At 36.2% G+C, this 144,179-nt stretch overlaps 1 protein-coding gene across 1 annotated transcript; it reads left to right on the top strand.

The window, feature by feature from the left end:
* The first annotated feature begins 49,635 nt into the window (after nt 1-49,635).
* On the top strand, nt 49,636-80,373 carry LOC112969399 (monocarboxylate transporter 2-like). Its single transcript, XM_026072670.1, has 4 exons — nt 49,636-49,849; nt 74,455-74,598; nt 76,182-76,994; nt 79,648-80,373. The coding sequence occupies exons 1-4, from the start codon at nt 49,636-49,638 to the stop codon at nt 79,917-79,919; spliced, it is 1,443 nt and encodes a 480-aa protein (XP_025928455.1). The 3' UTR covers nt 79,920-80,373.
* Nucleotides 80,374-144,179: the final 63,806 nt, after the last annotated feature.

Below are 144,179 nucleotides of genomic sequence, written 5' to 3'. Positions count from 1 at the left end.
TAAAAAATATAATTCTGGTACCCAGAGATTTTAGTTTCCTTCATTTTTTGAAAAAAAAGTCCCCTTCAGTATACTTTGTTTCTTAAGTAAAGTGTCCTGTCCTCTTTGTACGATGAACAAGTGTTTTTTTGCTTCCAGTATCTCAAGTTATGTTGGGCGCCTTTCCAGTACAATAAAAGACACAGCTCACCTGATTTTTCTCCTTTTGCAAAATCACAGAATGCTTGTGAAGAGCTGAGTTTTTCTTGAGTAGATTCCTGTTCAGGAAAAATGTTCTCTGAGTATAATTCTGAACTAATTGTATCCCTTACAACATTTGCTGGAATAAAATCTGTCCATATTCTTATGCTATTTTTAAATAATAGTGGGTTAAAGAAAAAAGTTCTTTGGCTATGTTAATAATCAGTGCTATTAAATGAATTTTGCATGATTCAAGGTCAATATGGCTACAAAAACATAATTTTCTTAAATAAAGGTTAGGTTTATAATCTTACTAGTTTCTGTTTCTTTTCATTTAATATATATGGCCTAATGTGTGCCAAGAGAAGGGTACATAGGAAAATGGGACCTCACTGAGGCACTGTTGCATATGCCAACTGAAAGTTAGAAACAGGCTGTGTTCTGCATATGCATCTTTGAGCAAAGTATTGTAAGTACAAACCTGCATTCCATGACTTGCATGTATTTGTGAGCTGTTGTGCCAACTTTTGTAATTTTATTGTGAACCTTGGAACATTCTAAGAAGAGTTTGCAGTATTCAAACAAAAGTAATTGGCATCAATATAGGAGTAATGGGATAATATTCCATGAGGAATACAGGATGTCAGACTAACTGACCAGCCTACTTGGCTTTACAATCTATCAAATATTTCCCACATTTCTCATATCTCTGGTTTGTTCAGTTAAACAGTCAAAAGAGTCTTAAGCTTTTATTAAAGAATAAATTTTAGCCCACTATGTCAACAGTGGTTGATAAACTAGAAAGTGTCTTAGTTTGTTTGCTTTTTTTTCCTTGTAATCTCAAGATTGTTAATTCATAATATTTGGGGGGAGAGTGTGACTCATCATCATAATCTGGTTCTTTTGCTGATTAATTTTTTTTTTTGGTTTTAGTTTCCACAGTGGTTTTAAGTACTTCCTTTATTTGTTATCTTTAGGGTCAAGCACTGAGTTACCTGATAATATATATTTTTTATTTTCAGAATAAAATATATATATATTTTTTTTATATATTTTTTTATATTTTTTTATTTTATTTTTTATTTTCAGTGCTTTCCTGTCTCATGACACTTTCAGAAGCATGTAATCAGAGGTGTGCATTTAAGAGCATTTGCTGGGGAAAAGAGAATGAGCATTTCCAGAAAGATATTAACATAATTGAGATAATCAAAAAAGACAGTTCCCAAAAACGAAGGAGGAAAACTTAATGGAAAAGAACAGTGCCTTAGCTTAACACTTTTCATTATGTACTCTTTTCCTTGATTGGACTAAATTAAGATCTTATGAACTGGAATTGGTGTTAATACACAAAATCAGGTATTACTAGTGAGCAAACTTAAGCCTGAAATGCGTTTTTTTTTTTTTTTTTAATTTCTTTTAACTTGACGTCATGGCTATTGAGTACATTTGAGTCCCACCCCATGAGAAAGCAGCGTTCTAAAACAACAGTAGAAATTATACTGAATTGGCAAATAACTATACTATAGGAAGCTTGTACTTTAAGCCAGTTATTGACAAAACTGCAGCAAGCCCAAATATGTTCTAGAAGCTGGAATATTCCAGAATAGGTGGATTTGACAGTTTCTTCATTTATCCATATGGTTGCCATGAAAGACAAGGGAAGTGTGTGACTGTAAAAAGCACAAACCTCTGTGGACTAGAGTCACTCAGAGGTGTGCAGGATTGTTTAAGCTGTGCTTCCTTTGCTCCAACCTGAACACTTGTACCCCAAACAAGAGCACTTTCCAGTTGTTTTGACACAAGAGTTTGGTAGTTCTTTTATCTATTCCAAGTTTTCCAATGGAGGAATAAGCTGTAGGGGGTGATCCAAGTGCTGTGAGAATATTCAGAAAGCACATGCTCTACAAAAAATAGCACAGGACGTCTCCTGTATTTCATGGCTTTTCACATCTTCTCCTACATTTTTTAAGAAGTTCTGGTCCTTAGGAATACCTCATCTTCCCGTACCTGCTAGCAGACTCCTGTTGCTGCTTCAGACATGTCCATGGCCTAGTGCCCTCCCATCATATGGCCTCAGTGATAACAAACTGCGGGCAGCACTCCCATGTTTGGCACTTAGGGTTAGCACATATGACAAAGAGCTGTAAAATTTTGCTGTATAAAATCTATTTGACATCAAAGAACTTTAACCACTTGCTGTCACTACAGTGGTGGCAATGAACGTGGAATGATGCATGTTGCCTTATCTTGCATGTGTTCTATGCAATAGAAATTAGTAGAATCAGTCACAAAACAGTATTACAAAATGCATAAGTATATTTTTCATAGAAATAGATTTTTAATTTATGTTTTGGCGTTCGTGCTTATCAACATATAAGAAGTGTAAGAAGTCACCCATCATTTAGACACTCTTGCAGTCCATGGTGCAGGCACAAAAGAGACAGTAAAAGGCAAAAGATTAAATTGTCTCTTGTATTAGTTTCAGACTTGCGCTTCTCACTTCTTGTTTTCTGGTTTCACAGGAAATACAAACTTGTACATTCCATCACTAAAATCACGTGAAGAAACAAACCAAAAAATGTTTACCATTTCAGTGCTGACAAAATTGGAAAAGTGTACGTGCAAAATGCATATTTGACTTTTTTTTTTAAGAGATCCTATGGTAAAGTATGTGATTAATAGTGCAGGTAGAGAAATGTGCTTATTTTTGAGAAATGCTTTTTAAATCAATTGCATTAGAGCACTTTTAATGTAAAAATGAAGTGTTTTGTGGCATTTTTTCAGTTCTATGGGATAATTATATAAATATTTGTGGATGAAGATTAGAACTTTCAAAGTGACTTAGGAGTGTGTTGAAACTACCAACAATATAAGGTTGGCTTCCTGGACACAACTACTTGTCTTTGCTGACCATACTGAGAGACAGAAATTGGAAACCTTAAAATGTAGGTCGTCTCAATAGTTTACCATGCTACTGAATTAAGATGCCATAGGAGTTGCAGTTACTAAATTGGGTTCCTATAGTTTGTATTCTTAATATGGCCCTCAGGCAGATTCAAAAAAGACAGGAAAAAAAGACTAACTTAATGATGCAGATAAGCTCCCCATGGGAATGCAGGTATCTGATTTCTCAACAGCTGGAATTTTACTTGTTCAGTTCCTTGAAGATTCTGTCTTTGCTGAATATGCTCTGCCCTGAACAAGTTTTTCAAGCAATTACTGCTTTTGTGTTCCGTGCCAGGGCTGAATGTGGGTCTGAACCTGGGCAGTGGACCCTGGCTTCCCAGCTCTGCCTTCTGCTGATGTTAGAAATGGAAATCAGGGAGACATGAAGTGGAGCCTGGCACTGGAGCCTGGTGTAGGAGACAGAAAAAAATAGGCCTAGGACAGACTCAGGCTGACTGAGCAAGGGGATTGTATGTGGGAGCAGATGGAGATGAGAGAATAGATCATGAAAGGAAATTGGCACTGGAAGCTGAAGAAGGCAATGGGCCTATCATCCCATTACCAAACACTTTTGAAGAGGTACATCTTTATAATTATTTGTACATAGTGCTAAAATAAGGGCTTCCTTTCTGCCCTAAGGAATTTGTAGGATTGCTGCTCGTTGTATCACACGGGAGTCCTAACTCCCTGCCTTCCATTAGGCAGCCTGTTTCTCTCCTTACCAGTGCTATAAAAGGCTAATCAGGGGACTCAATAGCCCAAGATTAGAAGTCACAAAACCAGACTTCAGCAAGGAGTGACAAAAGCTTGCGTATTTTGAGAGATCCAGGTTGTATATTTAAGGAAAAAAGGTAGAGAAAATATGCCATAATAGCCAGTATTTGCAAAGCATGAAGTATGCATTGTGTTTGTGAAGAATAAGGAAAAAGGAGATCCTTTTTTCTTGTTTTTGTGCAGATATAAATATATTGGCTAGAGGCATAAGGATTTTTGTTCTCTTGTTTTTCTGATATAGTTATCTGGAGAGAGATGTTTTGAGGTAGTTACGCTGGATGCAAAGGTGCCTTATTTCAGTTTAGCTTACTTCCCTTCTCATACGTAACAACACTACAGCATTATGAGTGCCATACATGGCCTATTTCAGTTTTAGCTATATCAGTATAGTGAAAGACGTTTATAAGCAAAGCTAATAAATATAAGAGCCAAACTCGCATCAGGTTGCGAAATCCAGGAAGGGCATTTAAAATGGACACCTAAAAATCTTCTAAGAACACTGTGGTGTTTTCTCTCAAAAATGTTCAGAGATACACTCAGAGAATATGATAGTGTTGCTTAATTGGCATTTCCTCTGTGTTTGTGACTCCAGTTCTGAACTTTATCTCACTGACTCTAGTGCAATTGTATTGGATTAAAAAGGAAGTTAATCTTGATTTACACACAGTACTGGCTGAAGAGGCTCTTTTGATTGCTTCTCAAGGCTCAGTTGTTAGCCTTTTGGATCACTAGCTTTGACTTATCTTATTAAAGTTTAAACAAAAAAAAAGTCTATAATGATTATCAAAATGATTCTCTCTTTCCAAACAAATATTTTCACGTGTATCTTCTTTGTCCTTCTACTCCCCTCTTGCTTTGAGAGCATTTTCTCTCTCCCCACTTATTAGAATAAAAATACTGCTTAAGATAAAAGATCAAGTTTGTATTCTGCTCTGCTCCTCTTACTGCCATTCTGTGTGTTTTCTACAATAAAACTGGAAACTCTCAGAGGCATGCTCACTTTTAAGGTAGTTTGTATATTGTATAAATGATGCTTCTCCAAAGTAACCAGTATTTATGTTTGTTCATTCTATTTTTATCATTAGAGTTACATATGTTCACAGTTTTTACCCTTTTGTTTTTTAATTCTACTTTTCAGGTGTTATGATTAAGGTAAAAAAAGAATATAGCCTTAAAAGAAGAATGACAAATATAAGAGATGTAAACAAAATAGAAGGGCAAGAAACATTAACCTGAGGAAATATTATTTTCAGGAATTTCACAGGCTCAAATATCTTCAAGCTAGCAGAAATGGAATAATAGATTGTATTTTAGTCAGAGTGGGTTTTATTTGTCTTCAGGTTTCTTTTTTATCCTTTTATCCCGGAAAGAAATAGGATGTTGACTTTTGCTATTATTACTTCTGTGTGCTACATCTAGGCCATAGTAAGGTTTTTGCTGTTGATGTGTGGTTATGTCTAAATGGACATGCAGTCTTGGCTGTGCTGTCTTGTATACCGATATATCTGTCAAACAAGATGTTAATAAAGAAAAGCATATCAAATATGATATGAGAAAAATTAGTACACAATTGATAGTACAGTTCTCAAATATTAACATTACAGTCTTGAAAATAAAAGACAAGTATTGAGTTTTACAATCATCACTTAGCCTGGTGTTTGAAAATATATTGAATTCCAGAAGTACTTTACAAATAATATAAAAGATATCTAAAGCCATTACACTGCAAAACTATGTAATTTAATAAGGGCTAGATCCATCATTTAGATTTGCTTGAGTAATGATGGCCAGTGGCTTCAGTGGGAAACAAATGGATGCTCCAGGAGGAATTTGTTTAGGTGCTTTAGCAATGAGTGGGTGAAAAGGGCATCGCTCCTTACTTAGTGCTTGGGCAGTGCCCTGAAGCCACACGCCAACGTGCTGTCTGTTAAGTCGCCCTGCTATGCGTGTTTGTTAAGTTGATCTGTACATGCACAGGTGACTCCCTCTCAGGTGTGCAATGAAAAATGAGCTCTCACATGTGAAATGAAACTGTGTTATGTGCACACTGCTGTGTCCAGAAAGTCCCAACTGCATAAAAGAGTGTGGATCCAGTGGAAGGATTCCAACTCCAAATTATTTTTGTGGTTAAAAAAAATAATAGTGACTTACAACATTATACCTAATAGTAAAGTTGATTGTTTCATGCAACCTGGAAAATAGTCATATTGCATTTATAATGTAGTGGGATCCAAAAGCCTGTCCTTTCCATGCTTAAAATAGATTCTCCTGAATCTGATAGCATAGAAAGCTGTTAATGTAACAAGACAGTCTTGCTTAACTGGGTAATCAGCTTGCACTTCTGCATATGTTTTAGTATTGCTGAAATGCTGTATATCTTGATTGGCAAGGTAAGTTGTATTGTTCTCACTCACTACTGTGTTTTAGCTACTGAGGCCATGATTTTTCTTTTTTTTTGCTTTTTCTTGTACCTATTTCCTGAAAAATTAGCATAGCTATAGTAGTTGTCATGTACAAGCTTATTTTTAAATTATTATACTCAAATTGCTAGTCTAATAGAATAAGATTCTCACAGAATACTGGATGATATTTTTTATCAAGGGTCCACAGTATGTTTTTAGCTTTAATAAGGTAGTTATAAAATTTATTTTTATTTTTTGCATTTACCAGCCTTGTCACAGATGCATTTATACAATATTTTTTTCTTGTAGTTAGCACAACAGTCTAGTCAAACCTAAATTATCCTTCTAAATTAGGATCTTTAATTCCAGTGTTACTGCATCCTGGATAAGTAGGTTGTTATATCTTAATAACTGAAGCTTAAATCCTACTTTCAAACCAATACTTTCTTCTAACTAACACAATTACAGGATGAAATCAGTAGTTATAACTGTGTGCTGAACAGCTTATTTTATAAGTACTTTAAATGGCAGGTATGGTTGTCTTGCAAGCTGAGAATCTTACGTTCTAGTGTAGTCTCACTGGAGCATCTACTTGCTTTTCAGTATGAAAACTGAACATATGTAAGTGAGGAGATCGTTTTCCAACAGAAATAATTATATGTAGATATACAAACATAGAGCAGTTGATACAAAAATAAGGAAGAAATATGCAGCAAATGCATACTGTGAGATGGAGGGGAAAAAGCACTGGAAAAAGAACTGCTGGTGTATTGGTATGAAGTTTCAGGAGGTGCTAGTGTTGAATTGTGGTCTTAACAGCCTGTATTGATCCACTGTTAGTACCATATATACATGTGGATGTATTTTCAGCAAGATCAACTGTAACAGTGAAATTATTTGTCTAGAGCTTTATGCATTTTATAGTGTTGTAGTGTAATGTGTGAAAATAATGCAGCATAAATGTATGGTTATTTAAGAGCTGGTGGTCATTTGTGCTGCATATCTAGGATTTTCATAGTAACATGAGACTGGTGTTTCGTTTCATAAAGTGTATTGATACACCCAGAGTGTGTTTAAAACAGGTGGAAGACTTCAGTCCCCTTATACATCACCGAGACAGAAGGCATCTCGGTGAACACTGTAGACTAGAAATCAAACTTTTTCATGACTAAAATTAGTGAATCTGTGTGAATCTTGCTCAAAATAACCAGAACTGGAATGTTCCATTCGTGAAGCAGTGAAGAAAGGGCTCCTTTCTTCTTCTGACTCTAATTTATGGATTATCATTGATTTATCAGAATAAGCATGTTATAATGAGATGTGTGAATGGTAGGAGAGGAACACGGCCGGTGAATATACAGAATTGTCCGTTCTATGAATAGGATCCAATCACAGCACACTGAAAAGATTCCAGGCTTTGGAGAAATTAGGCGATGTTACTTCTACCGTTCACAAAGTGAGCACTACCAGGAGATACCTGACAGCAATAAGGTATTTTTACTGATATTCCATAGCCAAGATAGAAGGTTTCCTTTTGACTGTTTTGGAACGTTTCTATGAACAGTTGCATAGAAGGAATACTGGGTATTGATGGATTAAAAAAAGAAGACTTTCATATGAGAACAGTGTGAAAGAAAGTGTGAAAATTATATATTAAGAGTATAGGAATGGAAGGAGATATAAATTCTGGACCCAGTAAGAAATCAAAGGGATCAAATGGTTGGAGGAGACATTTCAGTGTCATTGCTTAGACCTACCCCATGAACTGTCAGAACTGAATGGATGATTCCTTGGTCAGGATAGTAATAGTAAATTTAATAGTAAATTAAGCCCCTTAAAGAATGAGGGACCCCTGTAATCAAGGGGTATTTGATAGGAAGGAAAGTTTTTATCCATCCAACCAGAGTTTTCCACTGTCAAGTGGCTAAGGTTTTTGGCTTCGTAAATATTCTCGCTGCTCGAAAGGGGAATTTGCACTCTGTGGTCAATCCCTGCCAGGTTCATTAAGCTTGTGTGTTTGTTTCTGTTACCCCATTGAGAAGGGAATGGTTTGTATTTGTGTTCCTAAAAAGTTGGACGTGAATCATTTAGCTAAACCCCACTGAGCAAGGAACGTTTTGTATTTGGTTGAACTCGTGGTCCTGGGATCATTTTCATCTGCTCCTCTGACCCTGCCAGAAGGGAATCCCTCTGATTATTTCATCTTTTGGTAGAACTGTTTATTTGGGCCCTGCTGAGGAGAGAAATGGGCTCCCTTCTTTCTGCTGGAAAAGGGAACCGCGAGGAACCATTGTTTGTAGTAAAGAGAGAAAAGCTTATGTAAGCTGTTTTTTGATTTCTTTTTTTTTTTCTTCAGATAATTGGTAATTTCTTGTTTTGGAGATTGGTGCAATGATTCTTCAAGCAGCAGTAGGAAGGTTGGTGACAACAATGAGAATATGCAAGGTCTTGAAAGTAGAGAAAGGAAGGAAAGGTATATTATATAATCCATCAGGCAGTTTGGCTTTCAGTCTAAGGCAGTCCAGCAAAGCATAGACTCATTTTCTGCCCTGCTTTAAAGGAAGGACACAGTAGTACAAGCTACCTAAAAAGCTCCGTGCTTCAAAATGAAGGGATATACAGTACTGTCAGAGCACTGGCTTTAGTTTAAATCCGAAGATGCAGCAGCATAACTTATTATATCAGACCGAACAGCTCTGTTGCAGACCATGGGTTGACTTTAGAGAGGCTTTTTTTGCTACCACACAATTACCATCTTTAAAAACACACATGTGCACAAAATGGCTATTGTAGAGCTGTAGCAAATCTGTACGTTGATCTGAATATTTTACCTGTGGTAGTTAAAAGAGCAATATTTGACTCAAACAGACTTAGTAAGAGTGACTTGAAAGGAGCTGATTAGTTCAGAGAGCAGAAAACAGCTGTAAAGGAAAGATGCTGCCGTAGCTGTATTCAGGCCAGCTGGGAGTTGCATAAAATTTGTCTGTCTCCTGAGGAGTCTCTGTTGGCAGGGCATATGTTGATTTCTGCCCATAAAAATGAACCTGCTTTACTCTGTTAAAAACTACAGCCAAGAATTGATCCCTCAGGGTGAAAGCTTCTGCCAGCCCAGCTGCCCCTCTAGGCAAAGTAGAGAGAAGTTAAACTCCACCTTTAATCACTAAGTGTTATATCTGTTTCTTGTCTTTAAACCAAATTACTTCATCAATTGCCAAATATTCTTGACACCGTACTTATATGTTAAAATAATATATACCCAAGTACCATTTTCATGTTCCCTCTATAATATACACCTACATCTTTTTCTTGCTTGTTTTAAATATTTCCCTTAATCATGGTCCAAATTTGGCTGAACGATTGATCCTACCTGTAACAAATATAGCACATATTTAGACACCTGTATGTGTATCATAAGCTTCTGGGCTGGAGACTGTCTTCTATTTTCTTACAGGCTGGAAACAAATATTTTTGCTTAACAGATAATAATTATGCAACTACAAAGCTTTGTTAACTGAAAGCTAAGGGTCACAGATGGCTTTCACAAGACTAATACCTTTAAAAATTAAGATGCTAGAAAAGGCAATACTGGCATTCAACCTCATCTTCCTTATCTTCTATATATCACAATATCTTCACAGCATCCTCTCCTCTCTGAAGAACACTTTCTTTTCTGATACTCAGCAAGTCCATGTACACATTCAGTTTCATGGAATTTAACTCACATACGTTATCTGACCTGGCTATGAAAAGATATTTTTCTATTCTAAAAAATACACTTTCCCACAAAAAAAAAATTGTGAAAGGGACATGAAGGGATTCAGTATAAGAATCTAAACTGATCTGAATATAACAGAAAAATTGCAGACATATATTACTGATTTGAGTATATTTTGTCTTTCATGAGCTGCAGTGTTTTTAAAAAGTAAGAAAGGTAGTGCTAAGTTTATACTGCTTTATTTAAGACATTAGGTGATATTCAAATAAGCACAGCTGTTAACTCTGCCCAGTAGAGTTAAAACCACCTGTAGTCTTAAAAGTAATTTTGAAGGTATTGCATTCTTTTACTGTGTGTGTGTAGTTAGGAAGATTATTTATTCATATAGATAAATTTAAATGCAAGATAACAAAGAGGATTAAAGGAAAATCAGGGCACTAGGGGAAACATGAAACATCAGTCCTGTAGTGAACAGGTCCTGTGGTGAACAAGCCTTAAGACAATTGTAGAGTAGTCTTTACTTACCTTGGACTTTGTATGCTGGTGTGTTTTTGAGATATTAGAGCTATTAAAATAAGAGGGGTAAGACTGTCAGCGTTTGAGGTAGGTGAATAAGGGAACTAGAGTGGACAGAAGTTATGCAGCAAGTATTCCTTGGAACAGGCTAAAGCAGAGTTTGGCCATTGCGGACGGCTGGTGGGGAGTAGTGATACAGAAACTACTGATATTTCTCTTTAGCCTGAGCATTTGCAGCTTGGGCACAGATGCACACAGCCCTCTGCGTGCTTGGAGGGTCGTGTAGAAGAGGAGAGTCATTACCGGTGTCCCTTTCAAAACCCTCCTCATGGAGGCAGGTGAGAAAATCACTGTGTTCTTCATAGGCTTGGTGCAGCAATTCTGCCTGGTCCTGTTGCAGTCCCTTCATGATTCCTCATGGTCTTCCCCCTTCACCCCTTGCTATTCCTTGATGTTAATCACTGCAAGTGAGAACTTATGGAACAATCAAGCAACAACCAGCTCAAAGGTATAGATGCCTGTTCACACAGTGTTGGGCAATGTGACATACAATGTAACTTTCAGACTTGCATTTTCTTCATACCTAACACACTCAAACTTGTTTTCATTAAGTGCTGGCACACCCTATGGCATTTCTTACTCAAGCTGTTATGTATCTGCAGTTATCTAGGCCAATAGAACTTCAGGCCTGAATGATAATGCTTTTTAAATAATGCACAACTAATATTTTTAAATGAATTTTGACTTTTTTTCTGCAAACAGATCTACTAGGCAATTCTTGAGCTTATTCAAAAAGCCTTGCCAATTTCTCTGGCAAACAGTTGCTGTTTTTCTGGTCAGTAGTGAATTGTCCCTGATGAAAATTCCACATCTGTATCATCAGGGACAGCCAAAGCTATTTTGTTTTCTTGAGTAAAATATATTCTGCTGCCTCTGCTCCAACTTTCACAGGAAAGCATATTTAATACAAGGCATTTTTGTAGCCTTTCAGAATGCCACATATTCAGCTATTACAAAACAATCTCACAAAAAAACCCAGAGAAATAGAAAACAAAGTATTATACACTATAACAATTAATATCTTATTAGCTATTTAATGAGGGAAGTCATAAACTGGCTCCAAAATGCTTCCTCTCCAATTCTGCAGCTCTAGGCAACCATCCAATCTTTCCATATGGTAAGCTGCCCTCTGCATTCTTCTATAAGGCATTGCACATTGTTTCAGTTTTTAATTGGCATTTATTTGGATGATTTGTGCAATGAGTTGTTTGGACAAATTATGAATTAAAATTGCATATATGGAATTTGAAATTGTCACTGTTGTTTGACTAACTAAACAACTAGGTATGTGCTTTTGCTATATAAAACTTGACTATCAAAAAAGGTAATATTAATTGGCTATAGTATGTGTGTAAAGCATGACATTGTTTATCTGTACCTTCCATAAATTTTCTTCTATGCAGCCACTATAGCCACAAAAATGTGCATAATGCAGCATTCCTGAGTTGCACTTTTTACAAACATAGCAAAATAAAATCCTGCACAAAATATGAATATTGCAGCCCATGCTTTTCAGAGATTCATTCCTCAGCCAAACTGAACTTATTTTTCTCAGCACTACAGAAGAGATTGCAAAACTTCAGATTTCAACACTGTACTGTGTAGTCATGGATTTGTTTCAAAGAAGGTCACAAGAATATTTGTAGAATCCAAAACATTTATTTTTCAGTTTCCTGTTTCGTTGTTTAAAAACAAACAAGAAAAACAAGCCCTTACCCCAACAAAACTAAGATATAAAAATGTTAGACTGGAAAGAGCAACTGGGTTGCTACTTCCAATCCCCTGCAATACCAGGAAACCATATTATGGACGTTTAAGGCCTGGATTCATCTGATCAAATGGAGAGTTAAGCAGCATAGATATCTGTAACTGAGCTAGTTATCTAGACTCACTTTATATCTAATGAAGAGATATGGGCACTTTTAGACTATGAATCATTTCATTGTAACTTAGATATCTAACATGTCAGTGACATATGTCCCAGAAGTCCATTGACGATGTCAATTTCTGTCCATTGACTATAAATGGAATCTAGATATCCTGATCACATATAGATGTCAGCACTGTGGATGTCTAAAGATGGCTGTGAGGAATCCCTTCCTTAAATCAAAAAGAGTCACAAAGCGTGTGTAAGCCAAACAATATCTTCCAGGCCCCATTGCAAACTTAGATCTGTCCTAAAATGTGAACAGCTCCAGGTATATACTAGTGAAAAGCAGGAGAAATATAGACTCTTACTCAATATCTGAGATCTTTCAGAGGATTAAACTAAAAAAAATCACACCAACAGAAAACACTGGCCAAAATGCCATTCTTAGCACAAACCACTATATAGCTTTAAGTACTATTGTCACTGCTAGCAGAAAGTGTTCTTTCAAGAAAACCAACGTCCTTGGATTGTGATTGAAGGAAAAATTAAGCTGTGATATTAAAGACTTGGCTTTGTGAAAAAGAGATTAATTTTTAAATGTCTGCAAATAAATAGTGTATTGTACTGGAACAAACATTAGTGAGCAAGAAACCTGTTCCTGAAAAAGTTCAGATGAGCATCCAAATCAAATGATTATTGTGAACTTGCTTCAGCTTTTACAGTTTAAGCTCATGATCTCAGAAGATAATCTCAGCCTCTTTCTAGTGTCTGGCTCTATTCCAGAAACGAAGGGTTAAAATTAATGGACGTGTGTCAGTGGGCAGCAAGGTGCAGTAAAGCAACTACATCTAGGCATCTATCTCAAGGAGCTCTCGAGTAGCTGGATTCTTATGTTTAAAAATCCACTGCTGTTATTATTAAAACACACTCCTGCATTAGTCTTGTATGGTGAGTTGAGTAATAGCCCTACTGGTATCTATACATTTTTACAGGCAAGAGTCCATGACAGTATTAACTTTTAACTTTGCCGCGTCAAGCTCAAGCTGGCAATGAACTGCAAGGCAACCAACTGCCACTAGCGTGCCCTGCGCCAATTAGCTCTGTCACTCAGGAGCACACTTTAACATTAGCCCTGACCTCCTACCTCATGCTCAGTTTCCTGAAGAAGATTAGCCTTGGTATAGGCAGGGATTTAAGCCCTTCTGCTTGCTCTCTGAAGGCAATGGACAGAAGCTGGCAATGATCTGCAGCCGTGGTGCCAAGTCAGAGCTCTGCCGTGCTGGCCGCTGTTGACCCTGCAGTCGGTATCCCCTGCGGACGGCTGTGGATTCACGTAGAGGCATCGAAAGGATGCCCGTCCTCATTCCCTCTTTCCGTGCCTGCATTTTACGGATGCAGGGATCTCGAGGTCAGAGTGGGTTTTGCCTGCCCCTGCCCTGGCTCTGCCGAGCAGGACGGGAACAGGGATCGTGCGGCAGGAAGGGCCTGCTGCTGGCGGCCGCAGCATGGGGTCGTGTTTGCTGACACAAGTAAGAAGCTGTACCTCGAACTCAATGCGGGTTGTCGCAGTCTAACAGAGGGTGTCTAGCACGAAAAATTGCTCACTTCCCCTTTCTTTCCAATAATAGGAAACACACTATTGTTCTTACCACATGCTTTCTATCAGAGTTCAACAACCTACGTTTACTTCCTTTTTGTCCTCTTCTTATGTGCGTATGTCAGCAAACATGTTCCCTTCCTGCAGTTGTCTTCAGTGCTGAGATGAAGACCCTTTCAAAGAGTCCTTGAGGCAATTTTGTGTCAGAGGTTTACCTATCACTGCTACTTTTTATCTCCAATATATTTCATCCTTCTTGAAGGGACCATTCAGATTCAAATTAAAATTTTAGACAGTATGAAGATCAATTAAATGATAATATTTTCTCATGATTAGGCTAGTCTTTTTATTTAAAACACTCTCTTTGGGTGTGCTCATAGTAGTTCTAAAACTCATCTCACTTTTTATGTGAGATAGCCACAAGTCTTAGAAATGCTGATCATCATTAGCATCACTATTTTCAGATAAATTAAAAATTCTTCACTGTAAGAATTGCTTCTTCCCCTGTGAACATTCAGAATACTGGGCAGTGAAAATAGCAGCAGTTTTCTTACAAGATTTGTCCCAGAGACTGCTTAAAATTCCCAAGTAAAGTACTTGTAAGAGCTTTGAGGCTTTAATATCAGTTGCACAGTGAATATTTAGGACAAGTATAAGTTTCAACTTTTTTTTTTTAACCTGAGAATTCTTTTTTTTTTTTTTTTCCATTTCATTTGGACGTGTAATTTCATCCCTTGCAGCACTTATTCATCCTTATTGTATACTGAGTCAACACAAGTATGGTAAGTGAGATTGGTGAAAAATAACTATTGTAACAACACATACACGTTTGTTTGTTTGTTTGTTCCTCCAGGAAGACAGTCAAGGTCATTTTTGCAGTTATGAAGGAAAATGTTTTGATATGAACTTGTAAATGAATTTTGCTCAGAATTAATGAATGAAGTTATGCTTTGTTCTAAGATACAATTTGTGTTTTATGTATTCATTTATTCTGTCATCAGTATTGCAGATGATTAGATTTTGCCCTATATAAAAATGGTAAGTTTGTGTAAAATTAAGGAAATAACATAAAATAAATTCTGCATCTCTGAAGTAAATTCTGCATTATCTCCAGCAAAATACAGCTTTTTTATTAATGTAGCAGCCAGCATTGCTTATTAATACAAAGAAGTTTCTAATTACTCTATAAAACCTAAAATGGAATTTTACTATGCCTTCAAATGGAGCAGTCTAAAAAAGTCTAAGTTAATTGCATATTTATAGTTAATTGCTGGACAATTTTGTTCAAATGAGAAAAAGCATTAGACTTCTGCAACACGTTAGCTGCACTGAATAGATGCATTTTGTTTTTACATTTCTGCCGATGATCTTTAGAACATTTTTATTGTATTTTTTTAGTTGAACAAAATCATGTTAATGCCAATTTTAACTTACTATATGTTTTAAAAGGCAGGTTAACACCCAGCATCTGAACTCTTGTAGTTGTAGGCATAATCCATGTTCAGATGTCCTCACATATTAGCACTCATTTTAGAGGCTACAGCATCTAAATATACTTTTAAATGTGTGCCTTTCTACAGAGGATGGTAAGGAAATGTCCTGTATGTCAGACAAAGAAACTGTGAAAGAAATCCTAAACAGGCAGTGTAATGTTCCTAAACCAACGTCCTTCTATGGGATCATGTTCTAAACATTGAGAATCATCATAAACTCTTGTGCCTCGGTAATTTGAGATGCTTGTTGATTTGGCAATTGGTCACACAAAATAAACCATACAAACATCATGTGTGTTCATCAGCCAATCAGGTCTCCAAAGAGTCTTTAAATGTTCAAACTGAACAAAGGCTCAGTGTCTTATCAAGTTCAGATTATTGTCTTGGACAACAGCTCTCTGCCAGGTAATGTGCTGTTTTTCTGTTTTCTTTTAGCTTTACTTGGTGGTAATAGGTAGTTTCAGATTACTGTGGTAATCCATGCAGAACTAATTGCCTAATTAAATGTAAGACAAGTCAATGCGCTAATACACATTGCACAATATTTGCTATCATCTTTTTAATGACTATATGGCATATATTGACAAAAGCATATTAAGCACATTACAGAAGAAATATTCTGACCCTCTTTCTACTTCTAAAGAGTTATAACAAGCATTAATATGACTGAGTGGTGACACTCTCCAGTCTTGTCAGGTTTTATAGATTTGGTTAACATTTTTTCATCATATATTTTGCTAACATTCTGAGGAAATAAAGATTTCAAAGATGAGTCTTCTAAAGAGGAGCTTTAAAAAGAGGGAAGCATCAGTGTAGCTCAGGTCAGATTTCAGAACTGATGGATGTGAAATGTAAATCAGAGTTTGAGTGAAGGATATGAGGAAGTGGTTATGTGGCTGTGTGACTTGGCTTGAGTTAGGAGAATGATAGGACAGTGATAAAGAGCACAAGCAGAATGTCTGGTAGAAACACGGCCACGAAGAAGCTCAAGAAGCTCACAACTAATATGGAAACATGAATGAGGTCAGGAAGAAGATTTGAAGATGAGTTGGACATGGCCGAGCCAACAGGCAAGGTAGATGATTTCCATAGCAGCATGTGGGAAGGAAGACTATAGCCTGGGCTGACAGGGGGAATTAATTCCATGTATCCTGAAGTAGCATGTAATTTATAAATGCAATACCAATTCTACTTACAGGTTTAAGAAAAGCCTTCATGGTAAACATCTTATTTTCATAAGGATTTTGGGAGGGCAGCAATAAGAAAATCCCCCTGTGTGAAACCAAGCAATGGAATGAAGACTATTTGGCCTCACTGAGCAGTTACACAGTTGGTTCTTCCGCAGTGCCAGAGATTTTTAAAATAAAGAGTGATAGGCTTCTTCAAAGCAAGCAATCAGGGTGTATATTTCACTGACACAAGTAGCTTATTTTGGTCTTTTGCAATGTCAAAACTCAATGTCCTATGACTAGTTTTAGCTGTAGACACTTTAAAATTGTTAGATTGCTTTGACTGAAGTACACGCAAAACTAATTTCCGATTCTATTTTTCATATATAACAAGAAACAAAAAACCCTCCAACCAACCCAAGCAGCTTTGCTAATGGTGAATGCATTAGTAATTTTACAGTGGCTGTTTATACATTATTTGGGGCTGAGTTTATTTCATGGAAATAACCTGCTGATTTTTGGTGCTGTTTTCTTGTCATCCTTGTTATCACAGTTTAAAGTCTCAGTGTCTAATTCTTTGCTTACTGAGCTCAAAACTCAGCCAAATTTTCTTTGATTTCTCTAGAGTAGGCTGACAGCTTAAAGGCCAGAATTTTAGCTGTCATCTTCACAGCTCTTCTGACGTCAGTAGAGCTCTGACGACTTACCACCTACTAAGGCTATGGACTTAAAATATGTCAAACTACAAAACTGAGAATGCCAAACCTTGTCAATAGCAACAGTTTTCACAATTATTTCCTATGAGTATTTTTAGACCTCTTTTTATATTCATTTTTGATTTGTATTTGCTTGTATTTGTTCGTTACATGCTTCTCCTTAAATCTAGAAAAAGTGTTATTCATAAATTATTTATGAAGCAAGCAAATACTTGGGACATAAATCAATAAATGAATGTTTTGTTTTTTCACTAGTGGCTGGAACCACAGTGCTTTTTTGTATAGTCCCATCCTTAGGTGGAACTGGTGTATGATAGTTCTTCCACAATAAAAACAGTCACTTGCCTGTTCAAAAAAAATAGAAGACAACAGACAGGTATTACTACAGGATTAAGGTAGAGAGGCCCCCAAATCCTTGCAAAACCTCCATAAAGGAGGCCTGTTTGGACAAGCAATTTTTCATCAGGCTGCATGCAACCTTAGTGAAGTTTCCATATGATTAGAATTCCTTTTGCTTTTACTTACCTCCTGAAAAGCTATTTTTCAGATTGTCACACAAAGTTGACTTACCAGTATACCTCCCTATCCCCTCAAACAATTAGAAGGTGGAAAGAAATGGAGGAGAAAAAACAAACAAAACAAAAAAAAACACCCAACAAATCAGCCTGTCCCTTCCCCCAAAAGTCAAAGAGAAAGGAAGCACTGTTCCTGACCCACATAACAGAAGAAAACAGGAGAGGGATAAGTGAGAGAAATGCGTGCAGTGTAGCTACAGAGATTATAAAATAATCACGGCACGATGTTTAAACAGTGCTTTATGATGTTTCCACTGAGATATTCCATTAGTATGTGATGATAATGAATCATGATCATACTTCAGTGACAGCTCTTGCCATGACTGCATACTTTTCTGATTTTTATTTTCTTTTTCTTCCTGTGGGTTGCACATAGAAGCAAGGGAGAGAATTACTTGAGGAACATGATAAAATAGAAGAAGAAAAATTATAGTGGTACTTAGAAGCAGACAAACTTTTCAACACTGTTTTATTTCATTTTGCCAATATTATTTTATTTGATCAGGACTGCAGCTTTAAGTACAGTTTCGTAGGTAGTGTGTGCCTTTAGAAAAAATGTCCCTGGGCAGTGCCTATGTTTTTGCAAATGTGGGTTTTTTTCTTCTTTTTTTCCACTTCTGTAGGCATAGCTTGTCTACAGCAACTAATTTAAGAAAGAATATTCTCAACTAAAGATAGAGATTAAAACAAAACAAACTTTTTACTGGTAATGTACTCTATAACATCTATACATGTGTACATCTATAAAGAATCTCAGTTCAGCTGACTGTTTCTCCCAGATCCAACTCCTACACACTCAGATGGTAAGTCTTTATGGCAGTGAAAAGTGCCATCTGGTGATTCAAAATAATACAAAGCTGATGGATTCAAATTCATGCACATGACAAGTGGAACTGGTCATCAACCTCAGATAAAATTGCCATATGTGATGTATGGTCTGTCATGTTCTTTGCAGTATATGGAATCCACTCTGAAAATTCTGGCAAAATTCAGTTATCTCCCTCATCAGATTTCCACTTAAAATTCTGTATTTTTATTATACTGCGACAAATTAGTACTATGGGTTAAGCAGCAGTAAAGTGTAATTGGATTTCTTTAATCAGAAAAATATCAGTGTATATGATGTACAATGATACAAAGGCTATATACCTTATATATGTCAATTACATAAATTCTGAAAATTATAAACTGTGTATACTTATATTTGTCCTCTTGCATTTTAAACTCTTGTTTAAACTCTTGATTGTGATTTACTATAAAAGTGGATATTATATAGTTCATTTTGTGTTTAAAACAGTAGCAATAATATTTATTGTATGAAGAAACTAGAGAAGCAATAGTAGGCTAGAGTAATAACCTATAATAATAGGTTAAAAAAGAAAAGAAAAAGTTTTGATAGCAATGTAACATATGAGCTGATGATATCCCTTTAACTGTAGGCCTCAAGTTTAAGTCTACAAAGATCATAAAAAAGGTAAAGGGGTGGACTGTGACTTTGCAGAGAAAAAGAAGGCATTAAAATTTCAGTATTTTATTCTGCAACATCAACTCCTTTTTCTGTATAGAACCCTATCTGATTTATTTTCTAGGGTTTTGGGGGGGGGTAAGAGACACTGGAGTAAGGTAAATTCAGTTCTGACTCACTGGATTCTGTTTACAGGCTCACATCTGTAAATACTTAGTCCCAATATTAATTCTATTCATATGAGTGCTGTGAGTATCCTGATGTTTTTTATAGAGCATATTATGCAAGGTTGTTTTCTTTTTTCAGCAAGACTCCCTTCAGAGGCTTGTCAGAGTGAAACTTGATAATGCTCTAGGGTCTAGTAAGAATATGCACAAGTACTAAAATGCTGTATAAGCATTCACAAGAATCGTTCCTTTAGTTCGAATACTTAAATATTTATTGATAATGAGGCAGAAGCTTTAAAACACTCCCGTTCTCAGACAGATTCCCTTTGAAATCAGTAGGCATTTCAGTGAATCAAAGGGTCATACTGTATATGTATTTCTGCAAAGCTGGTCCTTCAGTTTACAAAATAAAAAAACCAAAAATAGTGTTTAATGAATATTAGGATTGTGTTTATACTTCACTCTTAATATATCTCTTTTTTACATATTAGCCATTTTAAAAGAGAAAAAAATGCATAAAGAAAAAAACTAACTGTCCTACTGAGCACTTACAGATCTGTATGGGATTGTATAGGTATCTTTTGCATAACTTTTATAATAATCTGCCACGTATGAGCCTTGGGTGTCTAGTCATACACTGAAAGTTAGAACACTTTTTGTCCAAAGCCTTAGCGGCACAGACAGTAGTGCAACTAAGCATTTCTTGGCCCGATCCTGTTTTGCAATCCCCTTTAACTTGTTTCTTGCATTTTGTGCGTTCAGGTGCAGGTTCAACTTTTTCTTTAATTTATATTGGGATCTTGTAATTTAAACCCTGATGTAAATCCATCACTACAAAGGATGAGTGTACTCTGATATTATGTGTATGACATGGTAAAGATAACTTTATCAATAGTAGACAGTATCTATATTTTAAGATGTAAGACAAGTTGGTAATTCTTTTAATTAGCAGACAATCACCCATGGAGTCAGAGAGAGTGTGGAAGAAATGAGGACCCTACAATTGCATCCAGCCACCTTGATAATGAGAACTGGCATAAATGTTTAATTTATTCATTTCTTTCCACTTGGAAGGTCAAAATGAACTGATATATTCATTTCTGTTTCTAAAAATTTTCAAACAAATTTTACTTTTTGGTTTTCAAGCAATATATAATTTGAAGTATCAAAAGAACATAGTTAAACTCTAGGTATCTATACAAAGTTTGAGAATGAATGAAAAATAAATTCTGTTCATTGTAACTTTCAAGAAAAAAACAGTTTAATCTTAAAGCAGTTTAACTATTTCAAAGTCAATTGACAGTCAAAGCCAGCATTACAGTAAGCAGAATGAGGAAGAGCAATCTTCCCAGTGGTAACTGGGACGGGTGATGACCTTTTTGCGTTTATCATGTGATTAGAAAAGCAAATAACTTCAAGGTTCTTCTCCTTCAAGGACAAGAAATCTTAATAAGCTGTCAACAGTTGTATCAAATTCTGTTCAACAAACCAGAGAACATTATGGCATGCTTCCACCTGGTCTTAAACAAAAAGGCTTTTAAGGAACTGACTAATTAATTTCCAGCACAAACAAGTGATCTGAACTGTAAACAACTGAACTATTTAAGGGATATATATTGGCTGTTTAAGAAGCACTTTGAATTCTAGGACTAGACTGTGGCTTAAAGCCAGGCCCCCTTTGGAAGAGTGGTGCTGCATTGAGTTCGGATTCCTTGTGGACAGCATGTGCTGCAACAGGAGCTGCACCAGCCTGGGAGGAGGAACAGCCATCCCCATCTGGTGCTGTATATCCAGCTGTCCTTTATACCCTCCTCCTTTTCATGAGACTGGTGTGACAGCAGTAGTTATGCTCTCTAGCCATCATGCAACTGGTCTGCAAACAGGAAGCAAAAGGGGAACACGCACTTCTTAGCAGTGATTTTTCCTGTCTAGAATTCAGTCCGTTGTTGTGCTGGGCTTTCTAGTTTTGATCCAGAAAAAAATACTTAATATTAGGGTTAGGGTTAGAATTAGAGTTAGGGTTAGAGATATGCTTATCATTAAGAGACTGTCACATTGAACTGTTATTGTATCTTGTGCCACAGAATCACTGAAAAGTTTTTGGGGGGTTATTTTTCTAGAGGGAAGCCTACAGTCCTTGTTGGGTCAGATAATTAGATTGTTTGTTGAATTTATTTAGAGGAAATATTGTCTTTAGAAATGAGTATTTTCCTAGTAACTACTGTGTTACAATGCTTAATAGTGAAAAAAATTTTACATTTCATTAAATTTATGCCTTGTGCCAAAAAAGCACATATCACTTAGTCTCTAAAAACAAAATCCTGCATTTGGGAATAATAATAATTAATCTCCCTTTTTCAAAAGAGTTCATTTTGCAAGATGTTCAGGAAATAGATAAACCTCTGACAGTGGTAACCTTTCCATCTCTCCCTTGCTCAGACAGTCTCACCCTTCTTAAGGTACTGGGAAGTTCAAATAAAACATTATTTGGGAAGGACACTCTTCTAACTGTGCATAGATTTATCTCCTATCTAGGGACCATTATTCCTTTCTTTCCTGGACCATTATTATCCTTTCTGTAGGGGGAGGTTCTTGATCTTATCTAAATTCTAGTCAGGGAATCCTGCGTTAAGCAACTAAGTCATTGCTTTCCTGAGCTGCTTCCTGTTTTATAAACTTCTCTCGCTACATTTCTCTTTCTGCACATTCCCTTTCTCTACCTGCTGCTTCCATTTCACCTAGCTTACAGCCTGTCATAACAGACATTTCAAATTGTCTCCTTTGGTTACACTTTCAGGCCTGCGGTAATGTTGCATCACTGCATCACTTCTTCCAGCACTGACTGGCACATATGCAGAAGATATTTACCCCATAAGTAGCACAATGTACATGGTAATCATTAACCACATGTTATTATTAGATTTTATAAAATTTGTCACTCATTTATAAGGTCATTGATTCTCTCCGGACTAATACTGTGAATTCAAGATTGGGCTTGTTTAGGTATACTAAATTTATCTCTTTAAAGCTGCAAAGAGCAATTTAATCTGCCTGTAAAGCACAACTATTATTAATAACAAAATCCAGACAATGAAATGACCTTTGAATAATTCCATGGTGGGATGTCAGTTTGAGTGTGATGCTCATTTTTTCCTAGGTTTTAGGCAAGGTTCAAAGTGTATTTTAGGAAAGTAGAATAGGATACACTTCACCCTTTGTGGATTTCTTAAAAACATGCATCATTAAAGAAAAGAAGAAACCCTAGATAGTTTGACAGGAAAGAAAGAATTCAAATGTAGTAGGACATTCTTCTAAATTATCTACAAAAAGAAATTATTGTTCATTTCTATGTCTTTATTTTTTCCCTCCAAATCTTTTCAAAGGAGCACAAATAATTAGTAATAAGTAGTTCATTATTATCCTTAAAAATGTATACAAGAATAATTAAAAGAAACCTTTTACTAAAACTCTAATAACCAATAGGTTATTCAATCAAGAATCCTTTGGTTTATAGAAGTAGATAATAGAAGTCTATATGAGTACAACTGTTTTATTGAAACAGTTTGAGGCTAGTTTAGTGAAACTAAAATTAGTATGATAACATTTTGTGTAGTCTGTGACCCTTGCAAGAATGTGAAAGTTGCCATATGATGTCATATTAAAGTTCCAATTAATTCAGCATCCTATTTCCAGAAATAATGAGCTGGGTATGCATAGACTGTAAGAAACAGGGAATGTGTAGTATGATCTTGTAATACACACTTGGTTGTTTGACATCCACCATCTCCTGTGGCAATGAGTTCCACTGTGTGAAATGGAAAAGGGTTTTTATGGAAAAAATTCTTCTTTTTATTTTTTTTCATCTACTTGATCATTTCAGTGAAGGCCTCCTCATCCTTGTATTACATGAAATAGCAGATAGTTGTTACCTACTATCCTTCTCTGTATCATTCAAATTTTATAAATTTACAAACATAAAACAGCAACCATGTGTGATTAATACGATCACATCATCTTTAGATTCATTGGGAAGAGCTGTCCCACGTATTCCATTTTACCCCTTATCCTGGGTAGCTATGTGTGGTGGCTTTATGAAGTGTTAATTTGTTTTTCCATTTCCCCCCATTGCTTTCAGATTTGTTAAAGCTGAAGCACTTGCCCTGACTGAAAGTAAACCTCAGGTGTTTGTGAAAGTGGAATAAGATACAAGTAAATTTTAGAAAAAAGGAAATACACAGTAGGTAACACAGTGTGAACGTTTTTGGCTTGGTCTTTATGTTTGTTTTGCAGCCTGCATTTCCTTGGGAAGGCAGACATGGAGAAATGGTGGTGCAGCCTTGGTATGCAGGTTGCCATTGGAAGGGGGGGCCTCACTGGCAGGCTGCACGCAGCAAGCCAATGGTCCCAGAAGAACAGTTGGAGGTAACTCTCACATGTGATTATGCTGCTGGCTGGCCTTGTCTGAAGACATCTGAATTAGGGCTCCAGTAGAAGAAAAACGTAATCTACACTGTAAAGGGTGTAAAAATTGTTGATTCAGCCTGAGGTCACTGTAACTTCAGCTGATAGCATCATGGTGGTGTAGAGCTCAAACAGTCAGCATTGTTGGTGAGCTAAGTCAAGAAGAGGAGTTAGAAAAGCTAAAATAGTGCAATTGGTCTGTGAGAAACTCTCTTTGAGCTGCTTGTGCTTTTGTCAAATTGTATTATCCAGTGTAAAGGGAATGGTGGCAGGCATGAAATGATGTGAGACCTTAAGACATGCAGTAGAAAAGCAAAAGGACTGAGGAAATAGCTGTGATGAAGTAGTATGTTGTAGATGACAGCTGACCATACAGCATGCAGAAGACTCCATGAGAGGCAGCCAAAAATAAAACTTCTTGTTGGTGTTTTCTGAGTTAGGACAATCGAAATGGGGCTATAAGAAAGAGAATCTGCGCTTCTTGGGCATGGTTACCTTAGATTAGAAACCTAAATGCAGAAATCTTCTCTAAGTTCTGAGAGGGAAAGCCATCCCCATTCTTTCCGGATAGTTTTATACCAGCCATCCATTTAAGAGTAGGTGCCTTTAAGGTGTGTTTGAGTGAGGGCAAAATTATGCCTTCTGCAAATCAGAAGACTAAACATAGTTTCAGGAGGAAGCAATTTTTCATTTTATGCACCTTCATCCCTACAAAACAGGCAGCTCAGGTATATATTGAAGTAAAATAAAGAATGAAGGAAGAAGAAGAAAACTCACTTAGCAACAAATTAAGAACCTTTAAAAAACATTTTAACTAAATTTGGCGCTACAGTGCTCTTACTCAGTAGTCATAAGTAGGCCATCATTGGTAATGTGCTAAAATGAATGGTGTAATGAAAGAAACATTTAAGTGTCTTGAATAATTATTTCTGTATTATAATTGGCTTGGATTCCTTTCCTTTCCTTTCCTTTCCTTTCCTTTCCTTTCCTTTCTTTTCCTTTCCTTTCCTTTCCTTTCCTTTCCTTTCCTTTCCTTTCCTTTCCTNCCTTTCCTTTCCTTTCCTTTCCTTTCCTTTCCTTTCCTTTCCTTTCCTTTCCTTTCCTTTCCTTTCCTTTCCTTTCCTTTCCTTTCCTTTCCTTTTCTTTTCTTGTAAGATGGACTTTTAAGAGAGTATGAGTTGTGTTTTAATATCACTGCAATGTACAAAATTACTGACATGCCCTCGATCTTCAGTTCAAAATGACTCATTTAACTTCAATATAAGGAACAAGGTAATCATGAATGTATCTCCATAGATTAGGAATTATGCAGTAATCATGAACTCTCTTTTCAAATTACTGGGAAACTCATTTTTATCAATCAATATGACATATACCACTAGGCCAAATATTAACATTTAAGATTTTCTCTTAGTAGAAGAGGTTTGGGTTAGGGATCACTTACCCAAATTGGACATACACAAGTCCATGGGCCCTGATGGGATACACCCATGAGTGCTGAGGAAGTTGGAGGATGTCATTGCAAGGCCACTCTCCATCATCTTTGAAAGGTCATGGTGATCAGAAGAGGTGCCTGAGGACTGGAAGAAGGCAGTGTCACTCCAGTCTTCAAGAAGGGCAAGAAGGAGGACCCAGGAAACTACAGGCCATTCAGCCTCACCTGCATCCCTGGAAAGGTGATGGAGCAGCTCATCCTGGATACCATTTCCAGGCACATGAAAGGATAAGAAGGTGATCAGGAGTAGTCAGCATGGATTCACAAAGGGGAAATCGTACTTAACCAATCTGATATCCTTCTATGATGGAATGACTGGCTGGGTGGAGGAGGGGAGAGCAGTGAATGTTGTCTACCTAGACTTCAGGAAGGCTTTCAGCACTGTCTCCCATAACATCCTCACAGGCAAGCTGATGAAGTGCGGGCTAGATGAACAGACAGTGAGGTGAATGGAAAAGTGGCTGAATGGCAGGGCTCAGAGGGTTGTGATCAGTAGTGCAAAGTCTAGTTGGAGGCCTGTAGCTAGCCATCTACCCTTAGCTAGTGGGTCAATACAGGGCGCAATCTTGTTCAACTTATTCATCAGTGACCTGGACGAAGGCACAGAGTGCACCCTCAGCAGGTTTGTTGGTGATACAAAACTGTGAGGAGTGGCTGACACACCAGAGAGCTGTGCTGCCATTCAGAGGGACCTGGACAGGCTGGAGAGATGGGCAGAGATGAACCTCATGAACTTCAACAAAGGGAAGTGCAGAGTCCTGCACCTGGGGAGGAATAACCCCATGTACCAGTACAGGCTGGGGGCTGACCTGCTGGAAGGCAGCTCTGTGGAGAAGGACCTGGGAGTGCTGGCAGACACCAAGTTAAGCATGAGGCAGCAATGTGCCCTTGTGGCCAAGAAGACCAGTGGTATCCTGGGGTGCCTTAGGAAGAGTGTTACCAGCAGGTGGAGGGAGGTGATTCTCCCCCTCTACTCAGCCCTGGTGAGGCCACATCTGGAGTAGTGTGTCCAGTTCTGGGCTCCCCAGTACAAGAGGGATGTGGCACTACTGGGGCAAGTCCAGCGAAGGGCTACTAAGATGATTAGGGGACTGGAGCATCTCTCTTATGAGGAAAGGCTGAGAGAGCTGGGCCTGTTCAGCCTCGAGAAGACTGAGATGAATATCTGAAGGGAAGGCATAAAGAGGATGGGGCCAGACTCTTTTCAGTGGTGCCCAGTGACAGGACGCGAGGCAACGGACACACACAGAAGCACAGGCACTTCCATCTGAACATGAGGAAAAACTTTTTTACTGTGAGGGTGACAGAGCACTGGAACAGGTTACCCAGAGAGGTTTTGGAGTCTCCATCCTTGGAGATATTCAAAAGCCACCTGAACACAGCCCTTTGCAACATGCTCTAGGTGACCCTGCCTGAGCAGGGGGGTTGGACTAGATGATCTTTCAAGGTCCCTTCCAATCTCAAGTGTTCTGTGATTCTGTGATTTTTTTATTTATTTATTTAGTAATTCATCTCTGACGTATGAGGAAGATCTTCTGTAATGTAAGGAAATATAAGAGTTAATTACCCTTTAATAATAATATAAGTAATAATACAAATAATAATAGTAATTTTAAAGAGTTTTATGAACAAAAACTTGTGGAATGTTTTGCATCTTTCACGCAAGACACATTGTTTTCTGTCCCTTGGTAACTACTTTATTTGTTCAAAATGGTCCCATGGTATTCATTTCTAACTTTGCAAGGATAATTTATATCAGCACTATGTACTAACATCTGGCTGCATAGTGCAGCTGAATTAGTTTTGCAATCACTGCAAGAGAAGAAAATGGCAAGCAAGTGTACATAATTTTAGGCTCAAGGGCCCAGTATTCTTGTGCAATGCTGGTTAAGCAGACTGACAAAGCAGAGTCAGTCTGACGTGTTAATATGGGAAAATGTAATTAATTCCAAAATAAAAGTTACTGTAATACAAGCTGCAGATATAAACTGTCTGAGGAAAATAGTGCTAGCCTTGTGTAATCAAATCATACTGTAAGCCTGATGATTTGCTGGGGATTGTATAGTTAAAATCCAAGATTTGAAGAGAAATTGTAGAAGCGAATCTTTCACAAATACAAGTTTTACACATAATACAATGCAAAATATCAATGACAGAAATGCAACTTCATTAGTTGTTGCAACTGTCTATCAGCTGATTCACAAAATTGGATCTAAGGATTGGGGTAACTGTTGGTATCCATTCTCAAGGAGCCTTTAATTTCACATGTAGAGGTGTCTGAAGGGCAATTTAACCTTAAGTTCATAAAAATGTAGGTATGCCTTAATTTCCTTATCTCACTAGAGAAACATATTTCTTTAGCTGAATATAAATTCTTTGCCTCTCCTTCCCTGCATAATAGTCCAAAAGTTAAAACTGTTTTTCCTTGTCTGTCAATACTCAGTGAAGGGCAATTAATTTCCTTCTTTTTCGAGTATTGCTTTATCCATCTCTCACTCTCTTTTTCTCCCTCTCTCTCTCTTGCTTTTTTTTTTCTCCCTACCCTTTCTTTCTCCACCCTCATCTAAATACACACATTCATGATGTCCTTATCCAAACAAGATTTAATACTAAGGATCTATAGGTTTATTTTGTCTGGCTGTCTGTCTGCCATTTGGGGATTTCTTTTTAAGCATTCATACAGGGAAATCAAGAACCTCTACCCAGGGAGATCTTACCTGTTTTGGAGGCCCTGGGCAAATTTTTGTTTGGAGGCATCTGTGATTCGAGACAGATGAGCTGGGGGTGTGACAAGTGGTTCTGTATCGCACATGCAGTAAGAGAATCCAGCAAGAGTCAAGTTTATGTTGGATGTATGGTGTGTTCACATATAATAACTATTTTTCTAGATGCGTGACAGCCCAGTGTGTGGGTATCTGATAAAGCAGATATGAAAAGAGGTATGTAATTTGCTTTTTCTACAAAACATGAGATTTTAGCATAAAGCACAGAATATCCTGATGTCCATATCCTCATGTCCACATATATGGCATATCAGACAAAATAAAGCATTGGCTGATGAATCTATGGGTAATTTCAAACTGGTGAGCTACACCTTGGCCTCTAAAATAGCTCAGTGTCTAAAATGGCAGGTTAGGGAGAGATATTCACAGGAAGGCTTGTTTCCATTATTTCCTCATTTTTTAGGAGGATAGTATTTGAATATAACCTTGTTCACCTTCTGAGCATTACTTATTCTGTCACTGTGAGTACTACAGTTTCTGAAATATATTGAATATGGGATGAACTGGAAAGAATATTTTTCTTAACCTGTCGCATGAGTCAAAAGTGCCTAGCTTTTTTAGCAACTTAGCCGTTTAGCCACTAGCCATTTAGCCACTTCTTGGTCTTTTCTGTTGCACTACTTGAGCAGTATAGATATGTGATTGAGCTTAATCAGAGCTGAAAAGGCTTCTCCATCATTCCAGATTTCCAGAAAATCCTCATATTTCCATAGACAGCACTTCTGGGAAGAGATGCTGGGGAAAAATCTTATAATGTTATAATTAAAAAAGAATACATTGCATTACTTTCATATTGCTCCAGAACTTACCTGTTGTTATATCAGCACATTTCCTCCATTTTTTTATTGCTGAATTTCATCTTTTAAAATCCTATGCTTTATTTTTCCCCTTCATATCTCCTTCTTCCCATGAGTTCACATTCTTCATATTAATAACCAGAAGTGCCTTACTTATTTAAACAATAGGGAAATCTCAAAGACACATCCACCTTTTTGCTGCTTTTCAACATCCTAACATCTTTGTGAATAGAGAACCAACTTTGTTTCTTTCCTATGTCCTGTAAATATGGATGGAGTTCATTAAAGGTAATGGATTGATGCTATCACAATATAATAGTCAAAGATCAATACATTATTCTAGTCTAAAGCCTGCTTTACAAAATTCTCATTTCGTCATCTACCATCCTGTGCATACACCTGTAATACTAATAAAAAAATATTTTTTGCTGCGGAACCTATAGATTCAGAAACAGTCATGGAAATATTTGAAAGACTCATAGTAGGCCCAACTTCTGGAAAGCAGTTAAGCACCATGTTTTTCCTTTCAACTTTTGTCATCTGTGACTTTAACAAGGTTTCTTTTATTACTATGTACAGTTGCCATAATAACAGCATGTCTGTTGTTGGAAACCTCAAGTTGTATTTGTCACAGGCATACCATGCAAGTAGGAAAACTGTGCTTTAGCTTTGACATAGTATGGAATGACTTGGTTCATTTATTTGGATTCAGCTAGCTGAGGGTGATTCAGCAAGTTACTCTGTTCGTATAAAATGTACTTCCTTGTCAGTTTTTATGGACCATTAGTCACTCATTTCAAGTAGTAGCAGAGGGTTTTGTAGCTTGAGTCCAGAAACAAGTTTTGTAAAACATAAGATTATTTCTGAGGGGGAGTGGAATAAAACTTTAAGTAAGTACTGCTTGGTCCTCAGACCTGTAAGGTTTGACAGGATAAACTTTGAAGGATCTGAAACTATTGTCTGTTTCTTTTTCTAGCTCATCAGCTGATTGTTCTCAGTTATTTCCATTTATTCCTAGTATAGCTAGAACTTTCTTTTAACATTTTGGGGAAAAGATGTGCCATTGGGATTTGAAATGTTTATGGAAAATATGCTCTATTATTGCCTAATGAACTCTGTAATAATAGATAATTTCTAAATAAGATTCTTTTGCTGCTCCAGAAAAAGAAATTGTAAGAAATGTAAACTTATATAAGTGCAAAAATGGTTCTTTCTAGATGCTATTTATAATGTATATCATCATGCAGACAGTTATGTGACTGAGGAAGTAAGGATGAGTGAGGGTAAATGGGATTACCAAAAGAAAATAAAAACTCAGCTGATAACATGAAACATGTAAATATTATACAGGATATTAGAATAGACAGAGGAAAAGTTCATTTGTGTATTTTGTCCCAGCTGTGTTACGACTTAGTTGAGTACATCTATCAGATATTTATATTCTGATGGACAGGTCCTTGTTTCTCATCTGGAAAACTTTTTGAGTCATAATTTTAGGACTTTTAACAATTATCCAGGAATCTCAAATATGTCTATCGTGGATGCACAGTGATCTCTTGCAGTTCAGTTGTTTAGGCTTGCTGTTTCTTTGTCACATAAAACAGATGCTGATATTTCTGCCCGGAAAATCTCAGGCAGAAATATGCCAGGTCTAGGCAGCATTAATTCACAGTCTGGATAACCAACACGTAAATAATCAGAAGTCCCTCATAAGCCCTACAGCTCACATAATGTTTGGGATCAGATGATGCTGGGAGCTATTGAGATGCAAATGTCTGTATCCCAGTTTCTGCTTTCAAAATACACTGAATTTTGTTAGTATAAGTTTCTGCATGAGAGACTTGCTTGATGCCTTGCATACACAGAACCAGATTCCCTTTGCCTTACATCATAATTATTATACTGTGTTACTCTGCACAGCGTAAGCTTTCTACGGTTTCTGAAAGTGAGGCCTTTGTGTCGTGGCATGAGTTGATTATTCAGGAACTGAGATGCATAAAATCACTGGTCACATTTAAAAGTCTTCTTCTCCGAGTCCTAATTTAAAACTGAACTATTGAGAATATTCTCTTTTTCTAGAACTGCTTTCTTTTTTATTTGCATGCACAGGTGAGACTGACATGCCTCAAAGAGAGAATGAGTCTGGAAAACTAATTTTTAGGGTTTTAGTAACACAATTTTTTTTTTCAACTACATCAATCGATATCTTTAACTACTTTGGCATCAACATTAATATTTCATATGACTTTTGTCTCAGAGACACAATGGGGGAAAAACAAACCAAAAAAACCAATTTAATTTTCATTTAGTCATTGGAAACTGCTATTAAAGAGACCTGTGGAAATTTTTACATAATTTTGTTCCAAGAATAGAGAGTCATTATTTTTTTTCTATGTGTAAAACCTCAAAAATTGAGGGGAAGACAAAGGTTTACAGAAGTTATCCCTATCCCCTGAGTGCTAGTTAGAAAACTCCTCTGTCCTCCCCCTGTAGTTTGATTCAGGATTTGAATGTCTTTTCTAAGATAAAAGCCTTTTTTGCTGCTGAGTTTTCTTCATTGTACCTGATCTTGGCTGTGCTGACAGTACTCTTTATGGGCTAGCAGTGATCTTTAAAGGGGAACCTATGTAGGATCAAGCCCATGCAACCGTATCTGTTTCAGGAAATAATGAATCTGATCACTGCAAAGAGACAACTGCGTATGTGCTGGGTGCAGGGAACAAGCTAAAGAGTTAGAAGACAGTGACAAAAAATAGAAATTATTTTGCATGCTCCTTAAAATATTGTTTAATCAGACACCCTGATGAAGAACAAAACTGCAACAGCTCTGTGAAATTCTTTGTTGATAAGTTCTGTCAAATAGAAACCAGCAGTTTGGCCCAGATATACGTCCTTTCCAAAATCTGTTGAATGATTTCACAGTTGAAAATTGTGCAGTGTGCTAGTGCTTTCCCAGAACCACGGAAGCATGCTACATTGGTCATGTGAGGGGAGAATGGCTATCGGAAAAAGAGCAGGGTGATACTCTCTGCACTCTAAGTATATCCATCTATTCACTACCAGAGCTAAATAAAGATCTTTTGAAATATTTGTTTGTACTTTTAGAAAGTGTGAACAAGTAGTTCTGTAAGTATAGTTATACTTATTTACTTATTACTAATAATTATAAACTGAAGTTCCATAATTGCAGCTGTTTATTTCAAGGTGCTTTTCTGACTTCTATTGAAATCACTGCAAATATAGCTATTGGATCAGCCTCAGCCAGTCAGAACAACTCAAAAAAAATCTGGAATTTTTGGATTAATTTGCAATTTTATTAATTTATATTCATTTGTAATTTTTGTGTTTTAAAAATGTATTTTCAAAAGCTCAAACATTAGGAAGTGTTCTGTTCTGCCATCAGTCTCATTAAGGATAAACAGCAGCTCCTATCTTTCCAGAAGAGATTCAGAACACATTCAATTTGGAAGTGTTAAAGTTTTCAAGGATTCCTGGTTGTCACAGTGTACTAATTTTTTGTTGATAGTAAGCCATGGATAGTTTATTAAAATACCTGTGGTTGTGCTATACTGTGCAAAAGAAACATACCTTATTTTTTGTGTGAAAATGCAGATTTTTTTTTTTCTGAATTGACTGAAAAAGAACAAAAGGGAAGAGGAAACTAAATGGCCATAAAGTGAAGCAAATCCCACTGAGAAGGGAGAGCTGATTGCTTATTTTATAACAGGTGTATGTGGTTAACGTGAGTGTGCCTACATTTTCTTGCATAATAGTCGTCCCCATATTCTTGCATGGCTTAACACAGAGTATAAGTGCAGGCAGGGTCAATGAGGGTGAACCAAAACCTCTAGTCACAAGGCTAAAAGGTGACCTTTTTCTGCTGTGATGCCAAATATTTTCTCTGAAATCTCAATTAAGTCCTCCTGCTATATCGTTTGGTGTGAGCACAGATATTACATTATTAGAAAAATAGAGGACAAAGAAGAAGATGAGTGTGACGAGTACAGAAGGTAGAATAGATGACAAATACGACTGAGGCTTCAAGAAATATTATGCATGGCATTGTGATTCTTCAGTATGCTTTCCTGCATTGTTAGGGCAGCTTTTTCGTTCTTACGAGGGAATTATACTTTGGCATGGAAAATAGGCTGTTTGCCCTCCTCTTCCTGTTTCTTTTAACAAACACTCGTGTGTGCTGCAGAATACAAATAGATAATAATTTGGCTAGAGCACAATGTATGGAATTTGTGTATGTATATGATTTCAGCTAAGTGATGTATAACACCAAAGTTGTCATTGACCTTAATTTCTCCTCTAAATCCTTATGTTGGCGGGTGAATAGTGAGTGTTTTACAGATCACCTCTTTCATCTGCAACAACTAAAAGGAGGAAGTTACTGCTACATAATGATTTAGAATTTTCAAAATCAAGATATCATACTTTTTCAGTAGAAGAGTTTGGACATTGGATTCCCACTTGGCCTCCTGAAGATGGAATCTGTGGACTTCAGAATAATAAAAAAAAGATACATCTCTTTGTCTTGGTTAGAGAAATAACTGGGATGAACTGTAGAGAGACTGTTGCTATCACATAATTAACACTACTACTAGGCTTCATTCACTCTTAGTAAAAAATGTGACTGGCATTGAAATTGCCAAGTTTATACTGAATACAAAGCAGAATATTTTTGTAAAGTCTGAAACATTGGCTTTAATCTTTTATGAGATCTATATCACTAAAAATTCAGCTCAACTGAAATTTTTTTAATGCTTTTTGTCTCTTTTCTTGCTAAAAAAGACTCATTATTGTTTCTTCTGCAAAATATATGCATCCATAAATCTCAAATGAGAGTGCTAGACCAAATCAGAAAGTTGCAATTAAAGATCTATTAATGATTTTTTTTTTTTTTGGAAAGAGAGAAAGAAAGGAGGAAGAATGTTTCTGAATGAACCTTTCTCTCATTGCATTCAGGTTTTTTTCCCCACTTTTTATTGTATGGAATGTTTTTGGACATTATGACCTAAATTACTAAAAAGCACCAGGATATTTTTATAATTTAATTTTAAGTTTACTTGCATAAAAGAGCCTTTGATGCTTTCCCACAGTTTGTAGTTTAAAATCATATTGAACTTATTATGAATTAAAAATTAAATAAATATCTTTTTTGAAATTTGGGGTTCAATCTGTACTACCACTCTCATTTTAGAAAGTTTTGTGCAGTTGCCTAATCTTTTTTGTCTCTCTTGATTGTTCCAGAGATACTTCATGGTATCACAGTACTCAAAGCACATAAATTTTACTGCCTACCTGCAGGCAGCCTGCCTGTTGCTTTTTAATCTTTACACCACTCAAGTACAGCACCACAGTGATAAACACTTGAAAATGCAGATAGATTAAATAGATTTTGACATTGACTTGTGCAAAAGGCAGTTTTCAAGGGCGAAAATAATACAGTGTTAAAGACCTTGCCATTGAGAAACATACCTAGTTCTCTCACACTGAAGACTGAAAGAGAATAGAAGAAGCCAATAGACAATACAGTCTACAAAAGCCCCACTCATCATTGAATTCTTTTAATGGATAAAGTAAAGCTAACAGAATTGATTGTATATAAGCAGTTAAACTGAGAGCTTTTCATGACCCTAAAAAATGGCCTTGATTGCTATTTGCCTTGTAGACTGAACTTTCCATGATAGATTCTTTCCACTATTTGTAAATGAAGGAAAATATATTTGGCCAGTTCTTATCATCCCTTAATCTAATACAATAAAATTTGATGCAGAAAGGAATATAAGCCTCTAAATCCCAAACTTCAGTAGTTAGAATCTCAGACGGCTGCTGCCTGATCTTGAAGGCCATTAAATTTATTTTCCTAATTGTTTCAAGATTCTAAAATTCTGGGTTTTGGCCTGCTCAGAAATGTCTCAGTCTTGATTGTTCTAGATAACTCGAGTTTTACTCCCATTAGGATCCTTTAAGTAGACAAGATGAGGTCTTTGGCAGGTCTGAACAACTGGTTGTTATAGTTAAATTAATCATATGTAGTATTCTTCGTGAAGTCTAATATCTAAGAATGGATATAATAATACTATAAATATTTTGAATAGTGGTTTGTTGATATTTATAAGGGTAAAAACTCCATCTGGGATTGTATAGCAGCTATTTTATGTCAGTTCCCCAGTGCCTGTGTGCCCTAGAGCAATCACTGCTTTGCTTTGCTTTCCTCAAATAAGCGCTCTATTTCAAGTGCGTTATTGGTGATTAACAATGCTTTTGTAGTTACATGGCAGCATATGTTAGAGTAATATTACATTGTTTCACATCAGAGCAGGTATGTATGATATATCAGAGCAAATCAATGAGTGCTTTGCTGTGTTAACAGGCAAAAGAAAGCATTTTCTTAAAGTAAGGTGCAACTACACATATATCAGCATTATAAAGTTTTGTAGATATATACTGCGTGTGAGATATGTGAGTTATCTTCCCCTGTGTAATTATGGAGGTGGCAGAAGTACAACCTTATTATCTAGCTCATATCAACATCATTACTATTTCTAAGTCAGTTCACAATTTTGAATGATCTTTTGGCATTTTATTCTATTATTTTTCTGCTGTTTTATTGAATTGGCAGACTGTAATGTACAGAATCACCACTCCATCTCTTCCAGAATTATGACTGAAATAGCATACATCAGAAGATATTTGATTCTTTTTCATAGAGAATTTGTACATCATCTTTGCATTACAATGTCATTTTCATTTAAATAATTGTCAAGATATCTGAAATAGCATATGAAAATATTCTACAATATTCTTATTTAGGAATGTTGCTAGAAAAGTTCAAGATTTTGTTTAGATTAATGGAGAATTAAACAGTTATTTGTGTTAAGTTAGCATTAACAATATTCATAGCATTGCAGATAACAATAATAGCTGTTTTATTGTGTACATGTTTTTAGCACTATAAATGTATTCATGAATTTATAGAATGCAGCTAAATTTCTAAGGCAGCTTCAGGTCTGATACGTAACAGATAGAAGCCAGAGACAATTGAATAACTCATAAATCTCCAGAGCTAGACAGTGTCTCATGTGCTCCTCCTCAAAATCACATTTTATTTTGCAAAGATGAGTCATAGCTTCACTTAAGCTTTAGAGATGAAAACAGCACTATTTGCTTCATCCTTTTGCACTCTGGTATTTGCTCAAGAAACCTGAACAGGTACAGGCATACCTTGTTTTATTGCGCTTTGCTTTATTGCGCTTCGCAGATGTTGCTTTTTTTACAAATTGAAGGTTTGGGGCAACCCTGCATCAAACAAGTCTATCAGCGCCATTTTTCCAACAGCGTGTGCTCACTTCGTGTCTCTGTGTCACATTTTGTACATTGGTTTTTTTAGACTTAATGCTATTGCACACTTAACAGACTACAATATGGTGTAAACATAACTTTTATATGCACTGGGAAACCAAAAAATTCATGTGACTCACTTTATTGCGATATTTGCTTTATGACGGTGATCTGGAACTGAACCCGCAATATTTCTGAGGTATGCCTGTACATTCAGTCACTCTGTCCTTTCTCATTTCCCCATCGTGTTGGCAAAGTAAGGCCCAAAAAATCAAAGTTTATCAGTGTTGCATTTTTCCACATTCAGTTCTATTCTGTAGACCAGTCACACATTTCTCCACAATGGGCAAGTGAAAAATTCTGTACATTCAAATTGCATTTTGTAGACACTATCACCTACATAACATACATACATAACAGCATTTTCTGAGATGCACAAGTACAAAAATGCAGCTTAGGTTTGTTTTTTCATCATATGAGTTCTTTTGTCATGTAAATGTTGCAGTAAGTGTATGTAGCATTTTAGAGATGAAGCTTTTGAGGCAATTAATTATTTCTACATGTGAAGGCCATTCAAATTTATTTGGGGTTAGTTAGGGCAGAGTTTGTTTTACCCAAACTTTGTCACTTAGTATAAACATTTTGTTGACTGAAAAGATGAATCTCACCCTACATAACTTACAAAAAAGAAAAAGAAAAAGAAAAAGAAAAACAAGCAAACCTGATGCTTAATATACAAAATACAAAATTTCATGAAAAGGGAAGCATAAAACTAAGGTTGAACAGAACAAAAATGCTGTGCTTGAATCAAACAGATCAAAATAAGTATAATCTCCACTGAGGAAGACCAAACAGTATATCTGGTAATATTTTGAGAGTGAAAGGAGATACTGAAAGTGTGTTAGGAAAAGAATCTGTGAAGAAAAAATGCTTACTAAAATCCAGTCATCCCAGAAGGCTATCGTCGTTTCATCTGCAGCTATTGACTGAGGAAGGCTCTAGTTAAATGACAATTAGAAATATGGATTTGTAGTTCAGGCCCTCAAACTGAGCCCCACTGAAGTCAGTTGGGCTGTATGTGAAAGCAAAAGTCTGTGCATACTTATGTAGGATTATGGTTTAAGACTTCAACACAAATAAGTCAACAGTATGTCTTTAATGGTTTTATGAAAAGATACATACTCCAAAGTTGGGAGTTTTGTGTATAAAAAAAAGTGCTATTGCCTTGAAGACAGAAAGAATAATTTTCAGTGGTCTATAATGCTCTTAGGCTGTGAATCCCAGCATTGTATTTCATTCTCAAGAAAAAACCTTGAGAATTGTAAAACTCCACTGCTGCCTCTTTGTTTTGTTATCAAGACAAAAAACAGCTATGTGGAGTGCACTGTACATATTTTTATACATTATGAACAATTTTACATGTAAAAAATTCTGCTAAACTCTTATTTTTGTGTATAAGGTGACCTTCAGAGGAAATTATAAAGCAATAAAGCAAATACACAGCCCACTGTGTGTATGTATCTTGTTTGTCACTAGGAAAAACGTGACTCATGACTTTTTGCTTCTGAACTGATTAAACTTCTATCCTGAAAGTGACAACAGAGTCATTGCATAGATTGATGTGCCTAGTGCCCTACATTCAATATGGTTTGCTCTTGATTTATTAAGCTTCCAGGTAAATATGATTTACCTGGTTTCTTGTGTGAATATTTTCACAGTGCCCTTTTGCTAATTAGAAGCATGCAAATACTAGAGATATCTTTATATTTCATGTCTCATTTCCTACACATTTATGTAACCTGTACTGCTGTTTCTCCTGCAGGTATTATAGTGGAAGTTTGAGGATTTGAAGTTTTTGATCTACAGTCTCAATAATGATGAGAGAGACTTGCTTTACAATATGTTATCACATGGAACAGGAGAACAATCTAAAGTATAAAGCTTTTCTTGTAATGATATAGAAAAATAAAAGCTAATATTCATGATCCTCTGCTTTTGCTTTTGGCAAGGAAGAGTTGTGCAGAGCAAAGCACTTTGGTACTTGAGATAAGTTCTAAAGTCTAGCATATGTCAACAAATGTTCATCTCATTGTGGGTTTGTCGTGTTGCTTTTGATAATAAAGCAGTGTTATTCCCTGATCATATTCTCTGCCAAAAATCAGTAATTTATCAGATAAAACAGAACAATTGCAATAGCAAGTTCATATCACATAATTACCAGGCTGCTGCACTTCAGGAATTCAATTTGCAGGTCTGCTTTTTGGGTACAAATTACAGTTATAGCCAGTGGTCTGTTTGAGGTGTCCATTTGTACTAAGAAAAGGAGCTCCTTTTGTCCGAATGTTTGAAAGGACCACTTTCATAACAGGCTAATAAAGTTGATAAATTCTAATCGAAAGACTTGCACTCTGGAAAAGAAAAAGTTGCAAAGAGCACACCACTCTAAGGTAGGGAAATAGGCTGTTATATAAGATAAACACACAGTGCTGGGCTAAATGGAAAATCTATAATGGGAGATTCAAATATGGAAGAATAAATATTTGATTTCTAGAGTCTTCAACAGTTCCTTATGTCAGTGTGAGAGGGGAGGAATTTCAGAATTATTTAGCCCTTCTCTTGCATCCTTCAGTGGCTGGCCACCTCCCAATGTCTCTTTGTGTCTACTAGCATCCAACAACTTTTCAATGACACTATGCTAGATCAGGACCACAGTCTTCACGCATATATTCTGGGCATTCTATCAGGATTTAACAAATTGCAGAATAAAATGTTAAAAATGATACAACTATAAACAGTATGATTAATATTAGACTCCTGATGAATTCTAGAGTTTGTGGCAAATTATTCAAAGATTATTTTAGTTGCAGCACTGTAGAACTACAGCAAGACTCTTCTTCTCTAAGAGAGGTACAGCAGTGTGATATGCTTTTTGGGAGGAATGTACTGTGATAGCAAAAAATGTCCTCCATAATAGACAAGAGAGGTTTTTGATCTCCCCATGTCCAGTTTCTCACAATGGGTGGTGGAATACACATTAGAATTTGATTAAACTGTCTTGGTCTTTAAAGTTTCTTTGTATATATATCAGTAGGTCAGCTTATTAACACTTGGACAAAGTACATAGTAAGGTTGCAATTAAACATCCCCTTCCTTCCCACGAAAATCAAATACAATCATAAGTTCTTCCTTCCCTGTATTTGTTTATGCTAAAACCTTGTCATTGCCTAAATTATATTAGTTTTGGTACATACTTCAAATAGATTTTTTTATCATCATGTTCCAGACTGGACAAATAAACATCATACATGTACTTATTTTACATAGCACAGAGCAGTGATACCTGAGTAGAATTAAGTTGCCTAGGTGGGATACTGAGCTAACATGGCTCCTGCGCTCCTGCTAGCCATCAAGAGCTGTGCCACACTGTGCCATGCAAATATGTACCTCCCCGTTTGTGTAGCTGTCTGTTTCAAGTCTTGTGCTATCAAATAAAAATCAAACTTCTTTTACAATCTTTCGTCAGTATAAATACCAACAGAAGAAAGGCTAAAACTTAAATGAGCTCCATATATGTCTACTTTAGTACTGCTAGGTGGTTGGAGATGTTACCTACCCCTGCAGAGTCCTCAAGATGCTCTGAAAAATCTGATTTCTGTACAAAAGAAATGCCAGGAAATGCGTCTTGAAGGATGGCCCCTGCATGGCCCCAAACGTGAGCGATGTGTTAGCGTGCTATTTGTGTGTTTGCAAGCATAGTCTTCAGGAGATCAAGGGGCATTCCTGTTGCCTTCCAGGGAACCAGAGGCACTTGTAGTGAGCAGTGTACCTTGCTCTAGAGTTTTGCTTTTTCAGAGCCGTTGGAGTGACTGGTTGTAAGATTTTTTTAAATGGCAGTTAATGTCTCCAGCTCGAGCAAACTCTCAGGTAAACTATGACTGTAAGAAAATGTGTTGACATTTTTAGAGTTCTTGCACTTAGTTTTATGAGGCCACACTGACTGAGCTCTCAAATCAGTTCTTTATAAATGTATACAAAGTTTCCATCTCTGCTAAGTTCTGTTAAGGCACATGGATGAAATACTTATTTTCATTCTTTTTTGCTGGACTAATATGTTTTAGTAATTTTTGAATGATCTCTGGATTAATTTTTCTTTTGGCTGTATTGTGCTGGGAATCAGTGGCTCACATTTTAACCTTCACAGACAGAAAGAACTCACAGATCAAGCCTTTATGGGCACAGCTGTATTGATTTGATTTTTCATTTTGTATTATCTGTACGTTTTTAATTCTATTTTCATACAAATAGATGGCTCACACTCTCAGCTCTCACAAAGCATTTAAAATCTACATTAATCAAACAGCTTCTGACTTATGACTTCTCCGGCTTTTCCAAGCTATAATGGTTTCAAAGTAATTTCTTCTAAAAGGTATTTTCCTCATTGTAAGTTTTGATGGTTCTGTTCATTTTGTTTTTGCCTAGTTCTTTCTTTCTTTTTTTTTTTTTAATATAGTGCACAACTTACTGTAGTTTTGCTGACACTTTAAGGCACATAATTCTTTAGATCTCCCAGCTCATACTTTTAAAAGTTTCTATATCATCAGAAGCATTACCAACTTTTCCCATTTTATTAATAATATAGAAAATATTTCTTAAACCAGTAATAGTTTCCAAACTGGCAGGAATATTTGAAGTATCAACCCTGGATAAGGTTTTGTAGCTTGGAATTATTTTCCAGCCTTGACTTGTTATTTGATTCCAGTCATATGTTCTTAGGAACAGAATCTAGATCAGTTTACTTCCTATTATATAATCTAAGTAGTTTTCACTGAGACTTAAACATTAGTAACTATTTCCACCCATGGGAGCCATATGCTGCATGAGCACAGAAGAAAAATATTTTCTCAGTATGTGTGAGATAATACTTCCATGCCCGGGTTTAGGCCACTGGTAGGACATATGCAGAAAGCTCACTGAGTCATAAGTGCTGAAGCACAGAAGACAGCCAGGGGTTGGATTCTAATCTCAGAGCACTGCTATGAGGACAGAGTATCTTCAGTAGCATTTACAGAAATTTATGTCAGCAGATTTTGAATTGGAATCTAATGCATCTTCATAGAAACAAACACTAAACTGATAGACAGATGTGAATATTATCTGCAGCAATAAATAGATTAAATATTGCCACTTTCAAATTACAGTTGTATGTAGAAAGATATGAATTCTGATTCTGAAACATGAAATTTCTGCTTTGTGAAAACTTTAGCTAATTGCACAAAGAATAGACTAGCTTTTTCTGGAGCTTAGTATTGAGAGAGTGATATTAAAATGAATATCTGTTATTATTGATAATGGAAAATCTGCTGCTTTGGAAAGATTATGTTATTTATTTCTTGAGCAACATGCAGCAACTGTGCAGATAGCTCCATTAACACTGACTAGAAACCTTAGCTCTTCCATTTATAAAATATTATAAATAAATGAAAATATAATTTCCCTCCCTCCAAACATCGGAACTCTTAAAAGTATATATCAAACATATAACTCCAGATTACTTGAAGTCATTTCAGTTACTCTGGATATTCTTCTTTGTTATTAACATTCATACAGTGTGAGTGTCAAAGAAGCTGAATACTGAGAAGGCTTATACTGTCAGTAGTTCAAAACTGGTCCGTAAAGGGTTGCAGTGGTAAGCTTATAGAACAGGTAATAAAGCTGGTAACTATAATAATTAAAGGTGATGGAGTACTCCTAGAAATTAAAGTATGGTAGCAGTGGTTGAAAATAAATAAGTGTATCAGTATTCTTGCAGTGCAGGCAGTCAACACTTTGAGCTATAAAGAATGAGGTTGGCTGAGCTTATTAAAACTAGTTTGGGGTTTGGGTTTGGGGGTTTTTTTTGGAAAGGTTGATTAGTTTGAGGGGTTTTTTTCAAGTGTAGGGAATTTGTAATCAACCTCGATCAACTTATTATTAAAACTGGCTAATTCTTCAGACTGGATCACTGACATTTTCAATTTAGCCAACAACATTTCATTTCAGTGCACTCCAATTTGTGTGGGGTGCCAAATTCTCTGGACTAGATATTCTATTGACTGCTTTCTTGAAGTAATTGAAACAGAATTGCAATCACCTTGGTTGGAATTCATTTCACTTAGATTTAGTCATCTAGGCCTTTAGTCATCCAGAGTAAGCTAGGCATTTAGATTTCTCTTAAAGTCAGGAACCATAAGGCCAGAAGACAGGATGAATGGAAGTCCAACCCTTGGCTGTGACTGAGAAGACAGAACAGTTTTCAAAAGTTTCAATTATGGTTTCCCAGGAGAATGCATCACCACAACATGTGAAGTTAAAAACAAACAAATAAACAAGCAAACAAAAACCAGACAAAATTCCAAGGAATTATAAATGATGCATTAGCATTAGTTCTGACAAGTTATTGTATTAGTCATCTGACTCCTGAATCAGCAGTCACTGAAAGTGAGTAAACCAGTAAGCCAGGTCAACATCGAGTCTAATGCCCCAAATGTGATTTCAATGGCATCACAACACTAGTTTCAATATCATTTTTTTCAGATGGAGGTTACAGTTCTGTAAAAAATATGACTTTAGTGGCTTACTTAATGGTAATAATCTTCAGCCTCTGTTTAAACACTGATGAAATGGGACCTTAGTGTGCACAGGATTTTAATTACACTCTCAGAGTGAATTTTTGCTTTTTATAGTCAATATCTTACAGCGCAGGACTCACTTCGGTCTCAGTAATCCTATTTTGTGTCCTTAAGGAATAAGTAATAACTTGAAATGAGCCTTTACGCCAGTCTTCTTGGTAAAGGTGAATTACACCTTTTGTTATTCCCACAGATATCAGGAACTCACATTTGTAATCATCCGTGTTTAACTCAGCAAACAGTTTTTGCTTTTACACCCAATTATCTACACAGCTGATGCTGTGACTAAGCATCAGCCAATTACAGCACCAAACCGTAAGAAGAAAGGGATTTTCATTGTTCATTTATTTTTATTTTACAGCATGTGCCTTTCCCTTCCTCCTGCCTCCCTCTACAGAGCCTGCCTCTGCTAATCTTCGAGGCGTTTGGAAGAATGTTGTTAATATGCCTGCTTTGGATGCGTGAGGAGATATTAATTTCCCACACGGTTTTCAAGCACATACTTGTCTTGTTACTGCTTCAGTGGAATGAGAAGCATATTACAATATTGATTCTTAACTATAAATTATTGATGGGTTGAATAATTTCATGTTTGTTTCATAGATGTGAGTTTTAGAAAGAGTCCCTTCATTCCCTCTTCAAGACAAAAAAAAACAAAAAACTTTTATCTTTGTTTTTTCTCAATAAGATATAACTTTATACTTAAAATACCTGTGGGAAAATATTTCAGTACTGTTTGATGTTTTGCTATGAAAGACTGAAGTGAAATAGACTTTAAAATCAAGTAAAGCTAATGAACGTTTTTGTTGGGGGTTTTTTTAGATTTGCTTAGACTTTTATCAAAAATAATAAATTGTAACATAAGCCCCATAAACATAAATTAATATAGTATACTATATATGTCATATAGTATATTTTATTGTCACGTACATGTCTGGAAAGTATTCACAGACACAGCCCTGTCAGTCCAGAGCAAGTTGGAGAAACTTTACAAAGACCAGTGGCTTTCTGAAATGCTAGATAGCCTGGACACATTTTGCCGATTTTGTTCTCAGAGAGGGTATGTTTATCCTGCAGGTTAGACCCTGGTGGCAAAGATGAAATAAAATCAGATTCTGAGTATTTCTTTAATACGCCTGTGTTTCACTTACCACAGTCTCCACCTCAGTCTGCGAATACAGACATTCAGACAAAATGTAGCCAGTCATCCTGTTTCAGGAAAATTAGCCGGTTCCTTAAGGCTGGATACTGGTGCTCATTAGGAGCTACTTTGCCTCACAACTGAGTAGTTAGAGATCAGAGCAGAGAACGAGCTCTCTTGAGCCCTTCAGTCAGAGTCTTTCTGCATCCTCTCTTTCCCCACAACAAAATCCCTAGCCACAGCAAGCCCATCTCACAAAACTAATAAGACATTTTTTTCTTTAAATACTGACTGCTGCTTAGAAGATAATGAGAATAGCTTGTAAGAGTACAAGAGGCAATACTATTTGGTGATATCTACTATAAGGATATCCTGCCTGGAACCTGTTAAAGAGCTGTTTATAAAAAATAAGAAAATTTAAATTTTTGCAGCTTTTAAGGAAGGCTCTTTTTCTTCTGTATTTCAAGAAGTTTAATTCTTATATAGCTCATTGTTTTGCTAATGCTATCACACAGTCATTGCTTTCAAAGATAGCAATGTAATTAATATTCATTAGGGTTAAGGTAGAGCAGCAGAACTATTCAAACCTATAAAGCAAAAAGTTCTACCCCACCTGTGCTTCTAACTCCAGTATTAAGCAGTACAATTAATCTGTATTTGTTAGTTAATGAGCTCCTAAATCCCACATGTACTTAAAAATCTCAGTAATAACTCACAGTTTACTTAGACACTAGTCCACATCCCAACTCTGCCACTGATTTGCTACAAGACTTAGTCAAGTTATTTAACCTGTTATTATATTTATTTCCCATGTCTGAAAGTGGATGATAATTCTGAATCATCTTACAGGGATATTATGAAACTAAATTTGTTCAAATTTGCCAAGCTCTTTGTCTCCTTGACTTACGATGTGGATCTGGAATACAGTGCACACATGCCAAATATTCCTACTATTCTAAAGCAACTACAGACAGATTTTTCACATACCAGCTATTTTATGCTGTAGACTAATGGCTGCTGAGTCAAGGGTTCATGGGGTATATTGAGGACAAGGCAGATGCAATGCAAGTAGGAAAGGAAATGTTTACTCTAATGTTTGCAGAGAAACAAAAATAAAACTCCTGGTAAAATCAGAGTATCTGTAAACATGAGACCTACCCCCTTTTCAGAATATTCTTTGACAAGCTGTTGTATTTGTAGCTGATTTTGGCAGCTGGCAACTCCAGAATATTAATGGAGCATTGGTACGAGAGCAATCTGAACAGGTTGATCATGACTGACTGAAGTCTACAGTGCATGTTATCAAGATACATTATTTGTCTATAGCATTTGCTCTTAGTTTGACCTTGTTGCTTCAGTCTCTCTCTCTTTCTTTCACTCTTTTTCTTTCCTTTTTCTTTTTATCTTTCCTTTTCCTTTTTTCTTTCTTTTTTCTTTGCTTCTTTTTTCTTCTTTCCTCTCTTTCAGTCCAGTGTGCAAACAGAAACCTATATAATAAAAATATTGCATATTAGATTTTTCAAAGTGTCCTCTTACCATCTTTCTCTCCTACTCTTCATTAGTAGATACATGCAGTTCCCAGTACAGCAAGCTGTGTTCTTGCTCACTGCTTACATAAATGAGATTTATACAGGGGAACTAGAAGGAACTTAGGAGAAAGAATCCTTGTGCACAGGCTGATGCAGGGTATGGAAAAGCTGAGCAACCTCTCTGTAGAGAGAAGTGAGATTGATGGGATCACTCAGGAAGAGCTTCAGTCACTATTCCTCTGTTTCTTCTCTGTGTGGATGGCAAGCAGCATTCTTCACCCATTACTTGCCTATAAAAGCATAGGTATGAGTAGTACTCACTTTCTAGCTCTAAGCACATGATGGAGCTCACATGACTGTTTAAACACACTGGTGGTGACCTTTATTTACGCAAATGCTGCTTGCATTTTTTTTTTTCCCCCTCTGGCACTATGCCCTTCAAATGAAAAAAAGAGGCAATTAGACCCTTGCTCACATATGCCTGTTTTTGTATCTTTTACTATATTCCTTTCTTTCTTCAAAGATCATAAAATGCTCTGAGAGCTCTGAAAAGACATTTTGCTTGTCAGTGCTTCATTCCTCTCTCTTCCATCTCTTCCCTTGTCAGCATTTATATCCACTCATTCAAAATGCTATTTTATTTTGGCTGCTAGTAGTTTTTGCCCTTGTCTGTATACTCCCCCTACTATCCAAATCCTACCAGTTAGGCTCAAACTAGAGCTAGGGATATTATTGTGCTAGACTGCTCTGGGAGGAGTTCAGTTTCAGGGAGATTAAGTGAAGATTTAATAGGAGAAAGTTGCTTTTAGCTCCTGAGCAGGTGTGGGATGTTTGAGATGTTGGACTTGACATTTATGACATAATGAATATTTAGTTCCTCTCAGTGCAAACATGTATTTATTTTTTTTCCTTTTCACCTTTTATTAACTGGAGCTAAAATTGGCTATCCAGATCATAAAGGAATATCATGGAAGCTATTATTAACTGTACTCTGTAGGATCAACAGGAGGTGTGAGATGTGATGATCCAGACTCTGCTTTGTGACAATGTAATGTCTAGTGTAAGTTAACACACAATCTTTTACTGTAGCAGTGCTACAAGCTGGTTATGCAGTGAGCTTTGCAGCAGTTTGTAGATGCTAAAGCATAGGAGCAGCCAATGCTCCTTTTCTGTTTTCCCTAACACACCCTGAGTTAACTGTGAAGCTTTTAAAGAGAGGAAAGTGTTAACTGTCACAGCCTGTTCTACGCCCATAAAGAAACAATTGTAATGGGGTCTTCCCAAAGAAGTGATGTTTTAGTCCTTCAAGAACAATTTTCTGACTAATGTGGTGGTAGCGATTTTTCAAAATGGTTGTATATTATTTTTTTGGAAATGGAGTACTTTTTCAATAAATTGATAGTCACTTTCCATTTTTATGGAAAGCAATACTTTGATATTGTGTGGCATTAATTAAACTTATAGTAAGGATAAAAGTATTGTCATATGACTATGCAAAACTTTATGCTTGAATCTTTGAAATATAGGAAAATAATAGTTAACATTTTTAGGAGATAACCAAAAGTTTTCTTAGATCAGCAAAGCAACTGTTTTCTGGATCAATAGAAATCTTTGTTGTTCACCATCACTTGATTAACCCACAGAAAAAGTGTTCCACTTTTCATGCCAATTTGTATAGTTGTGTTTGTGAAAGCAATCAATATTTGGTATGTGTGTTATAAGGTACAACAGGCTTTTTGAGATTCTCTTCTTTCAAATGTGTCCTTGTTCAGCAAAGATCAACCAAGATTTAACTGCTTTGCCAAAGTTAAGTCTCAGCAACCAGAATTATCTCTTCTTGTTCATCTTCTTCCAGTGACAGGCCCAGATTTTCCCTCACTGATGTAAATCAATGGACTAATATTAAGCTGAGAGCAGGATTAGCAGGAACAGAAAACAGGCCAGAGGTTTTTTTCTGGACATGGATATGAAAAGAGTTATGTTCTCTATGTACTGAGCAAGAGATACCTATTCCTGCCAGCAGCAGATCTGTATGATATCATACAGAAGCCAAATTTTCTGGGATTTTTTTAACCTTGCATAGAAGCCAGTTGTCTTTGTGGTTTATTTACCCACCTGGCAGAGGTCTGCCATTATAAGGGTGATGTTTGCAATCAGCTTCAGTAAAGTGGAGAATCCGAAATACAGTGGATTTCTATCACAGGGTTAACCTAATGATAGTTAATCTTAAAAGCAACACTTTGCTAGTTTTGTGGTATATATTATATGCAGTACTACATGCCATTTACCCTGAGAGTACTCCAGGCACTCTCCTGAGAGATTAATATAAGCTGACACAGTTAATTTTTTAGTTTTTGTTAAGGCAATCATATCACTCCCACCACTCATGCAGTTTGCTATTGCAAACTGGAATGTGCCATAAGTGGCATGGAAAAATCACACGGAGACTCACTGGTAAGCATAAGCATAATGGAAACCCACATACTGTTATGGTCCACAGATTTGGATACTGGTATAGCAGGAGACCAGTCAAGTGTAATAAGTTGCCAAAAATGCCCAGGAAAGAAACAGAGAGGAGGGTGGAATTTTCAGTTCATGCTGCCTGTGTAGGCTGGAACACGCAGAAGAAAACACAGGTGGACTCCAGCTTTGTGTTTTAAGAATAAGAGGATTTTATAGTGGAAAAATCTCAGAATTGCAAAGCAGATTCTCACTACTACAGGTTTTTTAAAAAGGTAATGCAGAATGTAGTAAGCTTAAGTTTTTAGATGTCAGAATGATAATATAAAACTCATTTCAGGAGTTCAGGAGTTTTATGTGAATTACCTATGGTTTCTTGAGCTCCCTGAATTTCTTGGTTGCACCTCTCAGCAGGTCTGTAAGATATCACTTTGGAGGCCTCTGCTGTAGCAAATTATAAATAAGGAGAGAGCTGTGGAAAGTCTGTGAGGTAATCAGTGAATGATTTCCTGACATCATTTAATGTGTGAAAATAGAGTAAAAATATACTATCAGCATCCACCCTGTTCCTATAAGCAAAAACAACATAAGCTAATATGCAGACTGAAATTTTAAAAATATGTGTACAGTAAGGAATTGTAATATTTTTTATATATTTTATTATGGATTAACGGGATTTTAAATCTCAGTTTAAAACTTGCTTTTTAAATGTTCTCATGAGAAAAGGAAGAGCTTTCAACAATGATCAACAATTGGATACTGATAGCATGTGATAAAACGCTGTCAGGAACTCCTTGCTGATGATTTTGCTGCAGTATTTGTAAATGTTGCAAGTAAAATGGCATTTAGGAATAGTACATTGTAACTTTTTGTCACTGTTTGCTGCAAGGCTGATTTCCAGCTTTATTCTGTTTCATACCTGTGCTAAATCCACATTGAAGACAATACAGCTACATAAATTTACACACACAGATGTGTCACTTTCCAGTAAGTGACTAATTGCAAAATACAACTTCAGTGACTGAGATCAGTGATATGTAATAGTTGTAACGTACAGAATAAGACTCTTGAAGGATTCTTGCCACATAAGCTTTTTTTGCCGCCAAATTTTGTTTCTAAACAAAAAGTATTTACACTCTGTGGTCCCGTGTAAGCTGGCAGTTGGTTCTGTGCCCTGAGGACACTTTGTAATCCATGAGGTTGGTGACTGAATACAGCAGTTTGATAAAGACAAAAGGAAAATTATTTGAAACACTGTTTCTGCTCTTCTTTTTCAGCCTCTTTGGGAAGGAGTCCTAGACCGAAAATGCCACCAGCAGTAACAGCGCCACAGTACCCACCTCCAGATGGAGGCTGGGGATGGGTTGTGGTCTTTGGGGCTTTTATCTCCATTGGATTTTCCTATGCATTCCCCAAAGCCATCACAGTGTTCTTCAAAGAAATACAGGAAATCTTCCACACATCATATAGTGAGATAGCTTGGATATCATCGATAATGTTGGCTGTCATGTATGCAGGAGGTAAGACATTTGTGAAATTGGCAAAATCTATAACTTTTTTGAATGGTCTTAAAGCACTAAAAGTTAATTATTACTTGATTTTTTTCATTATTGCCTGATGGATTTACCAAACTACACACTTTCTTACTGTATCATCATTAGTGTTTACTTTCCCTTTCAAAACTGTGTTGATATTCTCTTCCTCTTCATTTTCCCCTTAGGTCTTTCTGTTTGTTCTACCTAATTCTATTTAGCAATTTTGACCTTAATTCACAGTTTCTGAGAACCACATTTTCCAACAATGTAATGTCCAGGTAACTTCTCCTAGGACTACGGGCACATTTGCTCAGTTTCCGCTGCCTCAGTCAGGTCTTTCAATAGATCATATGATGGAATTTAAATACAGAAAATTAGTATTATGACAGTGAGGGTCCTGCAGTCTGCCACAGATAATCCTCTATAGGCAAGTGTTTCATATCTTGTCCTTATTTGTCCTAAAATAAAATCCTATGGTTACTTTCTGTTTAGGTTGAGAGCCACATTTCATGTATGCCATCTGTATGACAACTGAGCATAGTATATAGTCCTCTTCTTGGGCCCGAAATGAACAGTGAGCAAATATTCTCAGACAATTTTCTTCTTGGAGGAAGATCAAGACAGATGGAAAAGGATTTTAAAGCATAAAACTAGTTTAAAGTACTAAGTGTAATAAACCTACCACGGCAGCTTTTGTGTTTCTCAGCCTCGAGGACTAACTGTTAAATTCTGCTTTGTTTCTTCATTCATTTGGGATATTTTGTAAAGTATTAGTAGGAGCTAGCTGCTACTTAGGCAAACCAGTTTTGCAGGCGGTCCAGAGGTCTGGATAGGAGGTTATTTCAGGCAATAGATCTGACATTGTAGTTTAATGACCTTTCTTTGAAAGTTATGAGATACCCACTTGGAACATCTCAGGACACTGGCAATGATGGAGCCATTAAATACACAGACACACATACACGTACACACATATATATATTCTGAAAACACTGTGGCAGTAGCACATCCAGGTACAGTATCTTTAATCTGTATAATAATGAAGTACAATGTTGTCAGGTCCAGTAAACTTAATCTATTAAATGAAGCATGAAGTCTTTAGCATAGAAAACGCTTACCCTGATTTCAACTTACCTAAGTTTTGGCACCTGAATGACCCTCACTCCTTTAGCTGTAAGTGAAGAGACGTAGGTGCATAAAGAAGGGGATTCAGGCTGCCTGAGTTGCTCCCTGTAAGTACCTGTTGCTGTTATTATTTATATAGAATAAAGTTTCAAAATCTTGTTATAAAATCTTGTTATCAGTGATACTAGGAGCAAACTAATGAAAACTCTTTGTGATTATATCAGCTGATAAAGTCACTTATGCTGGCAGAGACAGAGACCCTATAAAGAGAACATGAGAAGTGGTGTCAATTTCAGTTAGAGCTTGCTGTTCAGATATTTTGATCCCATTTTATTTTCATATGCTAGTAGAGAATCATAAAGGAGTTTACAGAAGCAGCAACAGTCATGAGAAAATTCACCAAATGAAGAGGTAACCTGGAATGATACATTCAAGAGTGGAGTAAAAGAGCAGGTGCATTTGTACTATATGTTATGGGCATGTCACCCTCAAACCAGACTTGCTTTTTTGGATACCATGAGCTTGGAAATGTGTGTCCCTTTGGAATATGTGGCACTTCATGTGCTCAAGTGTCCTTCACTAGCACCCTGCCAGGCACTTCTGGACTGCCTATCTGCAAGCCCTCCAAAGGCAGTCCGCATGACAGTCGTGCACACGGAAAGCATGTCACATTCATGTCCTCTCTTCGGGAGCTGCTTCTTCAGGACACATACATAGTGCCCATGCTTGTACTGTAAAGCAAACACGGGTACCTATGGAGGCCCCAGAACGAGTGCTGGACCTGTTTGGAATAAAGAAGGAGTACGGATGTTAAAAAATGTCATTTTAATTCACCATTTCTTGTTCTATGACTTTTGACCTTGACTTTTTAACTGCTTTTTCTAATCATAGCTTAATTTTGTAAAAGAAGATTTTCTTTGTAACACAGCTGCTGTTCTTTAATTTTCATCTTTGAATAACATGCAATTTATGCCATTTCTGTAATCTCAAAGTTCACCCCAGTTTTATTAACAATATAGATGATAACAAGAGGGTGTTCAGCTGTGATCATTTTTATATACTGGTTTCAATGTGCACAACATTTAATGTAAAATACAAAGCACTCAGCACTTCTGCCTGTTCTCTAATACTTCTTTCACTATTATGAATGCTAGCTTACTAACTTCATCTGTACATTGACATTAAAATTACAAAATGGTTTACTATTCATTCTTGATATACTAACACCTATCCCATTGACTGTAAAGACTGTCAGCACAGGAACAATAGGCAGAGTTGTCTGAATATCTTGTTATAGAATCATGGCTTTAAAATGCTGAGAATGAGCGACTCTGGCCTATATAAACATTCTTTGAAGCCATAGCTTCTCTAGAACCACTTCCTAAAAAATAGGCCTTTTAGACAATCACTGGCAGAATATGAAATACCTATCAGGAAGAACATTTCTGAAGGAAATCACTCCATTGTTTTTACTGTCTGAAGGTGGTTTGATTCCTTAGCATTTGATGTACTGCAGTGTGAAATATGCTTTAAGAACATGAGTACAAGGTGCATTGTTTACAATGAAGTGTGATACGTATGTCTGTGATGAACACTCTGTTCATCATACTACTAATTAAGGTAACCTGAAAACATCTAAGATCTGTCACCCTCATTAGAGCTTAGCATTCAGCCTATTAATCATTGCAGTGGGGTCAGTGAATAAGTTAGAATCTGTGCAGGTGCTCTTTGCTTTGGAGGCTGCAGCCTCTTGCAGTAATTAGCTGGCATCTGTGTTTCAGTAACAAGGTATTAACTTACCTTTCAAGGCCTGAAAAAAAAAAAGAAAGAAAGAAAAAGGGAACTAATAAAAGACATCCAGTAAGGAGCTAAAAGAATGTTAATTATGTTTATCACTTACTTCATACTTAGAATAAATGGCATTAGATTGTAGCAGACCATCTGGCAATCCATATGGTCTCCTGGAGTCCTGGTTAATTCCAGCAAATAGGTCAAGCACAGCATACTCCCTGTTAGGAAAGCATAAGCAGAGGTGACAAATCTGATAAATCAAATCAATATGAAACTCTTTTCCCCTCTCAATCTGGTGTAATATGCACTTTCATACTGTTTTTTTTTTTTTTTTTTTTGTGGTGGTAGTGGTGTTTTTTGTTTTCTCAAGCAGTAAGCCCAGATTATCTCTTTTTTCCCCCTCTGGTCTCCTATATGTTTGTTAGAGTTTACTTAAAAGCCATCCCAAAAAGCAAAATCCTGTGATGTGATCAAGGTTACAGGTATTGGACAGCCTCTCCTGTTCAGCAGGTGCTTGAAGGAATCATCCTCTGGAGAAGAGCAGTAGTTCAGTCTCCGTGGCAACTCAGTCTTCTGCCTCTCTTGAGCAGAGACTGACAATTTTTTTAAATTAAGGGTGATGATTTTGTGGCGGACTTCTACACGCAAGGAACTGTGACTGAGACCACCAAACTTTTGTTTCTGGAGGACAGAATTTGTGATAAGATGGAAATAGCTGAGTTAAATGGACAGGGCAGCTTTCGTTTGCATGTGTGTATGTACACATATGTATCTAAAATGTGTGTGCATATATGTACTTTTATATATATATTTAATATATGCATACATATACTTATAGAGCACATATATGCAACACCCAAAGAATTAAAGAATTTAAGAAAAAGACCAAATATATTTGACTTTAAGTTCTTTCAGTTCATTCTTCTCTTTTTCCTTCGCTTTTCACTTTGCACAGCATTAACAAGCCAAGGGTGATTAGAAAGATTCCTATCCAAGCTCAATCTATTTCTAGTAAAAACATTTTCATTGCTTTCAGTTTAAGTTTGATAGGGCCCTTAGTGGCAGCCGTGAAAGCCATGTGACAGGTCTGTTCATTTCAGACACGGATCACCTGTGTTGTAGATTCCTTAGGGGAGAAAAAAAAACAACAAAAAACAAAAAACTTGGCTTTCTTACCCATGTTTAACTCTTTTCTATCATTTTTCCAAGGGCAATTTCAGTTGATTTTGTTTTATTTCAAAAATAACTTTTTGGGTGTGATATTGGGTTACAGATTAGCTTGAGAGCTTTTAAATCCTTTGGGAAATACCCAGCTGTGAGATGTGGGACGGTCTTGCTGGTCTGAATCTCAAAAGAGAAATTCTGGATGATCTTTCTAAATAAATCATTTAAAAACACTTTGGGACATTTTTTGATGAAAGCTGCTATATAAGTGTAAATAGTGACTGTTTTTCAAAATACTCTTACAGTTAAAAATACAATATTTAGTAGCTTCCTCCCTCTTTTTCTATATTTTTTAAGTTATTCAAGTTTCAGATGAACTATTTTCATATAGTAGCAGGCCCTTAAAGGATTTTTCAGGTGACAACTCAAAAGTAATCTACAGACAAGTTCTCCTTGTGACTTTGTCAAATATTAATTTGGAAAATAACATATCATATGGTATGTTCAAAATATTTGTGATTTTATCTCAGTGGGTGTTTCAGTGATATTGCTGTGAAGACGAAATGGTGTGCACAGTGGAAATGACAGTTGCAAAATCCATGTAACACAAACAACAGATGGCTATGGTTTTTTACTTTTGGACAGGACTTAGGCTCCTACACTTTCTCCCTCCCCAGTAACTTTTTTTTTTTTTTTTTGATTTTGCAAATACTGGCACAAGGAATTGAGTGGACATGGGTAAGGAGATTGAGAAGCTTTCTTGAATTGACCTGTGTCCTTTGTTGTCAGGGACAAACATTTTTTCTCCATCGGAATATGCAATGTGTTGAATTTTAATAACCTCATTTAGAGTGTCCTTGAGAGCAGAACTTATCAACTTTCCAAATGCCTCATGGGCATGAGGGAATACTTCACATTTAGCTTAAAATATATGTAAAACATCTATGTCAGTTAATTTGAGACTTGCAGATAAAGAAAAAGAAGTCATAATGAGGTGACATAAGAACAGAACATTTTGAGTCTTACTAACAAATGGAGATAAGTACAAGAAAAGAAGTATCAAGAGTAACAAAAATACTATAAATTTACAATAGTTCCATTTTTAAAAGAAGACCTGAATGTTAAGGAAGCCTCATAAAGCCTCTGAAGTGTAATACAGCCACTTCTTACATTATTTAGTAACCTTTCAGTTTTAGTAAAACTGTACCTTGCAGGGCAGTGTTCTGTAGCAGCAATGATTGTTTTAAACACTCAGGCCTACCCTAAAATTATTCAGAAAATACTCTTAAAATGAACATGGGAAGAAAGTTGCAAAAAACACCCTTATTGTAGATGTTTTTATAATTTGTTTTCAAATAGTCCTTTTAGGTATGTAGGGCCAGGTTGTTCTTTTTTTTTTTTTTTTTCCCTGCAATTTTTCATGTTTGGCTAAGCAGATAAGATCTAATTGTTAAATATTCAAAGCCTTTTGGGGATCCAATTTTGTCAAGGTTTCACAACGTGAAACGTGATTTCTTACTGGGGTCTACTGAGCCACCCTTGGGAAGCCAGTCTCAAAATTAAGGACTTACTGCTATTGACAGAAATAAGTTCTTGTTTTGTCTTTTGTTGTATGCTCATGTTAATTTTGAATAATTATCAGAAAAAAACTTAAATGGCAAAGATTCCCACCATGCTTCTACCACACTCTTTCAGCTTTCAAACCCATAGGATGTTAGTAATGATTTGATGTATATTATAGAAAAGTTTCTGGCAATTTTAATTAAATTAACTCAAGCCCTTTACTGAAATAGTTCTTGTTTACACACAAGCAGGCAACATGGATTATGTAATGAACATTAGTTAAGCACCTTTTTCCTCTTTGAACCTTAGTATTTGTCTTCATCTTAATTTGCTTTTATAGTTAGGCATTTCTGTAAGTAATCAATATCAACAGCTTCTTCATCCTCAAATAAGATTCTTTTTTTTCTCTCCCACTTAGTTTCAAGTAATGGGTCAAAGACAAACAATAATAAATAGAATGCATCATAAAATATATTTTCTAAGGGACTAAAGCTTTGGGTTTGTTTAAGATAAATATCAAGGGACAAACTTAAGCCTTTGATATGTTCATTCAGCTTGTAAAACTTTGACAAAAGAATGCTTATTTTGTGTGTACTAATAAAGTTGGATTAGTTCCCATACGGTTTTTCATATCACTGGATCATACAATGGTTATATTCGTGATGTGTGTTGCAGAATTCAAAGGTAATGAAACAATGGTCTAGCACAACTGGGAAGCATGAGATACTTAGGCAGATACCAGAGAAGCACTGTGGGGAAGGAAAAGTCTATCTACTCATGCTGTGTATACCATTGTAATCATACCAGCACTTTAAATGAAATAATAAACCTAGCACTTTTCAAAGAACTTATTATAGGATTTTACTGGTTCATTGTTTTGGAATCTCTAAGAAATATTCCCTTGTTTATTTTGAAGGGTATATTCAATGGAAATAGAGCTGAACTAAGATAGTTATAAGATATTTCCAAACTGGAATCAAATGGCAACAGCTGAGATTTTTAAGGTGATTCATAAAGATACATAGATGCATATCTGTTTACATAGCACTGTGGACCATGGACTTAGAGGCAGGTTTGTGCTGATGCCAGTGGAACTACAGAATTCAAAGAATGAGATTGTTTTAAATTGTCTGTTGTAATTACTTTAAATGCTCTTTTAAGTAATTAACAGGTTTTCAAGATTTTTGCGGAGATCACATATGACGTGCATAGATAGACATATATATCATACAAAGACCTTTTTGATCAATCACAACCTTTTAATCTAACCGTCTAGCATTCATATTCTATTAAGATCACTGATGTCAAAAGATCAAATACAAATGCAGCTTTAGTAGGTGTATCTATGATTGAAAATTTAATTTAATATTTATCCATGTCCTTGAAAATTTTAGTGCAGTAGAAAAGTTTGCTTTTCTTTTCCACAAATTTTGGCAGTTTTTTTTTTAATAGTCAAGAAACAGTTAATCATTTTCACTGCAGTTTCACCTGACTTGTTCAGATGAGCGTCTACTATAGCTAGACAGCCAAACCAAAGAATGTGATTAAACTAGGAGACTGTATTGTGAAATAAGATGTTGATTTCCTGACCTAGTTCAAACACTTCTTGCAACACTTTTCCACTGAGAGCTTCTACATCTGATGTGCCCTGTTTTTCTGTGTGTACTGCTTTGAAACACTTACCATTACGTATTTTGACTCTTACAAAATTTTGAATGAAGTAATGCTAACCTTGCAGCTTTTTAACAATAGTACATAGAGATTATATGGATGGGATTCATCTGTTTAGTTTTCTGCAGCATAGGTACCTACATCCGAACTAGTTGTCTGGACATCATCTTCTGTTGTCACTCAAGAAAAACAGGCATTTCTCATTCCTTCCTTCCTAAGTTAAATATCCAGAATGTATCAGATAAATCATGTTTTAGAAAGGCTCCTCTGTCTTTTGACTGCTAAAGGAACCTAGAAGAAGAGTTCTGATGTATGTTTTGTATACTTCTTAAGTAATGACACCCTACATGATTGTTTCCCTATACTAATGCAGTATATATTTCTCCCTTGAGATCTTGAAATCTGAGATCAAAGGATGGATAAAAAGTATTAGAAAAGAAGTCCTGTCTTTAGAGGTGCAGAAAGATTAAGGGAAACTCCTAAAGTTATGCTGTACTTTATTCCTGTTTAGGTGCTTAAATTTCCTTTGAAATCAGTGGGAACTTGGGCATACAGAGACAAATGAAACCTCTAAAAACCTCTGATTTTGAGCTTGTACTGGTAAAGGTTTGATTTTCTTTTTTAGCCTTCCCAGTTCTTTTATGCTGCACAGGTCATAATTCCATCACGTTTCAGCAACATTGTCTCAGTTGTACAAATTTTGGTATCATTAGAACTTCCTGGTAATCTTAAAACTATCTATTAGTTTATAAACCTTCCCTAATCTTGCAGTAACTTTTCTCGTACCCATAATTCCTCCTAATTCCATCACTAGATAAGAAGAAAACACAACTGGGAGAATAGCTGGTTTGTCTAATAATTAACAAAGTTTAAATTCTTTTGTAGCTGATTATGAACTGATAGAAATCTATGGATCTGTTATATTTTCTTCTGCTCTGTGAATGATTTGAAAGTTGAATACACTTCAAGCTCTTTTTAACAGAATCCCCAAACATTTCTCTATCAGTATCGGCTGGCAGTACCAGTTCTGTCATGGTGCAGATCTTACTTATGCTGCCATCCTGTGAGAGTACTCCTTTGCCTTTCCAGGAACAGGAATTATGTGACTGAAAATTTGTCTTCTTTTACAAGAATGAACTTCTCTGTCCTACACCTGCCACTTACAGAACTGCAGATCCATCCTCGCTTTGATCTTCTTGCTGTTTTCTACATAGTAGAAAATAATTTATTCTTAGGAATGGCTTAGCCTCAGGATTCTTTGCAATGACCATCAGGGTAGGGCTGGCACCGCAAAGGCAGGCAGGTGTCCTAGGTGGCCTTCCTTGGAAGACGAAGTAATGTTGTGTCCTTGGCAGTCAAATTTTATTCAGAAAAGCTTCAAGACCAGTTCTGTTCTAAATCATTTGAACTGTTGGCTTACACCCAACAGGCAGAATTAATCCTTTCCTATTGTGATGTTATTAAGCTTTGCATATCTCAAATTAGGTGACTGAATATTTGTCTAATGAGAATAGTTCTGTTCTCCAGAACAGCAAGTAAATCAGCAAAGTGCTGGAGGTTTTACTTCTAGATATTCTACCTGAAGACTCTCTTTACAAGAACTATTCAGTCCGTAAGAAAGCAAGACTCTATAACTGTTATCACGAAACATTTAATTAAGCAATATAAAGCTTTAAAGCTGGTGAGAAGCAGCATGACATTACTTATGGCAAGAATAAGGATCTTTCTTTTTTCCCCTGGACATCTGCCCAGCAGAATGCAGTAAAAGAAATGAACGCACAAGCACATAAATACTTTATTGATAAAGAAGTTCAGGTCATGTGCAACATACGGTGAATCTTAGGTCTTATTTGAATTTATAGCCAAGTATTCCAGGGTTGTAGTTTGGCTAGTGGCACTGGAAAAAATAAAAGATGACAGTAGGAAAATTTGCAACAGATCTATTCATATACATAGTGATGAACAACACTTTTCATTGGCAATGTTATGCTCTTATCAAAGACATATAAAATAACTGCCTGCAACTCACCTCCAAGAATGACCACTATGGTGCTAATCCTGGAATATATGTTTAATTTTAAATATGTAAGCGATCCCATCAAGTTCAAAGTTAAGGTAAATTTCTCACCTGTTTAAAGCAAACATATAAACATATGTTTATGTTTGTATACATATACATATGTTTATTTATATATATGCATATGTTTATACACAAGCATTTGTAATATCAAGGTCTTGTGACAATATATCTTCAGTGACTTAAGTACTTCCAGAGGTACTCATGAAAATCCCATTTTTCTTTATATCAACCTTAAAATGACATATCTATAAATGATTCATATCTTTTCCCCATAAGAAAATATAAATGAAGTAAACATTAGCTGTGAGGATGTATTTGAGCAAAACTGGAGCTATTCACTTTATTTAGATAATCATTTGATTAAGCTTTTTGATATGACTTTTTTGTCAGTAAGTTTATCTCTGCTTCATATTTCATTTTTCACTTGTGTCTTGAAAGGATTTTTTTTCCAATAAAAGGTATTTATTGAAAAAAAGCCTTCACCTTATCTAATGAGGTTTATGCATGTTGTTTTCTTGTTTATTTGTTTAGCATGGTGCTCTAAAACCATTTGATTTTTTATTATTATATTAAGGAAGGGAAAAGGAAATTTCTACCTTCTTTAAAAACCACACCGTTTTAGGAGACATATATAAAGAAATGAGAGGAGTACTGAAGGAGTATTTACTTAAATAAAAAGTCTCCCTCTAAAGAAGCTTTTGGAGACTTGCTTCTTAAGATGGCACTTAAAATAAATATGTTTTCCTGACCTTGTTAACAACAGTTAATCAGTTAATCAGTTGCTGGAATCCAGTTTATTTCTAACCTTTTTTTCAGAGACCTTAAAATGTGAAGTTTTAAAATAAAAATCTAAGGACACAGTACAATTTGACTCTAATTATGGGTCTTTCTCCTAACTTAAATTTGGTGCAAGTGAAAAGTTAATTTATTGTATTCCACAGAATTCCAGTACTGCAAAGTGGGCTGAGTAGAGTAGAATAAGGGACCCTGACTGTATGGCTTCTTCTAAATAATTATTGAAGCAACACACTACATAGCAAAACATTCACTGGTATTGACCTGAAATTGTATGATTCTCACATGAAAAGACAATGAAGACAATGTAATCAACATTACAGATGGCTGTAAGGGGCTGATGGACTCAGCAATCATTTTGATTAACATATTCTGATTTTTCTATAAATTTATGGAAAAATATAATGAGCTTGGGAATAAAATGGATGTTAAAGTATAAGAATGTTTCATGTAGTCCTGGTTCCAATTTTACATATTGTTCCTTAAAAATCAAATAGAACATCATGAAGTTAATATATGTGTGAGAGATTCTCTTGTCTTTCACAGTGTACCATAATTTATACTTGTGCAAAGAGTGTGCAAACACACATGAATCACTGCCATTCTGACTTAGATGCTTTTTCTATTTACTTCCTCAAACATAAGCAGTAAGCTGAGTGCAAAGCATTTGACTCTATGCTCACAGAAAGATTGAGCTGAAGTGGGATGTGGGATTAATACAAAAGAATAAATTTGTATCATATATTTTTGATCATTTCTCCTTGTGTTATAAAAAATTTACTTGACAAAGTGCTCAGATATACATATTGCCTAGATCAGTCAACTTTCTAACCAACTGCTTCTCAGTCAGATGTATTAAATCTTACCAGAGAAACATAGTTCCTCCTGTGGGAAGAAAATAATTCTTTTACTAGTAAACCTAAGTAATATTCTCATCACAAGCACACATGTTAAATCCTCACAGAGACGAGTATATTTCACTGGATGATTTTAATATGTTCTGGCTGAAGAATATCAACATAACTTCTCAGATGAAAGGTGGTTCCAGGAGTGCATGGTGTCTAGGCAGCATCTGTATTACAAATCATAAGAAGCCTGTATTTTAATGGCGACTAATTTATTTTGAATTTATGATGCATTGCAACCATTAGAAGTAAGCTGCTTTACATTAGTTCATGGAGAATAAGGTTTCTGTCAGTGGTGGCTTGTTTTATTTCTTGATGTCAGGTAAGAAAATATGCCTGTTTCAATAGCCATAAAAATAATGCCTGCAAGTGCAATAAGATGGCATTAGGTCACTAAGCCACTGATTGTTGCTTTTTTCAGCAGGGCTCAAATATTTTCCTATTCATTTGAGCAAACTTGATCTAGACTTTTTTTTTCTTTCTTTCTTTTTCTCCTCATATTCTGAAGTCATTGTCTGTGGGGATAAATCCTCTGCTGCTACAAAGGAAGGAACTATGGAGAGAATGTTTTGCATGTCGTTTCCTTTCTAGTCCATGCCATAAATACCTTTGTCCAGCTCTGTGGTAATATCTTTTTTCCACTGGTGAATCCCAGGCTTCCTCTACTGATTTTTCGTGACTCTTCCTTACTTGGCTGTATTTTATGAAATATTCTTTTTATAGGGGAAAGCATACTTTCCCTCTCATTAGAGGAAGTCATAATTTTTTCGTTGATTCCAATCTGCGGAAAGTGCATGTGTTGAAGAAGCAGCCCACAGAAGAAATAGCATATTAATATACATAGGAAATGGCTAAAAGTTTGAAAAACTCATCATGTGAAGCTCCTTTCATACTTGGAAATCTGAAAGTGTGTCTTTAACAATATTTTTACTAAAGTCATATATTTTGAAGAGATATGTTTGTGGGTCTCTAAAAAGACTCCAATGATGAAAAGTTTGTGAGATGGGTATGGGAAAATGCAAAGATAACTGACATCTACTCACTTACCATATGGATAATAAATATGATATATTCTGTAATGTTTTCTCTTTCAACTCTCTCTCCATTGGTTAGAATGTTACTCTCAGACGTGTATTTTGATGTAAAAGGTTTGAATAACCTTTAGAAGTTAAGGAGAAGCAGGTAAAATAGGACTAGGATCAAAAGGAATAGAATTTGTTCTTAAATTATTAATTAATTAATTGATTAATTAATTTGTCAATAATCCTTATCTTTTGTTCAGAAAACAGAGCTATTGATAAAAATTCTCCTAAAGATTAAAATTTTAAAAGAATTAGTTAAATTTTAGGGTCTAAAGTTTAAATAAATTGGAAAAATATTCTGTTTTGAAACCTGTAGAACACTTCCAAAATTCTGAAATTGTTCACTAAGTTGTCTCCAATCCTTCTACTTCCTCAAGGATATAATCAAGGCTACTGATTCAGTCACAACTGAAATAAATAACCTGAAAGATGGAAAACATCACATAAATATCGTTACTGGTGCTGATTCAGAGGATGATCTTATGATAAATTCTGTCTTCTCATCATTCTATTTTTGATTTTTTTCTTCACATTTCTAACTATTTAACAGTTTATATTGCTTTTAGTCTTTTTGACTCAGAAGGGAAAATATTCAGTATCACCTTTACATATCATTCTGTAATTAAAAGAGATTTTCTCAGTATCCATACATCTCACTTTTTCACTTGTCTGAAAAGAGAAAACAATAAACAAAGAAACAAAACAGGTAAGGATTCTTGCTTTGAGTTGACAGCTGAATTTACTTGTGTCTTTCCTCCTCCTCCTCCCCCTCTGTATCCCCTTTTACAAATACTGGGAAAAATTAAAGTTCTGCACCTGGCATTATCCCATTAATATACTATTATTGCCTGCATTTACACTCTGAATAATTTAGGTGACAAAACCTAATGAATATGTTCAGTTCCCATTTTAAATGATATCTTTGAACCTCAAATAACAGAATTTAAATTAAAGGACAAAAATCACATCCCCAACTTGTATAAAATGGTTTAGCTTCACTGAATTCAAAGAATAGTCAATGATTTACATCATGTGCAAATCTGGCTCTGTATTTTTGTTTTATGGGTAGAGTGTTTTTTTCCCCCCTTTCCCTTCCCCTTCCCCTTCCCCTTTCCTTTTTGCTTTCCCCCTTCTCCTTCGTTAAATACTCTTTGAACTCCCACAGATGACAACATTAAAATGTAGCCTCCTGTTTTGAATTTTATTATTATTTTAGCAATGTTTTCTTCAGGCAGGTAAGAGAAAAATAATCTTGTTGACAGAATCTTTTAATTCTTTGTGAGCCAGCTAAATTCATAATAGTTTTAAAAGGGGAAATATCAAAACACTGTTTCCTACTTTGAGCAATTGCAGGATCTCCCAAGTAATGCTGCAATTGTCAGATACGTTATTTAGATGTAGGCACTGTATCACCATATGAACAGCTTTATGCATTTTGCCTGTAATAATGAGGCAAATCTGTGACTCACTGCTAAGCTAACATTTACAGTCCAAGAGTATGCCTCTCTAAGCACTACATGTGCTTTGCTTAGGTAGTGAATCTTGTGGACAAAATATTTAATATCTCATTCTTCTTTCAAGTCTTAATAACACACCCAGTCTTTTGGAGGATGATGTCTTTCTCATACAGATAGCTATCTGCAAGAAGTGGTAGACTTCATTTGGAAATAATCTAACAATGTTACTGGCAGTGATCTAAATATGATGACTTTTCAGGACACTTTAAAATTATAAATACATCCAGATTTATACTTCTAGTTTCATATTCTGAATATGCAGATGAGATGTAATGATCCACTTATGGTCCATAATTCACAGTAATTGGTCCATGGAAACATCATAGGTAGACTGAGTGTTTTCAATTTGAAGTTTAATTAAATGATGTGAAATTAAGACTAGAAGAGGACTATAATAAAGTAGGGAATGGGAAGAGGAAAACAAAAATAATAAAGAAGCAAATAACTAAACAATGGACATATATAATTCCATATGTCTTGTGCTTTCTCTGAAATTACATATTGTTACCTGTAGCAATATAAAAGGAATCATTTCCAAGTTAAGTCAGATATAATATTATTTTGGGGAAAAAAAATGCCTGTAAGATGGTGTGCAGGGTAAAAAGGGGATATTTGTTTTGAGAACATTAATATGACGGGCAATTTGTAGAAGACAGAGAAATTCAAATGGCGATATTAACCTTAACTAGAATTGATTGAATTTTTCACAGTGAATGCATTATCTGAAGGATGGGGGGGTTTTTTTTGCAAATTATTAGTGAACTGATCTGATTTGCAGAGAATATGTCTTATATTCATAAGAACTACTAATCTGTGCAAGATATTCATAAAATGTTTGCTTTGACTTTTTGCTCTCTGTGATGTCTGCTTGGTGTCCAAATGACAAAGTATTGTTCTGCTTCCAGGCAAAGTAGCCAGAGATTTTTAAGAAGGTGTATAAAAGTCATGAATAATAATAGGGAATAATAAATAGGAAGCAATGAGCAGTGAACACTTATGAATATTGTGTTCACGTGCGCACACGTATATTCATGCAAAAGACAGTCACTGCCCAAAGAGGAAGAAAGAAAAAATCAAGGGAAACATTCGTAACTAACAAATAACATGGCTTAGAAAAATGGCCGTGAAGAAATAATATTAGCTAGCTTTGTTTGGTTTTCCAATGATTAGTTCTGAAATTAACACCATATTTCTTACTTTCAAGTTGCTATAATTATAGCTGTGACAGTGCTATACTGTAATCTCTCTTTTTCCTTTCAGTATCATGAACTGCAACAATAATGAAAATTGTCCTTCCTTTGTAACAGCGGAATGTACAAAACTTGTTTGGCAATCATCTGGTTCACACAGTTAGCAAAATGTAAAGGCAAGTTTTATAGCTAAAAACTGTTGTGGCAAGGCACAATGTACCAAAACCTAAGTCTTCTGTATATTGACCTTTAGTTGCAAATTTTGAGGTCATTTGAACTCACTAGTGAGTTCAGACATTTCCAAGTATATATATCCATATATATATGTGCTCTATATTATTTCAGAAAAAGAAATCCATTTATGTCATGAGAAGTTCCACAGCCAAATGAGAAAAAAGGTTATAAATGTTATCATAAACAAACATTTAGATTTGTTTGTTTATATTATAGTGAATACCTCTCAATAAATATTGCTATCTCGGCCATGTTTATCTTTCTATTGCATGAATGTACAGTACCTAAGTCTGGGTCTAGCAGGTCCAGGCTTTTGGTAAGATTGTTTTGGAGATAAAAGAATGACTATAAATACTTGCTAGCTATAAATTACGCTTTAATTTCAGGATAGTATTAATTTTCATTCATTCCCTGAAAGCAGACAAATTAGGATTAATTTTAAGCTTTTCAGAAATATGATGCTTCTTTCAGGACAAGTGCCCAGACACAGATATTACCACACTGAACTAAATTTTTCACCTGGGGAGCACCCACAGAGGAAGAAGGAGCACTTACTGGAATGGATAATATTTCAAGATGAGACGTCTGCAATAAAACTGCTAAATGTTTTTGTTGGGGCATTTCTATACTTAGAGTTATGCCTCCTGAACCCCCGGTGGAATCCTTAAAACACATAAATTTAATGCAGTTTATTTTTAATATAACCTTCCTGTATTTTTGACTGTATAGAGGTGAAATTAGAGGATCTTTTTTTGATTTTTCATTTAAAGGAGAAGTAATCTTTTGTGGCAGAGGTTCATTGTGCATGTCACCAGTAATAATATTTAGCTGAAATCTCTAACACACTTTTGGGTTTGGAAAAAAATATGTTAACTTTATATTCACACAAGCACATGAACTCTAAAGGAGTTAAATTAGTTGCTGTTAAATTATAAGCAGGATAAAATTGATGTATTTTCTTCTGCAGGAACTTTCATTAATTTTTCAAAGTACTTACGTTTGCCATTGAATTTTCTAATGATCACATTGATGCATTTATTGCTTAAGTTGCAAGCTTATAACAACAATTTTCTCAGAAGAAAACAGCAGTTTTCCAAGAAACGCATTTGTGATTCATGTATCATGTGCTGATTCTATTTCTGGCGATGCCCCTTACAGAAGCATGCAGGCCACTTTGTGAAAAATATGTGCCTGGTGTTACATTGTGTCTATTTATACGCATCTCTTTTATAGGTGCTTTGGTTCCACCTCATCATTAACTTGTTCCCTCCTTTCCTCTTCCTTCTTTCTTTCTTTTTTCCAAGTGTAAAGACTATTTTTTGCAAATAGCTATTCATGTGCCCCGCTTTACTAAGTGATACTGATATTAAAGTGAATACAAACATAAGTGCAGTTTAAAAAATGCTGTGGTGTTTTGTGGCATCTGACTTCTCTCACAATAGATGTGGCAATACCAAATTTGAACAACTAAGTTTGAAGCAGAACTCTTTTTCTGTTTTCTTTTCTTTTTCTTTTTTTCTTTTTTATCAATGAGCATAAATGGAACCTGATTCTGAGAACTGTTGAGTATTTAGCAACTTGTAGAATTACAGTTATTTCTGATTAAATATTATGAAGTATTGTATTGCTATCTTGAAAAGAAATGTTATAAATCAACTTAAAATCTTCTGCTTTGTGACTAACTGTTTTAGCTTTTCATGAAAAAAAGCTTCCATAGCAGAACATGCAAAACTTAATTAATATCCAGCATCAACATGTACTGATGCATATAACAATCGGCATGGATACACCTTGATTAAAAACTGGGCAATTTTCACACTTTTAAAGTTTGATATATATGCAGAAACTCACTAACCTGAAGTTAAGTTTTCTAAATTACATGGTCCATAACTCCATACACATTCACAGAACAGCCAACAAACAAACTAATAACCTGTAAACCAGTCAACAGCTTTAGTCGAAGTACATATTGCCCTTGGTTCATATCTCTGGTGTATCAATGCGGAAAACACCAAGACTGTAATTTCTCCATAAAGCAACACATTTAGAGCAAGAATCAGCACCACTGATCACTTATTTATGTTTCTTCTGAACATTTCAGGAGAAAAGACATCACTCAGCTCATACTTGCAGCCTGACATATATATTAGTGACTTGAGCATCTTACTGACATCAGTTTAAAATTATAAACTGTAACCTTTGGGGGGAAGAAGCTTTAGAGAAGCAGCCAGTGTGCTGAGGCAGTCTACCATGACCCAGGCTCCTGTGGGCTATCACACACACGGTTATTTTCTTTCTTATGAAACTCCTAAGAAATATCTGAAAATCAAAATAACCCTCATTAGTAATCAAAAGTTAAAAATGTAATAGAATTCATGGACAAAAGTGAGGATATGTGTATCCCAGGTAATGAAACTGAGAAAATGCAGTTTGAGAAGGAGAAGTGATGAGCAGGGGGTGATGGACTGTTTAACGACTGAGTGCTTCCCCCCAGCATGCTGCGCTTTCGGCTGCTGAGCTACCTTAACTCACAGTGTAGCTACCCTACCTCAGTGTTAGCCATTGCCTTTTGGTGATATTTATTGCAGAAGCTTTTTTTTTTTTCCTCTTTGCTTTCTGTCAAGGTTACTATATTATCTGATTTTATGAAATCAGTGCAGCCAGTTGTAAATGTTACATGAAATGGGGAAGGGAGGGGGGGAGGAATACTGCCAATTGCACGGAGGAAATAGAGAATTCTTTACAGCTGTTGTTGAACTGTGTCACTTTTGTTGCTGCTGTACAAACACACAGAGTGTGTCAGAAGTGCAGACAACCATTCCTAGAAATGTTATGAAAAGTATAATACAAAAATAGCTGTATGACATTTTAATATTTACCAATTCATACATACTTTTTGTTTGTTTGGTCTTTTTTCTGTTCCCTGCAGACTTCTTTAAAAGTACATACAAGACTATTAATACTATTTATCTAAAGGTTTTTGAACTAGAGGTAAAACTGTCAGAGAACACTCAGTGTTTTGACTTAGGCCTGCTTGAGAAAAACAGATTTTTTTTTAACAAATTTAAAACTTTATCAGAATCAGTTTTGATTTGCTTTTCTTCTGGATGCCAGAAAAGACATTCTACTAGCAGTACTGGGTACTTGTATAAAGCATTTGTAGTAAAAGGAGTAATTTAAAAATGAAAGATAAGGCTCTACTTCAGCAAAATCTTGGGGACTCTTTGCTAAAAAAGTGAATCAGCTCCTGTAAATGGATTTTGTATTTTTTAAAAGAAAAAAAAAATCTGACCATTATTAGCAAGTGGTTTATTATAATTTTAATGCTTAGAGTTCCTCTGGCTTTTACAGCCCAGTGGGAAACAGAAATAAAACTAAAGCAAGACTGGATGGATAGTTGCATTGACTCTGCTGAGCAGATGGCCAAAATTGTGAAATTGTACTTGTGCTTAAATCATTTGAGTTGCAGGATACAATCTAAAACTTCATTAGTATAACTTGCACTAATGCAACTTCAAATATTATTATTGCATTTATTTTCATCTTCTTTCAAGATTTCACTTTATATAAAATGTCATATTGTTCAGATTGAGTCACTTCAGGTTGCTTTTGATTAGTGACACTGTATGAAGTACTAATTTTTAATATAGGTTTAGAAAATTACATTTATATTTTAAGCTAGCTCTTGTCTAGTTCCATACTATAGATAATGCAGATAGGAAAATATAAAGCATAAGTGGGCTGGCTGTATGTGAATAAAAATACAGAGATGAAGGGGGTTTAATTGCATCATGTATTATAGCAGTGAGAAATCAAACTAAGAATACATTAAATACGTGTAACCTAGTTTATGTACTTCTTAAAGAAACTGTAACTCCTTCAGTGAATATAAATGTAGAATAGACCTGAAGATGATCTCATTACAGAAATGAAAGACATTTTATGGCAGCTTGATGCTGCTACAAACCAATCCCTACTGTTATAACCATTCTGACTAGTTATTATACATTTAAGTTGCAGAGCATTTTTCATCTGTTATACAAAACACTCCCTATTTAGGCGAGAACTGTCTAAGAGAAATATTTTTCTTCGGTGTTCGTATGAAAAAAAATGAGAGAAGGCAGCAAGAATTCTAGTGTCCTAGATTCTCTTCCTCTTATAAATTAATGGAGCGTACCTAATACATTTGGACTGATAAATGTTATTCTACCTGAGAGATGAGCAAGATATAGATTATATGCCAGATAAATCTTTATTCTATTTTGTGGCCTTAAAACTGATCTGCCGGTATTAATACCTCTAGGTATTATGAAATGGAAATATTGCTATCTGGTTTGCATCGTTTAAGCTTTTAGAGACGTTAGATATAGAGTTGCTGCATTGTTTCCAAAGTCAGAGCATTTTTTGAAGTGTATATTTTCTTAGGGCTGAAAAAAAAACCCAAATAAATGTATAGATATGTGTACTTGAGTGTATGTGTGTCTCTGTGAATGTAACTGCATGAGAAAAAATATTAAATATATTAAATATACTGTATTTGTAGTATTTAGTTTGAGCTCTGCATCTGTTTCCACAAAAATAGCAAGCCACACATTTCTTTAGAAAGAACTTTATTGTTCAAATTCTGTTTAGACAATATTAGCACAATAAGCCTATTTTAAGGGGAAAAAAAGTGATTATTTCTTCAAAATAAATCTACTTATTATTCAGTTATGTAGTCTTTTTATTGCTTTTCATTTGCAACAGCATGGCTTAGCAGAAGGAGGAAGATTTAAATGCTGATCAGAAAGTTAAACTTGCGAGAGGAAAACATAGATTATTGCTGCCTTAGTTATTTTAAGAAATAATAACTTTAATTTGTAAGAAATATATTATATTTTTACCCAGAGGTCTTGGTATTCACCAAAGACTAGTCAAAGCAGCTTTGTCCTTACATTTTTCACAATACAGATGTACAAGTAAATGTTTTGCTTAGCCATCAAAATAGAATTTAATCAAAATAGGTGTTATAGGCTTTGTATAAAGCATCATAATCATCTCCCAGATGAATGAAGCAGTGTCTGCTCACATAGCTGAAACGACTTTTGCCATCCTCCCCTTGAAGTGTGATGAAGGACATGAAAAGCTTCTATTGTCTGTTGCCTTCTTCTAAACTATTTGTGTTGTGCTGTATAACCCCTCCCAAAACTGTTCTTCAGTGGCACCATTTACAGCTGCTATCTGACTCCTTTTCTGGAAGTCTGTTCATTACCTCATACAGAAAGATATGAAACAAAAATACAGCCAGGAGACTGTTAGCATATTATGGTAGTGGTCTTAAATTTGGTTTAGGGAGTGGATAGTCTTTGTGGCTAGTGGTTTGTAGGTGCTAAGGGAGAAATCAGAGTAAATATTCTTGTGAGCCCTTCCTGACTTAACATCTGTTATGTAGTTACTTTAGGCTTCAGGAGAGTAGACACACATATCCAGCAGGCCTTTAGTGCATTAACTTGAATTAATGTATAGCATGATTTTGCCAGTGATACATTACCTAAACAACTTAATTTTGCTTTGTCTAAAAAGAAGAAAAAATGCAAGGAATATAGATACATACTGGCATGTGAGCATGGCTTAAATAATTGTAGAAGCTGTTCAATGCCAAAAGAAAATTGTGCATGGCTATAAAAGGCATGATGACATGCAAACAACTGCAATTTATATAGATTCATATATGCTGAAGTATGAATGTGCATCACTTTAGGAGATTGCAAATCCAAGAATATACACAGATGTCACAAGGAAATGTTTAACATAGTCATCAGGTCTGAAGGGTTCCTAGATAACTTATGGAGTTGTCTTAATCTAACTTTATGGTTTATATAACAATTAATATTCTCCAAATGCATGAATTTTAAATAAAAATACTGAAATATACTCAAAAAAAAAAGGGGGGGAAGGAATGGAGTGGTGGTAGTAAATATGCATCACTAACTTGAAGAAAGCATCTCAAAGAGAATATTAGTGTTAAAAGAATGTTCAATTCATTTTCAGCTTATAATCCATTCCAGTTTTAGGTCATTTGTAAATGCAGAGCTTGGACCCATCAGACAGCTTTGACTTTCCTCTGGTATCTTCACCTACTATCTACCTCAATCAATACATCCATGTTTGACCTCTAGTTAACTGGTTACAATGTAGGTGAGGCTAGCATTATGTGTTTTGACCTGAAAAGCTGTATCTTATGGTCCTGGCCTAACTGCTATAGTTAAGATCAGCAGAGCAATTTTCTTGTTTCTGAGAAGGAACTGTTTGCAAAGCAATCTCCCTGAAAGAATTATACTAGTAAACTTGCCATTTCTGGAAAAAACAACAACAACAACAAACAAACAAACAACCCCCCAAATGCCCATCCCCAAATCTCTAAACAAACAAACAAAAAAGGATAATTTTCCTGCCTTATCTTCTTTACTTTCTAGGAGAAGGAATTAAGGTTTGATGAAACTGTATTAAAGAATAAGGATATTTTCATTATAGTTAGTATTTCTTTGGGGGGACTATTACAACAGAACTTACTTCTGAGCTTGGTTATCATTTGAAATATTTGTCAGTGCTGTACAATGCTGTCTTTTTGATCCATAGTTTTATTTAAAATAAGTCAACAATATAGCAATATTGTACAATACTGTTTTATAATGGTTTTCCTCTCTTTCCAATACCTGATAATCTGCAATGTGTGTATTTACCCTCATCTTTTTCACACAGTCTCACACCCATCCTTCTGGCTTTTCCACACTATCATTGCTTAATGAGAAAAGAAACAGTTTGCTAGCAGGCCTTTCAATATCTGGATTATTACTTAAGTCTTCACATAAGAGCACAATTCAAGGTGCTGCTTCTAGTGAATAAATCTGTAAATAATATAGCCAAATTTTTCTCTATTATGATTCCTCTTTCCTAGATTTTTTTCCTAAGGATCAGGAAAAAAATATTTTCAGTGTCACTACAGAAAGGCAACATTTATTACTCCAGTAATTTTTTTGTTAACAAATGCTAAACAAACCTTTATGAGTTCAGATCACTTTTTCAAATACTTCCATCTCATCACATTCTAGCATTTTGGAAGTGAAATATTGTTATTGTGGATTTTTTTAGTAATGTTAATAATCAAAAATTTTTTTCAGAAAGTTGTCTTAAATTTAATTTACAAGATTTTTGCTTTGAATCAGACAAAGCATTCAAGGAACCTTTTTTTTTTTCTGATTCAAAAGAAATATTTTGTATAGTTCACACATTTCAAACATGTCTTTCTTTCTAATTCAAACATGAGCCAAACTGTTGATTGTTCAAACTTATTTATATAAAAGAAGTCATGATTGAAACTATGCTTCAGCACAAGTTTATTAAGACTGGAGAAGGAGGCATGATATATTTGGACAGTGCTTTGAGCATAATGTGTCAGTCTTTCGTATCTCATTGCCTCCTCCTATGGCCTCAAAGGAGGGGAATACCCCCCCTTATCACTGTTCTTCTACTCAGTGGTTCCCCCCAAATAGAAATAAAGAAGTGTTAGGTATCTCCTAACACAGGCCATCGGCTAAATGTTTTAGTGTTTCATATGTGTCTTAAAGTCTGTTAATAAATCTCTGTGTTGTTGTATATTTGGTAGGCCATCCCATGTCATCGATTTTTAAGGGAAAGTCCTGTTGATTTTCAATATACAGTTGTGCTTAAACTGCAGCAGAACTAATAGAGCCTGGTTTCTTGCATTTATGTGTTTCCAACCTGAGCGATACTCACTTCAGTGTGAGCAGCCTTTACCTTCCCAGGATAATAGCTGCACTGTTTTCCTCCAGGTCTCCTATCTACTTTAGACTGCACAGCTGCTTGGACAAGAAGATACAGTGGTTTTGCTAGTGCAAAGCTGTGCATATTTGTCTGTGATCAGTGGCCAGGGAGTCCCCCTTTTTTTAAAAACAGGTGCTTCCCTCCACTGCTTGGGACCCAAGCTATTTAATGAAGACACAAGCTGTAAGATCTAAATATCACTGAAATCTTTGCTTTTCCAACAGGTTCATTTGAAACAAAACTCTGAATTCAAGAGTTATAGGGAAGATGGGCAGGCAGAGGGCAACACTGTCATATAAGCTTATTTCTCTAAGGAAGTAGGCTAAAAATTGATCCTTTTGCATACGTTTAAGACTTGCTGTTGATATGGAAATAATAATTTAACAATTACAGCACATCCGTAATAATACTTTAGTACCTTTGAGGTAACTCAAACAGTGGGGCCTAAATAATGCCACATCTATAAAACATACACTTTTAAATTTGGTTGGATTTGGTTTTTTCTCATCATGGAAATTCTGGCATTTATTCCTTTAGATATTTATTGTGAGAGACTTAAACTGTAATCAGTACAGTGAATAATTTGCAGTAAAATCAGATGCAGTGCTTGACATTTCATTTTATGTCAGGTGCCTATTTTATCTTCATTTTGAAATTTATTACTTTTTATTGTGAGTGTTTTTATATTTGTATTAGATAAGTTTAGTTATTGCAAAAGTAAGACTAATCATAATGGTTTGGGCCAAATATAGTGTAATCAGATGGTGTGCAAGTTTACCTAAAGAGCTTTGACAACCTCTTAATCTTGATATGCAACGCACCATCTATTCTAGTCACGGTCGTTTAAAAAACATATAATGCATGTCATGCTAAATTGCACACTAGCTGTTTGTTTAGTATGGACCTAATTACACTATAAACTGAACTGCAGTTGAAACTGAAAATCAGACTTGTAAGCAATATTTTCAAAGCTTATACCATAGGTCTTTATGCTAAACCACATCTTAGATTTTCCCAGACAATCTATAGTCATCTTACTACCCATTAACACTCCTTTCTAGATCAGGTAAGGGAAAATGAGCCTCAGAGGCCAGAGATTTGTACTCTGATTTGACAATGTTCTTAAGCCCATGCATAGGTTTAAGTCAGGGTGCTGGATGTGCTGCAGTATTAAAAAGGTTAGTTATTAGTTGGCCTGCCTGGAGATTCCTCCTCCTCTGTTAACTAGAGTTTTGATGTCTTCCTGATACTTGAAATTCTTCGGTGCTTGCACTTCCAAAACTTCCATTGACTGAAATCGGTACTGATTCTTTGTGAACTGTAACAATCCCTCTTGCTTGTCTCATGTCTTTAATCTGTTGATCCATCTCCATGACTAAATATGTGTCTAAATATATATGTACATATACATACACATATATATACACATATATATGTACATGTACATACATACATACATAGTCAAGGAGGCAATATATCCACATCCAGGTTCATGTGTCTGCATATTCACAGAGTATGTTTGTTAGACAAATCAGTATGGAAGCATCTAAGCTTTTTCAAGGACTGAATAGTAATGGATTATAACCAGTCCTAAATACAAATACATATATGATTGAATACCTCTTAATGTATTTTCTCTCTACCAACAGGTCCCATAAGCAGCATTTTAGTGAATAAGTATGGTAGCCGGCCCGTGATGATAGCAGGAGGTATATTGTGTTCATTTGGAATGATTGCTTCCTCTTTCTGCAATAGTGTCCTGGAACTTTATCTATGTATTGGCGTTGTTGGAGGTAAGAGTCCTGTTTAAAATGTATTATTTATATTATATTATTTCTAATACTGTTGTACTGATGAGCTTTACTGACCAGGAACCTATTGTGCAAAGCATTGTACAAATGCAAAACAAGAGGGTAGCAAGACCAGTTCATTTCAGCTACCTGAACTATCTAATCCTTTAAATTAGCTGGTATGATGTTAAATTATTTCTTAGGATATTTCAGGAACAGATGATTATTTTATTCAGTAAATGCTATATGTATGTACTGTTCCACACTGCACTGTAATTATGGTATAAAAATTGATTGGCTCGTGACAGCACTTATTACAGTCGTTTGTATAGAATTTCACATTCATTGTTTTAGCCTTCAGTCATGCTACACTTCAAACGGGGTGGCAGAGGCTAGAAGAATTCTAGAAAAATGCTAAACCTGGTAGCAGCTTTCTGGAGGTTTGTACATACATACAATCTCATAGAAAAGTACGACAATTTTCAGTTTAATAGCTTTCTGTTTAAAATTCAAGTCAACCCCAAAATAAAATTATTCATGTATCATCAAAGGCCTGAAAATTACCTAAGGCAATGAATTAAAGTGATAATAAGGCCAGTAAATTAAATAACCTCTTCACCATTTTTTTTAAACCATCTCCTCAGAATAAGGAAGGCAAGTGAGATTAGAGGTCAAATAATGGCAGGCAATAAACGAATGAGATAATACTTGTTCCTATATGCAAGCTTATCTTTCTTTATACTGGGGCTATGTAGAAGTGAAAATAGGAGTCACTCTTTATTCAGGGTCTATTCTTTAAAGCTCCATTTTTTTACATCCTAAAATAATCTCAGGGCTGAGGAATGGATTTATCAGAGAAGACAACTTCTCTCCTGTGCAGATGCATAGCTACTTATGCTGTATTGCCTAGATGTCTTACTACAGAGAGGAGGTCTAGAGGTGTAGATCGTACACTTGGCTGACTTGTGGCGTGCCCTTCAGTTCTGCTCCTATGTACATCCTCTTCTTCTACAACATTTCCACCTATAGTGGTGACTTCCGCAACTGGAGAAGCGGAGCCGGATATGCTGCAAAATTAGTAGCCATTTTAATATCCACTTTTGTACACAAGTTCTATTTTAAATTGGGCTGGAAATAAAAAGTGAGGAGATTTTTGCATTTAAATACACTCTGCGTTCTTTGTAGCTGAGGTGACATTTAATAACTTTTGTGAAATGAGCCAAGAGAGAATTATATTACAGCTTAGTAAAAACAAAAATGGTGTAGTCAAGGTTTTGATATCATCATTCCTCTGTCATTTCACTGTTTCTGTCACTGCTGAAACAGAGCGATGAGTTTCAGCTTTTATTGTAATGCTGCAGAGGGAAATGACAGAATGCTACCATGACATAGCCTTGGCATTAACTCCCATAGAAAGCAGTGAAGCTATATTTCATTCTCAAATGCTGGTTGCTTTTCATCTTCATTATCACTGGATTCAAAATCACTGGATTGTATACTGATCATTTTAAAAATAATTTGACTACTGTGTGGTATGTTTTTTAGTGCATGGCATGCAGTAATACTGTGTTCTATGTGTTGTTTAGGTCTGGGTTTAGCATTCAACTTGCAGCCTGCCTTGACCATGATTGGCAAGTATTTCTATAAGAAGCGTCCCATTGCTAATGGATTGGCCATGGCTGGAAGTCCAGTGTTTCTAAGCACATTGGCACCTCTCAATCAATTCCTCTTTAATGCATTTGGCTGGAAAGGAAGCTTTCTCATTCTGGGAGGACTTCTTTTGAACTGCTGTGTGGCAGGGTCACTGATGAGACCTGTTGGACCAAAACCAGTCCCCCCTGTGAAAAAAGATGTTGAGAAAGGCGCAGGAGATTCTACCTTGCACAAAAACAACAAGAAGTCTTTTTGGCAAACTATGAATAAATACCTAGATTTGTCCCTCTTCAAACACAGAGGTTTTCTGATTTATTTGTCAGGAAATGTTATTATGTTTGTTGGTTTCTTCGCTCCAATCGTATTCTTGGCTCCTTATGCCAAGCATAAGGGAATTGATGAATATTCTGCTGCTTTTCTGCTCTCTATCTTAGCCTTTGTAGACATGTTTGCTAGGCCTTCAATGGGACTTGTAGCAAACTCCAAATTTATCCGGCCAAAGATCCAGTACTTTTTTAGCTTTGCTGTCTTGTACAATGGTGTCTGCCATATCTTGTGCCCTCTGGCAACAAATTACACTGGCTTGGTGATATATTCTGTATTTTTTGGGTTTGCATTTGGAATGGTTAGCAGTGTTCTTTTTGAGACATTGATGGACCTCGTTGGTGCTGCCAGATTTTCCAGTGCTGTTGGACTTGTCACTATAGTGGAATGTTGCCCTGTTCTCGTAGGTCCTCCTCTAGGAGGTAAGAATCTCTTTTATTTTCTTTTTTCAGACATCACAGTGTAAATTTGCAATTTAATATTGAATTAATCTAAAAATTGTTCTTAATGTTATTTAATGTTTTCTCTGTGATTTTGCATATACCATAGCACTGCACTACACTGACTATCTTAGCACTTTACAGCTTCAGATCCACTTGAAGCTCTGAAGGTGTACATTGTATGCATGAGTAATAGAGAGATTTATAGCATATCTCTCCTGGCCAATAAATCCAGGTGATAAATGTATATTTTCCTAGTACCACTTAGAGCTAACTTTGCAGCCTTAATCTGCATGTACTCACTTCCACTTTGCTCTTTGCCAACACAGCTCTTACTTTCCTGAATAGGCTGAATCCATTAGGTCAGTTTTCATGAAGATCTCACAGAAAGGCTTATAATTTCTCTAACTTAAGGGCAGTTAAAGAGGCACCCACTTAAATTAAAAATTTCAACTTGAGTTTGTCTAAACAGAGAGTATTTGCATGTCTAGTCACAAGAACTCAATCGAGCAGTGCCAGAAAGGAGAGGGGCCCTCAGCAGCCTCTGCCATGCTGTGCCGTGGAGCACTGTGCCCTGCCACACATTTCATGCTGCATGTCTGAGCCAGCTGTTCAGCCTGTTTTTATAGCCGCTAGATAGGTGTAAGGGAATTCAGAGAGTAAATCACCCTGCATAGATTGAATGGTGATATTGCCTATTTCTCTCCTCTGAATGTAAGGGGAGTTTAAAGAGAGCCTAGGTGAATAGCTTGGACTATATCCATAACTTTTGGGCTTCTAGAGCCAAAAATGATGAAAATAGTCCTGAAGGATTTTCTGTTGGTTTTCAGTAAGTATCTAGTAATGCTATTAGTAAGATTACAGCCTTAAGGTTTTTTAGGACATAAGAGACTGAAGAAAATAGGTATTCAAATCTTATTGAAAAGCATAGGCTAAGTGTGTGTGTGTGTGTGTGTGTGTGTGCGTGTGTGTAATGTGAGCCCTACAATACAAAAATACCGATACATTTTCTCCATAAAAATACTGAGAAAATGACCAGTCCTGTGAACATACACTTGTTCCCCTACATTCAAACAAGCAGAGCCACAGAAGTCAACAGGATTAAAGTAATCACATATGTCCAAGTATTTTTAGAATTATGATCAGAATTTGTGTCAAAGTAGCATTCTTGAATGAAACTAAATAAAGCAAAATAATTCTCCTCATTTCAATAGGATAATATTTTTGCAATAAATGTTTAATAGTCCTCAAGATATTCCATATTTCCATGATCTTTTAATATGTGAATTCATTTTGGTAATGGCAGAACAAAATGTATTCTTCTAACACAGGCTCTTCCTATGCCACCTAGTGGGGGGCCAGGCTGGTGACTGAATCTAGCCTTCTCAATCAGGCTCTGAAATAGATATTAATATTAACTCTAAAGATATTAAATCTAATATTAATGGATCAATAGAGTATGCAACTATTTATTTTTCAATTTATTAGTTTTTCAGAAGTTTTGAAAAGCATGTTTATAGTATAACTGTATGAATAATTGACTTCTCTTGTTAAACAGAGACAACAGGGAATGAACACACAAAAAAAGTTAAATTACATTTTTGACTAGTTCATATCTTTTAAATGTTATGCTGAAGTAATGTAAATGGAGAATTTCATTTTTTTAATCAGTTTTACCAGAGTGCTTGTGTATAAAACCCAGTAAATTTTGCTCTACACTAATAGACGAATTATACACTTTCAGTGCTATAGTAATATCATTCGAATTTTTCCTAATACAAGGCTTGTGAAATAAAGCAAAGACTAAAATAATTTGATGGTTTGTAAATGTGCATCAGGTGAATGTGTTGGCATTAGGGCTCCAATTCAGTAAAAGCATCTAAATACGCACTAAATTGATGTGTTCAAGTTACCCTGTGAATTTCAATGATAGTGTAGCTGGGTTCAGAGCTAAGTACTTGGATATGTACAAATGTTGATTTGGGAGCTGAGAAAATTCATAAAGAATGGCTCATAAAGTGGAAGAACAGTTATATTTTATTTTCCTTGCCATAACCAAATTAATCTCAGAAGTGTGCACATAATTTTTAGGTACAGGCTTCAGAGTTCAGAACTCAGCAGCTGCTTGTGATGGCTGAAGGGATAAGCCTTTCTATTTCTTTCACCAGGCACAGAAAAGTAAAAGTGAAAGGCAAGCAGTTGATGCACAGTGACAGCCGCCAGAGAAGGCACATACCTCTTCATCCTATTGTCTGTATGCAGCCTCCATGAGTGTCAGTCACTCCAAAACAATAGGAAACAAAATTAGGAGGTGAATAAAATAATAAGACAATGAAGGAATGAAAATGAAAGAACTAAGAACTGTCTGTCATTGCTCGTTAGGCTTTACTTACTTTGTTCTTCAATATTTTATTGTTGTCAGTGATTCCAATGGCAATTGCTAGTTTGACTAATATAAGTTTTGTTAGAGGTCCACTATATATGTTAGACAAATTTAATTTGTTGAAAATACTTTTCTGTTCCAACTTCAAAAGCATGCAATATATAGATATTTCTCCTAGGGAAAGATCTGGAATGTAATGCATATTCTATTCTCAAGTCTCTCTTTTTTTTTCCCTTTGTCTTTGTCTTTCAGGTTGGTTAGTGGATGTTACTGGAGAATATCAGTACATGTATTTTGTCTGTGGAGTGATCGTGATTGTGGCCAGCATCTGGTTGTTCATTGGCAATGCCATTAACTACAGGCTTTTGGCAAGAGAAAGGAAGTTAGAAGATGAGAAGCAGAAAGCACAGAAGAACGCCGACCCAAAAGAAGCCGAACCATTAACAAACAATGAGAATGAAGATGCTTCCAGCAGGGCCAACAAAGCTCTAGAAGATCCTTCAGAAAGAGAAACCAATATTTAATTTGCAGTGTAGCTCAGAAGTCAACATTTATGACTTCCATTAGAAATATCTTTTTCAAGACACAGGCCAGGTTTTGTAGTAACAATTATCAGTCACAATATTGGATGGGAACAGATTTTTGCCCCATGGCAAGACTCCAAGTTAAATTACCATTTGCAGTTTATTTACTTCAGTGATACAAAATTGAGGTTACAGAGGTAGTGATTCCATGCAAACGAGTCCATCCAAACTCTGGACAATCAGAGTCAGGTAAGCCAGATTATAAAGCCTTCCAAAGACAAACAGCTTTGTTTCAAAAGAACTTCTAATATAAAAGCATCTCTTAATCTTATTTGGGAAGACACTTTAAGTTCATCTTTAGAGTATTAGTAAAATCTGTTGAAATAATCTGCCCACACTGTATTTACAACTAATATTAAAAAAGAATATAAGCTCAAGGATTTGTTTCTAAAATCACAGAATCACAGAATGGTTGAGGTTGGAAGGGACCTCTGGAGATCATCTAGTCCAACCCCCCTGCTCAAGCAGGGTCACCTAGAGCACGTTGCACAGGATCGCATCCAGGCAGGTTTTGAACATCTCCAGAGAAGGAGACTCCACAACCTCTCTGGGCAACCTGGTCCAGTGCTCTGACACCCTCACAGTCAAGAAGTTTTTCCTCATGTTCAGATGGAAGTGTCTGTGTTTCAGTTTGTGCCTGTTGCCTCGCATCCTGTCGCTCGGCACCACTGAAAAGAGTCTGGTCCCATCCTCTCGACACCCTCCCTTCAGATATTTGTAGATGTTAATAAGATCTCCTCTCAGTCTTCTCTTCTCTAGGCTAAATAGGCCCAGAGAGGCCCAAAGAGACAGAATAACTGAGTGAAGCACACTGGAAACACTTTTTCTTTTTGTATGCCCACTAGATTAAAAACATATATTATGTCTGTATAAAAATTTACAATATGGATGCAAAAGTTAGTGTTAGAAGGCAAACAGTTGGTGGGCTCTATATCTAAAATGCAGTAAATAGTTGAATTAAGATATGTGCCGGAGGTTGTTTCCTCCAGTGATAGCTGACTACATTATACTTCAACATACACATTTGAACACAAACTACGTTCAGACCTCACTAATTGAAACTAAGCTAAAATCTGCCTGTACATTAAAGGGTTTTAAACCAAGATTTACATTGCTAACAAGAGTGGCAATCAGTTTGTTCAGTTTTGTATTCCTGCATGGTTGAAGGAACTGCATTGGTCTGTGAAGCCTTCTTTCTCTAGGGATTTGATTCAGAAGCCACTGATGTTAAAAGGATATTTACCCCTGACTTTTGTGGCCTGAATCAGTTTCATGGCAATTACTTCAAATCAGATGTTTGGGTATATTGACAAGAAGTCATTAGTTCTTTGACAGTTTATGGAAGGGCGATTTAAGGTCTAACTTCAGGTCCTTGCAGACAGGTAGCTTCATACCAGTTCTCACCTGCCTTTCTCATGTACTTAGTGAAAACCCACTTCTTTTTTTCTTGCTGGTTTGAGCAAAAATGCTGCAAGGCACATCAACAGTGCCAGTCTGGGAGCCTTGTATTGATATATCATTTTTGTGCAGAATATTTGGTCTTGTGTCTACAATTTTACACAGACACTCATATTAAATAGCAATTAAAATGTACACTGCTGTTTTTCTTCCTTTAGGCAAAAGAAAACATAAGCCTACAATTTTACTTTACAAAAAATATCTAGCATTGCACTTGAAAGTCAAAAGTGAAAGCTCCTGAAAGTATTAAAAGAAAATATTTCTGTTTTATTTGTAGGTGAGGATAGGTGCTATTCATTTTGGAGAGATACATGTAAATGCCTCTGAAATTGTGAAAATTAAGGGTCTGATTCATAAAACATTTATGTACTGGTTATGCAGGATACACGCACATTCAGTTCAGGAAAATGAATATCTAATTTGAGCCCTTTTTTAAATCTCAAAAAAGTGTCAATATATGAACAGAAAGCTTTGTTAAACTCATCATGGAGTGCCAATATCAAAAGAAAAAAATGAAATGGTAAAGTATAGCAGGTGTGTGAGTGCTTTTAAGAAAGCCATGTCCTAATGGTAGTGTTCAATATGATTATTTATTATTATTTTTTTTTAATTTGGTAGTGCTTGCCTCTGTTTTGCTGGGTTATCACCTTATATACTATGAACTTCCACAGTAATATTGAACCTTTTCATTACCTTAGCACTGTTTTGGGGAAGCAGCATCATTAATCTACTATTAGCATGGTACAGAAAGTAATGTCTACATTTCACCTAATTATCTTCAGGAACACCAAACAATGTTTAAATTCAGAGTTTTGGGAGAAAATTTGAGTTTGAGCAGTGAACTCCGTAAGGGAGAATGATTGGCTTTGTAGCCCTGGTAAAATTGCAGCTCCTCTTCCAGCCCTCTGCTTTGGAGAAGAAATAAATACACTGCATTTCTTTCCAAGATGTAGACACACCAGCACCCCATGAGGTAAAGGCGTTGTTCTCTTTTTCACTCTACAAATATACAGGGTTAGCTCCAGAATCCACAGTCTGTGAAGGCCCCACATGCCCAGAGAGAGAAAGAGGTGAGGAGTTTCATAAACACTAAGCTTTCACAGAGTTAGGAGTATCAGTTATAAATACTGGATTGTGAAAGATGAACTAAAACTTTAGCTAAAGAGTATTCATCAGGAACATCACTCTGCTTTTGACAGCAAGTGGTAGGAAGGCACAGATTATTTGAAAAGACATGAATACAGAGGCTGAACCAAAATGACTGAGACAAAATTTTAGGTGCTTATTATCTCTTTGCAAAAAACAGCGTGATTAAAAATACAGGGTAGAAGACAACTGGCATCAACTTTTGACTTTGTCTGTTAAATGTCTCTGTCAAGTAAATAAGGGACTCAGAAAAAAGAGGATAAAAAAAAAAAGTTCTCAGGAACCACTCAGGCAATTTACCTGTTCAGTGCAGGATCACAGAATCAGAATACAATACAACATATCTTTGAGGGATTGAGGGAAAAAAAAACAGTTCCTTGTGCCATAGGCACGACTGGCCACAAATACCAAAAATTATGTTACTATCTTAGAAGAAATCAAAATTTATATAAACACAACCCTCTGAAGAGTTACTACTCTTTCATCTCCAGTCAATTACGTTAAAAAAAGTAATAGTAATGAAAGAGCTGGTTTACCACCACTGACCAATGTGCAATTTTTAATCACATGATAAGGTAGAATGGTATAGCAGGCACCTGAAACAATATAAAGTGTGAACTATCTGAAACATTTCTTTACACCTCTTTCATTATTTTGCTCTTAAATGTAGCAACAAAGAAAAAAATACTCTTGATATTACTGAATGTTGAGGAAGTTCAAATACAGAGCTGAATGAGAAAGATTGGGACCATATCTATGCAAAACTGCTTGGGATTAAAAAAGCTGTGTCTTCCAAATAACAGGTCCTGAAGGGGCAGTTGCTTTGTATATGTAGCTCTTATTTCTAAAAGTAATAATAATAATAAATTGCCTTGAATTCAATCAATATTGAGCAGCAAACTAGCTAAAAGCATATAACATACCCCTGTATATCATTCTTACTTGCACTGAGCTGCACCTTGTGCTGCAAGTCTTTTCATCATCACATTTCTGTTTTCAGGCTAAGACCTGGGTATACACCATCTCTCTATATCGCCCAGGTTTCTTTTAATTGTCCCAGGCAGCCCTCAGCCTGGACCACTGGGGCTACAGGACCAAGGGATGACCCTGCCCTGCAATCAGGGAAACTCTCAAACTTCAAGACATACCGCATGCATCTGTTATGCAGTATAGGGTCTTTGTCAGTCAGTGCCAGCACATCCTTAATTGGTCTTAATCTCATTTTTACTCATTTATCCTTCATCGTCTTCATTCCTCTGCCGTATTATCACTGAGCCTAATCATCATCTTGCTCTTATTTGATCAATCAAGAAAAATAATACTGAAATTTTAAAGCTAATATCAGATGGGATAATTAGCCTACATCAGTAATGTTTTTTCGTGTTCAACGTCAAGGTTAAATTTCAAATAGTTTCAGAGTACACATACATGTACAGTCACTTTTATGTCTTTAAGGTTTTGTGATAACTTACCTCTCTAGTAGCTGGAGAGTTCTTCTGTATTGCCCTTTTCCAACTCTGAAGACAGACTTATCACCAATAATTCTCAATTCTCTCAGTTTTCCTATAAAAGTTCACCCCTCCCACCTCTCACCACTGAATTGTTTGCAATCGGTGCCAATTCTGCATTTCTGCCAAGTTCACAAAAGCACATTTTGATATTAAATCATGAAGCATAAGTAGTCAGGCTGCAATTCTTTTATGTTGGGGGCATGAGTTGTGAGCTTTTTTGACAGAGTTGGGGAAAGTCTTATTTTACCTCCAGATAGGGTGTGCTTTTTTTTTTTTGGGGGGGGGGGTAATGATGCTCTCCCTTCTTGTTTTCTGCTGAAGTTAATGGCAGCAATTTCACTGACTTCATCATCCAAAATTCACATTGATTTTAATGGTCCTTTTGCATAACAGTGTGCTTAAAAACATTGGGCCATGTGTACCTAATTGGTCAAAACTTGGAGAAACCTATGGGAGTTTCACAAGCTCTCATGGCAAATGACCAGTTTCAAATGTTTTTGTACAACTGTCCCTAAAGATTCCATGAAGTAACAGTATATAATATACTGACTCAAGAGGAAGAATTAATCTAATTTAGCTTACCCATGTAGAAATTATATTCACTTTTTTATCCTTTAAATAAGCATACTTAATTACTGTTTTTTCTAATTTCATTTCCCCTCTCATTCCTCTTAAAGTTTTGTTTTTGTTTTTGTTTTTGTTTTTGTTTTTGTTTTCTGTTTTCCATTCTGATGTAACACAAAGGATTAGGCCCTGGCATACAGTGACTTTTGTTAAGTGATTTCAGATCTTTATCTTTCCTCAGATGAGTATGTGACCTTTTTTCAGTTGTTACTCCCAGGTCTGGATAGTTGCGAGTATTAGTGATACATAATAAGCTACAGATACATATTCATATTCAGCTACATAATAAGCTACAGACACCCAGACATCCACATACAGCCAGATTCAGTGCAGCCATCAGGATTTCACTAAACAAAACCAGTGACCACTTTTTTAGACAAACTTGCTGTAACTTATACTGACAATTTTGCCTGTATCAAAACTGAATTGAGGCAACTTTTGTTAGTTTCTCTAGAGATAACTATTTTTCTACTCACACAGAGGAATATAAAGGGAATTTTCTAACTGATTATTAAAAGAAATGACGTATCAATTTTAACAAGGCTCTCTGTGGATTTTTTTTGTGTGGGGGTACTTTTCTGATATTTTTGCATATATATTAAAAGCATTGCATGTATAGGCACCTTTGCATAAAAAACGTGCTATATAATTTCAACACGATTTGCATGTGCTTCTTTGCAGTTCAATTTTTTCTCTATCATCTACCTCTCAATTACAGTTTGGAGACTTGCATGACCCTGGAAGAACACAGTTAACAAAAAGCATAGATATAAAGCCTGTACAGTTTATTAGGAAATCTCCCAAATATTTGAAGTCACTTACAGTTACATTTTTACAGGCATTGCATATTTATGACCATATTCTTTGTTTCTATCAGTTGACACTGTTTTATAGACTGCCTTCTGAATACTTACTGGTGTAGTTTTTACACCAATAAAGTGGTATAAAAACTCTATGTTTCATTTAAACATACAAAGTTCAAAGTTGTACTGCCCTTTTGGTGAGATGCTGCCTCTCTTTTTTTTTTTCTTTTCCATTTTTGAGTTAATGGCAATAATGAAATGGAAACGTTATGTTCTTAGTATATACAAAAAAACAGTTTTAAGTGTTATTGAACACTTCACAATATGCATCCCTGAAAAACAAGTTTATCTGATTTGTAAGTAATCTAAAATTTTAGCTCTCTTCCCTTTTTGTGAGGCAGCTGGGGGAGATGGTCACAAAAAGTTGGATTGGGGCCAAGGCACGATGATTGTTCTTCATATGCTGTTTATAACAACACAGATGATTGTTTCTTCAAAGATACTTTTCTTTTTAGTCTGCAAACTATTCTTGCTTTCTAGGATCTAACACAAAGTCCATTGAAGCCAACAGAAAGAACCTATCACAGTCAAAGAGCTTTATCAGACATTGGCAATGGTTTGGCTTCAGTGGAGGCTTCAGCCTTATTTTTCCATATCAGATCTCAGGAGTCTCGGATAAAACACAGCAAATGCAGGGTTTGTTGCAAATAGCAAATTTAGCTATGCCTGCGTAATATTCCTAATGAATCAGTCCCTAAATTAACGCACAATATCTATTACTTTAATAGTCTATGTAAATAATAAAATCATTAACTCTGAATGTAGATTATAAAATATAGAAGGTGTATTTAAATATCTGAACAAATCTGTTTAATCACAAAGGAAAATTATCTATTTCCTTTCAAGCCTTCCTTCAGCAGTTTATAATCTTCATTATTCTTATTTCCAGAGAAAGTGGTTTATGTCATTTTGGGATGTGTATATATATGTGTGTGTGTGTGTGTGTGTGTGTGTGTGTGTGTGTATGTATAAGGGAATATATATGTGTGTGTGTGTGTGTGTGTGTGTGTGTGTATATTCCCCTATATATAAAACTCTAATTTATATATATATTATATATTTATATATATAAAATATATATAACACTTTAGAGTAAGTTGCATACTGTGCCTGATAAATAAAACATATTTGTAAACAGATAAAAGACTTCAGCAAATGAAAGAAAAATTAAAGCTTTTCTACAAGAGTATATTTTATTATTTTTCGGTTTCTGCTGGTTTTATTTATATCAGAAACTCATTCAGAAAACTGTAATACTACATAACACTGATATTTCTACCATGACTCAGCTGTTCAAAATGGCCTAAGATGCCCAGGAGTTTTCATTGGTTTTAGACTGTAAGACAGCAACATTTTGTGGGGGGAGGGATGGGTGCTGTTAGTTGTTTGTTTTTTCTGTGGAAGTATTAACTAGCTGATTATGTGAACACACTGACTTTTCATCTATTGTAGTTAATAGATATGTGACGAGATCATATGAGGTATTGATGGACGTGATATTCTTGTAAAATTTATGTAAAATGAGGATACTCAAGGCCTTTCAAACAATACTCCCATTAAAAAAATCAGCCAAAACTGAGATTTTGGGAAACTCTCCTGAATACTACAATATAAAAGCACTGACCATTTTTCATAAATTTTTGATGTTTTGCTTTTATCTTTGTCTGCAAGTATGCAATTAAGTGAAAAGTCTACGTTAGCCTCTGACTCTTAAAAAATTCTACCTAAAAGTTAGTGAGCAATTTTTCAGAGTGGTACATAAAGCACTTACATAAATACCCTTCCTTAAGTGTGACGTAGGTGCATTTTCCACTTATGGCCTACTTGGAAAGTTCACCACTTCTGCAGTCTACCAACAGAACTTGGTATTGCTATGCAATAATTAAACATGCAGTAGCCATTGTTGTTGACTAACAGATTTTTTTTCTTCCTTTTTATATTTTGCAATACTGTACGGTTTTTACTTGAATATATTGGCTAGACTTTTTTTTTTTTTAGACAATCATTTATTAGGTAGAGGTGCTATTTATGTTCCAAAGAGATCTGGGTGGATGATAACGTACTCTTTCTACATGCCAAATGCTTTTTTGGCCTGACAAAATTCATTGTTCATACTGTATATTAACTCTGTAAAATGCTTATGCAGTGCACTGCATTGTATTTAAATGCATTCTTGCTCATTAACTTCTATTCCAGGCCTGTACTAGTGTCTAATATGTCAAATTTGTCGATATATATTTATGGAAAAATACAAGGAAAAATGTGTATGATAAGCAATTAAAAAAAGAGAAAAATGAAAATAAAATTTCCATGTAAAGTTTCTGAAAGGACGTATATGTTGTCACTTTTTAAAGATACTTTATTAGAAAGTTATTTGCACTTTTAAAATGCAGATGTATTCATAGGCTCACTATTCAAATTTAGCTAAGATCTCAAAATCTCTCTCCTTGCATATAGAGAAAGAACTGAAAGATTTCTTGTGTAGGAAATATACTACCAGCAGTAGAACATGCTACCAGCCTCTATGCTGTTCCTAACTCTACCATGATTATGATTTAACCTCATAAATTAATCAAATTCCATCTAGACAAGCAGGATTTTTTCCTCATTACTCTGATTGGGATGTTTTTCTATATTCCATGTACGTGTAATAATTCATTTATGACCAACATTCAATCTCATACAGAAATTTGTCCATATAGCTCGAAATAGTGAATGTAGATAATTATTCCTTCTCATCTTTCTAAGCCAAATCATATGTATTTCTCAATTGACTATTGAGGTTATGCTTGCTTGCCACAGTTAAATTGGTGTTTATTTGTAGAATCTGAATGGATATTTAAAATTAGAAGAACTGATTAACACTCTTTGCATGTTATCTATGTAACTTTTGCATAGAAGCACAATAAGCTACTGGGAAATAACAGTGAACATTTTTTTAAAAAGATTAACTATTGAATAAGAAAGACATAACTTAGACTATTAAAGCAATTGGCCTTTATTTTTAGATTTCTAATAACTGTAAAATCTATTTTCAAGGACTCTTAACCATAATCTTTTGGATATGCCAAAGAGGATTCATCTACTAGAGTTCATTTAGATTTCTTTTAGGTTCTAGCCCCTTGTAATATTTGCAGTCCTCATAAATAATGTATTTTAAAGCATAGACCAAACAAAAAATTAAGAATAAAGTTAAAAATATATCCTTCCTTTGGCACAGTGAACCAGGTCCAATGCTACTCTTTCCTGTTTCCTTTTAATGGGAATATGATTTTTAACCCTACTCAAAGACATTCTGGATCTCACTTGTGTGCCTGGACATATGTCTGTATGTTGCCTCACTGAATTAGTTTGGATGGCTAAAATGCATTGCTAATTAATAGAACCTCTAATCCAGTCTAAATATACCCATTCCTGAGGTTTTATATTTTGATAACTCAGTGGCAAGATAGATGGAGACCTCAATCTGTAGGTCAGCGCTAAGGTCAGCTTTTACAGAGTACATTTTCTGACAAATTGTACTTTATTCTAGTAACGGGCCCTTTTAACTCTACTGGTTTTCCCAAATGGAGTTAAGAGGTTACACTTACCACTGTGACTCAGAGGTAATTACTTCTGCAATCTTATTCCTCTGTTCAAGACTTTAAAAAATTGCTATCCAATACTGTTCCTAATTCATATTATATATAAATCATAATTTATATAATATAATTATGGCTCTAATAATATTTATGAAAACATTTTTTTTCTAATGCTTCTTCTACTTATGCCATAGTATGCATGTCTGTGCCATAGTATATTGTGCTTCCAGTTTGGCTTCTTAATTGAGATAAGACAGTCCCCTAGAGCTTAGAGATACTGAGCTTGTTGTTTAAAGATCATATCCGAATCATAAGGCAAAGAAAAATAAATATTATTTATAATGAATTAATAAGGGACACATAACTGATGATTGACATTCATTGCTTGGATAAGCAGTTCAGTTTTCATTAAGAATGACTTCTAATTTCCAGGTCCTAGTGACACCAAACCGTAAGAACATCCCATGAACTAACAAATACTTGAATATTTGGTTAGAATGTGTCCATCCTTTGGAACACCTGTTTTTCTCATAGAAACTTCCTATGGGATCTTATTGTCTAATGTAATGACTTTTCACTTCAAAGTTGAGAGCTAAAGATATGATTCTGATATTTCTTTGACTTGCATAAAACCTCAGACTTGCAATCTTTTCTGTACAAAAGGACCATTGAGCCACTCCAGAGTTTTACTGTTCTTCTCACAAGATACAAAAAACTGATTTACATGGAGAAAATCCAGAAACACTCAGGTAGAATGACATTTTAAGGACATTTAACTGACTTTTTTCCCATTAGATAAGGAAAACAGATGGCTCTTAAAACATCTGGAATGATACTTCCTTCAAAAATTTTAGAACTTCATGTTCCAAATATTATTTGCAAATGATTTCAAATCAATATTTCAAGTTAGTCTGTCTGAGAGACAATGATGTTGCAAAAAAATAACATCTTATGTTTTTTTTTAACATTTTGTCAAAATTCAGAGTTTTAACATGTCAATAGTCATGGAAAGTAACTAAATTACTTCCCATCTTTCACATGCTTGTCTCCTCCAACCTTTCTCACTCATACTAGACAAGCTGGAAAGCTATTCAAGTGAGGCATAATATATTTTAGCTGCCTGAAATTCATCTTCTTCAAAAAACTTACACCTAAATAACAACAGGAACAAAAAAGCGATTAGAAAAGATACTATTTGGCAGTTCTAGATATCATCCTAAAACACTTCAAAAATTATTTCAATTAAAGATGTGAACATTAGATTTTAACATATTGACATTATGAATTTTAATTTGAATACTTTCAAGTGGCACTGTCTATCAGTATGCTGCCTTTTTTGTTGCAAAAGCTATGATTTTTCTTTCTTTTGATAACTCCTTTTTTCTGAATTTAATTATAATTAATTTCCACGGAAATTGTTTGACTGTAGTTAATAAAAACATATTTGGAAGTGTATATTCTGTATATAACTCTTGCAGACTTATTTGAATAGCAGAGGAATTCTAATACCTTCCATACTGACTATAGGCAGTCCCAATCATGTCTTATCGCTGTTGCCCTTACTACTCCCCCTTCCTGTAATTTTCCACAAGCTGGAAATGTGCACTATGTAAACTCTTTAATGTCTATGAAATTGGAATGAGAAACTTGCTAATGTAACTTTTCATATTCATATTTTAATTCAAGCTGAAATACTCCAACACAATCCATTTTGGTTTTATTGTCTTCCTCAAAGTTCACTGAAACCTATAGAAAAACAGGCATCCAATAAAAGTTTTTATTTTATATTGCATTTAAAACTCTGACCAGAAAAAACATGTGAAATAATTTGGAAAATGTGAATTAATCAAATGTCTTTGAACTCTCAAGGTTTCTGTTAAAACAAGCTTAAACAGAACACTGAGGGCAAGAGAAAGAATCATTTTATGTAATTTGGTTCAGCGATTTGTAAATGTTATGTGGTCATATTTTCCATGAAATAAATATTTTCAGAAATGGATCCTTAAGAGTCCTAAAGCCATAGTTAGGTACCAAAAAGAAATGGCAAAATTTCATGAAGTGTCACACATGTATCAGTTCTCACTGACAAAGAGCTTATTTTGGAGGAAGACTGATTCATTTTGCCAACCATCAACATATATTTTGATTAATAACTGCAATTCCAGCTTGGTCTGAATGATAGATGAGTAGCAGTTAGGCAGTGTGAGTAATTATTTAGTTCAGTCACTGAACTGAATAATTGGGGGAAAAATGATTGAGATTGAACTGAATTGCCTTCCTTCCCCCCCTCCCCCCCCCAAAAAAAAGTTTCCTTGCATTAATTACAAAACAAAGCTTTTGGGATATCCTGAACGGAAATAAAGGTAGACTTGGATACCATTTATAAAACAACAGGATTCAGCAGTGATCACATTATTCATCAAACATACAGAGAGGCAGATTCAGCGCACTCTTCTGCACGACCTGAACGAGCCCATGGTTCCGTCTTTTAAAGCTATCGGGTATTAGGGAGGGAATTGCTGTCCTGCTGATGCTGCTCCATGTCATGTTTGCTGCAGCGGAGACTGCCAATCTTTAGTCTTATTTCTCATGGAGGCGCTTTAGCCCCTGTGCTGTATGTCGTCCAACAGCAATTAGCTAATACCCTCAAGCCAGAAAAATCCTACAGAATGGTGTTTGGGGACTATCCTCGGAAATGTGTTGCTTTGACAAGACATAGTAGTATTTTATCACCTTTGAAAGACTGAAATAAAGTAGACTGACACTGACGATCTCCTATTTCTTTTTATTCAGCTGCTGTCAATAGCAAATTAAAGGTTTTATTGGTGGATATTAATAAAAGCCATCATCAGCTGGCTTGTGTTTACATGGCCACTGTTTTATCAGACATCTAGCCTGAACTGACTGAAAATGAATACCTCATGGAACTAGAAATTTCCCTTCCCATCCTCAAACTCAGACACATGGAAATTCACTCTGGATGCAAGAAGTAACTGAAAATGTGAAATAAAGCTCAAAAGCAGCATTTATTTTCCAAGACAGGTAATATTCCTAGCAATATTTTCCCCACAGGCTAACAGTGTCAATAAATGGTATAAATTATGTGTTCCACTCAGGTTTATTACAAAAAGTTTTGTCTCAAAACTAATCAAATGAAAAGGTTTTAAAAACACATTCCTAAGCTGTGCCTTTTCAACACCAGCAGCAGCAACCTGGAGACTCAGTGCAGCTGACAGAGGGTGGGCAAGTGGGCTGTTCGCAGAATATATAGGCCCGGCCTCTCAAAGGTGTTGACATGCTTAACTGCCTCCAGGAATTTTAGATTAACACAAGTTCACAGGCAGAGGGCTGCTTGAAATTCCACAATTAGTGCAACACATCAAGCAAGCATGAAACACCCGCAATCTATTTACAGCTCCATTTTGTATATCAATTAATAACTTATTCCCACATCTGTGTCATTCCCAGTAATGTGTTTTGTTTATGGAAGCCACAGTCACTGAGAGGCCTTCATGATAACCTTTCTCTCACCTTTCTCCAACCGCAGACCAGACGGCTGGCTGTAGAGGCTGGGGTGGAAATTCCTTCTCTCACATTTTTCGCACCTTCTGAAGATAATGCTCAAGCATCAACGATACACAATAACTAAGCAAAGCCTTGTTTGAGCTCTGCTCAGTTCAGGGGCTCAGTTCACTGAAAGCTATGTCAGGGAGTATCTGTTTTGAACACTATCCAAATTCTTCCTAAATCTGCCCAAGCCGTGTAGACGGACAAAACTAAGCAACTCCAAAATGACCTCAGCTTAAATTGTAAAGTCTGTAGATATAAAGGATGTATCAAAATTCAATTACCATGCTTCACAACTAAACACATCTGCAATTTATGGCTGTGTAGTCAGTGTCAAAGAAATTAATTCAGGTGCTCCAACAAAATTTTATCCACGGAGCTGATCACAAACTCTAACTGGGAACACAAAACCTTTAAGCCGAACAGTTTATGTGGTTCTTTCTCTGATAGTCATGGGCTTCAGTGTGTGTGAATATAATCCACAGGAAAAATGAAAAGTTTTTTAATTTGGGGAATTTTATTTCTGATGGATTTTGCCAAACATCTTAAGAACCACACACGGAAGCAATCAAAAAGCTCTGTGAATATATTTTTCCACTTCAAGTTCCCTATCATTAGGAGAGTTTCGTCTCTGCCAAGAAATTTACAGTCACTGTATGGAAAAATACATTCTGAGATAATTTCTTTTTTTTCTTTTCTTTTCTTTTCTTTTCTTTTCTTTTCTTTTCTTTTCTTTTCTTTTCTTTTCTTTTCTTTTTTTGACTAGGCAGATGTGACTGTGTGAAAATCCTAAGCCATACCCTGATGAAAGTATCTTTGGGCAGGTGGAAGGAATACAAACCCCCCAAAACATAAGGAAACTAAGAACTATCATATTCAGGGGTCTTTCCTCCACTGCTGTAAATCAGCTTTTCTCTTTTGATACAGATGTTTATGGAAAAGCTTACATATTTAGACAGTTGTCCTTTAAAACAGGATCACAGTATAAAGAAAAAGAAAATTGAACAACAAGGCAACTGGAATTTGTATCTTATCTGTTATATGTGTTATTTTCAGGAAATTTCCAAACAACTTACTGGATTTGATTTCTCTCTAACATCCTGCTTCTCTAAGCATACAAGAAATGATGTCTAGAGAGCTTTGCAAAGCAAGGTGAAACCTATGAAGTCAAGGTGTAATATCAGTGATTATTAGTACTATTATGTTCTCAAAACACATACTGTTTTCCTTGTCACCTCTGTAATATCTCAGGAACCACTTCCCATGTTACAGAATTGCAGGCAGTAAGCTCTCAGCATGAGGTTGCTAGCCTCCCTAAAAAAGAGTACCGGGACAGCTACTCACTTTCTAACACCTGTGGCCTGGAAATAGCTTGATATTTCACCAAAACTCTGAGCCATATATAAAATTAAAGGCAACTGCTTGTCTACTCAGCTGCTTATTGCTAAGTCAGGTTTATTAGCATAGGTGATAATAGATATGGACATTTGTAATGGTGCTAATAGATTAGGTGCTAGAGATCCTGTAGTGCTCTGTGAAGCTAAAAATGTAAATCAAGCACCACAGTTTCAGAAAAGTGTCTAGTCTGTATAAAGAGTCATCTTCCTCACTGTCATCATTTCTCCTTTTTTAATACAAAATGAATGTCCGACATGTGAGTCCAGCTGGTTACCCCTAAACCGTTACCTCGATAACGTGATACAGCCTTGTGGACTTGTAGAGGATGTGGAGCTAAACCTCCTCCTAACTCCCTTCACCATTCCCAGCTGATGCATGGAAATGCAGCTCCCGTCTGTCACCAAAAGCTGAAGAGAAATTCACGTGCTACATAGCTGGTGTATGGTGTTCTTTTCCCACAACACCTTTCCCTCTACTTCATAAGGTGAGGCATACTCTGTCATATTCCCCAGTTTGGAGACACAATGTAAGAAGGTCAGCTTTCCCAGTAATGTGTGAATAGTATCTACTCTGAGAAGGTTAGAAGTAGAGTCTAGGAGCTGGCTCTTATCCAGTTAGCTCCTCTCTCATGTTTTGCTTTCACAAGGGCTTTCCAGCTGCACTTTTGTGTCTCTTGAAATGGTCTAACTGAAATTATACAAGACTATTGCTAAGGAAGAATAATTTCATAGCGATATGGTCCTGCTGCTGTATGACAGATTGTGGCACATGCATGTTGTAACAATACAGTGAAGCACCAACGTCACAGCAGCAGCCTCTTGTTTCAATTGGGATTTTCACAATAAACCTATAGAGACTTATGTAAAACAGCAGAAAGCTTTCTCTTATGCACTGCTCAAGACAAAGAAGATCACTTGTATCTTTTCTAAGAGATGATCCACATCACTTCTCTATCAGCTGTCTTTAAGCTTTATTGATCCACAGACAACAACACCAGACAGAAAACTCTTTGAGCCACATCATATTTTGTTATTTCCACCTGCCTGAAAGCAACAACTTCCTGTACAACTGGTGTGCAACTTTGATGGGGGGAGACCTCACAGGCAGCATATGGAATGGGAGAGTAGGACTGATGACCAGCACTTCAAACTAAACCTTAATACTTCATGAAATCTTGGATGGGAGGAGAAGAGAGAATGGGGAGGTATTCTTGTGTCACAGGCTGAGGTACTGAGTACAAAGTCAAGGAGAAAGGAATGAGGAAAGGATGGGAGCAATCCACAAAGAACGTGGTAAGCTCTGTTGGATTGTTAGCAACGCTCTGGTTTATGAAGCTCAAAGTGTAGCGGTCTCTTTGCTTCAGTTAACAATAGTGTTTCTGAAACTCATTGTGAACTGACAAAAATCACAATCAGCCTCCTGCCTTCAGTTGTGTTACATGACAGCCTCACTCACAGTGGCAAAGCAAAGTTTCTGCACACTGCAACGTAATTTTGAATGGCACGTTTCTTTAAAATATGATTTCCATTTCATTACGAGGAGGCGTGACAAACAAAAGAAGCTAGTTCAAGGCCTTCTGCAACTGTAGACCACCAGTCTACCCACCAGTCTACAACCATCTAATACAAGGGAAGAATGGGCATGCCCCTTCTGATATGCACCCAAACTTAGTGTTAGATCTATAACTGAATTTCTGAATACATGTGAAGACTCAGGGTCTTCATGGAGCTCTGAAAATTTCAGGCTTGTCCAACAGATTTCTTGGCTTAATTATAACCTTTTTTTAATGAATTAACTTGTGTGATTTAGTGATTCTCCACTGGAGATGTTAAGAGCAACTTTGAAAATACTAGCCATATGTTTCATGGGAGTAAATTCTATCATTAAAATCTACCAGTCGGACAGGCAGGTGACAGTTTTGGAAACTGACTGTGACTGTAGTGAGCTGCAATTTAAAAGAAATCCTCAGTGACTCATCTAGATACAGATACAGATATGTATATATATATCTATATGTAGATGTGTGTGTATATATCTTTCTATAGATATAGATATAGATAAACAGCAAAAATGCATGCATTTATAAAAGTTGTCTTGTCTCACATACATATATATTTTATTTGACCTTCAATATCCTGTAAATGTCTCAAAGACAAAAAAAGCTCCAGAAAGCAGATACTTTCAGCTCTCAGAGCTGTTTATTTACTCTTTTACATTTAATGAAAAAAAGAGATGTAAAAAAAGATCAAACGAATTTTCCTTGAGTACTTAAAAAAAGTTCTCACTCTAATCAAATAATTTTAAAATCCTAGAACTGAATACAGCCTTTATATCTTCTCACTTTCATTTTTTCCAGCATGGGGAAAAGTCCATAGGAATCTGCTTTACTGAGTGCATACTTCCTGTGGAGCTCTCCAGGTAACTTTCAGCTGAATTTTCATTTGATTCATTTCCATTTTAAAATATTAACTATTAAAAAAATGTTTCATATTTCAACTTTTAAAGCTTTGCCTGCTCATAGGGAACAATCCTCATTTAATTCAAGCAGTTTCTCTATCTTCAAAATTAACTGTCTATTTGATATTTCATCTCCTTAAGCTCTTGTGTTAGGAAGATTATTTAGAAAAAGATGGGTATATATGAAAGTGTCAGAAACTTAGTCTGCTTTCACTGATCAGTAAATGAGATCTATATTCTTGTAATCTGAGTCATCAGGAAAATCTTCTCATAAGATTAAAGGAATGGCTCGAAAACATCCTGGTAATCGACACAGTGTAAAGTCAAAAAGCATACTTGCTTTTCTGTTTAACAAAAGAAATGAAAGACATACTTGACCTTCTCAAACTTCAAGACTCTGCAGCTTAGAATTGAACTGAGGAGAATAACAACTTAGGTTTAGAGCCTATAAGCGGTGATTCCTGTATTCCTATATAAAATCCAGTTAGGGATCTTCATCTTTTAAAAATATGTTGTAAAGGCACACCCAGGTACAACAAAGCATACCCACTACAAAAAAGTCATATTTAAAACTCATCAAAGGCCAAGTGGATGCGCTGAAGCAACCCTTTATGTGATAGCCTGAGAATTTCCAATGTTATGGCCATCTTCAGTGTTCTGACCCTGCACCGCACATTACATTGCAGTGAATACTGGTGGAAATATCAGTAATTCTCTGGTTCTGATTTTTCATTCACCACTGCATTATGGAAAATGTTTCCAGCATGGCTTTCTTATAGCAATAGCTTCCTAGAACCCCAGTGGCATATACTTTTCCAAAGTGTCCAACAAATTTCCTGGCTCACTTCTGTTAGATATCTCTATTCAACACTATGTGGGAAAAATAAATTGTTGGCAGAATACAAGAAAGAATTTTAAGATTTCCCTCCCAGAATTAAGTGAGATTTTACTGGTTTATAAAAGAGATATGTCACCTGACATTTGATCATCTGAGCAGCTCACCAGGTAAGCTACGTATCCTCTAAAGCAGTCCAAGCGTGGTGCTAAGAACTATGAATTTGTCACAGATAATTTGGGGAGAAATAAGAGGATTTGATGTATCACTGTGAAATTGATTGAATAGATATAGAAAAGTAAAAGCATGTGCTGGAGCAAAAATAGATTTAAGCAAAACTAAATCCGTAACACTTGGTTAAATGACACTGACTCTGAGAACCCAGATCCTCACTGATGTAAATAAGCACAATTACTATGATCTTGCACAGCACAAGCATGGTGTGTTTTTTTGTTTGTTTGTTTGTTTGTTTTCCCAAGGGAGGTTTTTCCTTCTTAGCAATTATACTCAACTAACAGGGAAAAAAGTAAGGGGTAACACCATTGGTTTTACCAAGAACCAATGAAATTTAATGAAGGAATATTTTTAGTCATAGTAAAAGGGATTCCAAGAAAAAAACAGAAACTCTTGGATTCTAAGATGACCTCCATAACTCAATTGAATAGTTTCACTAGAAATGCATTGACTACACGATAGACTTGATTTTGTACCCTTATTCACAGCAAACCTAATGGTTATTTATGTATGTCTTGTGCTATTGTACTAGTTTTATACTACCACAAAATACCTTTCTGCTGAACTGCTACTAGTTGACACCTCAGTCATTCAACACATCAGTCACTTTCCCCCTTCTTGTCGTTAATTCTACAGGGAGTTTTCTGCTATGCCAAGATAGGTTTCTAAGTAAGGTGAGATTAATTAACTTTTAGGGATGCTCATCTCTTCCTTCAGACTAAGACTGAGACTAAACAACAAGCTTAAATTAGTTGACCAACTTTTAGACAGCAAAAGATTGCTGAGATCAGTGTCACTCCATCTGACTTAATAAAATACTGATCTATGGTGATGAGCAGAGTACCCATTTGTGCATGTAGACTTGACAAATGTCAATATCATTAAGAATTGTAAAATAAATATTGACATATTCTGTCTAGTCACAGAGGGGAGGAGCAGAAAAATTTTTTTATGTTACACAATATTGTCAGAAAAGATCAGAAACCTAGAATCGTCCCATCTAACTCCAGGCACTCAGGGTCCTCTGTACTGAGCATAAAGATATAGGCATTTCTAGAATGTGTAAACCAAGAGCTGAACCCTCTTCTATAGGTGTCCTTCTCTCTTCATTGCCTGGAGAAAGCAATTGCCCTCAGACACTAGCTTAAGCTATTTGAGTAAACAAGATCGAATCTGGATATCTGGTTAAGGAAGAAAAAGTGAATCAGCCTGTGACTGACTTAAGTCCCCTAACCCAAATGTCTGTGAACAGTTGTACTGTTAGAACAGCATTGGTTGACTTTTCTTTTCTGAAGGAAAACATCTCCCTATCTTTCTCTTTCTTTCTTTCTTTCTTCCTTCCTTCCTCCCTCCCTCCCTTCCTTCCTTCCTTTCTTCCTCTCCCTCACTTCTTCTTTCCCTGTAAAATTTAAATTTTCTTCACACTGTTCAGGTTTTACTGAAAAAATACCAAAAATGTCCTTGATCATCAACAAAAAAATCAGTAAAAGCCTTATCAAAGTGAAAAATCCTGTAAGAACTATTTTTAGCAAGCAATAAAATCCTGCACTATCATCAACCTGGTTTATCCCAGGATGTGGCTAACTTTTTACACTGGCTAGATCAGAGCAAGGTGCATTAACTAATTTTTTTCAGAACTCTGATCCTGCTGTTTTTCTGCGCAGACCACTCTTCCCGAGCTGTTTTTACTCTTGTCAAGAATGGTCTAATTGATTCTGGAGTACAGTGATCACCAGGAAAAATGCAATAGCAGAAGTCTGATCTAGTCTTTTTCCCTATAACATTAGTGGCAAGCAGAGGAAGTGTTATAAGATCCTTTATATTGGTTCTGTACCTTCTAAAGATCACCTTGGTTCAACTTTTAGCTATTTTATTGGCCTTAACTAGATTCAATATTAATATTCAGCAGGAATTAGGGTGAGAGGATGTTATCATATGATATGCTAACTTATTCCTACACAAGTATTAAACTGTAAGCCCTACTATTTGTTTGGAAGCTTCCTTTTCCCCATGACTTTAGCAGGGAAAGGGATGGCTGCAGATTCCTTATCTTGTTTAAAATTAATTTAAATTTTATTTAAATTATTAATAAAATATTTTATTAAAAATAATTGTTATTTAAAATAATTATTTATTATTTAAGACAATTCTAAAATCTGAGACAAGACATGAATAACTGTACTGAGGAATAATGAGTACTGCATTTGCTTCTGTATTTTCATATTAATTAAAGTACCAAGCTTTACACATAACACTATTGAAAGTAAAAATATAGAAATTTAAAACTTTCTAAAAATAAAAGTCAAGCTATAATTCATTCATCACCCACATATTAGTTAGTAAGAGAAAAATACATATATTTTATGTCAATGTTGTTTGCCATATCATAACTAAACAATGAACTGTTTACAGAGAAATTTTCTGTTGATAAGGCCAACTAAAGTAATCACAATTAGGAACATTTAGACATGGACTTTGAGTTGACTCTCCACTGACTATGTCTTTGTCCTCTTTAACTGTGTCTTTTATGTTTAGCAGCAGAAGATAAAGCTGGACAGTCAGCCCACATATTCCATAAAAGCTGTGAATCAGGTTCCTACATTTTTTTCAGCTAAAGTTGTTGTAATTGAGCTAATATATTGATAATCTAGAGACAAACCCATTAGCACAGCTGTCCAAAGGTCAACAAATGAGAACTGCTGCCTCATGTGTGTTTTGAAACTAATCTTCCTAATTGGCTCATGGAATCTCACTTCAAAGATGCACTTTTTTGTGATAAAAGACACATAATTACTAGGTGTGAGCCTGGGTAAGCCTTGGCAAAAAAAAAAAAAAAGGGATTAACAAAGCTGGTTGGCACCATATTACCCCCTTTGTCACTAAGAAATGACTATGAAATCTGTATGAATATTTAAATCCTTTCCCATCTAGAAATATTTTTTCTTCTCTCCTAGTTACACTACTATGCTTACTTTTTGCCTTTATTTTTGGCCTTCATCTTCCCACCTCTGAAACCAAGTACTGCTCTTTACTACAATATCTTAGAGAAGAAAGGAAGATAATGGTAATTATTGTTTCCTCCCAATCATTGGTAAGAGTAAGATTCTGCTGAGCAGAGTATAAGTCAATAATTAGAAAAATCTAAAATAATATAGGAATCAACTCATGTATATGTCTTCAGATGAGACAGACTTGAAATTTTATAAATTTCTAGTTGCAGGGTTTATAATAAATACTTTTTCTTTCATTTTATTCTTATGCATCTCCTGCTACAGAGTTCACTCAGGACCATCTAGCCCACTGAAATTATTTTCTCAGTAGGGAGTAATGCTCTGTAAGGTTTGGGGAGACTTTTTTTTTTAATTATTATTTTCTTGTCCTGGACACAAGAAAAATAAAGTGGATGCAGAATAACTGTCATAAATTTGGAGGGCACTAAGTATTCTACCATAGAGCAAAATGGCATGGTTTTCCTTTTCAGAGAAACAGACTTGTATCTATGCCTTATGGAAGCACCATTTATGGGCTTATCTAATACTGGCAGGAGGAAGAATGAAGTGCTCATTGATTTATTAAACTTAGACTCAATAGTAGAAGTTTAAATCTGCACCTTATTTCATTTGAGAATAACAACACATCTAGGCCAAAAATTAAAACATTCATTGGGATGAGGCAACATAAGAGCCCCAAATCACAGATTTCACTAAAGTCATTTTTATGTATACAAAGGGAACATGCAAACTTTTATTTTTACTTGTTTCTAGTTTTCACTCACTTTTTTCTCATACATGTAAATGACTGCAGAGTCAACAAGGATGTAGGTGTTTGGGAAAATGGAACACAGATATCTACTGTCCTTGTATTGCACTCAAATCCCTACCTTAATAGGTGAAAATCCCTTTCCCATCATTCATCTTTGAGATAACCTTCATAACTTGTAGGGATTTCTTATGATTTACTTTTGTCCTTCACATCTTTTAAAAGAATAAAGGTTGTACTTATAATTTACTGTCCTGTAAAAATCAGAAAGGAGTAAGTCTGGAATTATTACAGGATAGCTTCAGAATGGACCATGTTGATTACTTAAAAGGACGTAAGTACTTGAAATTTGTGTTCCTAAATAGCATCTTTGGAGCTGACCTTTAGTTTTGATTAATATGAATAATTTAATAATATCTTGGATGTGATTCTCAACAAAATCCTAAAGAAATTCCCTATACATAAAAACCTTTAGTAGAAAATCCCTTACTGTTGTTAGTTAACTAATGAATAAGGGATCAGTCATCTTTGGAGGAAACAACTCAGATGAGCTGACTTCATTTCATTTAATTTTAATGAACTTTACTTATACAAAAGTGGCTATTGCTTCACGTGCAGCTTCTCTGACCTAGCTATTTAATTTTAAGTCTAAAATTTTATTTTGAGATAATTTTTTTCTTTTTAATTGTTTTGTAGTTTTCCACTGTTATTTTCTTTTTTCAACTATTGACTCTAATTAGCTTCCAAAACATTTGATATAAAAGAATCAGAAAGTATCTAACTTCAATTGTTAGTAAGAATAGAGTATACTTACAGAATATATCATGGGTACAGGTAAATATATAAGCCAGAAATGAATATATTTATTATCAAAATTTCTACAAATTCAAAAGAGTGTTCAAAAAAATTAGAATACATCTAGAAAAGCTGTAGAGAAATTCAGTTGCATCTGACACCTCAAGGAATGGACAAATGTAAATAGAGGGAAAAAAGAACATTAATGTTTTAAGGACCATTCTTTTAAGTTCTAGGAGGGTTTCATATAGACTCTCAAATATAAAATCCTGATATATTTTGGAAAATGCAGTTTCACTGGTGAGATGGAGTTGAGAAAGTTATTTTCAAGACAGCACAATACTATTATATTTGCAAACTGCATCTCTTAACAGATTTAGAAAAACTGTGTAAAGAATAAGGCACAGATATTTCCTACGGTTAACCAATTTAATTTGCCAAAAGATAAAGATATCTCAGCTCTGTTAAAAGACAGAGATCTATATGACACCTGTACTGTTTCATCTATACTTGAAATTCAGTCAGTTTGGAAGGCAGAAGAAAAATGGGTTTTCATGCCTCCATGTTCTTAGGGTGCTGTTGCAGCGAAGACGAGACACGGCACTACACTCAATATGAATGCTACGCATGTCCACTTTATTGTAAGCAGAATCACACTTTTATATTCTTACTTCRTATGCTGATTCATTGTTYACTAATTACCTAGTTYGCTATTTGCTTATCAATATGACAGTTAATATAATCCAGCTGGCCTTTAATGTTATTTACATCCTGAACTGTCAGTCCATTTATCTTTTGGCGATGCTCTACATCCTGGACAGACAATCCATTCGTCCTTGGCATTCTTCCTTCAAGGTTCACCATCCGTCCTTGGCGTTCTTCCTTCAAGGTTCAGGTTAAAGTTCACTACGTCTCTCAAGTCCTTCTGGACTTTTCGTTGTTTATTACAGTCATTGTCTCATAACATATTTCATCAACAGGTCACTTATTTCACCGCAGCAAACCCCACAGGGTGCAGTTGCAGATCCCACCTGTGTTAACCACAGTCTGTTGTCTCATGGGAAAATGGTGGGCAGAAAGGGTAAGGGGAGCCAGCTGGGTGTAAACCAGGGCTGGTCCATACCCTGAATTTAGAAAAAACAGAGAAATGTATAAATTGTCCTGGTGATGTAGCAGCAAGATTATCTAAGGCATTTCAGAGTACAGATGCAATCTGTCCTCATGGTAGTAAGAGTCATTAGCACTGGAGATTTTGTGACTCAGCCAACTTCTGCAGACCGTTTTACTTATTTTTGCATTCTGAGAGAATATTAGTAAGTTCTATCATGTGAATGGAACCTCATTTAGTGCCATGGAGCATCTGTAGACTCTTGACTGGCATTCATAAAATTCAGTGTTATCACCAAAGAAATATCTTTCTATTAGTAGATGTTAAATATGTATTTATGTGCCCTGTAACCATATTACTCTGGGCTATGATCCTGTCAAATCTGATAACTGAATGGATGTGTGGATCTTCCACACTGGTTTGTGGGAGGAAGGAGGGATGGAGGTATTCAATCTGAGTTGGAGATGCTCAAGGAAAATGCACGTTGCAGGAATTAGCAGTGACTGTTATTAAATAACACCTTTCTTTGAGTCCAAAGATGAAAAAGTCTCGGTTTGGCGCTGGATTAAATGGAAAAAAAATATTTTTCTTGAAACAATAAGGGATGCTAACTTCAGTGGCTATCAATTGAGGTAATACCTTCTTTTGTTTGTTTGTTTGTTTTGATTCTGTATTGTTTGTCCCTTATATTTAAACAGAATTAGAAGATAGTCCTGCAAATATCTTCTTAGACTAGAACCAGTTATAGACTTAGGTGTCTTCAAGTTAAACGAGGCAAATGTATGCCTTTAAACTACTACTCCTTTTCAGAGTTTATCACCAGAATCAGAAGTATGGGCAAGCTAAAGCTTTTGTTGGAACTGGGAGAGAGAAATACTAGTTTATATCTCTCCATTTCAAGTCGGGAAGTAAATACATACTGCCTACTTTGAGGGTGAGTGCCCTCATCACTAGGATGTGTAGGATAGCTGGTGGTGCTGGTCACAGTAACAAAATAAAGAGCCTATGCCTTCCATTCATGAAGGGCTCATTCCACTAGTCTTTACACATGCTGAAAGGATGTCTGTGGATCAAGTAAAAAGACCTTGGTGTTATTCTTGTAGTCTCCAGAGTTCAATGATGATTAGGCAGAAGCTGAAGTCCAAACATGGAGGGGCATGCACAGAGGTCAGAAGTGCAGAAATGATGGGAACTCTCAAGTCAAAGAGCATCCAGTAAAACACCTAATATATAAGCAGTTTCTGTATACAGTTTCATTTCAGTTGTAATTTTGGATTTAGGTAAGTTATTTAACTAATGTTTCACTCTCTTTCTAGAAAGATCAATATTATGTGTGTGTCAAGCGGGTATCCTGCTGATATAGTTGCAGTCATAACCACAGCATCATCATTTCCTTTTTCTTTTTACTTTGTTAATGACCTGGGATTAGATGTATGAATTACAACTCACCTGCTTGAAAGGTACACTTTAAAGCTGAAAACAAAACAAAACAAAACAAATCTTGGAATTTTCATCCTAGTTTTCGATAATTCAGAAATATGTGGTAAATATACCCTTACTACTGTTTGCAGATTGCAGGTTATTTTTAATTCCACATACTGACAGTTTACTTTTTCCTTCAAAAGATTTACATAGAATGCATCCTGCATTTTTCATCAGTTTAACCTGACATCACAAATTGTAAAGTGTAGACAATCAAAACCACTACTGAAAATTAAATCTGCCATTTTTTTGTTAATTTGATGGGCTGCTGAAGCTGTGTGGGTATTCAAAATTATTATTAGGCCAAAGCATATCCATTCTTTTTCTGTGCAGATTTATTTTTATTGCACCTTAGACCCTAGCACTTTTAATCAGAGTAATTTACAAGATGTAGCTCTGCAGATTACTAGGAGGCAAAAAAAAGAGTCTCTAGCTGGTAAGAAATAGCTCTATGCAAAGGCAACAAGAGCACAGCAATGCTGAAACAGAGATAAATTATTAAGAAGTTATTTTGTTAAGCTTTTCTCATTGCTGATAGAGATCTAATCTGATTTTATTATTGAACAAACCATAATTTGAATAAACATTGAAAAGGATGTCTAATTGCTTTTACAAACTACATAAATTTTAAGCATTACATCTTCATCAATAGATTCTAATATTCTAAACTGATGTAGAATATACAGTTGGAGTGGGTGGAAAATGAACATAGCATGTAGATAAATTCAGGAAAGAACTGATAACCACTGTACATGCTATGATGATAAAACCAGTAATACATTTTAATTTAATATGCAATTATTGTAAAAATTGAATGTAATAGATAAAGGAGAAATCCTACCCAAATTTTTACACTCATACATGTACCTTGGAGAAATTTCAGAACTAAGGCCTGAATTCCTGTAACATACACACCATTATTTTGACAAATATGTTTATACTGGACCTAACAGAATTACACACATATGGAGAGTTACTTACATGTCTTTGTGGGACTGGGCCCTAAATCATTGATTATTGTAAACGGTATTGAAAACCTCAGATACAAAGTATTTTGGATATACCTTTGAATAATATTCTTGTACGTATTTTTCTAGCAGTCAGTCTGCTGCTTCTGCTCTCATTCCAGACAAATAGCACCCCAGAAAATTTGTTTTCATTAGAACTAATTCTGCAAGTTCACTTTGTAAATGTTGTAAGTCCTGAGGAATGCATTCTCTTTTTCTAATCAATATTTATCCTGATTGCATTCAGAATGTACCAGATATTATTCACGTAGGCACAGGATGTATATGGCAGAAACAGAATTTTAGGGTCCAGTTTGCCAACTTATTTTAGATCTGTGCCCTAATTCAGCGCTTAAGTCTCTCTCTGTCCAGTAGAGCTTGTAGCCATACCTGAATATTTGTACAGCCAGCATGCTCAACAGGGCTTTAAAAAGAAGCCTTGTTTAATGCAAGACTACAAAATATAAGGCAGGGTTATATGCTCCTCCTGAACATACAGTCAAAAAGCCATTATTAAGAAAAGTGGATACTTGTCACAAACATTCCCTGTTGGTAAGCACCTCAAGGAAAAAACAGAAAAACTTTGAGCAAGCAAAAACTCATAGAGAAAATATATTTTCTCCTATCAGTTAGATACAGACTTCCTTGTAAAACTGATTTGAAGTGTAGAACATGTAACTGGACAACTTGGTAATGCAGTTAACAGCCATTAAGCCTCTAGCAAATTACTCCACAGCTGCCACTGATTTCTCACTTCTTACTGAAAAAGATTCCATTTTCACACCTACCACCACCACCATCTTCTTCCCTGGAAAATCAAGTAATACTGTGCTTTCAGTGTATCCTGATGCTCCTAAAAAGCATCTGCAGAAATAGCAAAGAGAGGTTTTTTTCCATGTAACCTTTCCAAACATTTCATTGTGAATGTATCCAAGCTTTTCTCAAGTGCCTTCAGCCAGAGATCATGTAAAAAAGGAGAAAAACAAGATCTTACAAATTAGGAAAAAACTAAAGACTTAATTTCCTCTCCTTCAGTAACACATAAAGACATCACATTGCCTAGACTAGATGTCTAAAGTCTATAATTAATATAAAAACTGAAAGTAATGATTGTATTTTCTTTTTTAGAAAAGGTTATTATTATTCTGACTTTCTTTCATCTCATTATAGCATCAGGCAGAAAATGCAATACGACTTTATATGCTAAATGATTAAATTGCTTTCCCAAACCAGTTACTTTATCTATCAATGTAAATCCAAGGTACATTAAATGACTGACGTTACTCTGTTTCGTACAGTGAACAGGAATTAGAATCAGTTACAATAGGTTTGTTTTTTTTTTTAATGAATTTGAATGCATTAACACCTTTTATATTGCAGATTTTGTTATGTTTCTTTATGAAACTGAATCACAGTATGGATACTTTCACACAAGAATTGCACAAAAACATAGGAACAACTGCCATAGGCAGACCCAATGTCTATATCTCCCAATATCCTTTTTCTGACAGTTGTCAATTATATATTTTCAATTAACTTTTCCAGTATCAAAGTAGTATCACTTTATAAAATGAAATACAGCAAGACAGCATTACCCACTATTTATAATTTTGTTACACAGATTCAAATCCAAAATGTACAGTTCCCTATTTTGGTAATTTCTATTTCAGTGAGTAATACTACCACAGATAAGTCAAAGATATACCCCCAAAATCTGAGGTGCATGTGTAAAGCCAATGACCTTCAGTGAGCTGCTTCATTTCTAGTGAAGAAATACATTCAAAAAACAGTCAACTGGACTTTTTGGAAGGGATGCAACTCTAATGCATACACAGTTGATTGCTTTGCCTGTCTCCCTGCTTTGGATTGTAAGATGATGCAGGTCCCACAACAGAGGAAGGGCATCATCCCAGAACAGAGAAATGCCTCTATTGGCTCTTCAGCTCTGTGGCTTCTCTCCAGCCACACAAAAAGAGCGAGCGAGAGAGAGAAGGCATTGCATTGTCAAGTACATGGAGTGCAGAAGGGTTTCCAACACATTGGCTAGCAATTATAAGCGAGAATCATTAGTGTGGGTAGTGGCAGAAGAGGCAAAACCTTTTTCCTCTTCATATGTATTGAATTCACTAATGCTTGCCTTTAGAGCCAGCACAATATTTAATACTCAGAGGTTTGCACATGTCCCAGGCCTCATCTTTAAATCCTATATGCCCTCTAATTTTTATCTCAGTTCTTTTGTGTTTCCAGAACTTTTAGGGTTTGAACTCCAAGCAGAAAGGAAGAAAAAGGATGGGGGGAGGGGGAGATTAGAGGTAATATCTTCAGACTCAAGTTCATCCCACTTAACTGAATACCCTTACTTCCAAGCCAACGTCAGCTAGGCTTCATCTGCTGTCCCCAAGGCAACTGATCAGCAACTTCAAAGTGTGGTTAAGCCAACCTATGTCTGAACTGCCCTCTCCAGAGGTCTTTCTGCTGAGCATAAGCTGAAACCTAAGTAGCTAACAATCAGTAGAACATAAGGTATACTATGGCATAATATCTTTTTTGTTGTTGTTATGGCTTTGCCTCTGTTGTGGTCTACTAGAGTAGCACAGCCACCAGTGTGAGCTGGACCGTGTAGTACTTCCAATATCTGTAAACGCCACTGAATTTAGATGGCCTAATATTTAGATTTTTTGTAAGATATTCTGAATATTTCCTAGCTGAATAATGGCTAACAAAAATTTTTATATCCAGGGAGTTTAACCTGGCTTCTTTGAGTAACTGTACAGTTATAGAAAAAATCAAGACAGGGATAGGGCTTGATTTTACTGAAAATCAATATACATTTTTGTAAAAATACCGGGTGTTATACTACACCTTGTTCTTATACATCATCATAGACGGTGTTTTTGCCCTAAGCAACTGCTACATTCCAGTCCACTAATAGAGAGACCTTCCATAAAAAGTAGTATAGAAAACAGTATCTAAAAGGTTCCCAGGGCCCATCCATAAGCCCACTTAAATTCAAATCTCACAGATCATCAGCAGCAGATGTAAGTACATAATACCTTCTTCTCACAAAATGAACAAATAAAAAATGTGTCTTTTTCGCTCACCTCCTCTAGAATTCACCAGGCTTGTCTTTCTTCTTTCTCATCCAGATAATGAAAATAATAAAGAAAAGACAACAGCAAAGTTGCACATTGCACCACCATTAATGCTAAAGAAGGTCTCTTGACACACTTTACAAGTCCTTGTCCAGCCTACAGAAGATATTTGTATGCTTCTTTTCTTGGGAAGAGTATACTTATAAACTTTCAGTCATAAATGTGGGGTGTGTCACTGAGGTGTGGAATGGCTTTTTGTAACACTTTAAAACATTGTATTGTTGTTTGTACTGCTTGGAAATGCTTATTGTCAACAAGAATTTGTGGCTTTGTGGATATGTTCAGTTTTGAAACTATGAAGACCAGAGCACATGAAGCCACTTCATAGACTGTTCCTACATTCCTGGGTTATTTCTTGACATGCAGTCAGGAGGACTTAGATTCCTTTCACTTGGTCAAGTAAGAGCGTAATGGTCAAAATGTCTAGGAGAATTTGCTTCTGTTTCTTCCTTTGTAAAAGGAAATATTTGAAAATCATTCTGATGGCTATAGGCAAAATGACTGTCTTTTAGGACAGAAGTCACCAGGCTAATGCAAAATGAACAAAAGGTGCCAGAAGGACACAAAAATTCAAGGTAATATACCAAGGCTGATAGGTGAAGAGGGCAAAAGCTTTTTTAATCTGCTTAAGATGGAGAAAATTCTTCACACCAGACCTCTAAGTAATTTTATTGAATATACTTAAGAAAATTATGGCCACTTTTATAGAGTGTGTTATGAATGGCTGGATGCAAGTAGCCCAGTAGAGTTAAGGCCACTGCAGCTCCATGCCCTCAGATCCAACCAGTAGCGAGGCTGAGTGTGTATTCCCAATAGGCAGCCATACAAAACACACATATACAGCACATCTACATATACACACGGCCAGGCGCACAGATCAGCACAGACACACTCAGCACGCATGCAAGCACAGACAGCGCAAACGGCCTCATCCTGTTCCCCTCTCTGGCTGATCAGGAGGAAGGTCCATTAGTGGGAAGTATATACAAATACTCAGTGCGGATCCCTCCAGGAGTGGGGCTTGGACACGTATCCCCTCAGTAGCTGCCCAGGGATCCCCTGGGCTCCCCAGCTGCTGGCACCGGGGGACACACGAGCCCCTGAAGCCGCAGCCCCATGCCAGCTGCTGGCACAGACATCCTCACACCTTCACACGCACACACACACACACACACACACACACACACACAGACTGGCTCCCAAGTCATTTCACCTACTTGCCAGCTCATCTGGCTGGATGCATGCTAGTGCTTACACGGACAAGCCCACCCTCCCTCACTCCAGGCGCTGGCACCAAGGCACACGACAGCCCTGCTGACCCGTGGTCCCCCTCCAGCTGGCACTTAGACCTCCACACACACGTGCACATGGCATAGAGGGCCTCTCACCCAGGAAAATAGTTATAAATGGAGTGTAATGAGGAAACAGGGCAGGCTGTGGGGATCAGGTGCAGGACATGGCCAGACAAGGGTACAGACCAGCCCTGGTTTGCACCCGACTGGCCCCTCTTACCCTCTGCTCCCACTGTTTTCCCAGGCTTGTTCCTCCCCGAACCACCTTGGTGCCTCCTTTCCCCAGCCATCGGTCCCTCCCCGAAACCCCCACAGTAAGTCCACACAGCCCCACGATGCTCATCCCCGGCTCCCACACAGACTCAAGCTCGGGGCAGCAACTCCTTGGCCCGGGGTGCTCCAGAGCCATTACAGGCTGATCATTCTCCTGTGCTGGCTCTGGAGGTCATCAGGGCAGGCATTTGTATGGATTCCCACCTGCCATTGCTCCACTGTGCTCCCCTGTGTATGGAGACCAGCTTTTATCACACCACTGAGCAGGGTGCACTTTCTGGGAAAGAAATATTTATTGGCAAGCAAAAAAGCCAACAGAATATATACAGAACAGAAAAAAAAATGTAACAAATAGACACTGTAGAATAAAAACAAAGATATTAATAGCACCTTTAATTTCTATTTTCATTGCACATTTTCATCAGATCTATAAAATGATCAAATACTATTGCACAAACATTTGTTGGAAGAAATACCATAGGGTTCAAAATACTTTCCACTTCTCGTATGCAGCTATGAAAGTCAAACCTTCCTGTGTCATTTTGTGTTTGAATGATACAAGAGTACTCTGATTCCATTTATTTGCATATTTTTCTATAAAACCCTGCATTTTTCCAAGCAGAAATAGCTTCTCCAGATCCAGACATGTGCAATGCTGGGGACAAGTGACATGGTCAGTCAATACACCTTATTTAATCTCTGGAATCCTTTGTTCATGTGCTGTCCTGCTTTACAATTAAAGGGAGAGAGATTAGTGTTTCCAGCTTAATCATTCCTCACAACTACATCAAAAGACCCTGAAAAGGCATTTGTGACTGTTAGCCTTTTTCTGTGAGTCCAAAAGATAAATTGTGTCTCAATTTCAACAGTAGGCTTATGAATACCTTCCACGGTGTTTGCCAGTAATGTGAATTACCAAGGTCACTGAAATTCAATTCTATTTCCATGAGTGCTAAATCCACTGACATTAGAAGTAATAAAAATAAAAATGGTACTTTTTTCCCAACAACCTTCATTAAAAAGTAGCAACATTAAGTTTATTTTCTAAGAATGATTAAATGTGTGTGTTAGTGCAACTTTAAGAAATGTAGACTACACTGAAGATAAAAGTTCCTGAGACTGGTGGCACAGAAGTCAAATAAAAAATGGTTATTGAGAAATGGTAGCTTGTCATGTCTGTAAAATTTATAGAGAAGAATCTGCTTCAAAACCTCCTAGGAGTTGGAAAAGGAAATTGCATTTGATATAATGGGAAACATTTGAGATTTTTAATGCAAGGCAATGTATTCTACATGCTCTCTATCAAGAAACTTTTTCAATCCACTTCTACCTGTGGGATGACACTTCTGATGGCTTTTAAAATGAGAGAAGAACCTTACTCTGTACTAGGGACAGTAGAAATATTTGTATGCTTGTGATGGAAATCTGCTTTCTGTTATAAAGTTTTATAAGGAAGTTCATTAGAACTTTTCCTTACCTATAATCTGCTTTACCCAGTTACAGAAATCAATTTGATTTTGGTCATGTATATTTATTTTTTTCATGGTTATATGATGAGTGGGTAAGTACGAAAAAAGAATGAAGATTACATATTTGTAGCAGACTTCTCTCTCCCAAGGATTTTGTGTTTCTTTTTATTTAATCCACTACATAGTACTTTAGAGTGGAGTCAGATGGGTACATTTTGGTACGGAGTTTTATGCATGTAGATTAACTATTGTGTGAGTCCATAGAGACATAGCCTTTGACTGCCATATTTATGACTTTTTAAATTGCTCTTGAAAATGAGTTATGTATGCATAACTCAGATATACCTTTGGGTGATGATAATACTTAAAAAAAAAAGATGTGCATGTTTGCATAACAAATTCTCCTTTTTTTGAATAATCTTTCTGTAATTTTTAAGGTGTTTCTTGAGTCTGAAATAATAAAACCATATATGAATCTGTTAACCTTTTCAGAAAGTTCACTGAATCTGAAAGGAAGAATGCAGATAACATTACATTTTTATTATTCAGTGGTATATCTGAGTGTCCATAGTTATGATCATTTTTCTAACTACTTCCAGATGAAAAGGAAGGAGAAAAGAATGATAAAAGAAGACAGGGTCATAAACTTCCCTTGTTCATTTCTGTAGGAAGTCATAATACTTGAGCCTATTCATGGATTGAGGCAAAGTAAGGCTAAAACTCATCAGTAATCACAGATTCCTGTGTCCAGTTCTGGGCTCCCCAGTACAAGAGGGATGTGGCACTACTGGAGCAAGTCCAGCGAAGGGCTACAAAGATGATTAGGGGACTGGAGCATCTCTCTTATGAGGAAAGGCTGAGAGAGCTGGGCCTGTTTAGCTTGGAGAAGAGAAGGCTGAGAGGAGATCTTATCAACGTGTACAAGTATCTGAAGGGAGGGTGTCAAGAGGGTGGGGCCAGACTCTTTTCAGTGGTGCCGAGCGACAGGACGCGAGGCAACAGGCACAAACTGAAACACAGACAGTTCCATCTGAACATGAGGAAAAACTTCTTGACTGTGAGGGTGACAGAGCACTGGAAGAGGTTGCCCAGAGAGGTTGTGGAGTCTCCTTCTCTGGAGATATTCAAAACGCGCCTGGATGCGATCCTGTGCAATGTGCTCTAGGTGACCCTGCCTGAGCAGGGGGGTTGGACTTAGACGGTCTCCAGAGGTCCCTTCCAACCTCAGCCATTCTGTGATTCTGTGATTCAATTGCTAATGCACCTCTCCAGAGACTCTGCACCCAGACAACACCTAGCATGCTACAGAACTGTTTCCAAAATTAAGAATGCCAAGTTTGTTCATGTAATATACAACGTGCTGAAGTTGGTTACTCTTTTTAAATCTTACCCTTTAGATAACTACCTAGTATGCTAGCTATACAGTGTATATACATATAGTATACCTAGTATGCCTAGTATAGCTACAAAAATATATACATATTTATATACACACTCTATATAGCTGTATATGCTACTATATATACTATAGTATATATATAAAATATACTATATATATTTAGGAATACTACTATATACTGTATATGTATATATTATTGTATATAGTAGCATATATACTACGTATAGTGCATATATGTTTATACTAATATACATACATATATGTTTGTGTGTGTGTGTGTATATATATACATATAAACACGCACACCCCTAGTATATAGCTACATACTATCTAGTATACTAGCTAGTGTAACTACCAAGAGAATGGTCCTGAAAACTATGTTCAAAAGAACCCTGTCATATTTTTTGGAATGTATTTGTGGACTCACTCACAGTTTTAAGCACACTGAAATAATCTGGATATCATTATGCACTAATATTTTACTCATAATTTTTTGCTTCGCTTCCTCAAAAGCCTCTGAAATTTCAAAGACAGTAATTTAATTAGTGTTTAATTTCATAGCAAGATATAAGTTGAAATCCTGTAGAAAATTAAAGGCAATCTCTTTAATTTACTACCAAAGAGGGGGAAAAAAAACCACCTCTTGAGTCGGTCTCACAGATTAAAACTTCTGAAAACAACCACCCCCTTTTCTTAGATTTCAAACGCTTACATATCCAAACTTGACTAAGGTTTGGAGATGGGGTTAGGACAAGCAAAGAATTCTCTTTTAGCTGCTCAGCAGTTATATTGGAGGATGTAGAGCTGGGAAATAATTTAGCAAATATGCCCACTTAAATTTGTTGGCAAATTTACATATATATTGTTAAGCATAAAAGGGCATTAGTAATTAATCATTAGCTAATAGGTCATTGTTAAAGCTGCAAAGCTGAGCATCCAGTACTGAAGGCCCAGAATTCAGACTGATTATATAACTTTAATTATATAATTTATTGTAAAAAGCATGACCCTGGTACAAACAGGGAAAGCGAATATTCATGTACTTTCCTCACCTCTCCTTCAGCAACATCTGTCTTAGGATTTGTCATCCTTCAGCTAAAGTTAAGCAAAAATACTTTTTTTTTTTCTCTCTCTCTGAGGTAATCATGGGGAAAACAAAATGTTCAAATGTCTATCTTTGAGAAGCTTCTCAACATTAGCACTTAATAAACACAAAATAAATCATACTTAATAAAAATAATAATACAATGAGCTGATGAATGAGAGATCTGACCCTATCCTATCCAGGTTCTAAGAAGGCTATAAATAAAAAGCAATTTATTTTAGATGACCTCTCTATTAAATCACCATTGAATTCTTTTTCTCTGATAAAATTAACTGAATCCTAAATTAATAGGTAGATTGACTCAGTGTGTTAATCATATACTAAAATAAAAAAAAAATCAAGAACATGTTTTGTTAACTTAAAAAAGATAAAGGTCGATGAAAAGAAGATTGGAATAAGGCTTTGTTTTCTCTCATGAAATAAACCTGGGCCAGAGCTAAGAGTCAGATACTGTAAAAGCTGCTCGTCACAGGTTCTGAGATTTTGCTTTCGGATAGGTGTGCTCCCTTTCTCATGTTGGGAGGAAAATAACAGGCTCAGAACTTCAGCTGTCACCATCTGAGCAGCAAATGAGGATTACTTATGGTGAACTACTACGAAATGGAGTGAACTACTAGCATATGTAAGCATCAAATTTTTGTCCTTCTGCTAGGCGTGAGCAGGGTGGGAAGGTTCTTCGCTGACTGCTTGCCAGATTCTGCACAGGCCTGACCTTTGAGGGCCAGAGTTTAGGTTTTCTGCTCCTCGACTTTTCTTGACATTTGCTACTGAACTAGTTCAGAAAGTCTCAGTCTCTTAACTGAGAGACTCTTTTGAGCTTTGCAAACAGGGACCAGTTCTGTATGAGCCAAAGGATGTCAGAAAGACAGGTATCAAAAATTCTTGGAAATATAACTCCTGATTTCCCATGTTGAGTTTGGCCCATTGCACTATCACTCAACTTCCAGCTGTGAACAGCTTAATATACCTGCAGAGACTTTTGGAATATTCCATTTCTTTCCATTCTTGGGTTATTTAATTACTTTGGCTACTAAAAGAACATCAGCAGCAGCATTTTGGTCCATATCTTCATCCCAGGGCCAAGGCTGTTCAATTCTGATGTTAAGGCAGGTTTGCCAGCTGACTTGACAGCTGCAGCATCAGCACTGACTCCTCGCCACATCTGCAGTTTGCTTTGGACTTTCACCCAACCAAGCACAGAGCCTATAATGAGATCATGGATCCAAGTGTCATCTATGGCTGCCGGCTTCTCTTTTAGACTTAAAGAAAAGTGATTAATGACAACAAGATCTGATATATATTTTTGTCTGCCTTTATTCAGGAGTTCTACTGTGGTAAAGTTTACACAGTAAGAAGGCTTGACCAATGTCTTTTAGCACAAAATTGCATCCAAAACAAGAAACAAAAGAAATCAGATGGAAAACTTTTTCTTGACTTTTTTTTTTTTTGTGATAACGCTGCTACAAATCCAACATGAGTTCCAAGTACAAATGCCTCAACTCATACTGATTTTATTTCATTTGATAATAGCAGGCTTTTGAAGCTTTCTTTACCTAAAAGTAGCATCTTTCAAACAGAGAATCGAGATGTCGGACAGAATCACTTATTAGTGTTTATGGTTCATTTTTCATACCAAGAAAAAAGAGTAGAGAGGAGTTTGAACACTATCATCTGTACAAGAAGATACATTATTGTAAAATGCAGCTTGGTTTTATTGCGGTATTATCATGAACAATGTATCCATTATCACTTTGCAGAGGGCTTCTTATCCTGTTATCTTGCTTTAAGTCTTGCAAAGTGTACTGACTGTGGAGGGCTTGCTTATTACTCAACTTGTAGTGTAATCCCTCTCTTTTTTTCAGTCTTTCTTTCATCCAGAGAAAACAACAGCAGTCGGGGGTTTTTTTGCTTTTTTTTTTGGGGGGGGGGGTTGTTTTTTGTGGGGTGGGAGATGATTTGAATCTGTTTTTTGTTTTTCTGAGCTCTTTGTTATTGCAATGAGTTCAAAGATAAAAAAAATCATGAAATGAATGTGAAGCAAGCTAAAAAGAGGGTTTTAAGGGGATCTTATACCTATCTTTTTGTGATCTTCAACTGCTGCAGAATTTATCTCTTAGTCCTTTCTTTGTGCCATGGAAAGGATCAGGAGTTTGGCTTAGTTGTCAGCACTGCTCTACCTATTTTACCCTGTTTCTCTGCACTCCAAATGCATTTAAGCCATTCTCCTCCTGAGCAGCTGAGGAGCAACATATTATGGGATGGACTTATGCAAGTGAGCAAGTGGTATTTTATAGGCTTTAATGCAAGTATTCTGATGACTGAGACCTTTATATTAGTTATTTGCATTGCATAGACTGATGATGGAGTCCTCGTTGTCAGTATATGCCACGTCTTCTACACACAGGCAACAGTCCTCTGCTCAAACTGTTACTCAGTTGCGTTTACCTTATTAATCACGCAATGAGTACAAATGTCATTGGGAAAGAATGTACAGCTGAAGCAAAGCAGGGTTCAAGCTGTCATGTGCCTTGCTGTCAATCAATTTCTTCTTCCACAAACCATGTTTGGTTTAGTAAATTACATCAGTCACCGGAGGTGGAGCTCAGATGCTGTGTCAGTAAAGCTATTACATGTGGAGGTTATGCTAATTGCTGAGGTATGCCAGATCTGAGGGTTCTGTACCACAGGTTGCTAGAAAGTAGGCTGGAATCATCACGTTCATTCTGCTTATAAAAATCCAAGCTGGCAGGAAGCTGGAGAACCACAGTAATGAAAGGCAGTTACCTAATTAGCTTAGCAACAGAATTTCACTAATTTATTAAAAAAGAAATAAATGTCATAAGTTGCAAACTATAAACATTAAACACTTTCCAGTTAGAAATTCATTTAAGGGAAGTGCTTTTATAAGACTTTGTATAGGTTTAAATCCGTTTTTTTTTCCCTTTCTTTGAGGAATATTCTCTTAGCATCTTTTGAGACAAATTGGTCAGAGTGATGTGATTTACACGCAGCAGCATGGTGTGGACAGATTTGTGACTCAGGCCTTCTGTGTTACAGAAAAAGCATAAGAGGGTCATAGGACAGCAAGAAAGGTCCAAGGGAAATTTCCTCTGACGTGGAAATTCTCAAGTGTTTTTGAAAGTGCGTGACTCTTACTTGCCCTGCTCAGCCCCAAAGTAGTGACAGTGCTCTGCTTATGTTCAGCTGCTCTAGGATCCCTCTAGGCCGCTCTGAACAGCACTGGGGGCTCAGATCTGTCCCAGGGATCAGGAGGACATAACCCAATCTCTGACAGCTTCCTTCCCCTTTGCTGTGCACATCACAAGGTGGGTATAGTGGTGGCTCTGGAACTACATCTTCAGGGCACCCTTAAATACTGAGTCCTCAGTGCATCACAATGGTTCAAGACGCTCCCCGTTTACCAGGGGGTTCACTCCCCACTGCTGCCACTGCTAAGGGGGAGGTGGAAGGAGTCTCTTTAGCCTTGCTGGAGGCAGTGTGCATTTTGGATCTCCTTATGGGGAGTGCCATGTAGGTACGCACCGGTTGCTCTCCTCCAGCAGTCACACATGAAGACAAGGCTGTGACCCCCATCTACTAGGACTGCCAGCTGGGGGAATAATCACCACGCAGTAGTCGGGCTAACTCACTGACTTTTACTCTGTTCACCGATAGGTACTTTAAGGATATGGGAAAGGGAAAGAAGATGAATAACTATCTCATTTACTCCATGACTGACTCAAAAGTGCAAGCAGAGTGACACATGTCACCACCCAGCCGATATGTGACTTCATTACCAAGGACTACAGGACACACTATATTTGCTAAGCATCTACTGCAAGTAAGCAAAGCTGTGGTTGAGGTTGAGCTGATCTTATCTCCTGCCACAGAAAAGTCCAGACACTGCATTATTTCTCAGGTCATTGTTCTGCTTCTTGATTTTTTTTTAGGACAGAACTTTTTTTTTTTCCTTTCTCCTTTCCTTAGGCCCCTAGCTGATATGGAAAACCAGTTTCCTATGTCCAGCTAAAGCTTTGCAATACCTGCCACAGCATCTACCTCATCCTTCTTGCAGGTGACTATCACAGCACCTGCTCCTTCTTCCCACCTATTCTCAAATGTGTGTGGTTTTCAAACTGCCTCATTTTGGTCTATGTTAGTACTAGGTTAGGTTGAATAAAAGCCACAGATTATATATCCTTTATTACAGAGTCATCTTTTTGTTTTAGTTCCTTTTCTGGCAGCTATCTGGACAGGTTATTTTGGGACTTACATAGCAGCTCAGCTTCATCATGGTTGCCTCTAACTTTGATTTGGCAGATAGAGACATACAGAAAAAGCAATTGTCTAACACCATCCACCAGAACAATAGAGAAGACAGAACTTCTTCTGCATTCTGTATTTAGAACAATGGATCTTCACAGCTCTCAGAAAACACATTGTAAGGGTTGTTTTAACCTAAAAAAAAAAAAAAGAAAACTTGTAAAAAAGTGCACAGCATTAGTTCCTAAATCCCTGTTTTGGAATCTTATGGCCTGCACTCCAGATAAGATAAGATGTTAACAAGAACACAGTAAGATGGTACAATAAAGTATTCTGCAGCCTTTATATTGTTGAAGGGGTGTTACCACAAATATCAAGAAGTATTGTGCTTGTCTGTGTGTATGACTCCCTTTCCTTCTTTCTTTCTGGTTCTGCATTTTCCTGTGAATACAGTGTATGTGTTATTTCTCCTTCCCATCAGCTCTTTGACTAGTCACACTAGCCAGAAAACCCATACCCCATTACCTTGTGTCTGCAGAAATGAAGTTATACAGAATGGCTGTTGTGAAACACCTAATCTTTCAACTTGTCTTATTATCCAGCTACACAGTTGAAACTTTGCTTGAAGAAGAACAAAGGCTCTCCAGAAAAGGACCCTTCTGGTCAGAGAATACTCCTCAGCTTCCTCCTCCCTCTTACTCATTTTAACTGATTGATCGATGGCTTGGAAAACTAACTTCCTTCTCTTTTTGTAACGCGCACATTTTAGATCACCTGGAGTAGGTACAGTGTGACAAAAACAATGTTTGTACTGTGATATTTACAAAATGCAGGTAAAAGCTCTTCCCTAGATATTCTTGCAAAAACAAAAACAACCACAAACCCATTGCACAAATGCCAGTGTTATAACTATCAATGGCACAGACACAGCTAAATTAAAATGAAAAGATACTCATCAAAAATTTCTGTTAACCTCCCACTATTCCTACACTTTATTACATTTCCATAACTTTTAAAAAAGAAGCACTAGGTATTTAGTTCATCTATATTAGGACTTTTTTGCTTATTTTCAATATATTTTTTTCATTCTCTGTTTCTAAGAGCTTACAGTACTACGAAATTACAATGCCTGTTTTCCTGTTGCTCACATCAAGATAGCATCAAACTTTGCTTCTCCTTAATTAGCTATAAAATGATGTCTATGCAATAATCAGTCTTTCCTTGAATCAGCAGATTTCTCACTTTTCTTGTTGCATGAGTGAATAAGACTTTAATGATTACAGCTATTCAACAGCTGAGTGCAACATGTTATATTGCTTCAGCTCTCGTTACAACAAAGGGTTTTTTGGGTGGAGAAAGTAATGAATCACTTTAATGTTTCCCTTCCAGGTCAACCTCACAGATATCAATATCTTACCTTACTGTACCTTACCATACCTTACCTTAATCTATTTATTTATTTATTTATTTTTCATTAAGGGTATTTACAGAATCTGGGGGAGGGGAATTTATTTTCAACCCTCCTTGAAATAGAGGGACTTTGCAAGAATTACAATGATTCTAATATTCAGAGCTAAAGTACTAGACATGAAGGTTTGTTCCTTTTAATTTTTTGTGACTGAAAATGGAAATTTTGGAACAGATGGATATCCAAAATTACACCATCAGTCAAGCATTAGAACTTTGTGAAAAAACACACCATTTCTCTATTATTTTCATATGAACAAACACATTTAGTCTATAAGGGCCCATTCAAGTTAGGCACAGTATAGGTAGACCCAAGATGCTTTTGTCTCAAAGAACTTATGGTTTAAAATAATATTGCGTTATTATTCATATCTCTGGCTGGATAATTAGAAAACTGACTATACACCTGTACTGAGTTTTTGGTTCAGATCAATAGAGAAGGCTTCAGAAGTGAATCTCCTGACTCTCTTCGCTTTGGCTTTCACACCAGTTTATTCTTGGAGTACATTACCTAGATTGCTATCGGATCAAAGTCATGGTTCAGGAACACATCAAATGCACCTCAACCACCAATTGAATGGACTCCATAATGCCAGACCTTGGTCTGAAGTAGCACTCCCACCTCACCCCACCAAAATGCACATGGACATCAGCACCACATGCTTCACTCTTGAAAATCCACTTCTATTATTCTTTATACTTGCTAGTGCAGACATAGCCGGAGATGACTAAGGTCCACAGAAGGTTCATAAGTAAAAACAGGCTTTCAGTATTATTACTCTGAGTTTAGTTTTTAAGAGTAAAGCTTTATTCTCGTCTCCTGACTACTCTGCAAGTATTTCAACTGAAAACAGAGGCTCCTACAAAAAAAGGGGGAGGGGGGTGAATCAAGGAATGCAACCAAAGCTGTGCACTGCAAATCATTGCTTCTGTTGAAGGCTGCCTGTTGCTTACCCAGCACCATGAATTAAAAGTCTAATGCATTTTTGTGCTCATCATAAGCTGGTCTGTCACAGTAACTTTTTTTTTCCTTCACTGTCAAGGTGGCTGTGTGCCATCAAGGGAAAGGAAAATAGAATCTGAGCCCCTGTATACCGATTAAGCCAGATGGATGCTTGTCCTAGAGCAGACATGATCAAGTATTAGTCATTGGGGAAACTACAACTGCCTGGACTCTTTCTTGGAGTCAGTCCACATGCACTCTGCTTAGTACATCAAAAATCAACAGGACAGAAACGAAACAGAAAAAAGACTCTAAATGAAAAAAGAAATACTTTGTTATGATAGTTAAATCCTGATACTTGAATAGAATTAATGAACTAATTACATACCTGGAATGCATGACCTCTGGAGATCTAGATGCAGTTTCTAGATCTGACTTCATTTTGTGACCTTGGACAAATCGCTCGGAGACAGCATGGCCTCAGTTGTGTGAGTCTCACTCCTCTAACAAACAGCAGGATCTTCAAAGAGTGATTCAGTGCTCTTGCAGGCTTGGCAGGGATCAGCTACAGTCAGCCAATAAGAAACAGTAGGCAAAGAACTTGCCTAATATGATTCCTGGTGCCTTGGCAGTTGATTAAGGGCTGCTCACTAGGAATCTTTGTTTTCACTGGGTTTCAGAATAGGGATAGGGAACTGGAGGAGAAAAAATGTCCACCTTTTGAGTACTAGAACAACAGAGCAACTACTATTAGACAAGGGTGATGGTCACTCCATTGATCTGAGAGAATTCAAACTTACGGTTTTCAGTTACATCATTATTCACCAATTCTGGGCAAGACTGTGACAGGTTGTCTTCTTCTTGCTGAAGCCCTTATATAAGCTCTGCAAGATTTATGGGACAAAAATAACAAGAAGCAAAAAAAGTATGACTATATCTCAGTGAAAGTGGGACTCCATGAATTTTGATCTCTGGGAATTCCTTACACATTTTGCAATGAAGATGAGAATGCATTTAAAAAAAAAAAAAAAATGTGAGAAGGGATCAGAAGTCACTCTTGAAATCATTCAGTGAAACTATTATTTATACAGTCTTCTCTTGTCATACTCTTGAATGAAACCACTCTGACCATGAAATCATACCCACTGTGCTTTAGTCTAAACTCAGCCCTCTTCCAGGTGTCTGGGCCTATTTGAGGTTGTAACCAGTGTTTGCATGCCTCTTCCAATCTCCCTTTGAATTTTGATAATGTTTACAAAGAGGTTAAGTGGTTAGATGGTCATATGGGATAGAGCATTTGGGAGCCTGTGAGTAGGGAAATTTGAGATCCAAAATGGGAATCTTGATTTATTTAGAGTGCTAAAAGGTTAGGCAGCCTGTAGAATATACTGTCTGAATCCTGTTTGACTTTTACCCTTTTCTTATTCCATCTCCAGTATAGAAAATGCTATAGTCTCTTTATAATGTTAATTATTGGATGCTTTTATACTAATCTTAGTTTGAGCTTCAGAGTTTTATCATAATACAAATAATAAAATTCACAACAGGAACATTTGAACTGCATGGCATTTTCTGCCTTCTCCTGTCCTGGACCTGGAAGCATTAACTGATTCGCGGAAGAAAATTGAGCATTACAGTGATTCCAGAATGAACCCAGAGAAGCAATCCTAATTCTTGTTCATTAACCTGAGTGACTGAGCTAGACCTGGGATTTGATCCATCTCAAATCAGTAAACACTAGCACACTGAATTAAAGCAGTTGTCGATGGGTCAGAGAGGCAAGGACTAAACTGAGAGCTTTGTGTGTATGAATGGCTCCATCACAGACCTTGCTTAAAAGGCTTTTCAGCTGATGAAATCACCACTTTCTCATATCCTTGATTTCAGTTTTACACCATGAACTTTACAGGTACTGATAATATGCCCTAGCAAATGTAAGTTGCTTCAAATGAGCAAAATTGGAGTTTCTTGCTACACGACTAATGAGCATATGCAAGCTCTTGTTTCATAGCAACCTAGATCTTGATGAACACCTGCCAGCCCAGATGGCTTGGGGAGGAATTTTCTAGTTTAATAGAATAAAGAACTGTTGCTGAGCTGCCTCGAACTATTATTTAACAGGAATTTTGCAAGAAGTCTGAAAAGTGATTATTGTGAAATCTTAAAAAATAAACATCTCCAAAGTTGTCATGTTCAACTGTCATCACTTGTCGAGGCATGACTTTTAAATAATGCATAGCTGTTACATCTTATTCTACCTAAGTGTTCTAACAATAGTTATTGAATAGGCATAAACTCAGAAATACTGCCAAATCAATCAATAGGACCAGCAAAATTACAAAACATCTTCTTACTTTATAAGAATATTTGTATTAATTACAATCTATAGTTCTAAAAAACTGTACTACCAAACTGAAAGAGTTCTAGTAGAACATTTTGTAAAATTTCAGATAAATATTCAAACATGATAATTCTCAGATATTTATTAAATTGAATCTTCTAATTTATGGCAATAGTTGAGTACAGGTGAGTGGAGACCTCCAAATGAAATCTGTCTCCTACAGATACTGTTGCACCAACCTTATAACTCATTGCTGAATACCAAGATTTCAACCACCAAATATGAGGAATTTACAAATATCAACAGCTTTTTAGATTATCTAAAAATTTTCAGAGGAGATAAACTTTTTAAAGTCCTTTCCTTACTTCAGAGTCTAACACCAAATTTGACTCAAATAACAAATCGACTTTACAATCTCCCATTACATCATAGGCTACATATTTTGCTTCAGTTTTAATATTATACCTAAATGAGTAAACAGAGTATTTATAAACCAGAGAGGAAGAAAATTCCTCTCAGAAGTTCTGGAGAATGTCCATTCTGTGTATTTTGTCTGATATTTCCATGTCTGATATTCAATATTCAGCACTGAACCTTAATTTTGGAGATAGCAAGGCAGATTGGTGATGAAAATCCCTTAGGACTGGAAAAGAACCTTGCTGACGATTGCCCCACTTGCCACTGTATCTCCCCTTCTTTGTATCAAACTATTCAATATGAAATATAAAGAGCTTATTTAGAAAGACTGGTTTACTCTGAAGCTCCAGAAACAACTCTGCCATGCGCTATGTGTTATAATACACTCCCAAACTGGAATTTAGCAGGCAGTTCTACTGATGCATAAGCCTGAAAAAGATCAGTTTCACTTTGTGAGTCAAGTACTGAATTTGCACTGTTAACAATAAAGCCTTAGTTTTTGTCAGTAGTCTAAACAGAGATCCTTGAGAAAATACATAAGGTGCATAAAGGATTAGTAGTAATGCATCAATTTACATTCTCTTCTCTAATGGAACCAACAGTTTAAATTATATGTAAGATTTGAAAGGAAAGTACTTCACCATGCATTTACCATTCATTTCAGACCTAGCATACAATACATCTAATCTGTTAACACATTCCAGAAGTTTATTTGCTAACAATCTTGAACTGCGAATGAAAAATAGAACCTATTATGTTCTATACGACACGGCCACTTAGGACTGGAGGAGAAACATCTTCATAAGATTAGGGAAAAAAAAATCCATATTCTCACAGAAACACTAGCAAACCACAGGGCACAGCAAAGAGCAACACTGACAAACAAACACCCCAGAAAATGTAGAGGGGATGCTGGGGATGCATCAGAAAGCCTTCAAGAATTAACTCAAAGCATTTCTATCAGAACTCAGAATGCATGTTTTATTTAAATTGCAGAACTAGCTAACATTCACTCATCAATTAATTCAACTATCCCAATTGGCACTGCAGGATTTCACTAAGGAAGTTCACTGAGGTGAACTTTTGTTGTTGCTGTTTTGGGGAGAAGAAGGGAGCAGAACCACATTATTTTAAAGGAGTCTCCCTTTTCTTGTCTTTGCTTTGTTTTTACAAAAGTAGCAGCTGCAACAGTGTGATCCAGAAGTAACTAGTATGGAATTGAAGCCTTTAAGATACAAAATCTGAAGCTCTGTTCTGCTTCTTAACGAAAAAAAGGAGAACCCTGGTTGTTCTGCAGCATGTACCCTGGTGCTTTTTTAAAATATGGATGATAAATTTAGAAAATACAGAACATAACTGCTTACTAATAACGTTCAGAGCAAAGTCACAACAGCGTGCAAACTATAAAGGTGTTGTTAACTCAGTTCCCTCAGATAAGTGATTTCAGAATTGGGGGCGGAGGGGAATCTTGCTGAAGCTTGAACACTAAAGGCTAAATTACAGCAGGAGTAGCTTTAGTAGCTTTATACTTGTGTTGGTGCTGAACAGGAGCTGGCGTGGAGACCTTTTTATTTTCCCTTTTCATGTTGGATGTCTTGCTACCTGCTACTTAGCTCATCCTTAGGTTATTTTTCCCTGAAGTCTCCCCAGGTTTAGTATAAACTGTGGTCTGAAGCACATAGGGGGCAATAGATGATGTTACCAAAATCAAGCCTGACAGACATTTCAGAAGTGATGAGATGACAATAGCATAACTGTCATCCAAGTATTTCTTCAAACAAAAGTCCTGGGAAATGTCAGGAGCCCTCAGATACATGTGTATAATGCGTGTGGAGATGTATGCACTTACACACGTGTGTGTGTATTTACCGCACAGTAAGGGGAGACTGAGAATAATGGGGAGTTTTCAGAGTGGAACCAACCAGGTTTCTGGATGGTGGAGGCCAGGGCTTAGGCAGATAATGTGACCAGCTGCTGCTATTTCTGAGAGAACTTTCAAACCTGATCTATTCTCGAGTACCGTATCAAGTTAAAATGTCAGTTAGGGTATGAATTTTCTTCTCAGGTAAATGGACTGGCTTAATCTCTAGCCAGAAATGAGTTATACTGGTGTATAAGAATTTCTGCATAAATGACTAATTATATATATATGTATATATATATGCATATATATACATATATATGCTGCATAACTGTACTGTGCATAGCAGTCTGGACTGCCAGCATTGCTCCTGTTTCATCTCCACAAGCACAAGGTAGCACAGAGAGATAATGGCAGGTGGGGGGGACCCAAATCCCTGAGGCGGGTCACTGCTTAGGAGTATGGGACACATTATGGGATGCAGGGGAAGAGCATTTCAGGATTACACAAGTCTTATTATGGGATGTTTAGGGGAGGAAACAAAGGTGGGGAAAGGGAGGCTCTAGGTGATATGGGGAGAAGCAAACATGGGAAAATAGAGGGAGAATGGGATTAAAAGGGCCGGTTGTGTGTAAGCAGGTTGCTGGCGAGAGCACTTGTGTGGCCATGCCCTGTGCCTGATCAGTGCAGTCTGTCCTGTCTTCTAATTAAATGACTTTCTGACATTTTCCCTGTGTGAGGGACTCTATTCTGCATGCATGTGTGTGTGAGGAGGCCTGAATGCCAGCAACCGGAGTCAGGCCACAGGTCAGGGGCCCGTCATGCCCCTGTGGTGCCAGCACCCAGAGTGAGCGGGGGTGCACTAGCGAGCATCAAGCTGGATGAGCTGGCGAGCAGGTGAAGTAACCTGGGAGGCAGTTCTTGTGTGTGTGTGTGGGGGGGGAATCTCTAAGGAGGTTGATTGGGAAACCCATTTCTATGCGTGTGTATGTCTGTGCATGTGTCTGTACATGTGCACAAGTCCCTAGGGGTTAGGCACCTGGGAAGAATGAGGATCCCAGACCAGCTACAGGATGGACCATGCATCCAAGGCCAGGTACTGTAGGGACACTTTGTGTGTGTGTGTGCGTGTGAGGGTGTGAGGATGTCTGTGCCAGCAGCTGGCATGGGGCTGTGGCTTCAGGGGCTCGTGTGTCCCCCGGTGCCAGCAGCTGGGGAGCCCAGGGGATCCCTGGGCAGTTACTGAGGGGATACGTGTCCAAGCCCCACTCCTGGAGGGATCCGCACTGAGTATTTGTATATACTTCCCACTAATGGACCTTCCTCCTGATCAGCCAGAGAGGGGAACAGGATGAGGCCGTTTGCGCTGTCTGTGCTTGCATGCGTGCTGAGTGTGTCTGTCCCTGTCGATCTGTGCGGCCAGCTGTGTGTAACTGTGTATATGTGCTGTATGCATGTGTTTGTGCATGTGCCTATTGGGGAATACATCCGCAGCCTTGCTACTGGTTGGACATGGGGGCATGGAGATGGGGCAGCCTCACCTCTCCCAGGGTACTGGATTTGGCCTCCCTCCAGCAGTCACCATCCTTATCCACAACTGTACAGTTTAGGAATATCTTTCTCTGGGATAGTACAGAGTTGCCTCTATACTTCTAGCTTATGAGCCAGGAGCAATTCCTCTAAGAAGTCAGAACGTCATATAAGGATTTGGGTAAAAAAATTTTCTTCTTTCAATGTAATTTTTAAATTTTATTTTTCCTTCCTCCTTGTTTCTCTGTGTTTCTTTGTCATGTGTGCACATTTTTTGTGTCCTGTTCATCTCAGCATCTGCAAGGTGTTTGTGACTGTTCCCTGCTCCAGGAACTGACAATTGCCTGTGCTGATGGTCAGCTCTGCTTACAACTTCTCTTAAGAAATTGTTACTCTTTTACTGCAGTGCTGTGACATACTTGAAGTGTCTGCTCCCACAGAGGAAGGGGAAAATGAAGCAAAATGAAACAAAACAGAAAACACTCAGTGCTTTCAGAGTTGCATTTAATTTGTTACAGTCCTCTGTCTGGTATGTTCCAGACTTGTTAATATTATAAACAGAGACAACAATGCAATTTGAAGTAAGAGTTGAATTGCTTTCTCTTTGTCAAGCTGCATGAGATATAAGGGTACATGTTTAGTGTCCTTGTAGGAAAATGATGAACTGTTAATTTGAATTCTTCAGCTAATGGTCATACCCCCCAGAACAGCATGATTTGTAATAGCAGTAGCAACACTGATTCAGTCTAAAAAATGCTGAAATTGTTTCATTCTGTGTCCTGTTCCTCGGTACTTTATGAGATGACATGTTAGATTTTTTTCTGTAAATTTGGAATAAGCATCAGTTCCAAAATATGATATCAGAAACTGCATTTAATGCTTCCTGTGCCACATGTTCTGTCCCTCAATCCATCAGCCTGTAAATACCATCAACTTGTAAAATCTTCAAAATCAGGAATATCTACAATTTATTCAACATACTCTCTATATTCTCTCCTTTCACATAAGATCATAGAAACATTCTGGTGAATGCTGTCAAAGTAAAACTGATAAATATACTCTACCTAGGACTTTTCAAGAAAAAGTTACAAGAATCTAATATCTGATATTTATCTTACACTTCAAAAAAGAAGTTTATTAAAATAATAATAAAAAAATAAACCAACAAAAAATCAGTCCTGTAAGGCAACTAATTTAGTGTTCAATACCAGAACACAGATAATTTGTGTGCCATACCTATACAAACATGTTATTAAATTAAAATATCTAATTAATTGATGTCTGTTTCTTCTTCAGCTCTTAAATGTTTTACTAGGACCATTTGGAGGAACAAGTATACTTATACTAAAATATTATCCAATTTTCTCTCTTTTCCCAAGATTATTTAAAGTTGTGACTGGACAATACAAGCTTATAGGAGTGGCCACAAGATGCAAGATACTGACTTTTTTCTAGCTTTGTCTCATTCCCGATTGTAGGTTAAAATTCTCTCCAGGATCAGCCTCAATTCTTATTAATATTCAAAAGACCAAGGTTGATAACACAAAATATATCCTGTGGATATTTTTTGGAATTGTAAATTATTCTATTTTGGCCACATTCCAAGTCTTTTATATTTTCTCTCCAAAAACATTGGAGAAATGCTGTTTACGTGCATGAACATTTGTGGAAAGCTATGTTAAACAACTTAATATTTGTGCTAACAGGGGTTTGATCTCTCATCCAGTCAGAGAACAGAAATAATTCTTGCAATTTAGCAGGTTTCATTACAATATAAATACTATAATATAGTGTAGTTGAATTTAGAATCTTCTTAACTGATCCAGCAAGTGCAAAGCATCATTATTGCACAGATACACTCACAGCAACAAGACAATGAAGATATGTCATAAATTCACCCAGTAAAGTGGTTTATACAGATTATCCACTCTTGCTATGAAGAAACAAAGATCTGCTTTCTGAAGCTTTCCTAACGTGCATGGAGCAATAACTTAGCTGGGGAAGAGAGAATGAGAGATAGTTTATGGATTTGTTGTCTGACTCCATAAGCAAGGGTAATGAATCAAATAGGACAAACTGAAAAAAAAAAAAAAAAAGATAGATTTTCAAATTAACTGGTTGTTCCAATTATTGTTTTTTAAAACATTTCCTGCACTTTTCCTAACATGCCAGTCCCTTCTGAGAGCCAGTATAAGAGTTGCTTTTCAGTAGAATCAAATTAAAATATACTTTACAAGCACTATCTCTACAATTTGATTGAATTTGGATGACAGTAAGAGCTGTCAGGAAATTCTGTCATAGGAAGGTTACAGGGAAAGGGTTTGAAAACGATGAATGCTGATTGGGTGAAATTCAAAGGCATTGAAATTGTAATTTGAAGGACAATTCAAAATTTGCATTGCATCTCTCATGCATATCTATGCTCTGAGCTTCTTTGTTTTGCAACTAAACAAAAATGCCATGAAAGTATGGACTTGGCAGGTCTTCTAGTGCTCCTATTACTGGTAGTACTGGGAATGCAACAGACTGATCTGAGCTTCTATTTCCTATAGGATTTTTCAAGGGGGAAACATCTGACAGCTGTGGAAAGCTTTCAGCTGACTGTTTTGAAACCACAATCAAAAGAAGGGAAAAGGATTATAAAATCCTCTTCCTCTCCTTTTTCTTCTTAATTTCTGAATATGAAGGTGGTCCTGAAGGGCTGCCTTCTGTGAAACCTAGATTTGTAAATAGCTCTCCTTGATTAATATCTCTGTTCCACATGGAAAGTCATATGCAAATTGAGGTCTAGATCTAGTGTGTAAAGTAAAGACAGAACTCCTCAGATGAAGGGGACCAAGTGCCCTTGCTGTTTCTATCTGGAGTTTTGGCTTCAGTCAATATTCACTGCAGAGGTACAAACAACTGAAACTTTTCCTTTTTTTTTCCCCACTGATTTCAGATGGATCTGTACTGCAGTCTCAGGACATCTCTGTCTAAGCTTGTAACTTCAAGCCTAATGATATCTGCTGGCTTTGAGACTCTGGAGTGATTTATTCTGGTCCTGCTTCAGCATGACTGCTGAACAGAGTCTGGATCTGCAAAATCTTTCAAGGTAGCTGGATGCACAGTTTTTGCAATGGAAAATATCCAAAACTGAGTGTAGAATGTATAGGTCAATTAATCATACTTGATCCTGGATGTAGCTGGGATATATTCATTAATTACTAGGAATAATTTTTGAAATTTAGATAGTAAGCATCCATTAGCAGCAGTGAATGAATGTACTCTTCATGATGTTGAATAAACTTTCCACTATAAGCATAAGGAGCTCCTAAAACATATGTGGCATCCAAAAGTTCTGCAACAAATAAGGGAGATAAAATACAATGTTGTTGATATTAATAAGGAGAAATAAATGTGGGGAGATAAACCTTTTTGGAGCTAAATTAAGACCTTTCAGGCCTCACTTATATACAATATACAGTGAAAAAAAGCACACATACAAATTTCTTTGCCAAGTCACCATTCATAATTCAGTATTGTTTTATAAAATGTACTTACTTGTACTCTAAAGAGTGTATGTTGTATTTGTACCAAAATAATGTATGTGCAACTATTCTACAGGAGGGAAAAAGAATATTAAAAGCTAAATCCAAATTTAAAACTCCTATTCAGTCAGTGAAAGAAGTACAGGCAGAAATTATCGGTACAGAATTCACAATCTAAGCAATCTGTAGTGACCATAACGTGCCATTCTTAGCTCATCATCCACATGAAAGAAAGCCCCCTTCTTAAAAAAAAAAAAAAAAAAAAAAATCGTAGTGATTTGCATAAACTTACATAAGAAGCCAGTGCTCAAAGCTTGACTGGATTAAAGTTAACATATCTACCTCATCCTCTCCTACAAAATCACAAGACAAACAGTGTATTTCTTTATTTGGTTCTTCTTAGAGGATTGCCTCCTACTTCTCCCCTACTTCATAAATAAAATAAATATATTTCAATTTTGCTCTGACTCATCCATTAGTTTTCTTAAAAAGTGACAGAACCACTTCCTGACTACCCAAAAGTATGCCATAAAAAGCACTGCATACTTAATGCAAATATCTCTTTGATAATGTAGCATGATTGGAAGTGAAATACTATTGAGTAATACATTGCATGTTTAAAGTGAAAACAAATGTCAAGGAAAAGCAGTAAAATCACAATATTTCTCATAAAAGTCATTTCTATGTACCTGAGTACTGTTTTATGGCGCAAATTTTATGACTTTCAATATATTTACCTCCATGTCTATTCTGGCTATTGCTGGTTCTAGCCTAGAAGGATTCTTATGCAATTTAACAGAAATCAAAGGATAATCCTGCAACTGTTTCCAGGCACAATATTTACAGTCATTGACTTTTCTGAACTATTCAGAAGTATACCTCATAAATGCTTCTTAGGGAAGGAACTCTGAACTTTATTTGCCTATAAAGTACTGAGTGTGGATCATCACCATAGAAACACTGAAAAATGAAATGACAATGACAACAATGGTGACAATAGCAAGTAGGTTTATGTCTTGCACTTCAGAAATGAAGATATTCCAGGACTGCTCTTCTAAAGAAATTTGACAAAGCTAGTTCAGTCTCTGAATTTTGAGACAGAGTATATTGGGGACACTGAGGCATTGGTAACAATGGTCTCAAATGGAAGGTATATTTTGCAAGGCGTATTAAATATACACAGTATGTCTATACTTTTATATAAATATACTAATATATAAATATATACTAGTAATTCAGTGTCACTGAGCTCAAGTCATCCCTTGAATACATATGCTTAGAGAAATAAATAGTAAGCAGACAAAATAGAAAGAATACTGAAATTTAAAGACAAAGTCAGTGAGTAGAGCTCACTAAGCAATGCTTAACCAATGTGCTGTGTGTTATGACACATACACCATTTTGTACACTGGAAAACATTTCAAAAAAATTATTGTTGGTCTAGAGATGCAAGATTAGTTTATTTTTAGGCTAACTTACTATTATGAACTATTAGCAACCAACAGGACGAGCAGTCAGGAAGCAAGCAAGTTAGAAGAAACTAGATAGGAAATAATATGGAAAACAAACTTCACTAACTGAAGAAAGGAACAAAATGCTTGAAAGGCAATAAGGCCATCTGCCATCACTGCAATAAGGGCAGAGAAAAAGTGGGAAATGGGTTGGAAGACCCATGTATTTAGAGAACTTCAGATTCAAAGAACTTCAGCCTAAGAGGTTACATTAGTAAATATCCTATCCTGCACACATCTTTGCTGGGGGCTGCATACTAGTAACTGATAGAGGCTACCACAAATAAGTGTTTCTCAAATATAAAGACAATTGCAGTTATTAAAAAGAAAGATGCAGCCTGGATGGGACTTGGAAGGAAGAGAAAAGGTTATATTTTCAAGGCACTGCTAAAATGTCTGTTTGTTTGCATGTGGTTTGAAAGGTAGTTGCAACTTCAGCTTCTCTGTAAATAATTCTCTTACTAAAAGGGATGGTTTAATATAAAAAGAAAACAAACAATCAAAAAAGCAAAAGCAAAGCACAACAACAACAAAATACAAAAAGCAAAACAAAACATTGACATCTCTTCTCCTACTACCTGGCATCCAGTATGTGAAAGGGGATTATAATGTATTATAATATATGCTGAGAATGTAATCCATAAATATGTGTTATCAAATTTCTGGAGGAGGAGAGAGAAAACAATGGCTTCTAGATATATCACAGGTTTCTATATGAAGAAGAAATAAGGAGAAGACTGATCTTCTTTTGGACCAGATATGGGAGGCAGCTAGAGTTTCTGGAGAAAGAAAATACAGATGAAGGAGAAACTCCAGGTCAATAAATACCTAGATACTGGTAATATATTTAGAGTGTTCTTTTGTTATTAAAGCGGAGTTGGACAGACAAACAGAGCAGGCAGAAAACCTAGGTGAGAATCTTTTTCCTTCAGTAGAACAGATGTGAGGCATTCAGCAGATGATTAAATCATGAAATAAGAGTTGTTTAAACTTTATTTGGTCATTCCTTATACATGAGAAAATTCAACTGTCCTGCTAGCTGGGAAAGAAATGAGGCAAAGAGGAAGGAGGAAAGGTGGAACTGGAATAATACACTCTAACATATTTTTGTAAAACCAATTAGCAAAAATTTATTTTTCTCCCATCTTTTAAAGATCACCCTTCTCAGAAGTGCAGGGTGATGTGCATATTCAAGGTACTGTATTAGCTTAGTCAAAATACTTACTGATAATGTTCCAGAAAGATATGCTGCATATGATAGGGACAGGGATGAAATGGTAAGATTGTCTAGCTGCAAAGCCAATATTTTTAAGGAATTGGCTGAAGTAGATTAGAAAAGAAAAACTTGTTTTTCTCGAGTGCAGGCCCTCAGTCCTTTAGGCAATCAGATCATTCTTGGTACTTTTGCCAAAGGGTCGATGAGTCATTGTTCTAAAGGGAGGCAAATCCAAATTTCCTGCTGGTGTTTGCCTCTGTTTTGACCCATCCTAAATCCTATTTCCTTGTATATCTTTCTTCCATAGAACAAGTTTATTACGAGTTCCTGTGATAACGAGATAATGTTGTGATGTTAGGATACTATTCCAAACAGTTTGGAGCAATTTGTGGCTAGAGACTTCAAGGTATCAAAAGAATAATATGGGAATCATAAGTATACCTGCTCTAAAACAGTGTTGCAAGAGGCAGCTATTTCAGCTTCTGAATTCTTTCAGATTTTTTCAATAAAAGCAAATTATTGTGCCAAATTTTATTAGCAGTCTTGTTCCATTTTCTTGCGCACTCACTTCAGTCGAAGATGACAGGCTCTCTTTGACAGGTTTTTAATTAGTTTCCATATGTGATCTATTTGTACCATGCGGCTCTGAGATTTTCTTTGTATACGGAGAAAACGCAATTTAAGCCATTTCAATTATTTACCTGCATCAGTTCTAACGTTCCCAAAACAGATGGCTTTGACACTTTTGATTTTGTTTTCTGCATGTGTATGTGTGTGTGGTGGATATATATATACACACATTTTATTGTTGTCATTCCAGCTTGTTTGGATAGACTTTTTTCTCTCTGAGCAATTGTACTAGAAGAAGAAACAAAGACAGACAGGAGGTCAACTGAAGGATTTTCAGTTGCTAAACTCAATTACGAGCAATGACTGAAATGAATTTAAAAATGTCTTTCCTGAAGGGTGAATGTACTCTGTTCTCCAATATCTGACGTGACAGTGCTTGGAGGCCCTTTCTGAGATGAAGTGAGCTCTGCTTTTTATTTTATTTGTTCAGGGAGGAGTGGGGCTTGTTTCGTTTTGTTTTGGGTTTCTTTTGCATCAGCTTCCTTCAGTTTTCACGGGTGCACTAAAAAAAAGTCAAGTACACAATAATTTGCTGTATTCACAAGATGAGCTGTTCATCTGACAGGAGCAATTAATTTACAGCACACAATGAGCAAAAAAAGTGTTTTATTCAAAGTTGCAACAATTTTAAACAGCAAAATGGAATGTCAGAGGCCAATCTGGTATAAATTACAGGGAGAGAAACCCATCACCTATTCTCTAGGAAAAGTGATTGATTACTTTTTTGTTGTTGTTCAAAAAAAACACCCACAGAAAATTCAAATAAAAGAAAAATGTTTTCCTTTTCAAGTCCTTTCTCTGATTCGGAGTACAGGTGTTGACATATTCCCAATTATGTAATTATCTGCCCTGCTCAGTCTCTAGGTTTGCAGACTTTTTCAAACTGCTCATTATATCCTTTTTAAGCAATCCCAGTAAAAATATTTACATCTCTGCATTGAATCCATAATCAAATGTCTTCTGAATTACTTGTAAAAATTGTATTTTACTGACTACAATTAAAACCAAATCTCTTGTTGGTAAGGGTTTTTTTACATTAGCAAAGTAGTGTACCCTTCTCTCAGAATGTCTTCCACTTGCAACAGAAATAATGTAAAACTTAAAACATGTTACAGAAAACCATTTAAGCACATGCCTAAATCTGTCACAATTCTAGGTAGCATATAAAGCATGTTCATAGATTTTGATTCCGGAAGCAATGATTAGACCATCTAATATGACAAATTCTCTAACACAAACTCTAGGGTTTAATGCATCTATTCCTGTATTGATTCCAATAAGTTGTCTTTTATCAAAAAAAATCTTCTAGAAGCTTGAGCTTGACCTGATAACTAGGTTATGGTGTGTTCATCACTAGTGTGTTCTTATCCATAAAAACTGCTTGGAGTCAAGTTTTGATTTTTGAAATTGAAATATATACAAAAAATTAGGCAACATTTTTCTCTGAGGGTAAATCCCTTCCTAAATCAAAGCCCTATGCATGGGCATAACTGAGGGATCCAGATCTGGCTAGCATTCAGCTGTGTTCTTATTCCTGTGAATGCTAGAAGTCTTAGTGATGTGAATCTGAGAAAAACACATCTGGAAGTATGGTGAACTAAGGAGAAGAAGAATTTTATGAGGCAGAATTAGCCACACTGATAGGATTATGACTAAAGAGGAATGATAATATAATTCTGATGGAGTCTTTCCAACTGTTCTTTTTATACCATGAAGATTTTTAAATGGGTCTTATGATTTTTGCTGACCTGTCTTATGAATTTGACTTCTTAAGGTCTGAGATGGTTGATTCAGTTGTCAGGAACATATCAAATGAGAAGTTTTTTATGCATGTAAAACTGGGTCACATATTTATGAAATAAGGAAGGTTAGGTCCCAGATATGATCATTTTCTTTTCAAAAACTTGAACTGTAGACTTTTATGAAATAAAGAATTTCTCATAAACCACATCACTTCTGAATTTTCAAAATTTCTTTGCAATAATCTGTTTAATTCTTAACCAAAAAATAACATATAGGTTCAAAAATTTGATTTTGACTGAAAATTGTTAAAAAATAAGATGTTTTGTATATATGATAATGATCAATTTGCAGTGGCTTTTCTTTTTTTTTTCTTTTTTTTTTTAAAGTCTAATGAGACCACTAATTCCGGTCCTTTTCCAACAAATTTGACACGTTGTTACTGAATTGATGTCAGCCCTGACCCTAAGTCTGTTGAAATTTTGTCACAAATGTTATCGCTATCTTTAATGACAGTGGTAGCAAGCCCTTAATAAAAGAGTGATTTTACACCCTGTGGTCATGTAATTCAGTGACAATAATAAAGGCAAAAACCAGAATACTTGGCTCACAAGCTTTCCCAGGAACCTTGGGATGCAGGTTTGCTCTCCACTGCCCTGTCTTCTTGAAGGTTTTTTTGCTAACATGTATGACAAGAAAACTCTTATTCCCCAGAGGCTCCTATTTCACAAGCTTTTGGCTAGTGCAGCTCAGAAGCCACATATTCTGTTATTCTTGGGATTCGCTGGAGCCATATGCTGGAGCAAGTTCAAACTGCCAGAATTCCCCAGTTCCCTGATTTAGGGTGTGCCGGAGACAGAGCGTGCTTTCATTTCAGTTTGCTGTCACCCGCAACACAAACTAATGCAAGGTAAGAGCAAATCATTTTAAGTTTCCAAAGTGCAGAATAGATAATGAAAGGTACAATTGTGTACATGATGCAGACAAACCTCACTAGGACCAAACCCAAACATGTCCCTCCCTCTGTCCATCGGCCAAGCTAGAGACTCACTCAATCCTTCTGGTCCAGAACATGGGTTCCCAGTGCATGCTAAGCACCAGGTGACATATTTGCTTGAGGAAGAATACTGTGGATTTTTGTTGTTGTTTTTGTTGCTGTTGTTTGTTTGTTTGTTTGTTTTTCAACTGTAACATTGTTTGGGACTATCAGGATGAAGTTTACAATTTCAAGTTTTCCTCTTCCTCAAGGATTATTTATCCTTATTCAGGCATACTGAACCTTTTTAACGAAGCCTGCTAGCTGCTCTTCTGTTTTTAGGGATTTTAATATCTGTTTATTGGACTTAACAGTAATACCTCATTTACTCAGCAGAACTACTAGCAAGCACTTATTTCTTTGAAGGATAAAATGCTCTTTTTCACTTTATTTAGTAAACTCCACTGTGATCCAACATTATGATTTCTCTGCTGGTAAAATATTATTAAGAAGCAGTCTTCTTGCCACTTCCTTCCTGTTTCCTCCATTTAATTCATCGATTCTCACTTGTGCTGCTGTAACTGTTTATTGTGTCTAAACTGGATCAAGGAAAATACCTAAGTCAAAAAAAAAAAAAAAGAAGAAGAAGAAGGAAGGGGTAGGAAACTCTTAAACTGACAGTTCTGCTAGAGATAGGTAGGGTGCAACTGCCCCTCCTTTTGTGTGGAACCACTTATTTCCCAGGCTTTGAGGCTTTTCATCATTTAAGCAGGTAAATCACCAGTTATACCTTATACAAAAATAGGAAAAAAAAGATTAATGCCCACAGCTTATTACTGACTCTTCATGGAGATCAGATGCAATGTTAATCACTCCTTTGAGGATGATAATGGAGTTGGGGTGACTAACTGTCAGCCCTGTCTTTGAGGAATACTGTGAAAATTAGACTAAAGAAATCAGAAGAGTGAACGAACTGAAAGCAATTAGGTTTTGAATTGAAAATGAAATGTTAGCAATAATAATAGTAAAAACTGCTTGGAGATTTGGAGGAATTTCTGAAATTTCCCAAGGCATACTGTTTTCATTTTTGTTGTGGTCCCTGGAGGCTCAAAGAAGATTCATGGTAGGATTCTAAACAGTCAATGAATATGGAAGGTTATGGTGCCTACTACACCTTCTGTCTATGGTAACAACTACTTTTTGAGATGCGAAGAAGAGGGATATAATTAAATCTTTATGTGTTTCATTCTCCATTTTCTCTGTTGTGAATCAAATTTTGAGGCTTGCAGATTCTCATATGTCTGATAAGAGCATTTGTTTAAAAGATGCTCCTTTCTGGCTGAAAATCCTATGGGATACCAATTCATTCACCCATTTCAGTGGAGGCTTGTGTGGCTACATCACCTCCCCATTACCCTTCTTTGGCCCCCAGCTTGTCTTCTGTTTCCCTTTACACCAGTCAATGGAGTTCCTGACACCAGCTGTGGCCAGTGAAGAAAGCAGCTAAGAGACAGTGTTGCCACCTCAGCAGCTGTATACACTGCGGATTTCCTTCACATAGGAAAAGCTCTCAAGCAGTTTTCCTGCTGCTTCATTTTCACTTTGTACCGCAAGAGCAGCACAAAATGAATTGATGGCCTGAAAATACAATCTACATTCTTTACATAGGTACACTTCAAGATAAATAGAAACAACCACATGAGTGAGCTTGTAGCTGTTGAATTTAAGTCATTTAGACAACTTCTTGTATTTTCTTATATTATAGCAGAAAAAGTGGCTTTTATGACAGTTTTGAAGGTAATGAGCCCTGGTTCAAGAGGAATACAAAGAAGTGGGACAGCACAGAGTATTTATAAAGCATAAGCTGTTTGCAGGATCACTGGCAAAACAGGGCGTATGTCTACAGGCCATGTCTACAGAAAAAAAAACTGTTAGGAAGATCTCTTTTTATAAATATTACCACATAAACCATAAAATATGTATATTACTATAACTATTAGTAATAATAAATTGATAATTATTATTTTCATATTAGGCTTATGTTAGATGTTTCTAACAGAAAATTGGTATTTCTCTTACAAAATGCATCTACCATCTTTTCTCCCTCCATATGAAATTGCATGAGTCTTCTTCTGAGCTAGCAAAAATGGCTTGACACAAATTTCTTTTAGTTTCAGGTTTTATTTTGTTTATTGTATAGCTTTGGATTTTCTGTTGAAAATGGTAACATCTTTCTTTGGACCAAATTCAAGAAGTGTTCCTTAATATTTTCTGCTTATCCTCCCCAATGCGGCTATGTAAAAAGTTAGAGTTTTCTACCACTATGTGCACCAACTTTGCTCATAAACAGAGCAGCATATGAAAGGATTCTTGCTTGTTCACTTGCTTGCTTGCTTTCTTGTTTTTTCAATTAATACAAAAATAGCTTCAGTTTGGTACATGATCAAAAGCCTGTTCTAGTTTAAAAAAAAAAAGAGAGAGAGAGAGAAAGAAAGAAAAAGAAAAGGTTCTCCTTGACTTCCAGAGGTTTTCAAGAAGACCAGGCTTCATAAGTAAGATAGGAAGGCTCCTGTCTTATATCCAAGGAAGGAGTGTCGGTGAACCTACCTATCGTACTTATGAAGCCTCTCTTATTACACATCTTTGCAGCATTTCAATCTTTTAGCTTTCCTGAAGAGAGTGTGGGAATGAGAAATTGGGGAGCACTGCAGAATGTTGTGCAAAAGAGGGAAACTAATTTCACAGTCAGCTTTGCAACCACTGATAAACTTTCTTTAGAGTTTTAGGTAACTAATATGAGGACACATGAAGTTTACTCATGTAAAACTAGCTTCATCCTATCAGTTCCCTTTATGAGTTGTGTAACCCCCTGAAATCTATAGGCTACCTTTGAGGGGTCCATTAAGAGACATAAAAGAGCAACCAGTTGCCAGGAGGTTTAATTGGTGACTAATTTCTAAGATGAAAAAACAAAAAGGTTGAAAGGCTTTCCTGAATGACCTGAGAATGGAAAAAATTGGGTTTTTTTTACACTCTTGATTAGGCTGAAGAGCCTTCTATAGAACAAGAAAGCAAACCAGACTTTCTGGCTTTCCCTAAAGGAAAAAAAAAAAAGTAAGGAAGAACACCCTAAATGCATTGTTTTCAACATTACTACATAGCTGTAAATTAGTTGATCACTGGCATCAGTCTATGGAAACTTAATTTTAAAAGCAGAGCTTCAGGAAAAAATGCCAAAATGACAAGACTCCATTTACTCATATTATTTTATGAAATCCCACTAGCAACCACAAGTACAACTCTTTCATTGTATTTCTAATACTTGTATATGACATATAGTCCTTGTTCCCTTTTTGAAGTTTGAATCTTTCAGCTTTTAAGTGGATATGCAGCTTTTATCTCAGGCAGTAAAGCCTCATCTTTTTACATCCTGAAAGTCTGAAAAATGTGAAAACGTGATAGTTCATGCAGTCCTGCTGGTAAAGAGGTGTATCCTGTAAGTGGGAGTGTTTATTGTACTTTCAGGGAATAATGAAAAGATGTCTTTTTGGACAAAATTATTTAGTATATTGAGGAAAAAATGAATCATTAAAGATTAACAAGCTTGATATAACCTACACTATGCTATAGCTATGAAAGATTTTTTTTTTTTCCCCCTTAAAGGTGGAAGGGATTGGTAGAAATGTTGCCCATCATTTGGGAATATTTGTTAATCTTTGCTAAAACAAAATAGTAGTTAACTGTTTGGAAAGTAATTTACATCAAGTTTTTTGTAGGCCTGTAATTTCATATTACAACCTCACAGTCTCTTTTTTGACCAATTCATTTTATCATTCTCTACTGAATAGTTCAGTATATATAGTTCATTCTCTAAATAAAGTAATGCTTCCCTTTATTGTTTTCCATTAAATTGTAGATATTTGGATACAAAAACGAACAAGCTTTGCAGGCAGAGGTAGCTGAACTCTGACAGCTAGCAATGGTAAATGTCTGATTTAGGAGTTACTTTGCTTATCCCGGACAGGGAAGTTAATATCTCATTTTGATGACTGGCGTTCTCTTCTCTGATTTACGTGCAGTGTATTCCACTCTCATTTATTTGAGAAGTGCCCTTCAGAACTAGAACAGAGAATATTTATAGGGTTTTTTTTGTTTGTTTTGTTTTGTTTTGTAAAGACTTCATGATTAGTAGGGCATCAAGGGGTACAAGAAATAGTAAAACTTATTTTGAATATTCCACTTCTAGTACTCACAGTAAACCCAGCAGGGAGCAGATTTTAATCACTCCTGCCTCCTGTCATTGTCTATTGAAGACTCAGCAACATACATGTAACAAATACTGTAAAATCCTTCTAATTTTCATTAGTCCATTTATATTCTTACCTTGTGATGTATATATATGTACATATAAAACTAATAAATATCAAGGCAGTTGGACAAAATTTCCTTCCTTGTTTAAGTGCAGGCACAAAATGTAGAAAGCAAAGTGTGGACATGCAGGGATGACAGTTTTTATATTCAATCAAATATAACAATAGACACCCCAGAGATGAATTCCCAAATCTAGGTCAGGATTGCGATTGTGATTTCAATCATATTTTTGGAGAGCAGTTAAAAATAAGCTTTAATAAATGCAAAATGTGGTGTAAAACTTTTCAGTAGTGACTAACAGCATACATTTTGCAATGAGAGGCGGATAATAGACAGTGCATTTTGTCAAACAATTTAGCTTTTTGTTTTGCTCCCCAGTCCTGATTGGTCCCCTGATTGCCCTCATTGCATATATGTATATTAGTTAATTTTAGTTTGGAATGAACCATCTATTTGTCTTTGAGCCAAAATCCAGATGCAGCCTGTGGCATGGTGTGCTCTGGGGACTCCAGCCTACACGTAGTAGGAAGTTCCTAGTTCCCCAATGCTATTAAAGTGGATCTTCAAGAACTGCCGCTCCCCACTATTGCTGTGGCCCAGGTCCTACATTAGATATCATGATTAAAATAGCATTTGGGTGGGCAGCAACACACTCCTCCCATTATTTCAGGAATTTCAAACTGCAATAATAACCTAAACAACCCGTAATTATGTCTTGGGGCCACAGAAGTGTCCTGGAAAATCCAGAGGAGACTCATGCCAAGGAGCCATGTAGAGTGGACGCAGCCAATGCACTCTAAAGGGGCAGCCCACGGGAGTGTGAACATGAGCTATTCCCTCCCACTGGGCCTGAGGTGTAAGGTGGGTGATTTTATCTCTGCAGTGGTGATTTTAGCGGTTCAGAAATAATCACTGTTCTTATTTACACAAGCAGCCTCAGTAGTCCTTTAAAATGTCCTAGGTAGATAAACTGAGCATTTAAGCGGGTTTGTATATATATATGTATATATAAAAAAATTTTTAGTCTGTCAGGGATTTTTAGAGACAACAGAGAAAGCAGTGAAGAACACCTAAGAATGAAATTAATGCAATAGGAGATCAAACCAGCTATCCCAGAATGGAGCTTCCTACCATGGCTGATAGCAGATATCTTGCAAAAGACAACCATGTTTTCCTGACTGAACAAGTTCAGGAGTATAAAGTACCCTTACATAGACTATGCTGCAGCCTATAGAGGGATCGCCTTACCAAATATTAACCTCCAAAGCAAGACAGGCATTGAATAATCTCTCCTTTTGTAAATCTCACCTGGAGGTTGCATCTAGACATTGTTTTTAATAGCGGGTGACAGGCAGACGTCTTCTGATCTCTTCTTGAATCCATTCATACTTTTTTTAACAGTAGTTGCTCATTTAGGGTATGATTAAAAAGATCAAGAAATCAATTGTAGTTAAACTGGGGTAAAAATACTATCATATCATCTCTCCCTTCAAAGCTGAAATTTTAACTTTCAGAAACTTATGCAAAGTGAATCAACAGCTTTTGAAAACAAATGCCTAGCTGTAAAGAGAGACATTAGTCTATAAAAATGGAAGATCTCGTGGGAGAGTGTCACTGTGAAATCACATTACTCAGAATTTACAATATTTACAAACTCTTCATGGCTATGTTTACTAGTAAATTATGAATTACTACAAATTACATGAACACATCAAAAATAAATGATCTCAGAACATGCTGTGATGCAATATTTTTCAATTTGCAGTGATTATTCATTCTGTATTTTTAAATGGAAGCAGTTTACTTTCTCCCAGTTTAGGCGAATAAAGGAAGTTGCACTATACAACACTATATTATAGTATATACCTTTCCTTGCTGAAGGAAAATTAGTTAAGACATGATCTAGAAATTAATTTATTGTGGAGGATCACACATTTTTAAATTCAGCAATAAGATTATTTTGGAACAAAGCCCTAATGTAATCTCATGCCTTTATTCCAGAGTTGGCTTTCATTTGTACAGTTCACTGTTATATGTTATCAAATAAAACTCTGCCAGGAGAGCAGGTCTTCACTGTCCTTGTAGCTCGTGCAGATTTCTTTAATGAAAACATGAGCTATACTGCATTACATAGGGGCAGAGGGTGCTTCTTTACAGCTGACTACTGGAAAATGACAGCACCTGATGGGAAGTTAGAACCAACAGGCCCAAAGCAATATGTTGAAAGATAAAATTCAAACACACGATGCTTGAAATTGTCATCATGCAATGTGTCAAGCTAATAAAACAGAACCAAACTTGGCAGGCGATGAAGCTGGCAGCTCCAGGAGCATCCTCAGGAGACAGCACAGTTGCGGAGAAGCCACCATTGTGCACAAAGGGTGAATTTTTCAAGTACGTCTCCAAGTCAGAATCACTTGTTTCACAGGTTTCCCTTCCCATAATCTGGGGGAGTATGAAAGAGACCCCCAAATAGAAGTGAAAGATATATCTATTACCACTAGGGGCTGATAGGCCTGCAATGCCTTCCATCTCTTGGCCATGTGCTAAATAAATAGATCATACTTAGTTATCCTTTCAAATAAGAATCAACTGGTTACTGCAGGAACACAAGTTAAAAGTCTTAAGAGAATGTAACTAAGAATTTATAAATAGTCCTTTATTAAAAAGTTAAGAGTAACCTGCATGTAATATACACAGAGAGATCAGCTTCTAAATCTTCTTGGAGTAATATAACACTTTTACTCCTATAACTTATTACCGGTTTCAAATATGTATTCTGTTATTGCTATAAAATAAAATGAAAATTTATGAATAAAACTAACTATTAGTAGAAGATCTTTCTTTTATTGAACAGTAACAAACAATGGTAAAAGAATATGTAAGCCT

This window comes from Apteryx rowi, unplaced genomic scaffold (genome assembly GCF_003343035.1).
Source record: "Apteryx rowi isolate R43461 unplaced genomic scaffold, aptRow1 scaffold_348, whole genome shotgun sequence".
NCBI lineage: Eukaryota > Metazoa > Chordata > Aves > Apterygiformes > Apterygidae > Apteryx > Apteryx rowi.
The sequence above is the reverse complement of the archived record's forward strand: the minus strand, read 5'-3'. Positions and strand labels throughout refer to the sequence as shown.

What these genes read in the sequence shown, in the direction of transcription:
- LOC112969399 (XM_026072670.1), top strand. Translation starts at nt 49,636, where the DNA reads ATGCCACCAGCAGTAACAGCGCCACAGTACCCACCTCCAGATGGAGGC. An exon ending in GGCTGTCATGTATGCAGGAG is followed by an intron (nt 49,850 to 74,454) that starts GTAAGACATTTG and finishes CTCTACCAACAG; the next exon opens with GTCCCATAAGCAGCATTTTA. An exon ending in ATGTATTGGCGTTGTTGGAG is followed by an intron (nt 74,599 to 76,181) that starts GTAAGAGTCCTG and finishes TGTGTTGTTTAG; the next exon opens with GTCTGGGTTTAGCATTCAAC.